This window comes from Chelonoidis abingdonii, chromosome 1 (assembly GCF_003597395.2).
Source record: "Chelonoidis abingdonii isolate Lonesome George chromosome 1, CheloAbing_2.0, whole genome shotgun sequence".
Classification (NCBI taxonomy): domain Eukaryota; kingdom Metazoa; phylum Chordata; order Testudines; family Testudinidae; genus Chelonoidis; species Chelonoidis abingdonii.
Window position 1 is genome coordinate 91,494,358 of NC_133769.1, and position 144,179 is coordinate 91,638,536.

Here is a 144,179-nt window from a genome sequence, read left to right on the forward strand (position 1 = left end):
GCCAGCCGTGCCCAGGGGCTGCTCCCCACACCAGGTTCCCCCCTCCCCAGCCCCTGAACTCCCCTAGAGGGTGCACAGCCCCCGCGGGAGCCCTCCCCACCCACCCCACCCAGGTGGCCCCCGCCCTGAGTCCACTCACTGCCTTTGCTGGGCTTGGGCCGCTGCAGCAGCTCTGCAGGGAGGAGCCACCTTCCGGAGGCACTGGAGAGCCAGAGCGTACTGCTTGCAGCAGCAGTGAGCCCCAGCCACGGAGGAGCCAGCGCGATGCAGGGGGGCAGCAGCCCTGCAAAGGTGGCAGTGCCACCGCTAGCGGGAAGCAGCTGCGTCTCCCCGCCCAGGCTACAGCCCAGTGCCCCGTGGGGGTTCCTGCAGGCTGCAGTGTATATGTGGGCCAGCCCCCATGCACCCACCGGTTCCCCGCTCACCTTGGGTTACCATATTTCAATAGTCAAAAAGGAGGGGAGAGCCTTGCCCTAGCCCCACTCCCTCCCACTTCCCACACCGCTAGGGAGCAGAGTTCACAATTGTGAGCACATTGGTCACTTTGGACATTGTGGGACAGGTGCTAGAGGACTTTTAGGGTCAAAACAGGTCACATTCTCTATGCTTGCACTGCCTTCGCCTCAGTGTCAATCATGGCTCCATGCCATTCAGGGAGCTGGTTTTACTGGGTGGCCATAACAGGGCACTTACATTGACTGGAGACAAATTTGAGCATAGGCACACTCACAAATAGATCAATGCAAAGCAACTTATGCTGACCTAACTGTGTAGTGCAGATCAGGTTTAAGTCCAGGCTCCAGGAAAGTGTCTTCTCTTGAGCTCTTGGTGTTAGGTACCTATGCTGTTTTCAAAGTGAAGTCTGAAAGAACGTAGACCACCACCCTTGTAACTCTTAGTCCAGTGGTAGGACATTCACCTGGAGTGTGGGAGACCCCCAGTTCATGTTCCCCCTCCACCTCAGGGGGAGAAGGGATGTGTCATGTGAGTGCTCTAACCACTGACCTATAGGATATTCTGATGGGGGACTCCCTCTCTCTCTTCTGTGGAAGCTGTTCCACTGTGAATAAATAATTTAAAATGTCACTGGCCCAGAGAAAGTGTGAGAAACTGCAAGCCTGGTGGTTAGAGCACTCACATGGGAGACCCACAATCCAATTCCCTTGCTCCAATGGCTTTTTAGTTGTTATTTTTTAGTGGAACAGCTTCAACAGAAGAGACTGAGGAAGCCCCACATGAGACTATCTTATAGCCCAACGGTTAGAGCACTCACCTGAGCGGTGACAAAACACTATTCAAATCCCTTCTCCCAAGTGGGGTCTTCAGCTGGGTGTCTCCCTCATCCCAGATGAATGCTCTAAACAATGTTGCGGTAGGTTCTCCTCTTCCCTCCCCGTTTTGTGCAAGTTCATGTCTGGGACAGATCTGGTAGACGAGCTCTGAGCATGCTTATCGGATTGGGCCCTGCAGATGAGTTAGATGGAGAAACCCTTATCTTCCCTTGGTTCATGCATCGCTCTGGGGCTTGGGCATTTGGACATCTACAGTTGGCCTGCAATGCACATGTACAGAGGAATAACCATAGGTGCTTAACTTTTTTGCTGCAAAACCTTGGGTGCTGAGCAAGTTTAGGCACCTACAGGGATCAGTGGCAGCTAAGCTGGGGTTTTATGAATCTCAGTGGGGCCTGATTTGGGCTAACTGGGTTGGTGCTAACAATCTAAAAATAGCTGCATAGACGGTGCTTTGACGTCGTGACTCTGGCTGGAGCTTGAGCTCTGAAGCACACCTCCCCTCCTTAGATTTCAGAGCCCAAGGTGCAACTTCAAAGCCCTATATAAGCAGCTATTTTTAGAGCACTAGCAGAAGTCTCACTAGCCTGTCTGTTGACCCCAGCTGGTAGGCTAGCTCCCACTCAGTAAAATGTGCATAGATATACTATCTTGTGCTAGAAGGAGTTAACACTGCAGATCTGACTGCACCCAGAAACAGTGCTGACTGTTGTGCCACTTCTCTTATCATACTAATTCCCTCTGTTGAAACCACTTTCCTTTTTGTGCTCCTGGCTCCTACCTGCACCATAACATGGCATCACACTCAGTGGTTTTCTTGGGGTTACCACTTAGAAATATGAATTCAAGACAAGAAAGTGTAATTATTAGTTTCACATACATAAGCATATTGAACACAAAATGTATATATCAAATATATTTCACTTCAATCTAAAATTGTCATCCTTTTGCAAGCTGAAACTCACCTAAAATCATTTACACCAGTGGCTCTCAAACTTTTTTTACTGGTGACCCCTTTCACATAGCAAGCCTCTGAGTGCGACCCCTCCTTATAAAAACACTTTTAAATATATTTAATGCCATTTTAAATGCTGGAGGCAAAGCGGGGTTTGGGAGGATGTTGACAGCTCAGAACCCCCCAATGTAATAACCTTGCGAACCCTTGAGGGGTCCCAACCCCCAGTTTGAGAATCTCTGATTTACACTGTGCGCCAAGGATTGAATTACTGCACAGTATTTACCCCTTTGATCCTATCTTAATTTTGCTGCTCTGGGCTAAATGTTAACCAAGTTGAAGGATTGTTCTACAGCAGCAGAGGCCAAAGAAAACAACTGTACACATCCAGTCCTGATAAAGTAAAGCCTGTGTAATGCTGGCAGAACAGGTGCCAGCTCATGTCAAGGCCCCTAGGCCTCAGCTGAACACTGAAAATACATAACTGGAACCTGTGTGTATTGTTAAAATAAGTATTAGAATTGCACAAATTTGCTTAGTGTTTAGACTTTATGGAATACTTGTAAATTGCTGCATGTATTTATCTCACTTATATCATCTGTATTCGATGTTATAAGATAATAATGTTTCTTCCATGACTGTTGCTGTCCATAACAGCAAATCACCAGCCAGAAGGGAAGCATTATCAAATATGAAATACTAGTTTGCCACAGGAGGCGTTATCTCTTATTCAACAAAAAAAGACCCATCATCCGCAGATGAACCATTGTGGAACATGAGGACAAAAGACTTTGCTGATTGCTTCCCCAACCCCTGCCCCATTTCCCCCACCACCCAATGAAGAGGTAAGGACAGAGCAACTGAATTCCTCCCAGCAACTGAGCTTGCAATGTGAAGCAGAAGAAGGGAAGGAATAAAAGACTGTAACAAGCAGCAACTATCTTGTATGCTGCTTGAACTCTGAGGAGCCAGGATTATTAAGCATAAGCAAAAGATCCCCAATGCTTGGCCTGTAATAGCCCTAAAGGACACATAGAGCTTGCTTATTAGTGAAGCGTCTATTACTTTTTGTGTTTATACATGTTTACTGACTTTAACTTCATAAACAAATTCTCTTATTTTCTTTTCCTAGCTAATAAAGCTTTAGATAGGATTGGCTATAATAAACCACAAGCACTGTTTTTGGTGTGAGATCTCAGGTGCAGTTGACCTGGGGTAAGTGACTGGTCCATTGGGACTGGGAGTAACCTGAATATTATTGTGATTTTTGGACCATCTATCACAAAGACAAACTTACCTGGGTGGCAAAATAGATCAGAGTACCCAAGGGGAAACTATCCGTGACTCCATGTTAAGGCTGTTACAGTGCTTAAAGAATTTACACTTGATAATTTATTGGTGAAGTGTAAGTATAGAACTCACAACCAATTTGGGGTCTGTGTCCTGTTGCTTAACAGTCTGCCCTGAGGTTGGAATCCATGCTCTTGAGCCACTGCAGAATAGCTTGATAACCTGGATGGCTTTAAAGCCCAGATCCTCAAAGATATTTAGGCTCCTAACTTCCATTAAAATCAATGTTGTTTGCAGTATTGTTGTAGCCTTATTGGTCCCAGGATACTAGAATAAGGTGGGTGAGATAATATATTTTACTGGACCAACTCCTGGTCCAATAAAATATATTACCTCACGCACCTTGCCTCTCTGTTGAAATCAAGAGGGAAGACAGAGGGATCAATCTTGACCCCATTGTATGTAATAAATGGCAAAATTCTCACTGACTTTAATACAGATGGACCAAAAAGAGAAGTGTCTCAAAAACCAGCAATAGTAAGGTTTCCACTCAAGTGAAAGAAAACCTATAAGGGATTTTAAAGTTGAGTATGTTCCTTTAAAAAAAACAAAATACCTCAGAAAGTCAAGACTGATCTTTCCTGGTTTTTCTGGATAATTTTTTATTGTCAAAGGAGAAGTATATTATGAGCAATTAGATCGTAATTGAAAGCATATAGATATTGAATCCTTTCCCACTCATGAGTTACTTCAGAATATGAATAGGTATTTAAAATTTTGCTTCATATTTATTTTGTTAACAATCTGACTCAAAGTTCCTCTCTCTTTTGACTGCTCTTATCCTTGTCTCTTGATATGTTAATGTCAGTAGCACTTCACTAGCCAAAATATGCCAGGATAAACAAAACTTGAATTTCTCCTGTAAAAAATAATAAACAAACAACAAACAAACAAAAAACCCAAGCAATGGGGGGCAGGAATTAACAGAAACCTTTCAATTATTCTTTTTTTCCATTAAGAAAAGAGAAGCAATAACAGAAACTCACTTTACCCTGTACAGCTCCCCTTTAAAGCTATTCCAGTTTGTAAGTTTAACTACATATTTCTTACCTTGTAGTTAGTGATAACAGTAGTTTTCTTTAAGATATTTAATTCTATCACCTATCCTGTATCTAAACTGCTGCAGAAGCATTTTTTTTTAAAAAACTTATGTTCAGAATTCCTCAAGTGTCTCCTACCTTACTCACCCTGACCCTTGGCCGAGTGACTCTACTATATTTGATGCTATACCACAAAGCAGCGAGTCTCAATTGTTTTCTCCTTAATGCAACGGATGCGGTTACTGGTTGTGTTTCCCTAGACTGTTTTGTGGCTGAACCAATAATTTCCTCTTCGCGGCTGCGGAGACGGATTTGCCTCTCCCCACCTGAGCACGCCTGAAGCGTAAGAGATTTCACCACAGACGCGTTTCTATCAGGACCCCCAGGGAAGAAGGGGGCGGGCAAAGGGGCGACCCGGTGCTGCTCTCGCTCCCATCGGAAATCCCAGAATTGAGTCCCCGCCAGAGCCCACAAGCAGCAGGCAGCGGCGCAGCTCGCGGGGCGGACCTGCCAGGTGCGTCCCGGCTGCGCTAGCAGGGGCTGGGCAGCGAGACCCGGGCGGGGGCGGAGAGACTCTGCATCCCCGGCCCTGCTGTGCCTCCCCGCCCAAGCCGCCGTAGGGACGCAGCGCCTCATCCCCCAGGTAAAGACCCCGCAGGTGCAGAGCCGCTGCCTCGCGCAAGACGCATCAGAACCGGAGGAGGCGACTCTTCTCCTCTCCCCTCAGCTCAGTCCGATCAGGTTTTGCCTCCAGCGTCATGGCGGAAAGCTGAGGGCGGGAGTGCGCACCACGTGTGATCAGCCCTCTCGCGCCCGGCGCGCTCGCCCGGAGTCCTCCCCGTACCCATCATGCAGCGCGCACACGTTCCGCCGCTCAGACTCTATGACTTGCTCGCCGAGGAGGTGGAGGCGGGGCTGGAAGGAAGATGGCGACACTGGTGCTAGATAACGGCGCCTATAATGCCAAGATCGGCTACAGCCACGCGCACGTCAGGTGAGTCCCCCCGCCCCAGCACCCGCTGAGAGCCCGGTCCCCGTGCGGCTTCTCTGCGGTGCTCGGCGCCGCGCACGGTAGAGCAGCCGCCGGGTCCCTGCTCCCGAGAGCCGGCCTGCGCCTCTCGGGCTCCGTTGGTTTATCGGCTCTAGCTCCGGAAGGTGGCGGGGCGGCTCCTGCTGCAGACCCGGCCCCCTGCGCTGCGGGCTGCCGCTCGGCCCCGCATGAGGAGTCTGTGAACCCGGGACATCCAGCCTCGCCCCGGTCCTGCCGCCTCTCCGGAGTCAAGCGTGATAGAGTAAAACAGAGCCTGACTCGCGACTGAAAATACAGATTCTGCCAGCTCCGTGTTCCGCCCCCAGACTCCCCACGTCCCAGTCGCTGACGTTTGTGTTTCCCGGTGGCTCCACCCCGCCCGCCGCCTCCCTCCCTCCCTCCCTCCCTTGAGGCTTCCTGCTCTTTACCCTCCCCCAGGCGCCTTCCCCAGCTGCCAAACAGAGGATCGGAGACCCTGCCCCCAAACAGCTGTGGCTGGTGGGTGCTGAGCACCTCTGTTTTTTTCCCATGGGTGCTTGGGTCTGTGCCCCAGGTCATTAGTCAGGATTAATTTTATCTGGGAAGTGCTGTGGCGGCTGGGGCTCCTGTTGTTAGCCAGCCCTGGTCCTTAGTCTACTTCTGGTGTCCGGACCACCTGCTGTCAGCATGACAACAGGAGCCACAGCCACTTGGGGGTGACCACAGGAATCCCTCCTCATGGAGTCCTTGTGAGGTGAGCCTCCTGCTGTCAACCTGCCCTGGTTGGTGCTTCCATTGTCAGCCAGCTAGGGATGATGGTAGGAGCTAGTCACCCCGTTGCGCCCTCTGTCAACCAGCCCTGATCGATTGGGGCTCCCTGCTATCAGCCTCAGCCAAGGATCCCCAGTGTCAGCTGGGAAGTGAAAGGGGACCCCACTGTAGCCTCCCTAGGCCTGGGGAGGATGAGGAACCCAAAGAGGAGTAGGGGTGAGGCTGGGATGGTTGAATTATGGCCTGGTGGCTTCAGAGCGGCTGAAGTGAGAAGGGTGAGGGCTGATGGGGTTGGAGGTCTGTATTAATGGTGGGTTCTGAGCAGGTGGGGTGAATGCTGGGAGGGTGAACTGAGGGCAGTGAGGGTTGATTGGTTAGGGGGCTGATCTAATAGGGTGGTGATGATGGGGGCTGGGAGGTTGAATTGAGGTGAAGTGGGTTGGGTTGGGTAGGGACAGGATTAATTGCTGGGCAGGAGAAGAATATGTGAGGATGAGAGCTCCTGGAGTGGGGGCCAAAATCACCTTATCCAATACATGTGGGAGAGTGGGCAACACTACTGATTGTCACATGCACACACCCTGGGGATGGGTAGACTTAAGACTGACCTAAAAACACAATGTCATTTTTTTTAAAAAACCTAATGATTTTTGGGTCAATCTCATTATTTTTGGGAGTTCAGCTCATGATTATTGATCTCATGAAGTTGGCAATACCGCTGCTGCCTGCATCTCAAGGGGAACAAGTGCTGCGGCTGCAGATGGGGCAGCCCAGGAGCAGGAAGGCTAGAGTGACCAGGTTTTCGAGCAGAACATATGGTCCAAAAAGGGACCCTGGGAGCTGTGGTCAGCACAGCCAACCATGCTGCTAAAAATCTGGTTGGTGGAGCTGTGGAGCTAAGGCAGGCTAGTCCCTACCTGTCCTGGGACACCGCGTTGTGCCCCGGAAGTGGCCAGCAGGTCCAGCTCCTAGGCGGGGGCACAAAGGGCTGTACGTGCTGCACCCACCCTGAACACCAGATTGGCCAATGGGAACTGGGGGCAGTCCCTGCAGGGAAGAGCAGCAAACACTGTGGAGCCTCCTGTCCCCTCTCTTCCCCTCCCTCCCCTACTTAGGAGCCGGACCTGCTGGCCACTTCCAGGGTGCAGTGGGGTGCCTCAGGACAGGCAGCTTGCTTTAGCCCTGCTGCACTGCTGACCAAGAACCACCGGAGGTAAGCCTGTGTCCCAACCCCCTGCCCCAGCTCTGAGCCCCCCCAAACTCAGAGCCCCCTCCTATACCCCAAAACCCTCATCCCTGGCGCCACCCCAGAGCCCACACCCCTAGGCCAGAGCCCTCACCCCTTGCACCCCAGCCCAGAGCACTCCCCCGCACTCTCAATTGCTTGTCCCCACCCCCTAGCCTGGAGCCTCCTCTTGCACCCCAAACCCCTCATCCCCAGCCCCACCCTAGGGCCAGCACCCCCAGCCCAGAGCCCTCACACATGCCAACCCCCTGCCTCAACCCACAGACCCCTCCCGCATTCCGAATCCCACAGCCCCACCCCCAGCCTAGAGCCCCTTCTTACACCCCAAACCCCTCTTCCTCAGCCCCACCCCAGAGCCCACACCCCTAGGCCAGAGCCCTCACCCCTTGCACCCCAGCCCAGAGCACTCCCCCGCACTCTCAATTGCTTGTCCCCACCCCCTAGCCTGGAGCCTCCTCTTGCACCCCAAACCCCTCATCCCCAGCCCCACCCTAGGGCCAGCACCCCCAGCCCAGAGCCCTCACACATGCCAACCCCCTGCCTCAACCCACAGACCCCTCCCGCATTCCGAATCCCACAGCCCCACCCCCAGCCTAGAGCCCCTTCTTACACCCCAAACCCCTCTTCCTCAGCCCCACCCCAGAGCCCACACCCCCAGCTGGAGCTCTCACCCCTTCCTGCACCCAAATTCTCTGCCCCAGCCCGGAGTCCCCTCCCAAACCCTGAACCCCGCATTTCTGCCCCCACCCCACAGCCTGCGCCCTCATCCCCACCCGCACCCCAGTGAAAGTGAGTGTGTGGGGGGAAGAATGAGCCATTGAGGCAAGGGGGGATGTAGTGAGTGGGGAGTGGGGCCTTGGGGAGAGGCAGGGCTAGGGTGTTAGGATTTGTACCAATAGAAAGTTGGCAACCCTAGGGAAGGCTCAGGGAATTTTCCAAACAGGGGGGTTCCTTTCTGTTTAGATTTCACACAAAGTGTGGCAACAGCGTTCTCCTCCCAGTACAGGAGAGATGCACCAGCAAAGCTTCAGTTAGTTAACCCTGTATCTTGCCAACTAAAACATATCTTCTAGCCTTGAAGACATCAAGAGATGGAGATTGCATCATTTCCTTGGCAGTTTGTTCCAATGGTTAATTACCCACGCTGTTTAAAAAAAAAATGGGGGGGAATTTATTTCTAATTTGATTTTTTTCTTTCTTTAACTTCATGTTATTGATTATGGTCCTTTATCTTATAGCCTTAAGTGATCTTTTCATGTATCTTAGGCCCAGACCATTTAGTTTTGGGCAACTATCTCAGGCCAGTTTGCAACCACAAAATGTGATCGTTAAGGAAGGAAAATGTTCTTAACCTGTGGTTGGAAGTTCCTGTAATTTCTTTTAGCAATTTACTGTTTGATTCGGTATGTTAAGTCATTGGTAAGACAATAAAACAATCTTGTGGTTTTGCAATAACCAGGGTAACTGCTACTTTCTAAAAAATACAGTCACAGAATTTTATGGAAAAGGAACTATTTATGGAATTGATGTGAAAATGCACAATATGATTTTTTTTATATATGATATGATGTACAGGAAAACATTCTTAACTTTTTTTCAGTGTTATTCCCAACTGCCAGTTTAGATCAAAAACAGCACGCTTGAAAACTTTTACAGCCAATCAACTGGATGAAATTAAAGATCCCTCTGGACTCTTTTACATTCTGCCTTTTCAGAAGGTAATTAAGATGCTTTTTAGATTTAGCAATGCAGTCTATTACAGTCTATGGGTTGATCCTGGGGCCGGTTTTGTTCAACATCTTTATTAATGATCTGGGTGATGGGATTAATTGCACCCTCAGTAAGTATGCAGATGACACTAAAATGGGAGAAGAGGTAGATATGCTGGAGGGTATGGATAGGATCCAAAGTGACCTAGACAAATTGGAGGATTGGGTCAAAAGAAATCTCGTGAGGTTCAACAAGGACAAGTGCAGAGTCCTACACTTAGGAAGAAAAAATCCCATGCACCTCTACAGGCTGGTGACTGACTGCCTAAGCAGCAGTTCTGCAGAAAAGGATCTGGGGATTACACTGGACGAGAAGCTGGATATAAGTCAGCAGTGTGCCCTCGTTGCCAAGAAGGACAATGGAATATTGTGCTGTATTAGCAGGAGCATTGCCAGCAGATCGAGGGAAGTGATTATTCCCCCTCTTCGGCACTGGTGAGGCCACACCTGGAGTATTGCATCCAGTTTTGGTCCCTCCACTACAGAAGGGATGTGGACAAATTGGAGGGAGTCCAGTGGAGGGCAATGAAAATGATTAGAGGGCTGGGGTACATGATTTATGAGGTGAGGCTGAGGGAACTAGAGTTGTTTAGTCTGCAGAAGAGAAGAGTGAGAGGGGATTTGATAGCAGCCTTCAACTACCTGAAGAGGGATTCCAAAGAGGATGGAGCTAGGCTGTTCTCAGTGGTGGCAGATGACAGAACAAGAAGCAATGGTCTCAAGTTGCAGTGTGGGAGGTCTAGGTTGGCTATTAGGAAATACTATTTGACTAGGAGGGTGGTGAAACGCTTGAATGGGTAACCTAGGCAGGTGGTCGAATCTCCATCCTTCAAGGTTTTTAAGGCCCTGCTTGACAAAGCTTTGGCTGGGATGATTTAGTTAGTGTTGGTCCTGCTTTGCGTAGGGGATTGGACTAGATGACCTCTTGAGGTCTCTTCCAACCCTAATATTCTATCAATGTTTATGTTTAATATATGCAATATGCTACAACTGTAGAGGCATAAACAATATTTAAAACAAACTTCAGGTAGAGCAATGTAACTTCAGTATCAAGCCTGAAGTGTGGCTTCCATAACATGCCACCAGATACTTATTTAGGAAGCATGATTCATATTGTAGTAAACTTACTATGAAATAATTTAAACTAAATGATAGGGAACAACAGAGGTACAATATCACTTATCTTTGGATCTTCTTGCTTGTAGCTGCACAACATTTAGCCCTTTAAATAGGTTTGGAAGGGCTTCCATTATCTTAAAGAAGAAGCTCTTATTTCTGAATTTTGTTAGGTTATCAGTCCATCTAACAGTTACTCCTGAAAGCCTGAAATTCTGCAAATGTGGAATAGTTAATAAATATGCAATATTGTCTTATAAATAATGTCTTTTTTCCCCACAAACTTCCATAGGGTTACTTGGTGAACTGGGATGTTCAGAGACAAGTTTGGGATTACCTTTTTGGGAAGGAAATGTATCAGGTAACTAAAACACTTAAGAAACAAAAATCTGTAAATACAGATTTAAAACAATTACTAGAGGTAATACAAAAATATTCCAAATCATGGATATAATGTTAAATTCACCAATTTATGAATTCTGCAGGAGTATTCAACAAGGGCTCACATCTAAAATTTAGGAAGTTGAGTTACCTATGATTTTGAGCTCAGTTCACTCAGGCCATGACTCTGCAAACTAGAGCCCATGTTTAACTTTACTCACACGAGTAGTTTTGGTAGGACTAGTTACCCAAGTAACGTTAAACATGTGTTTGCAAGATTGGCGCTTCAGCTAGTAAAAGTTACTTGATAATTGTTTTCATAGACTTAATTAGTATAACTTATTTGAAGAACCAGGTTTTGTTGCATGAAGGAGACAGTTACAAAAGTGGAAGAAGGGCTGAGATTTACATTGTGACCGTCTTTTGGGATCAAGTAGTCATTTTCTGTGCATGAATTTCTCATTTTTATGATGAATAAGTTGAATTTATAAAGTGTATTAATAGAATATTATTTTGCTCACTTCAGCAACATGGTTTAGCATGAAAAGAGCGTTGGCGGCTCTAGCCTTAATGTTTTTTTTATAAGAAATAAATTTGATGATGTTAACTTATAAGGCTGGTCTTTACAGTATTTAAAGGGGAACATGTTGGGAGCCAAAATAACTCCTCAGAATATCTCTTTGTATAATCTGGGTGGGGAAATTGGGCTGGTTTAAGATTTTAAACTATTGGGTTCATTAAAGAAATTCATTATTACCATGGTTTTGGTACTGGTTTGCAGAATGAGCCCTAAAGAAAGGAACTGTTGACTTGTGTGTTCTGGTTCCCATTGAGTCCCATTATGGTGAAAACACCTTAGTGAAGGTCTGTTTTAGAAAGTCTGAGAACTGAGTAAGTGCAGAAAGGGCAGGGATGAAATCCTGGCCTTAGTGAAGTCAGTGAGATTTTTGCCGTTGACTTCACCGAGGCCAGGATATTATCCAGGTTACTAGAAGAATCAAGCTTCTATATAAGTGGCAGAGTTCTGTAGTTAGTAGGACTAGGGTAAAGTTTCTTGTATACACGTTAAATATTCTTTTATTATTACCCATTGAAGTGTAGAGGAAAGATAAAGGGATAGGTTGTTCTTAAGAGCCACAACATTAAATATGGCGGCATAGGACAGGGAAATGAAATAATTCTATTTTGCCCTGAAAAATGTTAACACATTGGGTGCTGTAGGAGTGACAGTGCACATAGTGTTCCTTATTCAATTTTTTTCCCCCAAAACCCATGTGCCACAAACAGCTGATAGCACTGATATCTGTAATAGGCCTGGGGGAAATTTTATACAGCTTGGTGGTTTACATACCACAAAATGTAAATAATATGGATAGTGGTTTCTAAAATGTTGTTTGGGAACAGAACTTTATTTTTTCCCCCTAGGTGGACTTTGTAGATACAAATATTATTGTTACTGAACCTTATTTTAACTTCAGTTCTATACAAGACTCTATGAATGAAATTTTATTTGAAGAATATCAGTTTCAAGCAGTTCTTAGAGTAAATGGTGAGTATGTATTTTGTTGCTCTGCATTAATGTGCTCCAGGCTAACTTCCCAATTTAAAAATAATGTGCCAGAGAAATTACTTCATTTGTTTCCATGACTATAGAGTAGTATTTAACTTTTTATTTCTCTAACCTATATTCAGTTGTGCATACACATCTAATGTTTCTTCTATATTACTCTATATTTATAATAATTTAGTGAGAGGATGCTAATATGTAACAGCAAGAAACACAAAGTGAAATGGGGAGGAAATCAGTGTAGGCAGAAAGTCACTTTCGTCTTGACGCTCCTTTCTGTCAAAGTTCTGTTTTTAAGTTGGTTTCTGATGACAGGAATGTTTGAGACTTCTTGAGATGAGGTAGTATGTGAAAGAGACTGCACTACTGCTTGTTTCTTGGCTATATTTGTATGGAGTTTCTGACAGTTCTCATTCACTTTTTGAAGTGGCCCATGAAATACAGTGCTACAATTATATACTACTTCCTATCCTGCAGAACACATGAAATTAGTGACATGAATCATCATACAGTGCCCTTTCTGATGATGTTATAAAAGTAGGGGAGGAATGAGTTGTCAGTGCACGTGATGAGGGTCTTTGCAAGCTATGCAGTCAGGTTTTAGATGAATTCTAAACAAATTTTAGTACTGGTAGTGTTAATGCTGAAATTACAGGAAAGATGTGTTGGTTTCTTTTTTTAAAACTGGCCTTGAAATAATAATCATCTATCTTAGACCTGAACATATAAAATAAATGTTTTACCTTTTTTCTGGGGAATGTTTTATAGTCACAATTTTCTTTGTTTTTGAAAAATATTTCAAAAATTCAAGTCACTGAACATAGACTTTAATATAAACTATTCATGTTAATTTTTTATTACACATTGGACACTGTGGGCCTAATCATGCTTTTATTGATATAAATGGGAGCAGAATATATAAATGGGCTCTGTGTTTGTATGTTTCCTCTTTGGAAGTACAGTGGAACCTCAGAATTATGAACATCTTGGGAATGGAAGTTGTTCATAATTCTGAAATGTTTGTAACTGAACAAAATGTTATGGGTGTTCTTTCAGAAGTGTACAACTGAACGTTCACTTAATAGAGCTTTGAAACTTTACTATGCAGAGGAAAAATGCTGCCTTTTATTTAAATGAAACATGCGCAGAAACAGTTTTCTTACCTTATCAAATCTTTTTTTAAACTTGCCCCCCTTTTTTAGTCGTTTATGTTTAACACAATACTGCACTGTATTTGCCTTTATTGCAGGATGAGGGGTGGTCTTTGGTGCTGCCTGATTTCATGCTTCCGGTTCCAAATACGTTGTGTGGTTGGCTGGTCATTATAACTCTGGTGCTCATAACTCTGAGGTGCTACTGTACTTTTTAAGTTATATACTAAGGAAAACTATGGTTCAAAAGACAGTCTTTCTCATAAAGATAACTTCCGGTTATGATGCACTCTGTTGTCTTTTTTAAAAGCTTCTTTAATCCATTTGTGAGTTTGTAAAGTTTCTTGCTCCTATAGTTCTACAGAATACCCAGCATAATTAGAATTAGAGTGGATTCTCTTTCTTTTCAGGGATGTGATGTTTGTAATCAGAACTAAGAAATCAGTACAGCTATAATTTATAATGTAAAGGGGCACAAAGTTAATATTCACACTAATGTAACTAGAAAGCTGGTGGAGGAGAACTATTTCCCTTTTTCCAGTTTGCTTTACCCAGTATTTAAATTCCTCTGAGACTGTCAAATCACAAATACCCAATGGACACTTAAGGGACGGGCAGTGTGGTTCCTCAAACCACTTTTAATTCCCCTTTTTTGAAAATATCTTGAGGTTGTCAGTTCTTTCAAGTGGGAAAAATATTTTGTTTTGCATGCTCTCAAATGGATTTCTTTGTGTATTTTAACAAGGGAATGCAGTGGAACTGTTAAGAGCTTTTATACAAGATCTTAAAACGCCAAATGGAATACCACAATTAAAAGATGGCGCAGAGATGTATTTCCTTATCTTGATGTTTTTTAGTTTAAATAAATGCAAAGAAGAATCTTTTTGTATACATAGTGAAGAGCACTTGTAATCTCACTTTTTCAGAATTTTTTTTAGATTAATGAGGTTAATCATTATAATGTTCAAATACTACCTCTAACTGAAAGTATAGCTTCTTGGTCGAGGAGTGTGTGTGGAAAGCTGTATAATTGTTGTACAACAAGCATTTTAAAAGGTATGCTTCCCTTCCAACATCCCCCTTGAGTCTGTGCAGTGTTTCTATTAGAATTGTTATCACATTCCACCCCAGCAGTGACTGTATTTCAATGCCTGATTAAGTTACTCCTTTGTATAAAGCACTGTGGGAATGAAAGATGTTATATAATTGGTCAAAAATAACCTGAAAATTGACTTGCTAGACAAATCGAGACTAGAAAGATGACATAAATTAACAGTAAGTAATTAACCATTAGAACAATTTACCAAATGTTGTGGTGGATTCTCCAGCATGGACAGCCTTTATATCAAGACGTGATCTTTTTCTAAAAGATATGTTCTAGGAATTATTTTGGGGAAGTGCTGACAGAAGGTCAGGCTAGATGATCAAAATGGTCCCTTTTGGCCTTGGAATCTATGAATCACCTGGGCACACTGCAAAATCCATCTACTTGGGCCTTTGGGAAGGACAGAGCTGAATAAAGTCTATTATTTTTGAGGGAAGGTGGGGTATTATGTTTGATTAACTTTGGCCGTGGGTGAAATTGTGCTGCTGGAGCTATTCTGTATTGAGTTACCGAAGATCTGCCAAAGGCACCTAAAATATGGGATAGGTACTATATCTATTTAGATGAATTTTAGATCTATAAATAAATATGGGTTGGCATTTTTGTGTTTCAGCTGGGGCTCTCAGTGCACATAGATATTTTCGGGACAATCCATCCGAGCTATGTTGTATCATTGTGGACAGTGGCTACTCCTTTACACATATTGTACCTTACTGCAGAAGTAAAAAGAAGAAAGAGGCAATTATTAGGTAAACTGCCTTATTTCTTTACAGGTGCCTTTTTTGATATGTCTGAAGTGAATGATGACAGAAAATATTTATTTCTTTTTAGGATTAATGTTGGAGGAAAGCTCTTAACCAATCATCTAAAGGAGATAATCTCTTACAGGTAAAATTGTGCTAACTGTCGACACTTGAGGCCTGGTTAGAAGCCAATTAAAGTCAATGGACGTCTTTTAATTAAGTTAAGTTTAGGATTCAGCCCTCTTTGAAGAAGAGAAAAGCCTGTAAAATGACATCTTGAGCTTCAGCTACCATTTTAACACCATAAGACTCTAGTTAGCAAAGTACCAAAAGCAGTTGCATAATATTAAGGATGTCAGTAATCCCATTCACTGGGATTACTTGCTTGCTTCAAGTTACACATATGCTTAAGTACCTTACAGAATCAGGCCCTGTGACTTTTTCTGAGATGTCATTACAGTAATAAAGCTGTAGCCAGATTTCCACTTGACCGATAAGATGGCACAGCTCTGAGAAGTTGACAGTTTAATTCCACCTGAACAGTGATTAGAACTTGCTAAGCCAGTGTTTGCAGGAAGGGTCTAGATGGGTCATGGAGCCCTAAGTAAACATACCCTTCCCTAGCCCTGTGTGAAGCAGATGTCCTGGGAGGAAGGGATGCAGTCAGAGAGTGAGCCTGACTTGCAGTCACCCCATAGTATGGCTTCTGTCCCACTGGGCTGGGCCTGACTCCCCATTCTGGGTGTTGCGACCAGGTGCATGGAGTTGCAGTGCCACTCAGGTCTGGCTCAGCTGTCCCTCATCCATACCACTTGCTCAAATACCAGTTGGCCTGGCCACCCAGAGTGTAGCACAGTCTCACAAGGCAGGAGCTGATGCTGCAGAGTGTGTGTGGCAGGCTTATTCTCCAACCTCTCCTCTTTTGACTTCTCCTTTCCGCACTGGGTGGGAATTAGGGTTATGGTGATGGAGTGGAGATGTTTATATGTAATGGTGAGTCACAAGAAAAGACAAAAGGCAGTTGGTGAGTCATCTTAGTAAAAAGTTTGAGAACCACTGCACTAAGGCTCGCATCCTGTATTGGGATCCCCTATAACTGACCCTGTGCAGGCATCTTTGCTAGCAGAACTGGATGCAAGATCGTGGCCACAATTCTTAGTGTTGACGGCTTTACGTTCTTTGGATTAAAGAGTAAAAATACCCTCTCATTTCTACATGTCAAAACTGCTTATATATAAGTTAATGTACATATTATAATGTCAACTTCTTGCAATTTGAAAACTGTAAGAACTGATCAGTAGTGAAGAATAATAATTATAAATGTATGTTCAGGATGATCTGTTTTCTAACATTTTTATTTTTTTCCAGGCAGCTACATGTTATGGATGAAACTCATGTAATTAATCAAGTGAAAGAAGATGTATGTTATGTGTCTCAGGATTTTTACAAGGATATGGAGATTGCTAAGTAAGTTTACTATGTTGCCAAATTTGAGAGGAGGCAGTTGCAAATAATCTAATTGTGTAGAGCCAAATACCACCATCCTTATTCAGGCAAAACTCCCCCTTAAGTGAAAGAGACTCTTACCTGAGTACGGCCTCCAGGATTTGGCATACTTTAGCTATGTTCTATTCCAGGGGCCGGCAACCTTTCAGAAGTGGTGTGCCGAGTCTTCATTTATTCACTCTACTTTAAAGTTTTGCATGTCAGTAATACATTTTAATGTTTTTAGGAGATCTCTTTCTATAATCTGTAATATGTAACTAAACTATTGTATGTAAAGTAAATAAGGTTTTTAAATGTTTAAGAAACTTCATTTAAAATTTAAATTAAAATGCAGAGTCCCCTGGACCAGTGGGCAGGACCTGGGCAGTGTGAATGCCACTGAAAATCAGCTCATGTGCCGCCGGTTGCCTACCTCTGTTCTATTCTAAGCTTGTTGTCTTTTCCAGGTTGAAAGGGGAAGAAAATACAGTAATGATAGACTATGTTTTGCCAGACTTCAGCACAATCAAAAAAGGGTTTTGTAAGGTAATTATGACTGTCAGCCTTTTCTGGAATACCTTCTTTTCGTCATCTTCCTTGGTAGTGAGGGAGGAGGGGTGGATTTTTTTTTTATTTTTTTTTTTGTGATACTGACTGGTAATATTTTCTGCATTAGGAATTAATTGGTAAAATTTTCCAAAAAAAGTAAGTGACAGAGGGGTTCAAGTTTATCAGATTTTCAAAGTCACATAGGTGGTATTAGATATTTTATCCAACATCTGAAAATCAGCTATAATACCATAGGTTCAGTATCTCAGTCTAGCCCTGTATTTCTCATTCCAGTGTAAAATATGAAGTATGTTATGTCCTAATTTTGATCACCTTCTCAAAACTGTCTTACCTGTTGCTTGTTACATGGTTATAATTAAGGCTATGATTTAGTCACGGGTATTTTTAGTAAAAGTCATGGAGAGGTCACAGGCAATAAACAAAAAGTTACAGCCCCTGACCTGTCCATGACTTGTAGTATATAAATACCCATAATTAAAACTTAGGTGCTCCGAGTGGGGACTCCTGCTGCTGCTGCTCCAGGAGGTGGGGCAGCCCGGGGCTTAGCCCAGGACCAGCTGCCTGGGGCCAGCTGACCAGTGGCTGGTGTGGCTGGTCTCAGGGCTGCCTCAGTTGCTCAGGTGGCCCTGGGGTCAGTCACACCAGCCACTGCAGAAGTCAGAGTCACAGATTCTGTGATTCCCCCCCCCCCCCCCCCTTTCCAGGACTCCCATCCCCCCCCTTTCCAGGACCTCCCTGAAACACATGCAGCCTTAGCTATAATTAGGCGTGGCAGAATTTGATTTTCAGTTTTTTCAAATATGATTTTTAATGATACTTTTCAGTTTTTAACTTTTTTTTATTTTTGCAGTTGGGGGTAGGGTTGGGGTTAAGGCAGTGCTGACAGCAGGGCTGCCGGGGGCTCCCTGTGCAGCCAAAGGGCCCAAGACACTAGAGCGCAAGGTGCGGGGGAAGCTGTGGTTGGCCTGGCCTGATGGAGCAGGGACCCCTGCCCAGAACTATAAGCAGGAGGGTGAGGCTCTGGCTGTGTGGGAGACCACCCTACTGCTGTGTAGTTCCTGCCCACACCCCTAGCTGGTGAGTGAGCAGGTGGGGCTATGACAGTGAAGCTGCAAAGGGCTCGCTGCACAGCTGTGGAGCCAGTGAGATTGGATCCCTGCAGGCACATGGTATGGGGAAGGCTCCTAGTGGGGCATAGCAGTCACCCTTGGACAGGGCTGCCAGGAGGAGGACATGTCCCTGGCTGCAGGGGAGGCCATCTGCTATTGAATGGCTCCTGCCTGGGGATGGAGCCATTCAGCATCAGGGTGACCTCCCCCGTGGCTGGGGATGACAACAACTCCTCCCCTTCCTCCTCCTTGCAGTCCTGGCTGGGCATCTCTGCTCTGCAGAGCCAGGACTACAGTTTTCCCTGAATCTTGGGCCAGCAGGGATCCCGTGTCACTGGTCCCACTAACTCACCAGGCAGGAACTGCTCCTCTGCAGCTGCCAGCTCATCATACTCCTTGCAGTCCTAGCCAGGGGTCTCTGCTCTGTTAAGCCAGGACAACTGCATCCTCCCACGCACCTTGAGCATGCTGGGATGGGGTCTCACTGGCCCCACTGCTGTGCAGGGAACCCTCTGCAGTTCTGCTGTCATGGCCCTCCTCCTTCACTCCCATGGATAGTGGAGCTGCAGAGGACTCCCTGCATGACCGTGGGTCCAATGTGGGGAAGGCTGCAGTCCTGGCAGGGCCGAGCGGACTCCCAGCTTGTAAGTGAGAGAGGTCTGTGCCATTGGGGCTGCAGAGGACTCTCTTCACTGCCCCAGAAGCCATTCAGCAGCTGTGTGGCCTCGGCCGCCTCCTCCTTGCAGTCGTCGCTAGGAGCCTCTGCTCTGCCTAGCCAGGACTGCACCTTGTGCCTACAGGAATCAAGTGTCTCCAGCCTTGAGACAGCACAGGGAACCCACTCACTCACTCCTATAATAGCAGGGGTGCAAAAGGCTCTCCTCGTGGCTAGTGACAACTGATCTTTGCAGGCACCTCAACTATTAGTGACTATTTTTTTGTTGATTTCAGTGTATCAGCTGAAATGGTGTTTGCTAACAGTTATCAATTTTAAGATCGAATGCTGCCAAGCCTAGTTAAATATAACTTCCTTTGCTGTAATTCAAAAGTTCTATATCAAAGTGCAGTCATAAGGCACAATTCTGATTCTGATATCTTTCAGCTGTTTTCACATGCTATCCTGAGAAGTTTTGCTACTTCTTGGAACTAAGACACTTACGTTATAGTCAGTAAGTGTTGTGGATAAATGTTACATCTCTACCCCTATAGAATGCTGTACTCGGGAGCCAAAAAAACTTACTGTGTTATAGGTGAAACTGCATTATATTGAACTTGCTTTGATCTGCCGGAGTGCGCAGCCCTGGCCCCCCGGAGCGCTGCTTTACTGCTTTATATCCGAATTTGTGTTATATCAGGTCCCGTTATATCGAGGTGGAAGTGTATTAGCATGGTTACCAATAGAAATTGCAATAATTAAGAATGGGAGACTGTCTTCCATTATAGTTTCCTGTTTCTTTTGTTAATAGTTCAATTTTAGGGTTGAAATTTTCTATGCCTGTACTCCATCCTAAGGCAATATATTTTTTGCAAGGATCAAATATCTTTTTTGAGTTAGGAGGGTGAAAAAATATTCTCCTGCTAGAATAACACAAATCTAATACTCATACTTTGAAAAATTGCTTATTGGTAAATGTGTAATTTAGAGAAGTAGAGTAAAATTTTCAGAAGTACCTAAGTGTGCACTAATTTTGCATAGGCAAAACTGCAGGTGTCAGTGCAGAGTCTGGAATGGGGCTCCTTCAAAAATGCAGCACCAAAATGCTTTCATATGCTATTCAAGTTGACACCACTGTCTGCTCAGTATGGCAGTAAAAAGTTAACATCAGACACAATTCTCATGCTTAAAGACTAGAGTAAGGGATTACAAAGCATTCTGGAACAGATGTCCGCTCCCTAAGACTTGTGCATGATACGTGACTCAGTGTATAGAAGATACTACCTTCAGAACCATCCATAACAGGTGAATAATATGTAAACAATGAGATCAGATAAACTTGTTACTTGTGTGTGCTCTTCCCTTTTTAAGAGGTAGTTGTCATTCATGTCTGCCTAATTTAGCCAAGGGAAGAAATGGTGTTAAGTGGAAAATACAAGACTGGGGAACAAATACTTCGTCTAGCAAATGAGAGATTTGCTGTTCCAGAAATTCTCTTCCATCCTTCAGATATTGGCATTCAAGAAATGGGAATTCCTGAAGCCATTGTTTATTCAATTCAGAATTTGCCTGAAGGTATAGTGGTTGCAATGTTTTGAAATGTATTCTTGAAGTCTGAATATTTTTGTTAGAATCCAAAGTGTATCAGAAGCCTAGCATACTTTGCGCCAGGAATTAAGGAACTAAAAATTGATTGAAAGTGCAACAGTTTTAACTCCTTGTGAATGTTAGTTACTGCAGAGCTCTTTTGCAGTTTCCTTTAATATTTCCTGTTATGGAAATACTTGCTTACTCTGGTAAGCTGATTGGTTTCTATTTGTGCTTCAGATAAAATATAACAGTATGGCTGGAAACCTCATGAGTTCATTTTCTAGTACAAAACACAACCACATTGAATTCTTTTCTCTGAGGATGGAATCCTCATGACTGCACTTGAACTTAATTTCATTTTTATTTTAAAATGCCTTTTAGTGTTGGGAGAGGAGGGAATAATTCATGCTGGCAAATGAGGCCATTGAATCTTAAAAATGAAAACTAATCACCCTTCTGGCTGTGTTGTATTCTGTGGAAGCAACAATTGTAACATGACAATGCACATGTTACTAGGTATGTAGGTACATTTCTAATTAATATGGCCAAACTTCTGCAGGGGAAAATTTTCATGACTATGTGGTGTCACTTCACAGCTGTAGCATCAGAGCCACAAAACTACTTTCATTCTAAAAATATGAAAATTAAAATCTCTTGTACGTTGATACTATTTCTTTCCCCTAAACTGGGCTGTTTGAGAGCATTCATGAAATCCAACATTTTTAAATAACAAATTTCTAAAAGACAAATTTTGAAAGTCTCACAAAGTAGAGGAACACTAATGAAAATTTTCATATTTAAAAAGGGTGCAGTTCATCAAATTCACCTGTCACACAAGAAAACTAGTTTCACACTTGTGATTATCACCTAATTAGTGGAGCCTCTTGGTATGTACACATCCTATGGCGTACAGTTATCCGTGCAATACCCTTTATCTAAATAGAACCAGTATGTATTTAATATATTTAGAACATTATCTAAAGTGTAGTTAAAAACATTAGTTTTAATTCTTGTCCACTTTAACTTAATGTACATGAAGAAATTGGAGAATCTTAAGCTAAATACATCTATTTTGGTTTTGTTTAAAGAAATGCAACCTCACTTCTTCAAGAATATTGTACTGACTGGGGGAAATACCCTTCTCCCAGGCTTCAGGAATCGAGTCTACTCTGAAGTTCGATGCCTCACTCCAACTGATTATGATGTTTCTGTTGTTCTGCCAGAAAAGTAAGTCCTAAACAATATAAATAAAAATGCATCTATTTTACTGTCTGGTTCTAACAGAATAGAAATTGTAAAGTAGGATTCCTTCTGCTAATTAAATATTCTTATCTGTGTCATCTTTATATTCCATCATTTAACTTAATCTGTTCAAGTGGCCCAAAACTAGACTGGAAGGATGTTGTAACTCAGTACTTAAAGTGTATTTGCAGAACTATATTGTGCTTGCTGCAATCCTGCAGACACTTACATGTGTGCTTAAGTTTACTTCTGAGAGTAGTTCCATTGAAATTAATGAAACCATTCACAGCAGCAAAGTTAACCAGTTGCATATGCATTTGCAAGATCAGGGGGATTATTTTCATCTCTCTTATTCTGAAGAATTCCTGAGTGTTATAAACATTATACATACCATATCACTGATACCTGCAGCACTTCTGGGTTTTGGAGAGTAGCAGCAGGGTAGATGACAGAGTGTGCCAGGAGAGATATTCACCTCTCAAAATTATTATGGAATCATTCATGTCTATGCAGAGTAGCGAGAATGTAGGTTCAAACACTCATCCTAAAGACTCCCCCACCAAATAAATACATTGTATGGGAATTTTATATACTGTGGAAGGATGGAAGACTGGTCAGTCCAGCTCAGATTTGAACCTTAGGTTGGAAACATTCATTTGAACCAAATGCTTAGATCACTATATCATACCCACTGGCTCCAAACCAGTTTTGTTAGTACAAGCCATTCACCTTTGAAGAATAACTTAATCAGATGTATGTATTTATTTATTTTAGTTAGCCGTAGAAATGTGAAGTGTGATTTTTAGAGGAAAACAGTCTCTACGCATGGAAATTAGTTATTTGGCCGTTTTGAGGAACCTCAAAACATGATAATCAAATAATTGGTACATGCCTGATGTAAGAAAACAAATTTAAGCTGAAGCCTCTATTTCTGCTAAACCTGTGGTCACTCTCCTATATAGATCTGTGATATAGCTATATCAAGGTTCTTCTGTTTAATAGAAATCAAGCTCTTGCTGTCATCTCATGAGTTCTGATACTAATTCATCACCATTCTTTGGCCCAATTAAGTTGTTCTGATTTCCTTAAATGCATACTGTCATTTTGAAAATATAACTTGGGTGAAGTATAGCACTAATGATGAACTTGTAAAAGTTTTCATCAAATATTTGTTGCTGAAGCTCAATGCACTACTCACTTACCATTCCTAAAAAATACATGGTTACCAATTTAAAATTTTCATAAACCCACTAAAAAGATCTGGAATACTCTGAGCCGGGCCCCGTTTGCATCTTTCTAATGGATGCAATTTTTCAGCAGATTGTCCTAATGTATAGGCATAATGTCTTGTTTTACATTTTATTAATGGCTGTGGCTAATTTCTAAATAAAAGCCCTAAAATGATGGTCTCACTTTTTCAAAATACTACATAATTTGAAGTATTTAAAACTAACTTGTATGGTAACTTTTTTTTCCCCCCAGCCCTATTACTTATTCTTGGGAAGGTGGAAAGTTGATTTCTGAAAATGATGATTTTGAGGATATGGTAGTAACTAGAGAAGATTATGAAGAAAATGGACACTGTATTTGTGAAGAGAAATTTGATATTTAAGAGGCACATTTGGAGATAATGATACTCCACTATTTCACTTTGAATGGAACTTATTTGAACTACAAACTATTTTGTGTAAATTAGAACTGTGTTCTAACTTTCTTTCCTATAACTAGGAATGTACAATGAATTAGTGTAAATAGCTTTATTTTTAGATTTTAAACTAGCACTGAAGACTGTTATATATTGTGCTTTGTCATTTTATCTTATTGTATTCCATCCTTACTAATATTTTTCAATAATTGTGTTTTTTTACTTCAAAACAGTGAATTACACATTAATGGCATGAAACAAAAATATTTGAAGATTAGCGTAAAACAATTGTATAGAAGCATTAGTCTAAACTTTATTTTCTCTTCCAACATGAATGCTGTTGTCTTTTTACTGAAATAGTATGCAGAATAATTTGCATCAAATACTCTTTAACCTGGAGCTCATTTCAACATGTCCTGGGAGAAAAAAAATTCTATAAAAGGCTTACTCTGACTTCTTGTAATTATCTCAGTGAATGGTTAAACTCAAAGTGTAATTATTCCACTGTGGAATGTACCCCAACTTTCTGAATATTTTTTTTTATAAGTTTAAGATAAATCTGTACAACAGAGATTATCCCTTTGCACAGTTCTCACCTGTAGTTTAAAAAACAAGACAATTAAGTCTTCAGATTAACTTCGTTGTTAGCCTTCCAGCACTGACTCTAACTCTGCCCTTTATTTTGAGTACTGGACTCACCTTTGAATATGAAATGATTTAAAAAAAAGAATTATGTAGAGTACGCCAACATCTGAGGTCTCTATTTTTATCCTTGTTCTTCCATACCCCTTCCCTTGTTCTCCCTTGCTGTTGCACTTAGATAGTAAACTTTGATATAGACCCATCAAGTGCCATGAATATCTGTTATTGATGTATTAAAATTAAACGTTTCCAACTGGCCTTTGCAAAACATCTTAATCTAACTTTCTCGTGTAATAATTTAATTAATTTGAAATGTATAGCCTGTTTCCTTAAAAAACAAAACCTGTCTGGGCTAGGCTACACCTTTGCATTTCGCATGCAATATATTGTAGCACTCTTTCCTTGCCCCATCTCTGGAGTATAGTATGAACCGGAAGGGAAGAGGATCACTGGTTACTGAACAAAGTGCATGTGATTTTACAACAAAATACTAGAAGTGATTTATGGAACAACCCAGCAATGGTAGAATTAGATAATTTAGAGTGAGTTCTACAGACTTAGTTCTGTGTAAAGAACATAAATGTCACTAAGCTAGACTCTGATCTTCAGAGATAGTCCATTTGAGGTGGTGAAAGGGTGGGCTCGCTGTTGGTGGGAATGAGGTGGCAGAGTTTTAAGACTGGAGGGGAGGGGAAAGAGTGAGGAGGAGATAAGGTAGAGTTTTGTTATGAATTGAAGATATATTTACCATTGAAATGAACTAACATTGGAGGCCAGGGTTTAGGCAGTTGTGAGCCAGATCTAATGCTACAGCAGCCAGCATGAATGCTGGACACAAACCCCAGAAAGGCACAGCACTAACAAGCCCGGAGCAGTTCTCCCTACTTCTCACAAGGCTTGAAACAGCCAAGCACCCACATGGGGTGCAGGAGGTGCGAACCACAGCAGCTGTGCTAGGCCTGAATGGTTATTCCATTTCCACCTCCTGCATGGAGAGCTGCTGTTCATTTCTCACCCACAGTACTGGCTGCTGGGCAGGTAAAAGGGAAGTAACTAAATGATTCAAGAGAGCTCTGAGTAACATCAGACTATGATTAGTGAATTAAGGAGCAAGGCACTATGAATAATTAGTCTGTGAGGCTAGATCACTTACCAACAAAAGTCAAATGGGTAGGAATTACAGATGGTCATATAAGCATTCAAAAATATTAAACTACCACTCAATGACAGACAATTGCAATAGGTGGATTAACAAGGCAAGCAAGCCTTAAAGCCCAGAAGGGTCAGCCAAGAACTATAACATAGGGAAAGGAGCAGGAGTTAAGTGACAGTGATTTCCTGTCAAAATTAAAAAGTCTTAAACTATTGATACAAAGGCCAGAATTTGTCATTTAATATACTGCCTCTTGGTGGCAAGAATGTTTTTTGGCTCTTGACCCTTTAAAGGGAGGGGTCAGGGCGCTCTAGAAGAAGGAAATGACATGGCAGAGCAACTCATGGGCCACTAACTGGGTCTGAAGATCTGGGTTAGGTGTTTACATACTCCGTAGAGTTTCATTGTGCCTTCATTCAGAATTGCTACTTTATATAAGTTGTAGGTAATGCTATTTAAGAGCAGGCACTTGGGGACAAAACAATGGCAAGACAAGAGTAGCAAAACCTCTATTTCCCCAAGGAAAGTGGGAATCTAGGCAGGAACATTAGCTTCCACTTTAAAGTCTCTTCCACAGCCCCATTGTGTGTGCAGCCTAAGACTTCATTCAGTTCTGAATTAACAAATTTGGTTACAAGATGAAGGTTAAACTCTGAGAATACTTTCTTCTACCAAGTAGCTACAGAACACAGTCTCACTTAAGATCTTATATCAAGTGTACTTACCATGTTTTTGAAATTTTAAAGTTTGTGGATATCTGGTACAATCTGCATTTGTAAGCTGATAATGTCAGGAGTGGCAGGAATGAGTTTTAGCTGAGATTTCTAAAAAAATTAGGAAATGTAAAGATACTGTTTCCATAGCAATAGGTATTCAGCCCTCTTGCTAGCAGCAGAACATCATCCATCACTAAGTTTGTGTCATGGATGTTTTTAGTAAAAGTCATGGACAGGTCATAGGAAATTAACAAAAATTCATGGCCCCCTGACAAGAGAGAGGTGGGTTCAGCACCGATTGCTGCTGCTGGGGCTCCCAGGTCCCCTACTGATGTGGTGCATGGGAGCTCTGGAGTCCCCCACCCCTGGGCTTGTGATGCTGTGGGGTCCCCTTCCTGTGCAGCAGGTAGCTGCAGGGTCCCCCTGGCTTTGGCTGTAGCTGGGCAGTTCAGGGGAGTCCCCGCTGGGCAGACACAGGTCTGCCTGCCTGCCACTGAGCAGCTGTGCCAGGTCCGGCCAGCCGCCACAGCTAAACTGGGTCCCCCCACCAAGATCAGGGTGAGGGCAGGGCTGGCTGGGAGCTCCAGCCCCAGGGCAGAAAATGTCACAGGTCAATGGAAGTCACGGATTCCAAGACCTCCGTGACATAATCGTAGCCTTATCCATCACTATTGAGAGAAGCTGAACTGAACTTAATGCAGAAGAACAATCTCATTCTTTCCCTAGCACCACCACAAAACTACAGACAATTGAAAGGTCCTAGGATAATTACTTTATTCTAATTAACATATTTGGTAGCTGCCATGGTGGGAGTACATTCTCAAAGAGATGCAAAGGCAATATTCCTTTACAAATATTTGTGGCAGAACTACCTAGTTAAGATAGTTGATAAACAAGCACTTTAAAAGTCTAATGTAGTTCCCTTGAATGCTGGTGTATGGTTGAAATTATAACTGATGGTGAAAAACTGGAAGTATAGTAACTTTTTTTGCCAGGCTCCTTTTCCCCCCCAATAGAACCCATCTTCCTACTTCCATTTAGAAAAAACCCTCACGCTTAACATGGAGAGATTGTTTTTTCCTCCCTCAGAGGACATGACTCAAATGTTGTAGGAATCTAAGTACCTAACTGAGTAAGGACCTGATGTTTCACAGGGTGACCACCAAAACTGTAGAAAAGAACAAATGGGAGCTGTAGGAGCTCAACACCTCTGAAAAATGAGGCCCCACTAATATAGCATTCTCATTGGCCAAGATGTTACATAAGATTTGTTCACCCCACTGGTAGAATTCCTACTAAGGTAAAGCAAACACTTCTGAAATTAAGTGTCAGAGCAAAGCCACTGCAATAGCTTAAGGGAAGAGATTTATTTCATGGCTTTATTATTTTACTGAATTAGTAAACTATAAACCCTTCAGTATACAGTAGTAATCTTGCTCGTATAATTGTAAGTGATTTAAGTAAATGGCAACTTAAATGCTCCAACCTCTTTTTAAAGTAGCTTAATGTGCTTTTGGAATTTGCAGTGTTTGAAGCGTCTTGGAAACAATGTACTTAATTTGTCATCTATCTTGAAAGGTGTTAAGCTCTGTAGATTATTTGTACTAGTATTAAGTAGGTAATCATTAACTTATTTAATGTGAAATTTAAGTCATAAGATAAAACACTGATTTTTCCCAATCCTCTTACACAAATCTTTATAACAGCGATATGTTAAACACTTAATTTTTAAATTCCTAATGCAAGATTTTCCAGTAGATCAACCAATTCAAGGATAAATTTTTTTTTTTAAAGTACACATATGCAGTCTCCTCAAGTTCCAAAACTTTCCTCAAAAACATCTGTGCTGCAGCTCTAAATGTTTGGCTAAAATTTAGTAAGAGACAACCTTTGTTATGTATATTTCAAAGTTGGTGTCTAAATCTTATTTTTTCCAAAAACTGATGTTTCACAGCATTACAGTAACAGGTAGAGGATAAAGAACTGAAGCTATACCTCACACACTCTTCATCCTCCCCGGAGACTACTTCTGAGGTCATCATAGACAAAGTAATCTACTCCTCAACTTTTACTCAACATTATGCAAGTTTTTAAATCAGGATTTTACAGAGCACAAGCTGTGCATACAAAAGTATTACTCAGGCTATGTTTGCAGCTGCAAATACTAAGGACTCACGTGCCATAGCCAAATCTAAAATAACTGAAGTAAGTTAAACTTATGAAAAATCTGAGGTAACGAGAATCTAACACTAAGGGTGTGTAAGACATTTCCACATTACCTCATACTAAAGTGTTTAACTGGTACATGTACACTTTAAATACATCAGTTAAGGCAATTATTTAAGGCTTAATAAGACAATATAATTTAAGAATTACTCAAAGAACCATTATGGTAACATACTATACACATACACAGCTATAATCAGGAATCAAACATTTCTGTATCAGACATTTACTACACAAACCTGCCCATCCCTGTATCTATGGTATAGACCAGAGCTCTGCAGTGGGACTGGGATCCCATGGGTCCCACTGTCATAATAGCTTTGTTGTGGGTGAGATTGGGTGGGCAAAACAAAAATCCACACAACTGTGGTAATTTGCAATAAAACACTTTAAAGCTTCTAATACTTAAATTTACGTGAGGGATAGAAATATTTGATGTCTATTATACCAGGAGTTAAAAGTATTTGTACATGGTTTAAGCAAGATGTTTTGTTTTTTTGGTGGTAAAATTGTGACTGAATTCCATTTTTTTTATATAATATATTTGACAATTTTTTCCCCCAGTAGAATAGAGGAATCTGTCTCTCTTGTGGGTTTTAAGGTAGGAATCAGATAAAAATGCAAGAAACAATGGGGGAGTGGGAATTGCAGGGTGGGACGGGAGCAAGATTTAAAAAAAAAGTCCCATGCAAGGCTCTAGTGTACACCAACATAAGTCAGTTTTCTGCAGCACACTCTTACTGTTATATCTGTGCCCTATAGATCCATGAGGTGTGTCCATGTGGCAAGCTAGGATGTGAACATACAGCACGCTAGATTGCTGCACACTAATTTTCCATGTGGATGCTGCTATGGTGCATTAAAAGTTCCATAGTCCACTTTGAGATCCTCCCCAACTAATGCACTGTATGCACACCAACTCACTGTGTAGATAAGTCCTAGAACTAGACTAAAATTATGAACTAAAAAGACATACAAAATTTTAAAATACCCAGAAATTTAGTAACTAACTTAGGTCAGAGTAAAAGTGCTTTGAATGCAGAATTTCAGTCAGACTATAAAACTCTGACAACTTTCACAATAGAAATGTCACCAGACCCTAAACTTAGAGCAGCAACAGAGGCCCAGCATTCTTACCTACTGTAGAAAAAACAATGTCTAATACTGGGGTCATTCAAAAAAATACAACCCTGTAACAATGAATGCTTATGAAAAGGAGTCCTCTTCATAAGCATGATGTCAGCATTATAAAAAGAATAGTTGACGAGGCTCATTTAAACATTCTGCTACAGTGCAAAACCGCATTCAGTGTCAAAATCAGTACAACAGTGCTACAGAATGATGCTTTTGGAATTCTTTGAATAGCTTCTTTTTCTGCTTAAGAGAAATGGTGGGATTACTGTCCATCTCTTGAATCAATTCAAGAAGATGGTGCCTTGTTTGTTGCTTTTGGTCTTCAAATTCTTCAGGAGTCAAACGCTGACAAAAGGTGAAGCCTTAATAGGAAAAAAGGTTAGGATTATTTTACAGACATTACACTTTTATATATTTAATAGTAGAATCATATAAATTTGGGCTGGAAGGAACCTCAAGAGATCATCTACTCTAACCCCTGATGCTGTGGCAGGATTAAGTATACCTACCAATAGGTGTTTGTCTAATCAGTTTTTAAAAACTTCCAGTGATAGGAATTCCATAACCTCCCTGTATGTTCCAGTGCTTAATCATTATAGTTAGAAAGTATTTCTTAAAATCAAACCTGAATCTCCCTTGCTGCAAACTAAGCTGATTACTGCTTGTCCTAACCATTGGTGGACATGGAGAAATTGATCAGCACCCTCTTTATAACAACCATTTGTATATTTGAAGACCTGTCTCCCACCTTGCCCGCAGTATTCTCTGCTCTAGACTAAACATGCCCAATTCTTTCTGAGGTTCTTTATATTTTCACTTATTTTTGTTGCTCTCCTGTGGATTCTTTACAATTTGTTCACATCTTTCTTCAAGTTTGCTGCCCAGAACTGGACCTCACCAGAGCCAAGCAGAGCTGAACAATTATCTTGTGTGTCTTATATATGACCCCCCTGTTAATACATTCCAGAATGACATTTGCCTTTTTTGCAGCAGCACCACACTGTTGACTTATATTCAATTTGTGACCGACAATAACCCGCAGATCATTTTCTGTAGCACTACTGCTTAGCCAGTTATTTCCCATTTTGTATTTGTACAAAGCTGAATAGAGCTACACTAGACAGTTAACTCCTCATTTGGTCATTCTGGCCTCACCACTGGACAGACGAGTTTGGCATAGGACAGGGGTAGGCAAACTTTTTGGCCTGAGGGCCACATCTGGGTATGGAAATTGTATGGCGAGCCATAAATGCCCAGTGGGGGGGACTTTATGGGGTATAGCATGGGGGAACTCTATGAAGGATGTTACCAAAGTTGGGGGAGGATGGACTCATGGGGTCGGAGGGGGGAGGGGTCCTACAGGGGTGGTACCAGGGACTCCTAGGGGTCCTGCTGGCAGTGACCCCAAGGCAGCTGTACCAGGCACTGCCATGGGCAGAGGCACCCTAGCTGGGACAGGTGTGGCTCCTGGGTGGTTTTGAGGCTCTCGAGGGAGGGGCCTTAGGAGACTGGAGGGGATTGGGCACTCTGCCACAGAGAGGGCGAGTGGGTGGGTGTCGCCACATAGGGGCGGGGTTCTGATCCTGGAAACAGCGTAGTGAAGTCGTGCCTGCGCAGTGTGGCTCTGCATGTGCCAGAAGATGCTGGAATTGTGAGCTGGGGGCTGGGTAGTGCCAGGAGAGCAGAGTAGGGCAAAATCCTGGCACCGTTCCCCAGCTAGAGCACTGGAGCAGGGCAAGCCCCTGAACACGCTCCCTGCTGGGAGTGCCGGCCAGGCGGAGCAGGGCAAGCCCCCGATGGGAGCTCAGCGGCAAGATAAAAATGTCTGACGGGCCGGAAGTGGCCCTCAGACCATAGTTTTCCCACCCCGGCATAGGATAAGGTCAGTGCTCATCTATGTCAAGATATTGGTTATAATCCATGGGCTGAAGTAGAGTCTGGATCTGCTAGGCAGATACTTAAGGGCCTAAGACTCACAGAAAAGAAGAGTTCCTTCTGTTCTCCCTACACAAAGTCCATTTAATTGCAACTTCAAAGAGGATTTGGTTAGTAGTGTTAGTACAATCTAATAGTTTTTTTAGTAAATGTCTAACATATAGAACAAGACAGGGCCACTTATAACCAGATGATAGAAATAGCACAGTGGTTAAAGGACAATTCTGGAGGAGGACATTTTTAGAAGCAGGGCCAGAAGCAAAGGAATTAACTTGGAAAAAAAAAAAATCTATTCCCAGACAAATATTGAGTGAAATATTTTTTATACCATACTCTAGCCTAAGTTATGCTTAGGAATTAAGGAATTCTTTGGTTCCTGCTCATCAAGAAATTGAAGGACAATGTTCTTGCAAGCAAAAAGGAATCAGCTGGTCTTTGCACAAGACATCTCTTGTTGCAGCAAAAATCCAAAAACCTTTGAATGCTAGGGTAGTTTGTGCATGCCTCATGGTAGAAGCACAACAGGAACACAGCCAAAAGAAATCTTCAGAGAAACCAAATTACAGGTAAGTAATTTTCCCTTTTAATAATGAATGTTAAGTAGAAAAGTGAACAAAAAATTCTACCAAAGTAATAGTTTATATGTCTTTACCCAAATCATATTTTACACTATTTTTTCCTGAATTTAACTTTGTGAAGGAAATTACATAATCAGTTATGGGACTGCAGAGAAGTTAGATAGAATATGGCCTCGGTCACCATTTAATTTATGCTTTGTTTTAGGTGGGTAATCATTAAATGAGTTAATGAATTAAACCACTTAAAGCCCTCCTATCAGTATAACAGAGAGGATGAGGCAATCAGGAAAAGCATTTCACCATAATTTGATATGTAGTGCATTAAACTCATTTACATGCAACTACTCATAAAAATGCACAATATCAGACTTTCTACCTGAACTGGCATCAGGATCTTGTCCTTCCAGCAAGCTTGTAAGTTTCTTGCTAATTAGTTCCAACAGAATTAAAGGGGTCTGCACAAGAACAGAATTTTCAGTTATTTATTTGATATTCATACAGTTCATTATAAAATGCACACTTACACAATAGGCAGAACCCCTTGAAGTTGAGCACATAAATGGGCATGCCTGGTACATATGTTTTAAAAACCCAAAGTAAATTGTTAGGGTTTTTTTTAATTAAAAAAGTAGTAATGTACAGTAGAACCTCAGAGTTCTAAACTGACCAGTCAACCCCACACACCTCATTTGGAACCGGAAGTACACAATCAGGCAGCAGAGACAAAAAAAGCAAACACTGTACAGCAGTGGTTCTCGACCAGGGCCCCATGAGAGGCCATGAGCAGGTTTCAAGAGGTTCTTCAAGCAGGGGCAGTGTCAGACTCCCAGGAGTCCAGGGCAGAAAGCCAAAGCCCCACCACATGGGACTGAAGCCTAGGGCCCTGAGCCCTGCCACCTGAGACTGAAGCCAAAACCTGAGCTTTGCAGGGGCCCCTGTGGCATTGGGTCCCAGGCAACTGCCCTGCTTGCTACCCCCTAACGCTGGCCCTGACTTTTATATGCAGAAAATCAGTTGTTGTGGCACAGGTGGGCTGTGGAGTTTTTATAGCATGTTGTGAGGCCTCAGAGAAAAAGGCTGAGAACCCCTCCTATACAGCATAGTCCTGTGTTAAACTACTAGAAAAATAAAGGGAAAGTTTTAAAGATTTGACAAGGACAGGACACTGTTTGTGCTCTTCATTTAAATTAAGATGGTTAAAAGCAATATTTTTCTTCTGCATAGAAAAGTTTCAAAGCTGTATTTTAGTCAATGTTCAGCTGTAAACTTTTGAAAGAACCACCATAACATTTTGTTCAAAGTTACAAATGACCTTCATTCCCGAGGTGGTTCGTAACTCTGAGGTTCTACTGTACTTTTAAACAAAGTAAAAAAGTCATCAAAATTAGTGACAGAAGCACCAGTGTAGTTTTGTTTTAAATGAAACCTTAGGCTCTGATCCTGCAAACATTCATATGCTTAACTTCACCATCTCACCGCCTTCAAGGGGTCTACTCTTTATTATAAAGTTAAGCATGCACATAAAATGTTTTCAGGATCAGGGCCATAAGCTGTAAATTAACAGCAATTTCAGAGTTTGGTTTCCTAGTAAGATGACTTGTTATCTGGAATCATTAATAAGTGAGCCTATATTGCACTAATTACATTTCTGGTTGTTTTAGGGGTGGTAATAATACAAATTGTTTGGGTGACCCTTTTTTTGTTCAGATACTATTAACTTTGTATTTCCAGACTGTCAAAAGTTCAGACTGATTATAAAACTGCAAGATTCTTTTAAGGAAATCTGTTCTTAAAGTTCATCTGCTCAGTCTTATCTACAACTTAAGTGAGAGAAACTAAAAAATTTTTTTATTAAAAATTTAAATGTTGGGTGACAGGTATTCTTAGAGATAGCAAGCTGGATGGAAACTGTCAGATCAGACCAACTCTACCTGCCAGTGTCACACTTCCATTATGGCCATCTGTATTAGGCTTCAGTAGCTTTAAGAAATATGGAAATGTCTAAACCAGCTAATCCCCTCCCTGCCCCTGCCCCCCCTACCATTCTGGAGGTATGACAAACCAAATAAATATCTGGAAAGTATCCCAGAACTGAAACATATTTTATCTCCCAAGCAGCTTTTCAAAAATTTCTCCCAAGGTATCCAGAAATATTCTATCCTGGGCTAAGATCCTGCAAGTGAAATTTCAAGTAAGTTGGTTCTTTTTGGTCAAAGCTTGAGAAGTGTGGTTTCTAACTCAGCTTATTATGGAAAAGTAGCTTCAACCTCTCTCTGTACATAACCTTACACTAAAAAAGTTCATGTTTTTTAAATAGACTAATTCAGTTTGGCAACATTTCAAGATAGCATTGAGTCAGCTGCTTAAGGCCTCAATACTTAAATGAATTGTACGGGGGCAGGCCCATTTGACTTTAAAAGAGCTCTGTGTGGGTGCAGAGGTCCATCTGTGTGCAGCTCTTTGCAGAACTGGAGGCCAGGTTCTCATAATTGCAAGGTCCTAGAAAAGCAAGTGATTCTATATGTATGAGGGAAGATAAGAGAGTTTGGGAGATAAGTACTGATGATCATCCACATGCATTTCCCTTCAGGGGGAATAGTTTCCTTGCTTGTGCCCTTCTAGCAAAACTCACAAGATCTGAAAATTCCAGTAAACATCCCAAACCTCTACTGTTTATCTAATTATTTACCTGAGAAACAGACATCTCACATAGACAGTCTTTCCCTATTTCTAATACTTGATCATTTCAACTGAACCAGAAATAGTGCAATAGCAGCTTTTCCTATGCTATTTTAATGCTTCCATTTCTGACCCCAGCTGATACGAAATAAAAAGGGACATGTGAATATTTGCGTGCCTCAGACAGTGCGTTGGTTTAATATGAGGATTTTTTTCCAATATATACTACCCAGAGAATATTTACCATTTGATTTTCAGGCAGCTGAGATGGAGTTTGAACTACCAGACATTTTCCTAGTTGTCTTTTTAATTAGTTTTGCAACTGGAAAAAATAAACTAAAACAAATACTGTAGTTTTAATGTGTGTTAGCTAAAAACTTAAATAGCTAGAAAAAGTACATCTTTTCATGTGCAAGAGATAGTTGAATGTAACTGAAAAAGCTATACAAGTATTTCTACTTATTCATAATGGATTTATCATTGACAAAATGGGAAACATTTGATTTACTTACTGGGTTTATATTAACTGCCAAAAGAAAGAAACATTTTAAAATACTAATTTAATTCCTGGAGCTGAGAGATGCTGCCAGTGTGTGCTCAGCCTCTGCAGAAGTTCACCTTTGAATGACTCCCTCTAGTTAGCACTCAAAGTACATTAGTTGGCTTCTGCAGGGAGTTGTTTCCAACACTGCTTTGCTAAAGAGAGAAGTGCTACAATGAGCCTGAGAATTTGAGGGTGGGGACAATGGAAGTAGGAAACTGAATTAGTCTGGAACATTTTCTGGTCTTACAAGACTGTGTAGCTTTTACAGGTTGCCATGACATACAAACAAGCACATTCATATAAAGCAGCTTTTTGACAATTAATATCTAAAATGACACGGTCAAAGTGTGTCAGATGAGAAGGAAATACCTTGAAGAGTTCAGTATGATTCTTCATCAGTAACCGGATTAGCTGTTCAGTGTGTATTTTTGACAATCCTTTATTTTGTAAAATGGCCTTGGTAAAAGTCTTGATGATCACTGATCTATTATCAAACTATAAAAAACAGAAGAATAATGACCTGGATTAGATTTGCTTGCTGTTATTCTAGATGTTAGCTAAATGATCGTTATAAACAGATGACAATCTACATTAACTTAAATGGAATTTTTTCACAGTTTTAAAAGCATCAGATTGAAATGTTGTAACGGGTCAGTTTCTATGGCTGTTAAAAAAAAAAAAAAAAGTCCATTAATGTTACTATGGGGGAGTGATAATTTATACACTACATTTCAATGCAATACTTACTTGTTTTTGTAACTTGTAGCCCCCAGGTTCTGATGCAACAGCCATAAACATCAGTAGCCTACGCAGTTCTTCTCGGATGTTTGGCACTAGTAATCTTAAGTAAAGCTGCGATGCCTCCAGGGCTTGTGCTGTTTTTCCATTCTCTGCAATGGAAGTGAAATATTGTATACAGTGCAGTCTAGTGATTTGAACAGAATCAAGAAAATGTATTTAAATAGGAATCAATTTGTGATTCTAGGCTTAAAACCATATAGCCTGTGTCTTAGAGCTAGGCAAGTAATATATTTTTAAAACAACATCCTTGGATATCATGAAGTCTTAAATGTACCAGATGCAGAACCTCCATTTTACCTTGTGTGTACAGTTTGTGCTTCCCTACCTCTGACTGAATCCTTAACTGCTCCTTTATATGATGTGATGCAACATGACCAATGTGCCTCACTGCCGCACCATTCCCATTGCTGATGAGCTTTTTAAACCACCAAGCTACACCCTTTGTGTGGTAAATGGACAAGGCAGGAATCAAATTCTTATATAGCATTCTTCATCTATAGATCTCAGAGCATTTGCAAAGGTAAGTATCTTTATCCCCATCTAACAAAAGGGGGAAACTGGCAGAGAGGTTAAAGTCACAGCAGGTCAGTGGCAGAGCCACCAATCTGATTCCCAGTCCTCTGCTCTAGTCACTGGTCCAGGTAATTATGTCTAGCAAAATGCAAAACTATAATTAAAAGAAGACTGGCCCAATTATTTTCTTTGAAAGAATAAAAGCAACTAAAATTGATATGTAAGTGCACTGAGACTTGGAAAAGAAGAAAGTATGAATGTAGGTAGAAAGCAGAGAGAGTGAGCAAATGTAGAAAAGAGAAGAGCATCAGAAGACCAAGGTGAAGGAAAATATGGAGAAGTTGACAGATTAGATAACTGATAAAGGACAGTTTCCAGCTGCCATAGAGGTTTAATCACAGATCAGGAGGAGTTGTAAAAAGAATGTAAAAGCTTTGTTGGGATGCTTTAAGTGGGTTGGAGGAAAGTGAAAGGAGCATGTGTGTTAAAAGCAGTAAGGGACATGTTATATTAAAGTCTATGATGCACTTGACTACTTGCACCTGCATGCACACACTAACCATGGTGCCCTTTTTATTTTAGTGGTAGTGGTGGGGAGGGGTGGGGTTGATTTGTGTTTGTTATAGTTTCATTTTTAAAAAAAGATTATTTCAGCTTTCTGTTGACAGTGAAAATTTTTTTTTTGAGAATCAAGCTGGCTGTGGGTTCATGGAGATACAAGTTTTCAGCATCTGCAGTACACACACAGCAAGAGGAGATTGCGTTCAATTGGCTGCAACAGTGATTGTGTGAGCATGTAACAAACCCTCCCCAGCCCCAGGCCATATTTGCCATCTGGAATAGCCAACAACTAAATTAGGCCAGGCCCTGCAGTCCTACTGAAGTAAGAGATCAATGACATGTTTACCTGAGTAAGGGCTACAGCACAGGGCCCTATGTTCAAAAGCATCACCCAGCAGAATATACAGGCAACTCTATAGCCTGCACTTTGCAACCAGTGGTAAAATAAGTATAACCTCCTCCTAATGTATATATGAGCTGTGCCTCTTGTGTAGACTGATGAGCAGCAGGAGACAATCAAACCTAAAGAACTGTGGAATGCTTAATATATTTAGAAGTGGACCTCTGTTTAATTATGAAGTTAGGACCACCACCTGTCCAAAATGAAGTTGAAACTAAGCTGGGCCTACATTAGAAACTGTTCCCCAGGCAGATTTTAGCTGACTAAAATTTGGAAAGTGACATAGGACTGGCACAAATTAGCGTGACATGTTCATAGAACATACTGTTCAGCTTAAGATGAGATTTTAAATAAATGGGGAATAATGAGGGAGTTAAAGCACAGAGTTCTTTCAGTGATTTATGTCATGAGCCTTTCCCTCGCCTCCCTTTATGGGAAAGTATGGTAGGCTAGAATTCCTTTTTAAGTAAATCAGCTATTTCAAATTAGTAATTGTGGGTTGGGAATTTACTGTAGTCTTACCATGGATTCCTTTTTATGCTCCCTTTATTTTTAATTAAAAAGGGTCTCTTTGCCAAGTGTCAGTCCTAGACAGGAAGATGCTCAACTGAGCACATGTGGCACTAAGCTCTGTGAAGCATCTCTGAAAACTGAGCATTCAGGTAACATTCCATACATTCTGCAAGACCTAAGGTGTACAGAAAAGAGTCACGCTAGAGTTTCATTTAAATCCAAATTTAAGGTAACCCTTGCTGTTATTTTGTTTTGAGAAGATTTGTCTGCCACAAAGGTTGCAGAATCAGGAAGAACTTATCATAGCCTAAACTGAATCTTAGAATTAAGAGAACTTTTCTGGTCCCTTACCTTGTTAGTTTATTCTCTAGTAATGGAAATGTGAGTCAACAAGCTATGAATCCCTCTTTTGGTTGACAGGAAAACTGTAGCATAAAGTTATTCTACTCATAAGATGTCTGTATTAGTATTAAGTTAACAGAAGTTTTAATTTCCTTAATGTGTAAATAAAGATTATGCATTTACCTATAAGTTCAACAATTCCTGAATGAATATCAAGATCATGATTGCTGAGAAGGGGGTCTCTCACTTGATTATAATATTTTGCTATCACATCAAAAAGTATCTTCTTGTGCATATTCAAGTGACTTGGTTCATTACTGATTTGAAGTAACTGCTGACCAGCCATCGCTATTAGCTGGTCTGGAAAATACTCCAAGCATTCAATTGCTGCACAAAGCCATTTGTCAAGCCTGGGGAGAGAAAGTTAGTTTTAGTACTTACATTAAATGCTAGGCAAAACACTTTTTTTAAACTAAAATTCAGAAAGAATTAACCTGACACCTACAACTACATGCATGTTTGAACAACAGCATCATACAACTTACTTAATAAGCAATTAAAGAATGTAGTTGGATGTTGTAGCTATAAGTCCACTGAACTACTGCTGCAATTAAGAACTAACTCACCTCCCTAGACTGCAACAATATGGCTGAGGTTTGCCTTCCCTCAGACAAAGGAAGTCACAATGGTGCAGTCTGTCACAAACACTTCAGAAATGCAAGTTGTGACAATATAGTCCTGCCTTGTCACTTTCAGCCATTACAAGGTAAAAATAGTTTTCCAGCTACACAGCCAAACACAGGCTGAAACTTAAAAGGAGCAAAGAAACCAGACATTCAATTTAAAAACAAAAAACAAACACTTAAAACCCTGACAAATGAAAGGAAGCCAACAACTAACTAGGAAAGAACAAGAAATAAGCAGTACAGATTGCTACTGCAGGCAAAGGCACTCCACACAGATGGATCTAACACTGTCAACAGCCTGGGGCAAAAGAAGAGATAAGGTGGGTGAGGTATCAAGTATCAAGGGGTAGCCATCTAAAGGCTTGGCTACATTGGCACTTTACAGCGCTGCAACTTTCGCGCTCAGGGGTGTGAAAAAACACCCCCCTGAGCGCTGCAAGATGCAGCGCTGTAAAGCGTCAGTGTAATCAGGGCAGCAGCGCTGGNCACGCTACACCCGTAAAGGATGTGGTTTACGTGCAGCGCTGGGAGAGCTCTCTCCCAGCGCTGCCACTCTGACCACACTCACACTTCAAAGCGCTGCCGCGGCACCGCTCCCGCAGCGCTGCCCGGGCAGCGCTTTGAAATTTCTAGTGTAGCCGAGGCCTTAGTCTGTATCCACAAAAACAACAGGGAGTCCGGTGGCACCTTAAAGACTAAACAGATTTATTTGGGCATAAGCTTTTGTGGGTAAAAAACCCACTTCTGATGCATGGAGTGAAAATTACAGATGCAGGCTTTAATGTAATGACATATGGAGAAGGCAGTTATCTCATAAGGCAAAGTAATCTCTATTATTGGACTAACTTCTGTTGGTGAGACAAGTTTTTGAGCTTACACACAGCTCTTCTGCAGCCCAGACCTGAAGATCTCTCACCAAAAGATGTTGGTCAAGTAAGAGATATTACCTCACCCACCTTGTCTCTTTAATACCTTGGTACTAACACAGCTACACCACCACTTCATGGTGTATGGTAGCAACTCTCTTCTTGTAATGTTAGGTCCCACAAGGGGACATTTATGGCTCCAACAGGAAATATTCTTCTAGACCAGCAGTTCTCAAACTGTGGGTTGGGACCCCAAAGTGGGCCGTGACCCCATTTTAATGGGGTCACTAGGGCTGGCTTAGACTTTCTGGGGCCCAGAACTGAAGCTCAAGCCCCACTGCCTGGGGCTGAAGCCCTTGGGCTCAGGCTTCAGACCCCGCTCCTGGGGTCGTGTAGTAATTTTTATTGTTAAAAGGGGGTCACAGTGCAATGAAGTCTGAGAGCCCGTTCTAGATAGTTCATGACCAAGTGTGGGTACACACATCCCACATGGCAGCATAAGCAAAGGGAATATCAGTAATTGTTTTTCCAGGCATAAGTAAACCTCACTGTAGGCTACCAGAAAGCATGCAACCCAGAGACAGCCACAGAATTGAAAAGCCGCAGCTGAGACCCCGATTTCAGTCCATTCTCTCCAATGCCCTGAGATACCACTTCATTGCAGTATGAATCTGGAAAATACCCTTGGTTAGTGGGTTCAGGGATACCGATACTAGAACTGTAACCAACTGTTTGAATATACTGAGACTTCTCAAATGGAACTGTTGCTGAAAGAGAAAAATAGCTCAGCTTAATTTGATTTTAAAACTGGATCTGTGCTACAGCTTTAATGTTTTAGATGGGTGAAGACACCCATTTTTACAAAACTGGCTTCATGACCAGAGGTGTTTCTTAGAATCAATTCAGGCCACCTTCAACCACCTAAAACTAATTCAAACAGCTATACCAGTTAGAAATTAGCAGCAACTGGAGCTTCACTGGTTACTTAACTCTCAATGTATTTTGCTTTGATTCTCAAACATTTTCGATGTGAACAGACTATTGTAATGCAGATGCTTTTTTGGGGGTACACACAGACTGACCAAAATTTATCAAAAATTGGATGAATTCTCCTGAAGTGAAGCCACACTAATTTTTCAAAACATGGCTCAGGATAAATGCTAGTATAATGGCAGAGTAATTCCTCTTATAGGTTAACCTCAGGCTATCCCCATGCAAGAGGCTGCGCGTCAACACACCATTCCATGCTACAAAATGAAATTTTTCTTCAGCTGTACTGCCATGTGGTGAAACGTGACATCCACCCAGATGTTATCAACAAGAATAGTTTAGAAATACTGGAAGGTTTGGAAAGGCAAACAGGCTGGAACCAAATTGCAACATCTTTCTTTCTGTGGTACAATGACCCTTTTGTCACAGCAGGGGCTTTCCCTTGCTATCTGTAATAACGGCTGCTCCATTTGCTTTACACACTCTCTGCACCTCCACTTAAAACCACCAAGAAAAGGACTGTATAAACCCCTTTGGGATATGTTAGTTATGAAAGCCCTAAAATAGGACCAAAATTCACATAATCCACTCCCCATATTTGTATAAGAAAGAAGCATTTAGCTGTGAAATATCCTGTCTAGAAGAGGGGGAAGTGTTCACCCATCCTCTCAAGTTAAAAATGCAATTTTTGCTTATTTAAACACCTCTTAGATTCTGAGTGCTCTTTCTGAAAGGCAGTAGAAGGGAATCCATGTTCATCCTATTCCAATCTAAAGGTATTGCATCACCCACAAAGCCTATCCTGCCCACTTAGAACAGAAGTCTTGAAAACTGGAGTGAAACGCTAAATTATTCAAGTTTTTATAAAATATATATTTTTATAACTAACTCAGGCAAATTTAGGCTGCATATGACCTCTCTGTCAAGAAAAGTATTTGAGATAATCAGATCTTCCTCTTTGCCAAGATGATCATTTTTCCTCTTGTCTGGAAACTCCAAAATATTTTCCAGGACTGGAAGATCAATTAACTGCAGTAGTCGTAACAGAGTCTGTTGTTTCCAGACATCATCTGTAACTGGGAGTAGAAACAGGAAGATGGGGGGGAGGGGAAAAACAGAAGTCAAGGTTACAGGGAACAAGAGTAGGTACACATAGCATATGTAAATATCAAAGAGGAATTTTTGATTGATTTGAAATAAAAATCAGCCCATCTTACATATACAATATATTCATTACATGTAAATTATGCTATTTTGTTTTTTTAGGGGGGAGAGTGTCTTACGGAAACTGGGCAAAAAGCTTTTAAATACTGTTACAAAGTTCCTCCTCTATCTTGGTGGGTCCTGCACTTATTGGCAGATTTGTTCACCTCAGTGATCTTCCCCACAGTCTGGGTCAACTCCTCCTGTGTCTGATCAGGAGTTGGGAGTTTCTCGGGGAACCCGGCGCCTCCGCCTCCGTACTCCAGGTCACAGCTCCAAGCGCACCTGTGGATTGCTAGGCTGTCTATAGTACCTCCGTACAGCTGCATGAATTAGCTACACCCCCTGGGCTACTTCCCCATGGAACACCTCACTCCACACAACCTCTTTAACCCTAGCTACAAACAGGCACATCCTCCCTTGTGTCTGATAAATAGTTGTATCCTATCCTCAACAGCCAGGACACTCATACCCCTCTCACACAGCTCCTCACACTTACTTCGGGAACGAAAACACTCCTTCTCCTGGCTCCCCTCTGCCTGAGCTAGGAGTGGCCTCATTTATAACACAGTGACCTGATTAGCCTGCCTTGATTGGCTGCAGGTGTTCTAATCAGCCTGTCTACCTTAATTGGTTCTAGCAGATTCCTGATTACTCTAGTGCAACCCCTGCTCTGGTCACTCAGGGAACAGAAAACTACTCAGTCAGTCACCAGTATATTTGCCCTCTGCCCGACTCCTGTACCCCACTGGCCTGGGTCTGTCACAATATTTTTTATTTCTAAGTTACTACTTTTTATAACTAACTGCTCTAATAACATTTAATATATACAGTAACAAAATACATGAGAGTAAATATATTTAAAAAAGGAAAGACCCTTATAACCAAAAAAATTCCGAACACATTGTGTTTTTAAGAAGGGCAATGTAAGCCTGCAAATCATATATCCATCTGAAAATTTGGTATGGGGTATTTTACATGACCCCCTAAGGTGCTTAGAGAGAATATTCTTTTTAGTTTTTTTCATTTTGATTGCTGTGTTCAGGACTACTCTGCATAGAATCAGTTTCACTGTTTTGGTCGCAATTGCACTGTAGTCTTGTATGCTTTTGAGAGGAGTTCACATGAATGTTCTTCCCCAGGCTCTGCAAGAACTGCTGGTGTGTGGCTTTAGGAGTGTGACTTGGGCTCTTCTTGGACTCCTGCACAAAGAAGCCTGGGATATGTGCATGGAGGCAACATTTGTTAGGGCAGAAGGGACAAGGAGAGTCAGTATCTCCTCAATCCCAAGACTTCTGGGTGCAGCTGGGAGCCAGTCAGGGAGGCCAGGAAAGCCTCCTTCACAGCCAGACTACACAATAGGATTCAGGAGTACATGGTCCCTCAGCTGGACCAGGGAGAAGGAAATGACAGCACCCACCTTATCCCTTGCACCCAAGACTGAAGACAGTAGGAATCGGAGCCAGAGGAAATTCCCCAACAAAATCCTCTCTCTGGATTTAGGCTGGGAAATAGTGATGATTACCCTCCATCACCTACATAGGAGGACCACTAGGAAAATAGCAGCATTCTCTGTTTGTAACCCTCTACTCAGAGGTAGGAACAACCTGGGGCCAAGAGGGAAATAGCAGTCCAGGCAGGAGATAGGAATCACTGAGTCTGGGAGGAGCTGTGGGAATCCACTGGCCTGGCTTCCCCTGTCCTCAAGTGTTCCTAACGTGTAGGAAACTGAGGGTCTAGGAGCAGTGACAAGCAGCAGGGATCCTCAGTTTCCTTCATGTTAGGAACATGCGAGGACAGTTGCTTACTGCTAACTCCAAGGACACTGAAAGGGAAGTGGCTTGACAAGCATCAATTGCAGGGAGTTGCAAGGACAGCTCCTTAACACATTTGTTGTTGTCTCTCTCAAGTTTGCCCATTATCCACCTTGGAAGATCCTTCAGAAACAGCAGGGTGATCAGAAAAGTGTGAAAAAAAACATTTTTTTTTCAAAAGCATCTAGACTTGTTACTGAAAGGGTGTTGATTATCAAATTAGTCAATTAAAAAGTTCTAGTTGGCAGAGTTTCTTTATGTTCTAGGCTACAACCTCAGAGATAAAATAAGCACAACCTGGAAAAAGACTGGGCATAAGCACATTCACCATGGAAAACCTAGTTCAAACATAAAGAAGAGCAAAAACATTTGACCTCAATGGAAAACATTTCTAGAAAGCTTTAGTGTGTTACACAATGTAATCTACTTGGTAGGGATAACTTCTCTTCAAATAAAAGAAGGGAACAGGAGTGTAGACTCCATGCATTGTGGTTATAGTTGCTTCAGATAAACATAGGTTAAGTATCTACTTTTTTAAATGAATAGTTGAGGTCTCCCCACCGTTCACAAACATCTAGCTGGAGTTATGTAATTTGTTATTTCCTAATATAGCAAGAACTTTGATGGGCCTTTGTTATATGGATTTTAAATGCTTCTAATTTAAAGGAAACAAAAACTGTGTTTAACGCTTTTGTAATTTATTAAGCTAGGGCCCAATCCTGAAATTCTTACAGAAGTAATCTAGTTACATAAATAGCTACACTGATTTCAATAGGACTGTGTGAGTAAGGGCTCAAGGATTGAGCCCTGAATTCTGTGCAAGTCGTTTTTAAAAATCTTGGTTTCAGTGCAAGAGTCACTTTCTGCAACATCCTGGGCACTACTTGAAATATTTGTTTCAACTACAAAAGTAGCAAGATACACAAAATTCAAATAATAATGCCAGGAAATGATATTTCAGCAAGATGCGTCAGTACTCTAAGAGGCTGGAAAAGGGTATATTTCTAATTTTCAAAACATCTATTATTCATTGCTTGTTTCAATAAACAAATTATAGTTTAATTTTCATAAATACCTTGTGGTGATATTAAATAGCACAAAATATATTATATTTATAAAATAAAATATAATCACCTTTTTTTGAAAGTAGACAGACTGGTTCATTAACTATGTTCTTTAAAGGTAAAGAGGGATGTACATTTATAGTTTGTAGAAGTTCCTCTATCCTTTTATCAACAGCTTCTAGTGCTAAGGGATTTGAAATTGTTTCAAATTTTGCTCTGTTATGAAAAAAACATTGATAAACAGCAATTATTATTAGCATTATCACAGCATTTAGGTGCTCATTGTGTTAGGCACAGTACAAACACAGAACACAGATTCTAAGCTTTTTGGGACAGGGATCATCTCAGTATGAGACAACAGATGGATACAGACAGACGGAGGAGAACAAGGAAAAAACCAATGACACTCTGTCTGGATTAGAACAGGCTGGAAAACAAGAATTCCACTTTATGCAAAATTTTGACATTTGTTTTTGTTCTGATGCAGAGTGAAACCAAGGCCTTTCCAAGTTTTTTATGAAACAATGAGAGCAAGGCACACACGTGCAGACATACCCCTGGCCCCTACCCTCAGGATAGCCAATATCCCAGCAGTTAGGACGCTCACTTGAAATGCAGGAGACTAAAGTTCAAATCCTTTGCCAAATCAGACAGTACACCCCTTTAAAAACTCCTGTATTGGTTCTGACAAAACTTTTTCTCAGATCCAGGACAGAATTTCTGATAAAAAAAAAAAAAAAAAATCAGACACACAGAAATCCAACCCAGCATAGCCAATAGTCTAGTGTTAGGGTACTCCCCTGGGATGTGGGAGACACAGGGTCAAGTCCCTGTCTGACTCAGGCAGAATAGGGACTTGTACCTGCTTGTACCCTAGCCACTGGACTATTGGCTATTCTCTCTCTAGACATTCCATTCTGGACCTGAAATACTTTCCTAGTGAAAATTAGGAAAAACTAATACATTTCTGCAAAGAGTTTGAGTTTTGACTATTCAGCATTTCTGAATGAAAAACATTTGATGAAGAAATTCCTGATGAGCTGTACTTTGAATCCTGCCTGTGGACTGCATTTTTATTAGCCTCTGGATAATTAAGCTGACCCCCTTTCCATGCTCTCTTGTGGCTGCTGGAAGAGAGGGAGCAGTCCAACTGTTTGTGCTGGAGTCTATGCATTAGTGTCAACTTTTTAAACACTTCCAAGGGATTATTTTGTGTATGAGATGGGAGTCTCAGGGCTGCAGGAGAATCCTGGTGAATATTACTACCTACATAATGCTTTATAAATATAAATAATCACAACACATTGTGAACATTAACAACTAACATTTCAAGTGGGGAAACTGAGAAAGAGAGGCTGTAATTCGACTAAAGCCAGAAGTTAGTGTTAGAGCCTGCGTCAGAACATAAGAGTCCAGGTCACATGCTTAGCCAACTACCCAAACTCCTTTCTGTATTACTGAACTGCCCCACTACCAGAAGGCATATTGGCTGCTCAGAAGACAAGAATGAAGAAGGCAGCTGGCAAGGTGGGAGCTTGAAGTGACTTTATTACCACCAGTAAAATCCTCAGTGGTATTGTGAATTAAGTGTCGTGTTTCCCCAACGTGTCAAAGAACTTGTCGCAGCACTTTTCACAGGTCTCAAAGGTCTATTCCAAGGGTGGCTATAGAGGAGATTGTTAATAACTTATTAGGAAACAAAAAAGCATCAGAGAATGATTGGCACTAGCAACTGGAGTATTCACATTCAAGGATCTCTTTGGACGACAAAGCACTAAAAACATAATTAAAAATAAAAATTGGAATTAGTATGTACATTTTTAGGTCCCTAAAAATCACAGCTCCCTCAATCTGGGTCTGAGCAAGTGGGTCTTTCTAGTCCTAATGTAAATATTTTAGTCACCTAGTATTTTCACAAGGTAACAATCAAGAAACATTTTTTATTCTTTCATAATTAATATCTTGCCTTTGAATTGGGTCTCAGAGTTTTTCATAGCATGGATGACATCTAAACAAAGTGTCTCATGGAGCACTTCTTCCCATTCATGATTGTGTAAGATGGCATTTCTGTTGTATTTATTGGGCCCACATTTGAAAGACTCTTTAAATGTATACATCTGCATTACTAACCGTGAAAGTTTTTTCGTTTTAAGTTCAAGTATTTCGTCAGGGGACAAGTTCTCAATATATCCTTTCTGTTTCAGTAAAAGAGGAGAAAGATGGCTGTCCAGAAATCTATAAAGACTATTACTTGTGTCTTCAAACTCTAGCTCTCTCTCATTCTTGAATAGTTTTGGTCCAACTGGTTCAAAAACCTTGTGATCCATCAGAGCCTGGCAGAGACGGACTCCCTTCAGTCGAGAAAGATCATTACTACTTAGGTACATACTGTGCATAAGATAGCTCAGCACCACATCAACAGCATTGGAGCCAGTAAAGCAGTTTCTGTACGTCCTTAGATGTTGTCGTCTTCTTTTTATTTCTACCTGGCTTTGAAGAGCATGAATAATACCATTCCATAACCGAGTTGCTTGAAAAGGACCACTACCTCCTGCCAAAATATTTAAGCATTCATGTTACAAACACATTATTTATGTTTGCATACTGTAAACACTTACTGTAACAGTTAAGTGCATTATTTTTAATTATTTAATTATTTTTAAATTTTCCTTTTGAAAGTGCATTGGCTGCATTCTCCAGAAGTGAAATTTAACTTTTCAAAGCACAGCCAGAGATAAGTGGTAGCAAAATAGCAAACTAATTCCTGCAATGATTTGACACCAGGTCATACACAAGCAAGCTTAAAGGAAAACAAGAACATGCTAAATAAGAAATCCCATTTCTTTTCATTTTACCCAAACAATCTCAATGTATCTGCTGGAATTATTATTCTAGATAGAAGACAGACAGTGCACCATGAGATACTAGTTTAACCATAAATTCCTTTATTAAATCTAAAATCCCAAGGGGAGTTATACAATTACTCTAAATGTGTAAAAGCCTAAATCATAAGCATTTACTACATTCAAACAGTAACAAACATTTGTAAGTATTTGATCAAGATACTCAAAGAACTAAATCCATGGGTGCTTAGACACGTTGGTTGGCTCCAACTTGGTAGGCATATATTAGCAATGAACTCTTTCAAGACCTTCCCACAACTGCTAACAGAGCCACCTTATATGGCCTCCAAAAATATTTTTCTTCTTCTTAAACTATTTTAACCCTTTATATCTTACAGTATCCAGGGGTTCTGGAACAATTTTTACAGTGGGGTTGCTGAGAACCCTTTAACCAAACTGTAAACCCTGTATATAATGGAAACCACTTCAAACCAGGGGGTGTAGTAGCACCCCTAGTTCCAGAACCTACTATGACAGTATCAAAATACTAGTCTAGGTACTGACATTGCAAGAGCAGGCAGCTGCTCCCAGAGTTACAAAGGGAGCTCAGAAAGGGGTACATTATCTCCCCCAGGACAAGGTGCTGAAAGCAGAAACATGTATTTGGTTGCTATTACCACTTGAAGCCGCGGGCGCTTCCGCACCTCCAGCGTTCCTAGTTCTAGTACCCTTGCCCCAGGAGGGCAGTTCCAAAGATGCCGCCTTCACCTTCCTCCTCTCTCACCCCATTGCTGAGAGTCTCTCCTCATCCCATTGAGGCCAAAAGGCCTGACCAAGACCAGGACTCTCAGAATCTCCCCCCGCCCTTTCCTGAGCAGCGCTCATACGCTCCCACGTGCACACCCAAAGGCTCAGCTGTCCGAGCTCTCACAGGGTGGGCCAGGGATAGGGTGACCAAGCGGCTGGTTTTCGACTGGAACACGCAGTTGAAAGGGAACCCTGGCAGCTCGAGTCAGCACTGCCAACCAGGGTGTTAGAAGTCCGGTCGGCGGTACTGCGGCAGTAAGACAGGCTAATCCTTACTTGTCCTGGCTCCGCGCTGCACCCCAGAAGCGGCAAACAGGTCTGACTCCTAGGGAGGCGGACCATGGGGGATCTGCATGCTGCCCCCTCCCAAAGGTTCCCAGCCAATAAGAGCTGGTGCCTGCAGGTGACAGCAACACATGGAGTCTCCTGATCCCCCGCACAGGACCCAGATCTGCTGGCTACTTTTTGTAGACAGTGTGGTGCCAGGGCAGGCAGCCCACCTTAGCCTCTCTGCTGCACCACTGACTGGGAGCCACCCGAGGTAAACCCACGCTGCAGCCCTGAACACCCCCAAACCCAGAGCCCTCTCCCGCACCCCAACACCCTCATCCCTGGCCCCACCCACTGTCAGCACCCCCAGCCAAAGCCACACACCAACCCCCTGACCCGCCCCCAGGCCAGTGAGAGTAGGGGCGAGTGAACCACCGAGGAGGGGGAATGTAGTGGGCGGGGGCAGGGCCTCAGGGAAGGGGCGGGGCTGGGGTGTTCAGTTTGTGCAACCGGGCAACCCTAGCCGAGGACGCGACCCAGGGCTCGGCGACAACAGCCAAACCCCGCCGGGTTTAAGCCGCCCGCTGCGGGGCGGGGCCAGACCGTTCGCAGGGGGAGCCCCCGCCTGGGACGCACAACAACCTCCCCAGGGCCCCCTGGCACCAGAGGGCGGGAACTCTGAGGGGCCTCCCCTCAGACGGTGGCAGGAAGCCGGCCAGCCCCACGCCGGAGCTCGCTCACCTCCGCGTAGCCGCCGCGCGCCCAGTTCGCTCTGGCTGTGAATTCTCCTGAACCGCGGAATCAAATGCGCCGCCATCGCCAGCCACTTTCCTGTCCCGCCTCCCTCAACGTCACTTCCGGCCCCGCGGCGGAAGTGAGGCAGCGCGGGGGGGGTGGGGGCTGGTGGCCTGGGCGCTGGTTCGGTCGCCATGGAGTAGCCGCAGGGGGCACGGGGCTAAGTCGTGACTAGAGAGCGCGACGTGGACGGACATACGGCGGGACACGGCCCCCGCAGCTTCCCGTAGGCGCAGGTGAGAGGAGGACAGCGGCTGCCTCCGGCCTAGCGACACCGGGGACCCGCTTGCCCAGAAACTGCTCCCGGGCAGGGCCGGCAGCCGGGCCGTGTTTTGTGCAAGGCCAGAGCGCCGGGCCGGGCGGCTGGTCACTCCCTATAAACCTTTGGCGGCGGAAGCGCTGAGCTGTCCTCCACTGCGCCTCTCCCCGGGGGGGGGGGGGCAGGAGAGGTGCCGACTGACAGGAGCTCCCCGTGGGGCGGGGGGACGCTCCCTGCGGACAGCGATACGTGGCTTGGTTGGCAGGACACGCCGGCGAAGAGCGCGTGACCCGTTAAAGGGGGTAGTTTATTCTCTGAACACCCGAAGGGCCCTTGTGCCCATGTGGCTCATGTGACAGTTCAGGTTGTCCCCGCTCTCTCCCAATCCCCTGTTGGGGGCCTATAATAAATAACTTGGTCTGTTGTCTGTCCACTTGGGAGCTTGTAGGGTTTGGGGTTTTCAGCCTTGCCCTGTGGTGCAGAACTCGTGATGAAATCAGGATGTGCTTTACCTTGTTATGATTGGTACTTTACATGATTCATAATATTTATCCTTTTCAAAAATGTGCTTTGAAATGTTTTTACAAGTAAAGGAAGGCTTGATTGTAAGGAGAATACTGGGAACCACTGAGTATCAAAAATACCTCAGAGGCCCACTTTCTGCTGTGCTCCACTGTTGAACTGGTGGGGAGTAATCTACTTTTTGTAGGGTGCACCACTGTGTGTATCTAGCCAGCTCTGTGGAATGGCACTTATGATAGGGTGGAGTTAGGTCTTTCAGCTCTTTTACTCCATTTGTGAGCAAGGAGGATCAGCCTTGCCCAGGGGGTCACAAACCAGGCAGAGCACTGATACAGCCATGGGGGATGGGTGGCATTGGTTTCCCACAAACACCGCCCTACAGAAAAGAGAATAAACTAGTTCAAACTGATTACTCAAATGAAAACTGAGGAGGAGTTGGGGGCTTATTTGTTTTGGTTTTATTCTTATTTTCAGTATTCTTAATGTTCTCTTATTTTGTGCCACTTATTCACATGTTGCCTTAGCAAAATTGTAAAGCTCCAGTTCTACAAGTTGATCTGTGCTGGTGTTTGCCTACACAGAGCCCCTGTTGACTGTAATGGGATTCTATACAAGCAGAAGGGCTCCTCCACTCTTACTAATTTATAGGATTGGGGGCCTGTTTTTGTATGGATATTGTACTCAAATGTCAAACAGGAAGAAGAAAAGTTCTATCTTAAATATTTCTAGAGTGCCTGCTCCTTGTTCCCTTGAGTATTATAGTTACTAAGATACTGGTGTTTTCTTGCTTTTTGTCTCTTCTGTATTTTAATTTAAAAGCATAAAATGCTTTATGCCTTGTGGATGCTTGACATCATTACATCATTGTCTTGTGATTGTTACTTTTTCTATGTATAGTAGCTCAATTTTAGACTTGAAAATACTGCTGAAGAAGCTGATGTTAACTTTCCTATTTTATATACAACTGTTTTGACTGTAATTTGTGTTATTGAAATTGTCACTCCCCAAGTTAAAATCTTTTATGTACTTGCTCCATGTGGATTGTTTCTCTAGATATATTATTTCAACTAACATTTAATATGGTGTAATTGAAATTGGTAATAAACTATTCTTATAGAACAAAACCCATTTTAGATTTCAGTCAGATTGCCTACACAAGGATTTATAAAAATATACCAACAGTATTAACAGATATTAATTTATGAAAACAATCTGCATGCTGAGAGATAAAATTGGTTCATTATCTCTTTCCTCTGCTGAATTAGTCAATGGTTTAACTTTGTACAGTGCCAAGTTGGGAAGGAGCAGATTTGATCGTGCATACCAGGCCTTTTTGTAAATTCTCACTCTTTTGATAATTATTTTTTGTTAGTATCCTCCCTTACTACCTTCTCCAGTCTTTTCAATACAGTTACCACATGGAACTGCCACCTCTAGCAGAGAATGCTTTCTCCAGTTTAACTGAAAGCAATTTCATTCATTCTTCCTCCTCGCAACAGAGAGACTCTTCTTCCAACTTAAGCACAGATAAGGAATTTGAACATGTAAAGGGGAATATGAACAGGAACTTGTTTACTTCATACTTTCAATGTAGTCAGGTTTTTAAAGATGCCCCTCCCATGTTGTGACTTCAAACACAAAGACCCTGTGCTAGTGGGTTAATACCAGAAAAAGAAACTAACTGTTCTAGTTTCATTATCCATGTTGAATGAAATACAAAAGTAAGTAATATAAATGGCAAATAGTAAACTAGACCTAAATTATTGTAGTTTTAACAAGCTTGAGGTAACACATAAGTGTTTGTTTAATATTTAATGCCAGTGTCATAGACTTGTTTTACATTAGTCCTTTGGCCACTGTGCTCATTCTGTACCCTGATATTCTGTGTTGCCCATTCTTGGGAGATAGTTTCTCTTCTTTTGATCCAAGACCAGTAAACATGGGAGTTGTATATGCTGTCCTTCCACAGTGAGAATCCAACAGGGTGCAGCTAAAAAGTTACCAGTATTGCTCTTATGATATTGCTGTACTAGTAAAGGGTCAAGTTCTGTAGGGTATTGAGCACTGCCACCCTGTTGATCCCAGCGGGGATAGAGTGCGCTCAGGACCTTGCATGTTGGGGCACAAATTTACTTGAAGAGGCATTTCAGAAATGGTGACACTTAGGAGGGATTAGGCAGAAACAATATATTCCAGTTTGTCTGAATGATGTCTTCAGTTACAGAAAAAACAATATCAGGAAATCAAATATAGTACTATATATTTTTATCTTGGTATCTGCTTGGGGCCTGATTATGTAGTCCTTTTGCATGTGGAGCACCCATGCAGAATGGCTGTAGAATAAGGTCCTGAAGGACTGCAGATACTAGCATCTCTTTATTTCAGGCTGTCCTATGATCTATGGGGCATGGTGTTTTTCTGTATTTATCAGGTAGGCAACTACTTTTCCTTAGGTTGGGGAATTTAGATATAAGAAATCAGTCTTTATCTTGACTGACACAACTACAATTTGTATAACATCTTCCCTTAATACACAGAGTATATATATATTTTATAATAAGTAAATTTATCTATCTTATTTTCACTAACCCTTCCAACAGAGCATGAATACTTGACAGTTCAATACATAATTACTCTGAAATAATTATCTATGTCATTCCTTGGTCTCTTTGTTCCTGTTCAGTAGCTGGTTGAACAGGAAATTTCTCCTTTGTTGGCGTGGTTCCATATCATGAAGTTCAGTTGCTTCAGATGAAATGTATTTACCAATACTTAACTCTTCATACCTAAGTAATTAAGGCTCTGGTCCTTCAAATGCTTACACACATGCCTAACTTCATGCATGTGGATAGTCCCACTGAAGCCACAGCGGACACTCAGGAACTTAAAGCTAAATGTTTATAGGACTGGAACCTAAGTAGATAACTCCCTTCCTTTCTACAACATGTTTTCTCCAACCAGCACAAGTGGGGTGAAGTATTCAGCAGAAATTAAAAAACTGAAAGGGATTACAAATATAACAATATATTTTAACAATAAATATATTTAACAATACATTTGTAAGAATTTTATAGAGAGTATTGTCATCCAGATGTGCGTATGGGTGTTTTTTTGTTGTTTTTTCCCCACAGTACCCTCACTCACAATTCTAATCTCTGAAAACAAATTACTTTAACTCACTTACCTGCAGATGATTGAAATGAAATGTAACTTGTATGAAACAGTAAAAATTTTCAATTTAATCCTAGTTAGATATTGTGTCCCCCGCTTATTTCTATCACTTGTTTTCCATGATTTTGAAAACATCGGCTGTATCGCCCCCACAATATCCTCTCTTCCATTTGGAAAACACAGTGGTACTCTTTAGAGTGGTGGGTGAAATGATACTCCGAATCCATGTAAATATGTCTTAAATGGCAAAGAAGATGGTAGGAACTAAATATACTAAACTACCTCATGAGGCTCGTTGGCCAGAAGGCAATGACTTAATTATTGTAAGAATAATATTGTGGTGACCTGGGTACGTGACCATTAAGGCTAGAAATTTAAACAATATGTCTGCGTACTATTTTTCAAGTTTGTTTCACCTTTGGCTGCTGGAGAAATGAATATTCCTCCATACCCTCTCTTTGAGATAAAGTTGGAGGCTGTCTTAATTTAGAGTTTGTTTTTGGGTGTTCTATGTGTGTTAACTGTTAACTAGCAATTAATTTCTCCTTGCGTTCCATCTTTACCTCATTTCTTATTGCAGGTAGGAAACAAGACGTGTATGTTTCTTTCCCTGTTTCAGTATACGTTTGTTGTCCGATTCCTCCAATAACACATCCAGCAGCAGAAAGATATTCGTATTAATGGTTTGAGCTGCTGGATGGTAGTGTTTTCTTGGCGGCTTTGGCAGCAGCAGTTTGTAATTAACTACCTCAGTTAAGTGAGGAAATTATAGTACAGTAATATAGTACAGGTGAAAATGAACTTTATTGGAAACCAGATTCTTGCATCTCTTAAATTGAATAACCATGTAGAAGCACTAGTTCTAAAGCAAAGCATAGAAAAAGCAGTTTCTCCACTTTCCCTGCAGCAGCTGATGAACTCATTAACAAATCAGAACAGAAAAGGTTAGTAACATCAGCAGTTTTTTCAGGCAAAACATTAAATTTTGAGCGTGGGTTTTGGCAGGTACAGTGAGAGAGCGACGACTCACTTTTAAAATGTCTTCAGTGTAAATATACTTTTATACTGTTGGTGATTTGAGATCTTAGGCAGGTTTACTCTTAAGAAAAAAAGTAAAACTTTACTCTTCCCTTTTAAAATATAGATTTCCCATAACTGGCTTTGTGTTCTGTGTTTTTAATAATATGAACTAATGTAAACTAACCATTTTCAGTACCTTCCATTAACAGAAATGGAAAGAATTGTGATTTTTTTTTTCCCCTTCACGTTTGTAGGCTAACGTGATAACATATAGTTGGGACAATGGAGTCCATGCTGAATAAGTTGAAAAGTACCGTTACAAAGGTAACAGCTGATGTCACCAGTGCAGTCATGGGAAATCCTGTTACCAGGGAATTTGATGTTGGCCGACATATTGCCAGTGGTGGCAGTGGGCTTGCTTGGAAGATCTTTAATGGAACTAAAAAGTCAACAAAACAGGTGAGATCTCCGATGAAGATAACAATTGCATCTTTTGTTAGGAAAGGTTTAGAAGAACATTTTTTTCGGTAGACCATTGTTAGCGTTATAATTTGTGAAGTCAAACGAAGACAGAAAAGGTATCCAAGTGTGTTAATTGATTTAAGGTTCCCGCTGCTCATTTAATCACAACAGACTGGCACAGTTTAGTTTCTGGGTCAATAGATACGCAGAAATTGAGCAGTAAGAAATGTTAGGCATGAGGTATGTTGACCAAAAGTATGTGGGGGATGGCCTCATGCTAACTGCCTTCACCATGCCTGTTTCAGGTCATTGCTGTTAACCCCTCAGTTCCGTAAACACTATGTTCGCTCAGAGGCGGCAGGTTTGTATAATTTTTGGTGGTGCCCAGAATGAGTCCAAGTCTCGCCACACCCCCACAGCTTCCTTGTAAGCTAATATATTTTTTTTTAAATAATGTAAAAATGGACTGGAAACAGTGCTTAATAGATGGGATAACTGTTCTGTTTCTCTAAATTGCAATGGATGCGGCTGTGGGGGCATGGGGCAAGGCAGTATGGGTATGGCTGTGGGGGCATGAGCTATGGCACCATGGATATCTTTCACCTGGTTAATAAGCCACTCCAGACAGGAAATTAAGCTTAGGTACATTTTTCAAGTCTTGATTGGATCTTCTCACAGTAGAGTCTGTGTGATTTGGCTCCAAATGTGGTAAAGCAAACCCCTGACTAATGTTTGTGCAAACTATTTTGTCACTGTTATGGCTAAAAGTACACTGCCAGTTCCATGTTACAAAGAATCAGCATTTTATTGTGTGATGATTAGTTGTATTTGACTAGTAGCGACATGATTATCATTAGTCCATATTTTGGCCAGTCATCACATCAGCATCAGTTTGATGCTGCAAAACAAAACTAATCAGTGTGGTAAGTATTTTGTGTGTGAAAGAGCTTCCAACAATTATTTTCATATAAGAATAATTTCTTGAAGGATGTCTTTTTCCAGATGTTTGTGAGGAGTTATACTCTTTGGTAGACTCCTTCTGAACATTGCTAAGATATACAGTGAATTGCAAGATATATTGTGGTTATTATATTGCATGCTATCTGTTCATTAGTAATTTATTTTATTCCTTTGTTCTGCCAGTCCACTCTTCTGGCAACTTGTAAGTGGCTGTTTGTCATCTGTGCCAGTGACATCACTAACTTCCCCAAAATGATACGTGTGTGTCCTATTTCAAATAGCTCCAATTTTTTTGTTAGCAGTATCAGCATTCCTTTCTTTCTACCACAAATAGATATTCAGTATTCAAATATAGATTCTTTGGCCATCTGGCTACAGATTCACTTTGCAGCATTTTAAGTAGTTTAAAACCCTTTACACAGAACTCATGAGTTTTCATATGGGAGAAGCAGAACTGATCGTAAGTCTCTTGTTCTCTGGATAAGTGGAAGTAAGGTATATTGTGGAAGTGGGTGAGATAGGATTATGCTTTGAACTGTGTTGACCTACCTCAGCTCTCAGTTTGTCGGTGAGAGTTTGTCTCTAAACACTCAGCACTCTCTTGAAAATCTCATCATTGGCATCTGGAAGGTGAATGTTTTTAGAAATGGTATTGTGGCACACTAAGTGGAGGAAACTTGTTACTGCCCTCCTGGATCTGCTGTCTGTCCTGGTTTACAAGGATGTTTATATTCTAATATTTGATTAACAGGTTTTTGCTTGCTTGCTGTCTGGTTTACACAAATAAATGTGTGAGATAATATATATATGCATGTGTGAATATTTGTGTATATGTATTATTAATCGTCCTATGTAGCACGTGCACACACGCGCACACACACATATATATGTATGTATGTATATGTAAAAATTATTTAGGCCCCACCATTTTGATTTTTGTTGTTGTTGTTCAGCCCATCTTGAGATTTGTTGTTTACTTACTCCATATTGCTTTCAACATCTTTTTATATATATAACTTTTTTTTTTCCTGGCCTAAGGAAGCACTAGTTCCCTCCCTCCCATCTTCTTAAAATGCAGTCAGGAAGGCACAGATAGGGATGGGGGCACTTGAGAGAACTTTCTTACCAAACCACCTCCTCCATCTCAAGGGTTAGCAAAATGTTTAAGGAGATGATCATGTGGGCACTAGAATCCCTGCTACACTTGGTTTCTGTTCCTCATTCAGAGAATCCGTTAACTCTCATAATCTTGTTGGAATCAAAATTTATTTATTGATTTATTTAACTAGTCAAATGAGGAAGGGAGATGAGTTTCAAAATAATCACAGTTGAATGAGGCTATTACTAAAACAACCTGGAAGGAAATGTAATTTTAAAAAAGACTTGTGAAAGAATGGGAGGATGGGACATCTCTTTTGGAAAAAGAACAGATGACTATTGGAATACTAACCTGTGTCTTAAGTAGAGAATTCTCTTTAACTGAGGTTCCAGAAAATCTTAGTAGTGCATCATGTAGTCAAATGCTGGGTACATGTTCAGTGAATGGAATGATTTGCCAAATTATATCTGTTACACCCCCTAAAAAAGTACATTGGTTAAAAGAATATTATTAAAGTTGCAAAGTCAAGCACTTTAAAGTTAGGAAGTGCCAGAATTAAGGTTGCCTGTACAACTGAAATCTGGTCACTGTGTGCATATGCATTGTGATAGTTCTTTAATTACATTATGGCATACTATATTTTCCTCACATTCAATATGATGGACAGTTCAGATTTAATGAGTAGATAATCTATAACGGGTCGGCAACCTATGGCACGCGTGCCAAAGATGGCACACGAGCCAATTTTTAATGGCACGCTGGAGCCTGCCGGGACTCCAGCATGCCACTAAAAATCCTACCCAGCCCGGCGTGCCCGCTCTCCTCTGCCCTCCACTTCCCCCGCAGGGACAGGGAGCAGAAGCATAGCCATGCACACAGGGTGCACAAATGGCCCCACTCTCCCGGCACTGCAAGCCACGGAGTCCGCGCTCCCGGGCCGGAATGCGGGGCCAAGCGCAGCAAGCTGTCGGCCCCTCCCCCACCTTATTCCCTCCCCTAGAGCCCTGCTGCCACGCGCAGCGCTCTGGAGGTTGGGGTTGCGCGCTCCCGCGGGGCAGCATTTACCTCCGCAGGGGGGCAGCATTTACCTCCGCAGGGAGGCAGACACGCTCAACTGGAGGGGCGGGGCTATGTGCTCCCGTGGAGCAGCATATCTAGCTCTGTGTGGAGCCTCATGGTAAGGGACCCAGGGCTGGGGGGGTTGGATAAGGGGTGGGGGCAGTTAGGGGACAAGGAGCAGGGTGGGTGGGATACCGGGGGGGTTGGATGGGGCATGAGAGTCCCGGGGTTTGTGAGGGGGCAGGGGGTGAATAGGGGTCAGGGCAGTCAGGGGACAGGTAGGAGGTAGAGTCCAGTCTGGGGATAAGGAACAGGGAGGCTTAGATAGGGGATGAGGTCCTGGGGGGCAGTTGGGGGCAGGGGTCCCAGGAGGGCATAGTCAGGGGACAAGGAACAGCAGGGCTGAGAGTTTTTAGGGGGGCAGTCACCCAGCACTCTCCCCTGAGCCCCGATCTCCGACCCCCCACTCCCACACCACGCCCTCTGCACTGAGCCCCACACCCTCCCAGGCCCCTGCCCTGAGCCCTGTACCTCCCTCATACATACCCAGCCCTCGGCTTGACTCCTTCATCCCCACCCGCAACCCTAGCCCTGACTCTGGCACCCCTACCCATACCCGGCGCCCCCTTTGCCCTGACACCTACACCCCCTCACATACCCAGCCCTGACTCCAGTCCTCTGCCGCCAGCCCTTTGGGTCCTGGCCGCCAGCCCTGCACAGCCCACTGATGGTCTAGGGTTCTAGCTGATGGACCCTTGCCAGCCGGGGTCCCGGCCTCAGGCCCCACTCAGCCCTCTGCCGGCCTAGGTGAACAGAACCCCAGACCAGCAGCGGGCTGAGCGGGCCGGCAGCGTAAGATCAACATTTTAATTTAATTTTAAGTGAAGCTTCTTAAACATTTTGAAAACCCTGTTTATTTTACAATACAACACTAGTTTAGTTATATAATATATAGACTTAGAGAGAGAGACCTTCTAAAAAACGTTAAAAATGTATTACCGGCATGTGAAACCTTGAATTAGAGTGAATAAATGAAGACTTGGCACACCGCTTCTGAAAGGTTGCTGACTCCTGATCTATAATATAAAAAATTTTTTTTTCTCCTCATTGTTCAATGTGTGGCCCTACCCCTTATTCACTTCGTGCTATTCAAACCTTTCTCTGAAGACAGAAATATTAATTTCCTCAGACTTCTTTGTCAGACATCCCTATCATAGCTGAGTGCTTCATAAAGAGTAAGGAGGTTATTTTCACAACACCCCTCTGAGATGAGGCTGTATAATTATCACTATTTACATATGGAGAACTGAAGCACAGTGAGATTAAGGTGAAAAGTATCCACTAATTTTGGGCACCCGATTTGAGGCACCTAGAATCTGAGTTTTTTTCCCCAGAGTCTTTAGCATTCTATAGCATGTTATGTTCAAAGCACAGTCCCACCAACTTCACTTGTGTCCAAGTGCTCAACACTTCTGCCGTTAGATTTTGGGGTGTCAACACAAACATTGAAAAAATGCAAAACACGCAATTAGTGCCCCCTAGTGAAAAGTTTGGTTTAAGTGACTTGCACAGCAACGTATAGGAACTGGCAAAGTCTGGTAGAATAACACTCTCTAGGGCAGCATTCAGCTGCCCTACCAATGAGACCATCGTTTTTCTCCTTGCACTCCCTTGTCATTCTCTGCATACCTTCCAACTTTCAGAACAAATGAAGCAGGGGTCCCACAGTCAAGACTCCTTCACTACACAGCCCTGATTCATCCTCAGAGAGGGTTCATCCTGTACACTGAATGAGGCAGGGGTCCTGTGGGGGAAGAAAAAATAGGCTTTAATTACATGATAACATGCTATCATGCATAAGTGTGCGGATGGGGGCAAATTAGAAGCACTTTATATTCATAGGCAGTCTTAATTCTGACATTCCTAACTTTTGAATGCTGGACTTTGCAACCTTAATTTAGTGTTTTATGTGTAATTTCCAAGGTTTTTAAAAAAACGAACTGAAGGAACGAATTCAGTCACGTGGGTTGTCAGCAGGGTTGGGATCTTTAGCTCCACCGCACAGACCTCTGCTACTTGAGCAAAAGGAGTAATTTATAGCAGTAGTAGGTTACTGCTGGAGGAATTCTGTGCCAAAAAATAAAAAATTCTGTGCACATTATTTTTAAATTCTGCATATTTTATTAGTCAAAGTAACACAAAATAAACATGCCAGTTTCAATTATTTTTGGTAATTTATTTCAAAATACCCATCAGCAAGTATGTCTGTAGCAATACAGACGACAAAAAAGATTCAGGAAACGTTTTTTGACAAATAGATTCCTTACTAGGTATATTAATAAAGAACTTTGAGTAATAATTCTTTAGACTACAATACAGAAACGTATTTCCTGCACCCCTGAGAAGCAGTGCAAAGGCTTGGGAGAGTCTGGGGTAAGGGAGGAGCTGAGGGAGAGGGAAGCAATTGCTGGGAAGGAACCTGGGTGTGAACTGGGAGGGTTGTTGTGTATGAATGATAGAAGTATGGAACATTTTATTGTTGTTGTTTGTTTTTGAGCAGGGGGGATGAGGGGATCGATTGTTAGGATGCCTTTCCCTTGCTGACCCCTAGCCTCTCTGAGTCAGGCACATCTGCCACTGTTCCCATGTGCCCCCCCTCATGTGGCCCTGCACCCCTACTCAGCCATCTCTTCCCTCTGTGCCCTTGTGTCCTTGCACCCTCACTCCCATTTGCGTGCATCCCCTCAGTAGCCCCATGCACCCCCATATCCCTGTGTACCCCATGTATCCCTTGCCTCTTGACCTGGCCCCATGGGCAGAGCACTGTGAGGAATGCAGACTTTTCCCTTCCCTATTCACAGCTCGGGCTGCTCCTGCCTGGGATCGTCTGCTCTCTGTCCTGACACCACAGTGGCCCCGGTCAGTGAAAGATGTAACTGCAGCACTTCTCATCAAAATGCATTATCTGCTAAGGAAAACAGATTGTGTGTGGCACATGACTTCTGTGCGTGCGCAGTGGCACAGAATTCCCCTAGGAGTCGTTCTGTCCTCTGTGTGGATGAACCTCTAGGCCAGGGGTTCTCAACATTTATCTTTCTGAGCCCCCCAACCCCCCCAAGCATGCTATAAAACCTCCATGGCCCACCAGTGTCACAACAGTTGATTTTCTGCATATAAAAGTCAGGGTCAGCATTAAGGGGTAGCAAACAGGCCAGTTGCTGGGGGCCTCATGCCACAGGGAGCCTCATGAAGCTAAGCTGCTCAGGCTTCAGCTTCAGCCCCAGGTGGTGAGGCTCAGTGCCTCAGTCTTCAGGCCATGCAGTGGGGCTTCGGCTTTCTGCTGGCCCTGCTGATAGACCCCCTGAAACCTGCTTGCGGTCCTAGAGCAGTGGTAGAGCCAGCGCTGCAGCAGGTGCGTGCTCAAAATTTTTTTACTGATGGGGTGCGTGATCAAAAAAGTTTGGAGACCACTGTTCTAGAGGGGGATAGAACACTTTTTGCCATTGGATTTCACACACATGAGAGAATGGTGAGAAGATTCCATTCCAGGCTTTGATGGAGGAGTGTGTGCTCCAGTGGGCACAGATTCTTCTGACCATTCCTCAAATGTCATCTCTTTTTGCCCTATCCCTTCCAACCTGTCAATTTCCCAGTCCTGTCTGTTTCCCACACCTCTTCCCTGTCTCATTCTCTTCGCTGAGCCAGGCCCGCTTTCCACAGTCTTCTCATCCCCACTCCAGTCTTCTTGCCCTTTCAGTCCCTAGTTTCACCCCTCTGGACTTCTCCTCCCAATTCCAGCACATTGCCCACCAAGTCCCAATTGTCCCTCCTCCCAGCTCTCCATCTGATTGTCTGTCTCTCCAAGTTCCCTATCCCCTCTGGCTTCCTGTCCGTTTTCCACCCTGGGCGCCTCATCCACTCTCAGCATTTATCCACCAATCTCTTTGTCCCAGTCTACTTACCGAGCCAGTTGAAATTCCTCTCAGTAGGGTTCAGGGGTATGGCTACACTTGAAATTTCAAAGTGCTGCCACGGCAGCGCTTTGAAGTATGAGTGTGGTCGGAGCACCAGCGCTGGGAGAGAGGTCTCCCAGCGCTGCACGTAAACCACATCCTCTATGGGTGTAGCTTGCAGCGCTGGGAGCCGCGCTTCCAGCGCTGCAGCACTGATTACACTGAGGCTTTACAGCGCTGTAGCTTGCAGTGCTCAGGGGGGTGTTTTTTCACACCCCGAGCGCGAAAGTTGCAGCGCTGTANGATCCAATTATTAATATGGTTCTTCAGCCAACTCTGTGAAAACGGTCCACAAGACAGAAAAATCCTAGGCTAACCTATATTAAACAGGGCCATATTTGACACAACCTCCTCCCCCACCCATCCCAGTCTACTCAATAGGTCCTGCTCTTGTAATCTCTGCATCTGAATCAAGCAGCTTCCTCCTCCAAACTGCCTGAGACCAGGAGGGGAATCCTTAAGAGCACAAGAGAGAGAGGCTTCCTGCTCTCAGTTCTGGTGCGTGTGACTGGACCTGAACTAGGACCCAGCAGGGCCTGCAGCAGCGCAAAGCTACAATTGCAGGGAGAATCTTGTATTCTTACCTAGGTTATTGGTGCATTTGCCACATAATCCTACATTTTCTTTTCTTTCTTCCAGAATATTTTCAGTTCACCTATGGGCCTACTAACGTGTCTGTGTGAAGAGGAGTGTTTTCTAGAGGCCTGTGGTTCGGCAAAATATTTTTGCCTAACATTTCCTCTTCTCTACTAGAATATTTGGAAGTTGACTTTGCTTGAGTCATTGTGCCAATGTTGATACGTTATGTCTTCAAAAATCAATTTCCATTATGAAATTTAAAGAACTCTGGACAAAGAGTGCTTCATTTTAAATAACCAACAAGAACAAATTTAGCACTTTAATGTCCATCCAGACATAAACAAAGCTGTGCTCATGTGCAGTCTGCCGTTAATGTGGTTATATACCACTTTGTGTAATGAAGGGGTTTGCTTTCAATTTGCATTTTAATCTAAATGCCATAAAGTTCAGGTTTTTTATCTCCATGAATCTTTAAAATATTCACAATTGCCTTTGCCTCCATGCTATGGTAGAAACAACAGTTGCAGATCTAAAACTGTAATAGTTTTGTTATTGTGAAGAAACTTTCTTATTGGTTTAGGAGAGAACTCCTTTGTATGTGCGTTTTGGTTTTTTATGTCCCTGTAAAGTCCTATAAAGATAAATGTTTTCTATAGCATTTCAGCAAAGAAATTATGTAAAACTGCAACAAGTATTGACTTATTCTGGCAATCAGAGAATACCCAAAATATTATGGACAATTTCTTCTTTACCTTTTAAAACACATTTGTTGTTACTACTTCCAAGTATTAATGCTCAGATAATGTTAAAGGCATCATTAAACAGGCAAAAAAAGAAACCAGAAATGCTGTACTGGTTCGTGTGGAGATCCAGGTGTCAGTCACTAGTCATCTTATATATGTTCACACTTGGCTGTGTGCTGGAAAATGGCACACGCTTATTTTGTTGTATTTACTTATATTTAAAAATATTGGGTAAAAATCAACATAAAAGAAAAAACAAATGTTTAACACTAGTATTTACAATTTGTTAAAGTGAAGTCCTCAACAAACACCTTGAACAATTTTCAAGACAATTACTTGTCAAATTTCAGTGAAATCTTCCAGACGAAGAGTATCTGGCGTAGAAACTGAATTTTTATGAAGCAGTTATACAGCAGCCAAAAAAAAATTTTCAGAAATTATTATTTTAATGTGTTGTACTGAGTTTTTCTATTTACTGCTTGTATACTGCTTGTCTCTTAAAAATGAAGTCATCATGCAACTACTCGGGGAGATTTAACTTGAAATGTCCCTTATAAAATATTTGGCAACTACATTAGAGTCTTTCTATGGGGACTTAAAACATATCCATCTTATATTGTATGTTGTTTTTGCCTTTGCTTCATCACTTCTAGACTGTAGGCTGCTTCATAACTTTTCCTAATATGGTTATAAAAATAAAAGACAGACTGCCAGTTTTGCTTGACAGTAAATTCTTTTTCTCTGAAGGCTCTCTGGTAAAAGCTGGTCATCTTTCTGGATTATCATCCCCTTTTTTGATTTATTTTGTCTCTTTTCTTTAAATATCCTTTCCCAAGCACCTAAACCTTCTCTCTAATGGCTTGCTTTCTAGATTAGACAGACATTTTAGTTATTTGAATGACAGGCCTGAAATGTGTATCTGAACTCCTTGGAAACTTCTGAAGCCATTTGTTTTCCCCACTCTGACCTCTTATTTGTTGCTGACTGGAAAGAAGATTGGCATTGCTTTCTAACTCTGCTGTAATCACTGAAAGTTTTTGTAAATTACAGAATTTTATATTAAAGAGAAGAGTCTTCTTTTAAGGAATGCACCCATCTCTGTGTCATGGTATCTGTTATTTAGACATACACTTGACATAGCTTGAATTTCCTGTTGCTAATATTTTCTCATTTAATTTTTAATAACCAATTGAAGTCTTCCATTCACCTTTGCTCAATGCAGAAATTCTTATAACAGAAAGGGAAAGTAATAAACAAAGAATTGTATTTTTATTTGGGGCCTAGGCTGACCATTAAATAAAATTCAGTTTATAATTTCTTTTGTGACTAGCTGGTATTATCCCAGTGTCTGACCAAATTTCAGTGAAGTCTGTTATATTTTCCTTACCTACATGTTTATCTAATTTTATAACTGCATAAAATATACCATTCACTTCCTATCCCTAAACTATTGTATAGCAATCATGGTGCCTTTCCAATGGTTATTGCATGTTGGTAGTGGATGAAATTGTCCCTGAATGTGTATAGGATATAATTCTTTAAGTTAGGCACTTTACAAATATATAAGATGATAGGCACCTGTTTGTTTTTAACTTTTCATTTTGAGTCTGCGAAAAGGACTATATGAATAACTTGCTATTATAATTCCAGATCTACTAGCCGCCCACATATCCTTGCCCTTCTCATCACTTATACATTGTGTTCTTCTTAATACGACCTGTCCATATTTCATTTTTACATACAGATAGAGTTATAGTGTGACATATACAACTGAAAAAAAACAACCCTAAGTTCTGAGCTCAATTGGACTGGACAGTTGCTGAGTAACTGAACCTGTGCTGTGTGATGATTAGAGGTGAGGGGGCTCTATAAGTCAGCATCTCTGTGTATCTGTGTTGTCATTGATACATCTTGAAGTAAAATAACTACTGTATTTTATATAACAAATTCCCATAGAGTTTAAAACATCATCTGAGTAGCCTATTATAAAAATGCAATAAATAAAATAAAATCCACCATTACACATTTTTTCCTGTGTAACACCCCCTACCTCCATTTCCCCGGGAGATGTCTCAAGTACCTCCAGACGTATGCATACCACAGTTTGGGAACCCCTGATTTAGAGGAATGTCTTGTACTGCTTTTGCGAAGGGGTTAATTGCTTTGATCAGCTATGAGAAACTCAAGTGTTTTTGGTCTTCATTGTGAATGACACTGAGCTATTGAACTGTACTCCAGAAAAGAACACGGTTGTTTTGTGTCCCTTTGCTTTATGAGGTTAAAAGATGAGAGGCAGTCAGAAAGTAACTAAGGTCTTTTCTATAGATCTGTAATTCTTAGCAGATGTGTGCAAACTCTTGTGGTGGTATCTGCAGTTTAGGCAGAGCTTGGGAGTGTTTACTGTTCCTTCTGACAGTGATTAGAACCTTGTAAGCTCTATGTACACTGCAGTTTCTGCTGTCGATACTGTAGGTAGATCTTGTATGTGTTAGGGAATTACAGGTATGAAAAATCCTAGTGCAAACACAAAATAACTAATGAAAAAGGAAGTTTTAGGCAAATTTGACTGGTACCATAGTATTGATTTAATATGTTATATAAGGCTTCTGCTGTGTAAAAATTGAAGGCGGCAAACAGTGTGTGAATTACTTTAAATGCTTTAAATCCTGAGCCGTTTGTGGCACTGAAGGCTGTTTTCTAATGAGGGATATCTTTCATGATTGAGTGGAAGTAAACTGAAAGGAGATTTAGTCAGAAAAATAATTATACTGTAGCAGATGAGAAGTGGCTAGCATACAAAGATTTGCAGTTGACAAGGATATTCTTGAATTTTTTAATATTAAAAGAAATAAGACTTCATGGTTTCAGTGGGACTACTTGGAATCCATAATGTTAAACCCCTATGTAAGCCTTTGCGAGATGTTACCCTCAGATTTGTAAATAAATATAGCACTATTTTTGTCTTTTAGCTTGACTAACTTTTTTCATAAGAACGTTTCATGAAAAGAAGAAACTGTTATGGGACCAAACAACTGTTTCAATTTTCTTTAGAAAGAACTATATATACAGTAAAAGCAGCAGAGAATCCTGTGGCACCTTATAGACTAACAGACGTTTTGGAGCGTGAGCTTTCGTGGGTGAATACCCACTTCGTCAGACGCAGGGGTATTCACCCACGAAAGCTCACGCTCCAAAACGTCTGTTAGTCTATAAGGTGCCACAGGATTCTCTGCTGCTTTTACTGATCCAGACTAACACGGCTACCCCTCTGATATATATACAGTGCATTTTCTTGTTTAATGGTAACGGTTTCCAGGCTCTCATAATGGCAGATTGTTGAGATGAATTTACTAGATATCTCAAAGAATCATGCTGGATGGAAGAGGAAGATGCAAAAGTCTATCTCATCTTAAATAACCAACACTGTATGCTGTTTCGCCCAGTGGATTGCTTGAAATAATCTGAACAATAGATACACCTAAAGTGTTCATGCTTGTTTTAGAGATATTAGCAATTCTAGTAGTATTTTCCATTTTAAGTATAGGACATATTGCTTGAACTGTAATATCACTAAAACTCAGGTTAGTTGTGTGCCCACTGCAGTTCCTTGGAATAAAGTTGACCCTTCTGGAGGGCGGGAGGGGCAACATGAGTCTTTACTGCAGTATTTAATTACACATAAACTGTTTTTGGTTTAGTTTGGTTTTTTTGAGGCCTCAGACCTGGAGTGGGTCCATTATAAATAACTTTCATATGGACAAATAAAATGTAATATTTATTCACATAACTTACTGGAAAGGTCATTTTGCTGCTTTTGCTTTGTCTATATACATAGTAAAAATTATTAGCATTGTGCTATTTGCGTATGTGACCTCCTGCTGCATAGCAGACTGACATGCTGAATATGCATATTCATTAAAATAGCACTTGTGCCCAAATTTACACCAACAGTTGCCTCCTTGTCTTGTCTTTGGGCTTAAACCTAGCATTTTGGATACAAATTAATACTGGTAAGTAATAGGAATTCTAGCTTTATATTAGTTTATATTTTATGAACATATTTCCTTCTGTACAAAGAATAGAAGTTCAGTTAATGAATTTTTATTTTATTTGGACATTGGGAGTCAGGAAGCAAAGGCTCAGGGTTAAGTACCCCCCTTACCTTTTAATTGCTGAATACATCACAACTGGAAGCAAGGTCCAGGCCACCTGATAACACAAGAAAAGTTCCAGAGACAATGTGTTCTCCTTATTTCCCCTTAATATTCTTAGCAAAAATCCTAATTTATCAAACTCCTTAGTTTTTTGTTGAATACGACCTATCAAATTAGGTGGTCCTCCCCTAGATTAATTTTTAAGAGACAGCAAAACATTTTGAAATCAGTAGAATTTGCATTGTCTCTTCTGAGTAATTTTTTAAAAAAGAATTGAGAGGGAAAAAAAAACACTGAGGAAAATATTGTTTAGGGAAAGAATTTATTCTTTCCATTCTCTACAATGTGCTCAAGAAAAAATACAAATGTATATCATAAAGCATCATTCCAATGAATAGAATATAGAATATCAGGGTTGGAAGGGACCTCACGAGGTCATCTAGTCAAACCCCCTGCTCAAAGCAGAACCAATCCCCAGACAGATTTTGATCCCAGTTTCCTAAATGGCCCCCCTCAAGAATTGAACTCACAGCCCTGGGTTTAGATAAATAAGCGTATTCTCAAACTATTTAAATTACCAATACCTGAGCTGATTTTGAGGTGCTGAGTATCCAAAACTCCCATTTATTTAAAATCAGGCCAGTTGCTGTCTTCAGATGTGCTGCTTAGTAATTGCACAAGTAGTGCTGGTACCATTAACCATAGGTGCCGAGTTTCTAATCTGCCATGGGGTGCTCCCCCAGGCTCTGCCCAGGCCCTGGCCACACTCCACCCCTTCCCCCAATGCCCCACCTCCACCCTGCTTCTATCCGTCCCTGCCCTTCCCATCCAGTTCCATCCCCAAGTGCGCTGCGCCCTCGCTCCTTCCCCCCTAGTGCCTCCTGATGCCACGAAACATCTGATCTGCAAGAGGCGGAGGGAGGGAGGGGAAGGCGCTGAACTGTGGGGCCACGGGTGGGTAGGAGGTGCTGGGGGGAGTGGAAGGTTCTGATAGGTGGGCTGCGGGTGGGTGCTCAGCACTCACCTTTTTTTTTTTTTCCTGTGGGTGCTCCAGCCTCACAGCACCCACGGAGTCGGCGCCTATGCCATTAACACAAGCTTGTAGTAATAGTCAATTCATTATTTTGTATGATGTATGTAGTAGTAGTTTACTGGCTCAGGAAAAATATATTCTTGAATTGAGATTAAAAAAAATCATGTTGATTGTAACTGAAATAAATTAGTCTAGCATTTGGCTATAGATGTATAATGGACTACTTTCTGCTTTGATTTATCATATTAACTTTACTGTGTGGTGCAGGTAGTACTGACTGAGTTTTATTGCTTAATTTTAGGAAGTTGCTGTTTTCGTCTTTGATAAAAAGTTAATAGACAAATATCAGAAATTTGAAAAGGATCAGATTATTGATTCTTTAAAGCGAGGAGTTCAACAACTAACAAGGCTTCGACACCCTCGACTAGTTACTGTTCAACATCCATTAGAAGAATCCAGGTACATTTTAGTAAAATTGTAAGAATTGTTTTTTTTGCTGGACATAGAGGTCTGGAGCATTTGGAAAACATGGAGGAATAATAAAAGATATGAACTTGGCAATTAGACAAAATAAATAAAAATAGGTCATATGCCACCATGTTCTGGTTGCGCTGTTACCCAAATGGTCACTTCTTCTGATATTATTCACAGATGTTGAAGGTACAGTATGTGACTTATTTCAACTGCTAAAATATTCATTAAAACCTTGGTTTGCGCAATTATACTTGAAAGAGGGCTGAAGTCACGGTAACTGCCAAAGCAAAGAGCTTTCTTGGTTTTGATTTAGTTTTTTTTAGCATTATTCACGAATTTTTACAAAGTAGAAGTCATGTTTTTCCACCATCATTATCCCAGTCCTTTTCCACTCTCTTTGCCTGAACTACAGCAGGAGACCTTGCCCATGCTTAAAAAAATTAAAATTATAGGCAGGTGCCAGCTCCTGGATAGTTAAGGGTTGAGAAAACGTTACGGTTTGAGGTCAGTTCTTGTAAGTGCTCTTGTATCTGCATAGTTACTCACTTTCCCTTGGAAGTTAGTGTGCCTCATGGGGTGCTGGGGTAGGGATAGTGATATAAATTTGGGATTGTTTCATCAAAACGTTCCTGAGATGTAGCCTCCTTTGGGGAAGCAGTATTGAAAGTGTTGTTTAACAAAATTAATCTCTAAAGGCTTGAACCTAACACTCATGCACAAAACTGATTATCTTGTGTATATGCATGGTACCCAAGTGAGTTACTAGTCAGCCAGTTTTCACATGATCTGGATGGCTGAATGGGACCTGCTATGGCTATTGAATATGAGCAACACCTAACATTTTAATCTGGAACCCATCCTTGGTGGAAATCTGGAAATGAAATATAGTCATGTTGCTACAATCTGCCTTTGTCAAAGAGGTCTTTTGTTGTTTTGGGGAAATGTCGTCTGAGTACAACAGAAAATTCAGAAGGTGCTCAGACTATTTTTTGAAAAGAAAATAATTGTATATGCAAATACATGCTGGGAGGTGGCGCTAGGGGCCAGAGGAAAAGAGAAGGAATGGGGGGAAAGGGGCTTGGGCTTGCAGCGGAGGGAATTAATTGAGGTAAGTGTGAGGGGAGAGGGGTTGGGAGGTTCAGGTCAGAGGAGAAGATGGAGATGAGGGATGGAACACTGGGAAGAGTGATATGTGGGGTGGGTGCCAAGGTGTGTGGGGGGACCTGTCAGCCCCACATCCTTCTCTGCTGTGACTGTGCTGTGATTTTAAGGTAACACAAATCTAAACCTCTGAAAATCAGAAAATACAAAGTTAAGGTATATGCCATATCTTGCAGGGGAGGGAAGGCTGACTTGCAGGGGAAGTAGACTGGGTGGGTCAAAGGCATGGCTGGGGACGCCTGGCTGAAGCAGATGGTCCAGCTAGGTGGCGGCTCATAGTGGCAGTATGGGGCCTGGTTCAGTGTACAGCACAGGGTACATAATTCAAGGAAGCATGCATCCCTCCAGTAAGCTGCTGCCTGTGATACATATGCACCCTCAGAGGTCACCAGACAGCAGGGAGCAGCGTATTACATGCTAATGGCTTCCCAAGTGCTAGTGGCTTAATGGGACAGGAAGGGGAAGGGTGAACTGCAAATGGTGGCCTGGGAATACGAGAGTAGGGGTAGATATAGGTGTATTAAATGTTGGCGCAGCTTGGCAGAGGTGTGATAATGATACGAGATCTAGGGTAGAAGTCATGACTTTCTGGACGTGTGTGAATCCCTTTTCCTGACCCCTGACTGTGAGCTAAGGAAAGAGTTGCCTATGTACTCTGAGGGATCCAGTATGCCTCATTTCAGCACTGCATTGTGTGGATTGTGTCAGTAGCAGGGCCCAGGTGTCTTCTGACTTTGGGCATTGTCATCAGTTAGGTGGGAGATGAAGGGTAAGGGGAAAAGATAGTATTAGGTGGCATCCTGTGCATATGAGTAAAGGTTGTAAAATTTAGCAGGTACGGTGTTTTCTGTGGAGTAAGCTAGGTGTTTGAGTGTGAGGCAGATATAGATAGCTCTTGTTCAGTACAATGAAAGAATGTGTGCTATGGGCTTATAGGTCTTCACTCAACGAGAGTAGAGTTAAGGTTACATGGGCATGTACCTTAACTTCTGTATTTCCTGTTTTATACAAGTTGGAGTTTTGCTAAAGTTGTTGTTTTGGAACAGTATTAAGTATCACCGGGGACACTTAAATCTGTTTTTTGTTGGTGAATAGGAATAAAAGATTGAGTGACTTTGTCATCCCCCTGTTCTGGTCTTACCTAGTGTGTCAGTACAAAACTGAGTTTCTGTAGAGGGCGTTTGTTTTTTATATTAAAAAAAAAAAAAGTGCAGGGTCAGGAGGAACTGCTATGCATTGGTTTAATTGTAAGCCAACTAACACCAAGGTTGAGCATCTTCAGTTTGGTTTTCTGATGCTTGTATTCTGCTTTAGGATTCTTGCGTCTTCACAAAGGCAGTGTAGGGAGAACTGAAGCTATGACTCTTAGTCTTTGAGGGTGATGAGCAAGGATCTTTCATGTTTCATTAGTTTTGTTTCTTTGGCCTTATTGTGCTTTAGAGAGCAATTTTGTTGGCTTCTGATGTGTACAATCCATTAAGTTTTATCCTACTACATAGTGTTCCCTGTGATATTTTTGAATGACTCAACAAATATTTAGTTTCATTTCTTGCATGAGACTTCATCACCCTGAGTAATATATTTTGACTGGTTTTCTTACGTTTCAATTTTCTTGGCTCAGATGGAGGCAGTATTCATATTTTCTTATATATAACCTGCTAGTTCTTTCTCACAACAGGCTCAAGTGTTACCAGCTAGCTAAAGCTTTTTCCTGTAGACTTTAGAACAATTGAGACTTAACCCACGGTTTTTAAGTTGCTAAGGCTGTTCCAGGGGTCTTAAGAATGGTATGATTATGCTACCTGAAACCTCCACCTGTGAGGCAGTGTGGACAGCAAACTTGCTGTCATCATGAGATTGATATGGAGAGTTAAGAGTCACCATGATCTCCTGCTCCTTGACAGTAGCTGGAAGGCTTGTAATTGTGTACACGTACATGTGTACTCCTCTTACAGCCACTAAGGGAGAGGGAGATAGGGAAAAGGTGAAATGAAGAGCCTTTTGAGCATAGTCACAGGGAGCAATCTCATTTATTGAGAGGATAGTATGTGAACATTACAACGCAATGTTAGAAGAGAAATGAAAACACAGGGAAAGAGGAGGTGGGGACATGGTGAGGGATGAAGGGAGAGAGTAAGGAAGACGCAGTAACACTGTTTATTGTTCAGTCGTTCTGATGAGTGTCTCAAGCACCTTTGCCATAAAAAAAAAAAATTGTATATTTTGTAGTGCCACTAAATAGTCAAGAATTTCTTCATTAATTGTTGGTCAGCACATGTTCTCTGCTCTATTGAATTTTTTATTTTCAGTTATTTTCTCTGCCTTACGCTATGAACAAGGCTCCAGTTTGGTGCTGACTTTGCTCTCAATGGCTTTGACCCTAATGTTCTGGTTTATGGCTGACTGGTGTACACAAAGGCTGCTTTACTCAGAATCTAATCAGTCCTTGTCCTAACTAAAAGCCTGATCCTGCAACTTGTACATGAATTCTTACTTTACTCCCCTTGTTGTGTTGGCTCAGTACAGGGAAAATATTCATATTCTTTACCAAACACTATGCACGCTTTTAGTACTATATACAGAGTAGTAAATGCCTTACTCTGACCAATACTACCTTCTGACTTCCAGTGTGCTTCTAAGACATCTCGTTACATAATTAAAATATTTGAGATCTATTCTTCAAAAGCTGACTTAAGTAATAGTGATTATTGATTATATATCATGTGAAAGTTATTTTCTGTCATTCAAAATCATGACTAAGAGCTTATTAAATGTATTTACTGGATATATTGGGTACCTCTTCCCTTTTTAGAGATTGCCTGGCATTTTGTACAGAACCAGTCTTTGCAAGTTTAGCTAATGTTCTTGGCAACTGGGACAATCTACCCTCTCCTTTACCATCTGATATTAAGGAATACAAACTTTATGATGTGGAAACCAAATATGGCTTGCTTCAGGTATGTTAATGGGTTTATATTTTATATTTTTTTCTGCATGTCTAGTATTGGCTTACAAACTTAAGCCCTGATCCTGCTAACAGTTATGCACATGTTTACCTATATGAGTAATTGTGGGTAAAGATAATAAGCATGTGTGTAACAGTTTGCTTAGGAATTCTGGAATTATTTATCTAAAAGCACAAGACCTTTCTATCAGAGCATTCAGGATTAATAAGATTTTTTTAAAAAATTCACAGCTCATGTAAGTGCATTCAACTTCATTTAAGTCTATAAACCCAGTTATATTAGTGTTAATTTTTTTTTAATGTACTTATAGATTTTTCTATAATGGCCATCACCATAGTATCTGATCACCTTAAATGCATTAATGAATCTATCCTTACAACAGTCCTTTGAGGAGGGAACCATTTTCCCTATGTAAGAGAGAGGGATCTGGGGCATGGAGAAGTTAAGTAACGTGCTTCAGGTTGCTCTGGAAGTCTATGGTAATGCTGAGAATAGAACATAGCCTAAGTCTGGGTCTATCCAATTCCTTAACCGCATACTGTTTTTTCATCTTGCCATCTTTGGCAAATTTGTTCTATTTTCTTCTCCTTGAGATAACTGTTTAGTGTAAATCCATCTCTTGGAGGAGAAAGGTGAGGTGAGGGCACAGATCCCTGTGTTAGTTCCAGACAGACTACATTATAGTGGTGCTGTTTATCACTGAAGTATTCAAGGATTTACTATCAGTTCCATTACATGCAGTTTTTCAGGGGATTGTATATTTTTATAATAGTTGATTTTAAGTTAAATACAAGATTTCAGCCTGGAGTTACCCCTTCTCAAATATTAATGCAGAGATGGTTCAAAAAATATTTTTTTTATGATCATCATCATTCGTGTTCAGATTACTTGTCAAAAGTTATGGTCTACAGGTGAGGTGGGTTTTTTTATTTTTTTTTTTATTTCAGAAGGGTAAGAGATGAACCAAAGAAACTGAAGCAAACACTAGTCATGGATATTTTGCTATGGGGCAGGTCCCGGCTTCAAAAGAGTATATAGTAAATGAAATAATCAAGAGGAGAGAGTCCGCAATGCTTTGAAGACCCTTTTATAAACCGAGTGGCGGAAAGGATGAATGCTTGATGGAATGCTCTGGATTGCTACTGTTTCTGCCCAATCTCACTAGAGAATTTAGAACTGTACATTTCACCATTTCCCTTCTAGTCCGCCCCCGCCCGGCCTTTCTTTTTGATTAAAAGTGATGTCAGTTCCTGTGAGTCTAAACTTTGTGGCCTCTTGTCTTTTTTAAAATAAATTTGAAATGGGTGGCAAACTTAAATTTGCCTTTTTCTTTCCCCAGTCATACCACTGCCACTCACATAATTCAGTCAGTGCTCTGTCTTTAAGTGAATAGATGATCCCCCAACCTGATGCTGCTCCTGCTACTACAGAGGTGGGCAAACTACGGCCTATGGTCCACATCTGGCCTGCAGGACTGTCCTGCCCGGACCCTGAGCTCCCAGCTGGGGAGGCTAGTCCCCAGCCTCTCCCCTACTGTCCCCCTTTCCCTGCAGCCTCAGAGCGTTGTGCCGTCAGCACTCTGGCCTGCCTTTCCTGCTGGGTGGAATGGCTGGCTCCAGCAGGGCTGCGAGCTCCTGCTGGTCTGAGCAGCATGGTAAGGGGGGTTGGATAAGGGACAGAGCGTACCGGGGGCAGACGGGGGATGTTGGATAGGGATCAGTGTGGGAGTTGGGGGGGGCTGTTCGGGCGGGGGAAGGTGTGAATAGGGTCGGGGCAGAGGTGGTTCGGGGCAGAAGGCGGGAAAGGGGTTGGATGGCATGGGTGAAGTCCCTCGGGGGGCCTCGTTTGGGGTTGAGGGGTTGTGGCCTCTTTAGGGCGGTGGCAGTCAGGGAACGTGTGGGGGGGATACGGAGCGTGGTTTAGGAGCAGGGCAAGTTCCGGCAGAAGTGGCAGTCAAGGGCCACGGGCGGGGGTGAGGGGGAGGGGGGTGGTGGTCGGAGTTCTGTGGGGGCAGGGGGGGCAGTCAGGGAGCAGGAAGTGGGAGGGGGTGGATAGGTTGTGGGGTCCCAGCTGTTTGGGGAGGCACAGCCTTCCTTACCTGGCCTTCCATACAGTTTCACAACCCCGATGTGGCTCTCAGGCCAAAAAGTTTGCCCACCCCTGTGCTACTACCTTTATAGATGCTCAGGAGCCCTTCTGTCTGTGAGCACTCTATTGCTATCTCCCTCTCCCCTTGTCAATGAGCTCTGGTACAGAGGGTCACTACTCCTTGCTTCATCCTCCCATTCTGTTTGTTAGGGTTTTTTTGTTTTTTTGTTTTTTTAAAGCAGCCTTCAACCACTCTGCTCTTTCACACTCCCCCTCCCCACACAGGTCTGTGAAAAGAACAAAGCAAACTGCTCTGTCCCCTCTTCTCCTTAAAAACTAGCTATGCATAGGCAATTTTGTTCCCACCTTCCCGTCTGCTAAAAGAGCACAAGCACATACACTGCTCTGCATCTCTTTTGTTCCTTCTCTTCTAGAAAAGGAGCCAGTGGCTCCCCATTCAGCCAACTCATCTGGTGAACATTCTACTCATCCTTGGGCAAGTGGATTTTTCAAGCCCTGTAATAGTTAACTTGGCATTAGTAACTCCATGAGCAAGTTCTCAACCCGAATTTGGTTTGCTTGATGCATGTTTAATTTTTTCAAAGATTTTAGTCTGAAATATTTTCTTCCTTGTGGTAGGTTGGCTTGACGGTTTCTTAACTAACACATACCAGTTGAGCATGGGAAGTGAGACTTTGCTGTGACAAATGACATATGATAATTAATGTAAATATTTTTGCAAGTGTCTTGAAAGAATATTTACAAAAAATAATCTTTCCTTGTTAACAGGTCTCTGAAGGTTTGTCCTTTCTGCACAGCAGTGTGAAAATGGTCCATGGAAACATTACTCCTGAAAATATAATTTTGAATAAAAGTGGAGCATGGAAAATTATGGGATTTGATTTTTGTATTCAGTCAACAAATCCATCTGAACAAGAGGTAATAAGGTTTTATTTGTCTGCTTTTTACTTTAAATGCAGATAGTGTCTGAAGCAGGCTGCATGATCTACTAATTCTAGTGCTGTATCACCTACTAATTTCTCTACACCTTTTTTTAATTTTTTTTTAAATAGCGAGGAGGCTATATGACATGATAGGTCATCAACCCTTTATTTCTGGAGGTCTCGGTTCAAATTCTGCCTTGGGTCACAACTGAAAATAAGTTTGAGCTGGCTCCTTAGACTAGGGATTGGGTTCTAATCCTAGTATAGTGGTCAGTGGAAAATTCCTTGTGCTTTGAAAACGAGTGTGATTTCATCCTTGAGCCCCATGCACATTTGTTGCAGAACTATTACATGCTTGATGGTTGTTGCTCAAAAGAAATTTAAGAGTGGATTAACAAGGACTAAATAGTTCAGGGAATTAGTATCTGGATGTGGAGTTTGTCTGTGTAGAGTACGGCGTATACATCTACTGGTAGGTCAGTAAAGGAAGACGCCACCTTTTCCCCTAGCAACAGGTCACCAACCAGTCTTGGCACCAAGATGAACCAACAACAGCCCAGTGGACAGGGCTGCCCTCCCTGTGCAGTGTTCTTGGGATTATTGATGATTCTTATCCAAAAATACATTTAATTTCCTAACATAAAACGGGTAGCATATTTTCTGTAGCTCTTTATTCCAAAGATTAATTTGTGCCTGAATATGTATAGCATTCTTTGAAATGTTCATCAAGTTTCATAATTCTGAATCATCTTGGTGTGATATCTGCAACATTCAAAGCATACCCATTTAGCTTATATAGTCACTTAGTCAGGGTGTGGCTACACTCAAAACTTCAAAGCGCTGCCGCGGGAGCGAAGGTTTTTTTCACACCCCTGAGAAAGTCGCAGTGCTGTAAAGCACCAGTGTAGCCATGGCCTCAGTTTTGCTTCCCTCTGTCCCTGTTGTTTTACTCATGGTGAATTTGACTGTTTGCTGCTTATTGAGTAACTTTCAATTTAAATTCTTCAACTGCTATATTTTCTTTCACTGTTGTTCTTACAGCTGAAGTTCCTGTGTAAAGAATGGGACCCAAACTTGCCATCCTTGTGTCTTCCAAATCCTGAGTATTTGGCACCAGAATACATCCTTTCAGTGAGCTGCGAAACTGCCAGTGACATGTACTCTTTAGGAGCTGTCACGTATGCAGTATTTAATAAAGGGAAACCTATTTTTGAGGTCAACAAGAAAGATATTTATAAAAGTTTCAGTAGACAGCTGGATCAGGTATCTGCTATACTTGGCAATATGTTCTGAATTTGATTTTCACTTCTTAAATGTCTCAAGTTTTTAAAGCAATTACTACTTTTAAAAAAGAAAAGAAATGGATATCTCAGTGTAGTACACAACATCGAGAGCTACAATATAAATGTAGTTACAATCACAGGTCACATCATACATGCTACCTCTTTAAAATCAGTCTTTACAAAATACTTGGAATAAAAATAGATGCATCATTCAAATTGCCTGAATAAACTACTAGTGCTGACATTCTGCCTGGGGATTCTTATGTCTCCCTCCGTATGCTGCTAATATGGGATAGACATATGATGTGCCACTCTGACTGTGAGTAGAGCAAACAGGATAGCAACCACAGGACAATGAACAACTGTGTTAGCCATATGGGAATTGCTGAGTTTAAATAAAAGATGATGAAATCACCCACAGGTGAAAAATTGTGGGTAACTCCTCCCTCCCTCCCCTCCTATCCCAACAGTTGAGTTGGAAAGATGCCCTCCCTCACTTACCTTCAGAGAGAAACTTTTTTCTTTCTCCACCTCTTGTGGGCTGGAGGAAGAGAAGAGATGCTAAGTTATACTGATGTTCTTTAGGGCTTGTCTACACTGGGAACACTAAAACGCTGCCATGGCAGCACTTTAATGTAGCTTGTGTAATCATGGCAGAGCACTGGGAGAGAGCTCTCTCAGTCCTCTAAAAATCCACCTCCATGAGAGGCATAGCTCCCAGCGCTGGTGCACTGTTTACACTGGCGCTTTACAGCACTGAAACTGAGCAAGAAAGTTAGTGTTGTAAATTGCCAGTGTAGACAAGCCCTTAGTCATGTTTAATGCTCTATCATGACATACAAATCACAGTGCACTATTAAAGAGCCAGGGAGCCATCTAGTTGAGCTCCGTAGCACTACAGAACTAGGCTATGTCTACACTACCACTTGCCTTCCTCTGGGGTATAAATATTCCACCCCACTGAGTGACATGTTACACCGACATAAGCACTAGTGTGCACCATGCTATATCAGTGGGAGAGCTTCTCCTGACAGCATAGCTTTTGCTGCTCGCAGAGATGGTTTCATTAGGCTGACAGAAGAGCTCTCTCCTGTTGGCATAGGGAGTCTTCACCACACACACTGCTGTGGTGCAGCTGTATCAGTGTAGCTGTGCCGCTGCAGCACTGTACATGTAGACATGGGCTTAGTAAACTCAGGTTTTAAACCAGTGCCAGCATGCAGTGACACTGTAAGATAAGAGATAGGAATGACCACAGCTTAAGATTCTCTCATTTATAAAAATTACATTTAATAAAATTTGCCTAATTAAAGTAGAACTAAAAAGTCATCAAATCAATTGTCTTAAAATAATGAGTGTGCAGAATTTTCTGTATTCATGGATCATGTACTTGAATTATTTGTACAGCTGAGTCGCTTAGGCTCCACTACACTTCAGAATATACCAGAGGAAGTACGCGAACATGTAAAACTACTATTAAATGTAGCTCCTGCAGTCAGACCAGATGCAGATCAAATGACCAAGGTGAGTGCCTAGAAAATACTGTAGCTGCAAGAAACAGGGCTAATAACATGCACTTTTTAAAAAATGTTTAGTTATTTTCTGTTAGTTGTCCTTAAAGGTACTACTTTTCCTTTTGTTTTATGACTGTCACATTCACTTGATGTATCGAAGCAGGGCTGTAAATTCCCAGGGAGGTAACCACAGGCTGCGTAGTCTAGGAAGTAGCCTGATAATGTAGAAGTAATAAGTATACATTACTTCTTGGTAAACTTGCTCTTTTATTAAAACTTGTATTCATTCTTAGAGCTTTTGTAATACAAAAAATAATTCTCTTCCATATAAAATAAACCAAGTTAGACAGACCATATCAGCCATATAAATATTATGTTTTCTTTTAAAAAGCTAGGCTCAAGCAGTTAATTGTTTTAATGATGAAGTTTACCTTTCAGTCACAATACTACTTACTGTGTAAAAATGTACTTTTCTATTTATTAGATGTAGCCACTTAACTATAAATGTTTTGTTGATTTATAATGCATTTGAGAGAGTAAATTAGATGATTATTTTACATATGTTACATTTACAATAGCATTGGTGGTGGTTTCTGTCCAAGATCACACTTTTTTATCTTTTATTTTTAGATACCATTCTTTGATGATGTTGGGGCAATGACACTCCAATATTTTGATTCTTTATTCCAAAGGGATAATCTTCAGAAATCACAGTTTTTTAAAGGGCTACCAAAGGTTCTGCCAAAACTGCCTAAGGTTTGTTTTCCTTTATCTTTTAATATTTTTAAATGAAGAGTATTGGCGTCTATGCACCTCCGTTCTATACTGGACTGCAGTGGGATTGGTAGAACATAGTAAGGAAGATGAAGTATGACAAACTTGTTTTATGTGGGAATACCCTGCAGCTGCTGATACTCCTGGAGATAAGAAAAAATGGCAATCTTGAATTCTCATGGTAGCGAAATTTTCCTTGAAGGGTTCCTCTGGGTTCATCCCACTCAGAACAGATCTCTTCCGCCCTATGTTCCCCCTTTCCATTGCTTTATAATCCCCATCTGTCAAGGCTCTGTGAAGTAGTCCCTGTCCTTCCAGTGCAGTTGGACCGACTGAACGCTTTTTTTTTAGAGCTAGTCGGTGCTTCTCTATTGTTGAATGATGCAAAGCTTTCTTCCCAAAGGGGACTTGGCCCATTGTGCTTTTTGTGCTTACAGACAGCCTGGAAAGCTAAAGTCTGTTGGTCCAGATTTCTTCTCCTGTATGGCAGGCAGATGGTATGATAACACTGGCCCCATCCCCTTCCCGTTTTTGTTAATTTCTTAGTTTTTGTAGTCCCAAAGAAAATAAGAAGGGAAAAAATCCTTGTTTACCACATAATAGAATAACATTTGTGACCCATGTGATTAAATTTCTTCATCTTTAATTAAACTTCCTTTTTGAACTATTTACAAATACAAGTACAATCCTACTGCAGGAAGATCTAATGTTGAGTAATGTCTTTTTTGTTTTGTTTTTTTTACTTACCAATTTTCTCCATTGATGAATTATTTTTGTGACATTTTGGAGTTGGACCAAGTTTCCAAGTGTTATGAAGGAGAAGGCAGGAAGACACAGGGAAGCTTTTCAGGCTTAAATTTTTATTTCCCCCTCCTATTTCAGTTGGTGGTAGTATATCAGTGATAAATACATCTCAATGAACAGACTTTCTAGAATCATCACCATCAGTGGCCATTTAGCATATGCTTAGCCAGGCTAGGTATGTCTGCAAGATTCTTGCAAGCAGAAATAGAACCAAAGGTTGGAGGTGGTGGTCAGCTGTAGGAAGGAAGCACTTTTCTTTTGTATTGGGATTACAGGAGTCCTGCAAAAGCTGAATTTTATGCTAATAACTCTTTATCTAGTCTTAAGAAAAATGGTATCATATGTGGCTTCCTTAATTTGTATTAATGAGGTTGTTTATAGGATTTAAAATCATGAAGTTTTATAATAACTTTTAAGTGACATTAAAATAAGATGATTGAGGGTCCATTTGGACAGACTGTGTCTTAAATACAAACAGAAAAGAAAGCACTGTAGTATATAAAACTCGAGTTTACTCTTAAAGTAAGGTTCAGAACTGATTGTTGCATTTGTCTACTATTGTATAAACCTGACTTTTACGAAAAAATCTTCGCTGAAATAAAATTAGAAAATAGTATTTTATTGCAATGCAAAGCAACCACACCTCTTTGTCTTTCTCTCTCAGCGTGTTATAGTGCAGCGAATTTTGCCTTACTTGACCTCAGAGTTTGTGAACCCTGATATGGTACCCTTTGTTTTACCTAATGTTCTGCTGATTGCTGAGGAGTGCACCAAAGAAGAGTACGTCAAGCTTATTCTGCCTGATCTTGGCCCTGTTTTTAAACAGCAAGAACCAATCCAGGTAGATTAATGTTGTTTAAAAGTAAATCTCATTTTTTCCTTCAAGGTTTTTCCTGACAAAATCCTAATCAATTTTCTATTCATTTCCTTGTTCCAATCTAACGCAAACTTCCAAACCTCAGTTCTGCTCTGTAGCTTTCCAGAGAGATCAGTCTTGAGTGAAGCAAGGCATTTCGTCACCTGAAATGCACTGAGCCCATTGCCTCTGTAGCACACCTGCCCTTGTCTGGTCTAGAATGCAATTTTAGCATGCCAGACCATTCCCTCTCTAAAGGGGCAATAGACCTTTCATTAAGCGTAATATTGTATTGATATGGTGAGCCTAGAGTAACAAAAATCAGATCTCTAATTTACCATCAGACCTGTTCTGAGCAGGACTAAACAGTACTGGATAAATTTGCTACCTTTTTATTTTTTTGCTGGTATTGACAAGCCCAAAGAGGGAACATAGGAATCTATGGTAAAGGTTGGTTTTATTATCCCCCCCTCTTTAAAACTTTCAGATGATTAGGTGGTAGTGTGTCTGGCAATCTGATGGTATATGTCAAATATCCAAACAGACACTTCCTCAATCCTTTCTGCCTTCTTGAAAAGCTGTTGGGTTTGGAGGGGTTTTATTACAAGTTCTAGTGTGTTGCTTTTCAAAAGAAGAAATGAAGTTATCTTGGTGAAGTACTGTATTTTGCTTGGAGAATTACACATTTTTATGTCAAGTTTTGTTTCACTTTAGGAATAAACCTATTTTGTACCAATACTGTCACTGTAATGCTGTGCTCCTTCAGTAAGGTCCAAATTCTGCCTTCTGATGCATATGTGCAACTCCAGTTGAAATAACTGGGAATTGCACATACACATCTGAGAGCAGAATTTGACTCCAGGTTTCTTTGGAAACTAGTGATTTCCATAATGGCTTGTATGTCAAGAGTATGTTTCTATAGCTAAAGTTTAATAATGGACTATTTTGGAATTATAAAACAAAAATCCATAAGCCTTGTGATTTTTTTTTTTTTTAAAGGTCAGTATATTTGTTTTAATTTTTATTTGCTGTTTCAAAAATGCAATAACATGTCTAAGTGTCTTTTTATCTTCCATGCCTTCAGGCTAGCAACATGGTGAGTGTAAATACCATTGATTCTGTTATAAGATAGCCTTTTTAATGTTTCCAAACTATATTGCTATAATAAAACTTCAAATTGAAAGTGTAATGTTGCAGTATTAAAATCTGTGGTATTCATAACATTTTGTTGTCTTGTTTCATAGATTTTGTTGATTTTCTTGCAAAAAATGGACTTGCTCCTAACCAAGACTCCACCAGATGAAATAAAGAATAGTGTCCTTCCAATGGTTTACAGAGCTTTAGAAGCACCTTCAATTCAGATTCAGGTGTAGTAACTAAGGTTTTTCTTTAATAGTGTATAAAACTTTCCTCTTTGCTGTGAAAGGATACTGTCAAATTATGTATACCCTACAACTTTTCTCTCCATAAAAGAGGACGTTAAAACTTTTGCAACATACCTGAAGGATTATACATTAATTCCAGAGTGTGTTGTTGGACTTTCTCCCTACCTGACCAGAAAGAGATCAGTTAATAAAACATGGATGTTCACCTAATCATGCCAAATGTTGTTTTTTTCACTGTTTTCCAGTGTATGAAAAATTTTGTCAAGCACAGTGACACTTTCTGCTCAGGCCTGTTGCCTAAATAAGTATTTAATGTGTCTTTTATTGCTTTGTCTTTTGCCTTTTGAAATTTACTTTTTATGTACTGCCAAACACCAGTTATCCAGAAGCCTCCACAAAATCCTTGGATAAATGGGGGCTTCAGCCCTGCAAAGCTTAGAAGTCATGGGGGAAAGTAACTGACCTGTGGCTTAACTAGAATTTTGGATAACTGGGGTTAAATTAACCTGTCTCTATATTTTAGGTTAGTTTTACTATTCGTAATTTAGTCTAATTATTCTAAATGGATTCTTCTTTACTGCAGAGACACTTTTTGTAGTAGTCAGGTGGCATTTTAGGTGCTGTCACATATGTTGATGTGAATTTAATTTTCATGCAACAAATCAAGTGCAATGTATTTTAATGCTTTGATTTTCTGTGATTTAAAAACAAGCTCTCTGTAAAGTGCTGCTTTGTGAAAATATAAGACTTTTTTTGATCCAGCTATTTTGTAGTTATGATGCAAATGTAGCTCTTTTCATTCAAAGCACTTTCCAGGCATGAATCCTCAAATTATGCTTTAGTAGTAGTAGCGGTACCACTAGTGTGGGTTTCATTAATATAGCTTGTAGTATAGTAGTAACTGAATGGTGTATCAATAATATAAAAACATATTTTTAGTAAATGAGACTATCTGAAGTTCTAGCTTTTTAAAAATAAGTTAGGGATCAATTAGGTGACCATGTTTATTGTTTGTTTGAAGAGGATGTATTGAGAATTTAACTGATATTTTTGCTCTTAACAGTACATGTGTGTATACGTGTATTTTTATAAAATACATACACACATTACTAATTTTACTGTAAAGTGAATTTTTAAAAACCCCTATGGTTGTTTGTTTACAGGAACTTTGCCTTAACATAATTCCTACGTTTGCCAACCTAATAGACTACCCATCGATGAAAAATGCATTAATACCAAGAATTAAAAATGCATGTTTGCAAACTTCCTCTCTTGCTGTAAGTAAACTAATGTTCTTGATCTCTCCATCCCCTACTCCCAAAACATTAAAATAGTGCTCAGGTAATTTTCACTTTTCTATTGTTGCTTTAATTATTATCAACATGCTGCAGGAAAACAAGAGCCTTGTTCAGAAAACAGAGCAACCCCTACCATGATGCTGTGCATTCTCTTCAGGTTTTTCTAAAAGTATTGCCGTTTGTTCAGTAACCAATATGCAATCACTTGTGTTTCAGTGATGCAAAACTTTCTTTTGTGGTTTTTAAAAAGAACTTTTCAGGATTTTCCTTTGTATACTTCATTTTGTTATATGAAAACTCTAGCTAGAGTTTTCAAAGTAATTGTCTGGTGCTCCTTGATATGAATTATATGAACTTTTTCAAAGTAGTTTTCTGGGTTTCTCCTCCTAATTCCCCATTTTAGATATGGCCTGTCAAAAATGTGAATAATTGGAGTGATTAGGTATTCTTGCATTCAGAGTTAAGTCTGTTATGATAAAGTAATATGCCATTTCAGTTAAGTAGATTTCACACATACTTTTTGAGTTGCATTAAGCCTTATTTGATTCTCTGATTAGAATGGAGATATTTTTCAAAATGAAGTACCCATCAAGTAACGTAGGTACCTAAATATGGACTTAGGATCCTAACTTTAGACACCAATTATAAAGAATCCTGTCTTTATTAACATTTGTTTGAGCCTTATTTATGTTCAGAAAAGTTTTTTTGAAGCAAAGCAGCAGTAGTTAAGTCATCTTAGCAACCATGGGAAATGTCTTGGGGAGGGGGTGGTGTTCAAACTAAGATATGCAACTTCAGCTACGCTATTCATGTAGCTGAAGTCGAAGTATCTTAGTTCAACTTACCTGGCCATCCTCATGGCAGCGAGTCGACCACTGCGGCTCCCCTGTCAACTCCTCTTACTCCTCCTGCCAACATGGAGTAGAAGTGTCGATTCGGGGATTGATTTATCATGTCTAGACGAGACTCGATAAATCGATCCCCGATACATCGGACACATCCGGCGGGTAGTATAGACGTATCCTTATTCTTTGAGGAAATCCAAGACATAAGGTGTGATGTGTGGGAAGGAGTCCTGCAGGATACTGCAGGTTCCTTCAGTTTCTCCATTGTGAGTTGCACCACTTATGGTTCTGTATCACTCTAAGTGACATCTGCTTAATTTAGTAAACTACAGCAAGAGTGTATTGTTCACGATCTCTGCAAAGGCAGTATCACAACAGAACACTAAATTCTATCGTCGTTTGTCTAGTGTATAGTATCAAGTGTAGAATTAGTTTAATTCTAATACCCTTTCTGTTGGGAGACTATATCAAACACAAGTTGATGAACTGTACTGAAGAGTTGTACAGACTTACATGTTCCTACGCTAATTTTTTGATAATGGAAAAGAGCTAGTATTAGAATTGGTCTCTTTCAAAATAGAATGTTTTCAATGTGTTGTTTTTCCCCAAGCAAGTTATGTTTAGTACTGGAAATTAAAATAAACTTGTTCTGACATTTCAGCAAAACAAATGGGTTGTGGAGAATATACACTGCATGGAACATGAAAATATTCAAAACGTAAGACCTGGTAGTAATGGGGGACTTCACCCACACATCTGTTGAAAAGTAATAAGGCAAAACACAATTTCCAACAAGTTCTTGGAATGAATTGGGGTCAAGTTTTTGTTTCAGAAAGTGGAAGAAGTAATGAGGGAGACAGCCATATTAGACTTGATTGTGACCAACAGGGAGGAATTGGATATGAATCTGAGGGTGAAAGGCAACTTTGGTGCAAATGATCATGAAATGATAGATTTCAAGATTCTAAGGAAAGGAAGGAGTGAAAGCAACAGATTAAGAAAACTGAACTTCAAAAAAGTTAACTTTAACAAACTCAGAGAATTGGTAGGTAAGGTCCTAAGGGAAGAAAATCTAAGGGATACAGAAGTTCCAAAGAGTTCGCAGTTTCTCAAGGAGACTTTATTAAAGGCACAACTGCAAGTTATCCCAGTGCGAAGAAAGATAGGAAGAATAGTAAGAGGCAATGTGGCTCCATCAGAAGCTCTTGGATGACTTGAAAATCAAAATGTGGAAATCCACAAAAAGTGGAAACATGGATGAATTGATAAGGAGCAGTACAAAAGAATAGCATAAAGATGTAGGAACAAAATCAGAAAGGCCGCACAAAATGAGTTACACCTAGAAAGGGATAAAAAAGGCAATAAGAAGAACTTATTTAAATGCATTAGGAGCAAGAGAAAGATGAAGGGAAGTGTAAGTTCTCTACTTAGTGGGGAAGGAGAGCTAATAACTGATGACATCAAGATGGCTGAATTGTTTAATGCCTATCTTAATGCTGACTGGATACTCAACACAATTAATATTAACAAGAAGCAGGAAGGAATGCAAGCCAAAATAGGGAATGAACAGGTTAAAGAATATTTAGATAAATTTAGATGCATTCAAGTCAGCAGGACCTGATAAAATTCATCTTAAGGTACTTCAGGGACTAGCTAAAGAAATCTCTGAACCATTAGTAAATATCTTTGAACACTCATGGAGGATGAGTGAGGTCCTCAAAGACTTGGAGAAGGGCAAACAGAGAGTACCTATCTTTAAGAGGGGGAGTAAAGAGGACAGGGAATCCAGTCAGCCAAACCTTGATACTTGGAAAGATACTGAAACAAATTATTAAACAATCAGTTTGTAAGCACCTAGAGTAAAATAAGGTGGGTGGATGAATGGATTTGTCAAAAAACAAATCAGGCTAAAAACCTACTTTCTTCTTTTGACAGGGTAACTGACCTAGTGGTTGGGTTGAGGTGCAGGAGAGAAACAGTAGACATGATGTATCTTGATTTTTAGTATGGTTTTTGACACAGTCTCAAATTACATTCTTATAAGCAAACTTGGGAAATGTGACTAGATGAAATTACTATACAGTGGGTGCACAGCTGTTTGAAAGACCATACTCAGAGTAGTTATTAGCGATTCACTGTCAAACTGGGAGGGAGTATGTAGTGGAGTCCCACTGGAGAGTCAGTCCTGGGTCCAGTACTATTCAGTATTTTCATTAATGACTTGGATAATGGAGCAGAAAATGTGCTTATAAAATGCAACGTGGACAAATTGGAGAGTTAGTCAAATCTACAATTCAATAAGGAATTTCAATAAAGACAAGTGCAAAGTATTTCACTTAGGAAGGAAATATCAAACGTGCAACTACAAAATGGGGAATAACTTGTGAGGTGAAAAGACTGCTGAAAAGGATGAGGTTATAGTGGAGCACAAATTGACCATGAGTCAACAATGTGATGCAGTTGTGGAATTAAAGCTATTATTTTGAGGTATATTAACAGGAATGTTGTATGTAAGACATGGGGGGTGACTGTTGTGTTCTGCTTGGCACTGTGTTGAAACCTCAGATGCAGTATAGCATCCAGTTCTGGGTGCCACACTTTAGGAAAGATGTGAACAAATTGGAGAAAATCCAGTGAAGAACAATAAAGTGAGAAAAGATTTAGAAAACCTGACCTATGAGGAAAGGTTAAAAAAAACCCAGGCATGTTTAGTCTTGAGAGAAGACTGAAGTGGGGACCTTAATAATTGTCTTCAGACACGTTAAAGGCTACTACAAAGAGAACTGTGATCAGTTGTTCTCCATGTCAACTGAAAGGAGGACAAGAAGTGATGGGCTTAATCTGCAGCAAGGGAGATTTAGGATTCGTATTAGGAAAACGTGTTAACTATAAGAGTAGTTAAGCAGTGGAATAAGCTTCCAAGAGAGGTTGTGGAAGGCTTTTAAGAACTGGTTGGACAAACACCTGTCGGGGATGGTCTAGGTTTACTTTGTCTTGTTTTAGCATGGCAGCTGGACTTGATGACTTCTCAAGGTCCTTTCTAGCCCTACATTTCTGTGATTCTGTGGTTCAAGATATTACTTTTACAATAATGTTTAATCATAACTGTATTAGAGGACTTTGGGTTCTGTCTGTTTCAATCTTGTAAAAATGTAGTTTGTCCAGTTATTTTAGTCTTTGTCTTAACACTTTTGTTAAAATAGAACTTAAGATTTTTGTATTTAATCTGTTTTTGTAAAGATTGAAAATTCATGTCTTTCAGAATGTTAATTTTTGGTCAAAAATAGAGGTTAGAGATGTTACTTAACTTCTGTTACATATTTAATAGGTCCGTGTGAACTCCTTAGTGTGCTTAGGAAAGATTTTGGAATATTTGGATAAGTGGTTTGTACTTGATGACATTCTACCCTTTCTACAACAAATTCCATCCAAGGAACCTGCAGTGCTTATGGGAATTTTAGGTAATGAATATTTAATTTCCCTTCTTGTTACGGTTTTGTTGTTGTAATCTCTATGTCATATTGGTAGTGCTGTATGAGTTTCATAGATAACAGCTTATGTAAAGGCTATTAGCTGTTTCGGACTTCTCAGATTTCTTTTTTGTATTCACAGTGCTCCTCTGTTCTCTGTTAGATGTATTTGTAGTCTATGGGCTCAGTTCAGCCACAAGTATTCTCCACAGTTGTTGACCTATGGAGCTTCTATGGGTCCTTTGGTCTCGGGCTGCAGGGGCTATCTGAATCTGCCTGAGAGCACTATAAACCATTGTCACCTCCTGTTACCTCTTCAGTAGTTAAACTGTAAAATTTGACTTTCCAGATAGCTTTGCTGTCCAGTAATAAAGAATCCCCTTACACCGCCCAGTTGCATTTCTCTTAAGCAGTTTCTTTCTGGATGCTAATGGGCTGGGTTCTTTGATCCACCAAGATTACTTTGTAACATTTAGGTTACACAAAATGAGCTGAAAATGACTGGAAAATGTCCCAGGAGAATTCCTCCTCTGCAGAGGAGAATCTCCATTGCAATGGGTGGCTCCACCACTTATATCCCCCAGCAAGGGGAGGAGGCAGACGAGCAGGAGCATAGCTAGAGGGGCATACAATGAGGCTCAGCTATGACTGATCTCGGCTGACTGAGAATAAAGGAGTCATAATTCTTTCCCTGTTGATATGCCATCTGCATTGTGCCCAAGCTCTGCTCAGACACCGTGGAGAATAGTTCCTTAATTTTGGAGTGGTGTGCAGAAATAAACTGTGCAGACCTCTCGAATTATGTAGTCAGACCTCTTGATTAATACAAGTCAAAGCTTCCAGAAGGAACCCCTCCAGAAAGCAAGGGCAGGTCATGAACTCTCAGTATATGGGTGTCACTTGGGTTCAGCAGCCACAAGAAGTTACCTTGAGCCACCCAGTTACTCCTTTCTTCTGTTCTGAATGTTAGGAAGTCAAGGTACCATTTGAGAGGGGCTGGGAACCCTTCCCCCCTCCCCCCAAGTTTTGTACAGGAGGTGTGCAAGCTTCCAGGTGGAGCTCTTAACTGGAGTTAGAATAGAGGTGACAGTGGGCCAGTACAACATACTAGTAAGAAGTGGCCACCAGTACAGGCCCATACACAGCCGACGACAGTGCTTTAACGTCGCTGCCTCTTTTACTCCCCGCTGTCGGTGGCCCTGCCAATAGGGACCCTAAGGACAAGAGGGGCAGCTGCCCCAGGGCCCAGTGATTTGGAAGGGCCCAGGGCTACCGGCCACTGCTACTGCAGCAGTGGCTGGAGCCCCAGACCCTTTAAATTGCTGCTGGAGCCCCAGGGGGCATGGGCCACTCTCAGCACTGAAGAGCTGACTGGAGGAGGCTGACCCCCTGCCTCGCCCCTTCTGCCCAAGGCCCTGCCCCTTCCGGGGGCCCAGAGCTAGGCCTCTGTACTGGTAAGCCTTTTATGTTTCATTTCACACTAACTCAGGGGTGAAAGTAAGCTCTACAGTGGAGAGGTGCCTGTGGTGCAGAGTCAGTATTTTGTTTACAGAGGCAGGGTGATTAAGTGAAGGATCTGGAAGTTTAGCCTATAAAACAAGGGTCCCTGGGAAACTGGGTGGGTGGGAAGGAGGAGGGGTTGTTTTAGAGAGAACATAGCCAAGCCCTCGGAGCCAAGGTTACATTCAGAAAGGGGGGAGATTTGGGGGGCATAGGTGAAAAGAAGGGCCGAAACCCCAGGGAGGAATGGATAACAGTGGTATAGAGAAGTTCCCACTCTACTTGTGGTACTTATATGGTCCCATCACCATAGTACCTGAGCGCCTAGCTCTCCTCACAGCCCCTTGTGAGGTAGAGCAGTGCTGTTGTACAGAAGGGGCAAATGGTCCCAGGTGTTTGGGATGGATGTCATGGTTGACAGCATGAAAAGCAGCCCTGAGGTCAGGAAGGATGGAGGATGAAAGTCAAATGAGAGGAGATCACTTAACTCCCAAGGGGTGACAGGTTCTGCTCCATGCTGGGTTGTAGAGCAATGGCTGCTGTGCAGCTTTACATTTTAAAGAAAAAACCTTTTTTATTTTGTCATTTTTTGTTCTGAGTTCAAGAAATGGAAGGAATCAAAAAGTCATAAGTGTCAGATGTGTTTATGCCTCAAATTCTTAGGGTTTCAGCTGTATTCAGGCCAATTCCAGAACAAAGAACAGAAATTGCATCCACAGTGTCAAAAAAGTCAACTATTATTATGACATTGATTTTGTATTATCTACTGGGGACCATCTGTGTGCTCAGCAGTGTTCAGAATATGCCAGAAAACGTAGTCCCTGAGACAATGTGTATTAAATGTGTAGCCCTGGATAAGATGGCTTAGATATTTAAGTATGAAGTGTATAGTTATTAAGCACATGTTAATATCTATGAGTGGAGGCACTGGTGGCAATAGAAGCTTTACTGGATAAGGACTAGAAGGTTTGCCTCTCCAACTTCCTTTCATGAGGAAGAGTTGCCCAGAGTTCCTGTGCCTGTTTATTTTCTTTTCCTGCCTGCAGTGACCCTGATATACCTCAGAAATCTCAATTTTTGTCTCAACTTTAAAATGTGGATTTTTCTTGGTGTTTGGTTTTACATAGTCTCCTGTGAGAACTGCAACTCAATCATGGTAGTGTTATATAGTATTGTGTTTAAGAGCTTCTGGAAAGTAACTAGCCTTTAAATGGAAGTAGAACCCCCAGAGCCCCAGGCAGGTGCAGTATAAACTCGTAGGGCCGTGGCCTAGTAGGTTGTTTCCAAAGTTAAATGATCTATTCCAAGCTTGGTGAACTGCAAAAAAGGGATAGAAAGTAATCTAGATTTTTCTAAGATTGTTTCAATTGTTGTATTCAAGAGTTAGTAACAAAGTAAGACTATATATTAAAATTATTAAATCTAACCAGTGTCTCTTAAGTGACTTGACACAAAGTGTGAGAGCATGTTAGTATTAGAGCTGAGTGGGTCTAATATTTATTTAATTCTCTTTTTTTATATAGGAATTAGATACAGGGCTCCTATCAGCTAATTTCTAAGTTATCTGCCCAACTTCCCCCCCCCCCCCGGTAGAGTTTTCAGGTACCTAAATAGCCCCTGGAATCATGGTTAAAATCCCCATCTCCTCCACCACCACCACCACAATCTGAAATGCTGCCCCTGTTAGGAAACCCTGTCCTTTTGTGCCAAGATTACACTGGATTTCAATACTTCAGTCTTTCATCTTTGTTTTTTCTAGTTCTGTGTTTAGTTGCAAATGAATCAATTTCTTTATGTACAGATTTTTCCCTGGTACTCTGACTTTTGAGTCCTGTGTTCAGTTTTATTATCAGTACATACAGTTTGTATAGTTTTCTTGGAGCTCATTCACAATATTAACTACTAAACTACCGATCTTGCTGTTTTAACCTTCTATATCAGGTATTTACAAATGTACATTTACTCATAAGAAGTTGGGAATTACCAAAGAACAACTTGCGGGAAAAGTATTGCCGCATCTTATTCCTCTTAGTATTGAGAACAATCTTAATCTCAATCAGGTACGAACACCGTTTTAATTGTTTTTGCACACTTTTACCTAATGAGCTGGTCTAGAAGGAAATACAAAATTAACATAGTTCTCTGACAAAATAGTTTATATGTTAATGCATTTCAATGTGACTATAAACAGTGATAAAGGCTTCCAGTGATCCTGTCAGAATTGATTGGCTTAAAGATCAGTGTTTGTATAGTGGATCTGGTTAGTAATTCTAATTTAAGATTCTAAATGTGATGTTTTCATCTTTAAATATGTTGCATCCATTAGTTATCACTAGAACTTCTTCAGTTTTCCTCTCACTCTATCTTAAATTAAAGTTTCTCCTAGAATATTTTCATTAATATTTGCCAATAAAATCCAGTATAGCTTAGTAACTGAATTACATTCCTTCAAATGTAAGAAATTGTCATCTGACAGTCTTGACTTATGGTTAATAGAAGCATGAGAGAGTACGTAGTTCAGAATAACATCTAAAAGATCTACGTTTACTTTCTGGCATTTTAGAGCGTTTCTGGTTTTCTAGCCATAATGTCAGCACTCAAAAAAGTAAGTAAATATTTCAAACCGTGGGACTAAAAATAGAGGAACTGAAGTCAGCATGTCACTTCCCTGATCCATACTTCTTCTACTTATCTGTTGTTTTTACACTATAGACAATGATTTAATCAAGAGACTGACGAAAAACTTGTCTGAGTTTGCAGATGATGGATGTAGACTATAATAAACACTATGGAAATATTTAAACAAGATTAACTTTATAAGGCTGTTGGAAAATTTTACATTAGCAAACATATGATACCATTCAAATATGCCACAAAAATATTCAGGACAAAATGTAATGGGATTTAATCAAAGCATCAGAAACAAAAGGGCGATGGAGTAATACACCTCTTCCCTGATATAATGCTGTCCTCAGGAGCTAAGAAATTTTACCACGTTATAGGTGAAACCATGTTATATCAAAGTTGCTTTGATCCACCGAAGCGCACAGCCCCCCCCGACCCCCCTCTCGGAGCGCTGCTTTACCGTGTTATATCCAAATTTGTGTTATATTGGGTCGCGTTATATCGGGGTCGAGGTGTATTGCATTGTCTTCTAAATGTCCTGGTAATGTAACTAACCACCTAATATTAATACAATACAAATCAAAATCTAGAATGCATTCTTAATGTTTCCACTCGCAGCTTTGTTTACAAGAGTTGCCAGTAGTGTAGTAATGCAAATATATTGCTGTAAAAAAAAAATGTGATTTCCTAAGAGGAAATTTTTAGAAAGTAAATTGGCTAAGTAACATCTTTTACTTAGAGCTGCTGGAGAGACCCTGTCACTGGCTACTTGCTGTGATGTATTTCAGTTTCAGTGCCACATTACTCTGGTTGTAGTGGGAGTATACCGCATGCAAAGCAGCAAAAACAGATAAACTTACAGTAATTTTTCTAAAAGCCTGTTATCTGTGCATACCTAACATAGGGTTTATAAACATACTGAACAGTTGTTTAAAGTTCTATATAACTGGATTTGTAGCAATAAATGTTACAACACAATGCATTTTTTTATTTATTTACCATCACAATGCAAAATCTTAACTTTTCACCCATTTCCTTTATAGTTCAATTCCTTCATTTCTGTCATAAAAGAGATGCTTAGTAGATTGGAGGTTGAACATAAGACCAAACTTGAACAACTTCATATTATGCAAGAACAGCAAAAGTAAGTGTATGTGTTGTAATGCATCTCAGTTCCACCTGTATGAGCAAATGTGAAACATCTCTAGCTGTAGCAACACATGCAGTAGAGCAGGGATCGGCAACCTTTGGCATGCGATTCACCAGGGTAAGCACTCTGGCAGACCGGGCCGGTTTGTTTACCTACTGCATCCGCAGGTTCGGCCGCAGAGCTGCGGAAAGCGGCGGCCAGCATATCCTTGGCCCATGCCGCTTCCCGCAGCCCCCATTGACCTGGAGCGGCAAGCTGCGGCCAGTGAGAGCCGCGATCGGCCAAACCTGCAGACATGACAGGTAAACAAACCGACCCGGCCCTCCAGGGTGCTTTCCCTGGCAAGCCGCGTGCCAAAGGTTGCCGATCCCTGCAGTAGAGCCTTCAGTCATTCAATCATTAATCACTCTCTCACAAATGGGCAGTCTTATCTCCTCCCCACCACCACCACTTTCTCAGCAAAGATTTGAGTCCTGTATTGAGGTCTTGTATTGTAACTAAAAATTAATCAGTTTTATAAAATATGATACTGTACACTTACTGCAAAGTATTGTAATAAAAAGAAAACATTTTTGTCAGATATTTTTTCTTCAGTTTCTTAGCTTATTCATGCAATATGGTAATCCACTATAGAGCTCCATTATTTAATATAGTTTTGGAGTATGAAAATATGTTTAAACAGTTAGTTTTCAGTAATTGTTGAGGACTGAAAAATTACATTGGAGAAGAATTGAGTTCTTTCAAAAACAAAACTTATTGAAGACTCTAGGGCAGTGGTCCCTAAACTTTTTCGTCTGGCGGGCGCCAGATGACAAGCCTCAGAGGACCATGACGGTGGACTAGTATCTGCCAAAATTCCGCTGACAAGCGGCAATGTCAATAGGCGTCGCCGCCGAAATGCCGCCGATTTCATCAGTGATGCCTCTGGATGACGCAGCTTGTCGGCGGCATTTCGGCGGATGCTCATCTGCTGGCCAGTATGCGGGCACCACGTTGGGGACCACTGCTCTAGGGATATTGTATGGGATTTACCGTGGGTTTAAGTCAAATTAAGCTAAACTAGCTATACATATCTACTCCTGTTTAGGAGAGAAACAAAGAGTATTTGAAATTGGCATTAAATAACTCACTACAATTTTAAATACTGCTTTTTCTAATCAGTGTCTCATGCATGCGTGCTCACTCTAAATACAACAGTGTTGTGATAAGAAAAGTTTTCTTTGTTAATTCTCTTTAGAATTATGAACTTTGCTGAATTAGGGTCATTGCTTTGACTGGGAGCCATCTTTTTGTAATATTTGTACTCTGTACTACAGATCTTTGGATGTAACTAATCAAATGAACGTACCTGAAGAGTCAAAATCTAATAGTACAAGTAATCAGGTAAGAGACAATATTTTGCATTGGCTACACACAGGCATCAAATTTGAAATTATCTCTGAAATATTTGGTTTATCTTAATCATAAATTACAAAATTTAAAATTGTTCATGGATAATATTTTTCAATGTAAACAGATTGACAAAGTGTTTAACAATACTGGAAATGACATTTCAACTAGTGGATCAGATAAAAAAGAAAATGGGTTGTCATCAAAACAGAAAAAGGTAAGCTCTTTTTCTGAAGGTGTTTTGTTATGCAAATACCTTATGTAAAAGGCAAATGTGTTGGAAGCCAAAGGCCTGTGTTGTTCGAAAAAGTATACATGTAAGCACCTATCATATATTTTAATGTTTAAAGAAATAACTGACCAGTTTTGCTCAGCACTGCACTCTGAATGTCCACATGGTGAGGAGCATTGAGAAATTTTTAAATTCTTCATTATGTTCCTGAGTCTCTTTGAAACAGTTTTACTGAAAACTGACATTGTTTGTGACACCAGCAGTATAGGCAGCAAGTCATATTATCAACTAGTTTCTTTCCTACTTCACCAGCAACAAAACTGCCCAGGACTCCTGCTGCCTATATAGGAACAGTTTAAACTCAGCTGTTGACTCCCTGGTTCAATCCATGGGATTAGGAGGCATTTCTGGCACCCTTGTTAATTTCACTCACAGTTGTTGGGGCTGGAGAAGGAGGGAGGAGAGAAACCAATGTGACTGTGACTTTTCCCCTTCCACTGGCTTTTATTAGCTCTGGATTTAAGCTGTGCAGCCAAATGCCTATTCTGTTCTGCCCATGCCTTGGTCTCACCCCCACTCCCCCGCCAACTGTGAGTGAAATTAACAAGGATACCAGAAATGGCCCCTAATCCCATGGGTTGAACCAGGGAGTGAACAGCTGAGTTTAAACTGTTCCTGTGCAGGCAGCAGGCATCCTGAGGAGGTTTCTCCTTCAGCCAGTCTCCCTGCTGCAAGCTAGAGGGGTGCCACTGCAGCCCCTGCTGAGTGTGAGGGGTCGGGGGAACGCGGAGCCTAGCCATGTTGGCAGCCTGGCTGGAGGAGGAAGGAGGAGAGAAACTAATGTGACAGTGAGTTTTCCCTTTCCAAGCTTTTATAAGCTTTGAGTTTAAACTGTTTTTTATGCAGCCAAAAGAGGTGAAAGTAAGCCAGTACTCAGTGCTCCACTTATTTGCTGGTACGCTGCTGCACGTTTTTTTTACTGGTACTCTGTGCCGGTTTACTTTCACCTCTGCAATCCACAGATGCAAACATAATTTTACAGTATATTAGTGATTTAGATTTTGCTATCAGATTAAACATACATTATTCTCAAGAAACACCAATTCTTCCAAGAAACAGCAATTACAGTGACTTCACAAATTTTTTTTGTCATATTATATTAGATGATATTTCTGTTTCAAGGAATACATGAGAATACCTGCATAAAATATGTTGATTTTTTTTAAAACCCAGCAAATTATGGGTCAGAGGTAAGGCAGCTGTGTTGTAATGAAATAGCCATTTCTTTATACTCGTTAAGAAATTATCTGAGCAGTGTTAATTTTATGATATCCTTAGCAATTCATTTCCTTCCTTTTTAACTACTTGGGTTTTCTAAATGTGATACATTTTTGTGATAAGTTTTTGTCACTTAGCAACATTAGCCGTTTTGAAATAAAAGTATGTACTGTATCATTAAATAGCTAGGACTGTCATTTATATTTAATATATTATAAATTAGGTAACTAGTCATGAGACATACTATCCAATGTTAATGCTAATACTTTTTGTTTTAAAGGTGCCACTTACACTTGAAGAGAAGCAAAAGTTAGCAAAAGAACAAGAACAGGCACAAAAATTGAAAAACCAGCAACCGCTTAAGCCTCAGTCACACACAATCACAGCTCCAGTCAAACAGGTGAGAAAAGATCTTTACTGTACAGTTTGGTAACCTTGCCCCTACCTCCTTGCAAATACTGTATGCATTATAAAAGTGATCATTTTCTATGTCTTACCTTCTTGATTTACTGACATTCCCCACTCCCCATTTTCAGTGGTGTCAATACTATAGAGTCAATGTGGCTAAATAATAACAAATTGTTGTTTTCTGCTCAGTGCCTCTGTAGCAATATTAATAATATTTATTATTTATGACACAGTAGTGTCCAGAGGCAACATCATGATTTAGAGTCTCATTATTCTAGTTACAATACAAGCTTGCAGGAAGACAGTCTCTGCCCCAAAGAGCTTACAGCCTAAATAGATAAAGATATAAAGGGAGGGAGGAGGACAGGAATGCAGCACATAAGCAAAGCAGAGTGGTGATTTGCATGCTGTTCGTTACACTCTTTTTCAAGTCATGTCTGTAAGGTAGGAGGAAATGAGTTAGCGAGTATGAAGAATAGGAGAAGGGATAGAAGGATGGGAGAAATTTAAGGATAAAGGATCAAAAAGGTGATTAGGAAAGAGGGAGGACAGAAGGGCAAGGAGCATGGAGGGTAGGTAGAGCAAGGCTGGCATCAGAGGGGTTCTGATGAAGATGAGATTGGAGCAAATAGTCACTCAATAAAGGGGGGCGGCAGTGGGTCTCCGTGCACTGCTGCCCACAGGTGTCACCTGTGCAGCTCCCATTGGCCACAGTTCCCAGCCACTGGGAGCTCTGGAGTCAGCGCTTGGGGCGGAGGCAACACACACCCACCCACCCATAGGGACATGCTGGCGCGCGCGCACACACACAGGGACATGCTGGCTGTTTACGGGAGTGAAGCGAGGTGGCACGGGGGCAGAGTGGGCAGGGAGCCACCTTATCACTGCTACTGGCACATCTCTGCATGCCCCTTGGCAGGGAGGGGACAGCAGGTCTCTATGCACGGGCAGGGGCAGCACACGGAGTTGCCTCCCTGGCCAGGGGCGCACAGAGATGTACCAGCAGCCGTCCGCTTCCAGGAGTGGCGTGGGGCCTCTGGGCACCGCATGCAAGCAGCTTCCCTGCCTGAGCCCTGCTGCACTCCCAGCTGGGATTTGGGGGCAAGTTGTCAAATATTTGTCCTGCATTTTGGGGAGCACCTTGTCGTTGGGGGCCCCATGCCACTGCATTGTTTATTTCATGGTAAATCCGCTCCTGATCACTGATGTCCTGAGGGATTGTGAAAGCCTTTTCTGGCACAGAAATCTGGTTCCTGGGTGCTTTCAGTATCTCCTGGAAGAATATTCATGGTCCCGGAGTTGGGGTCCCATTCTCATCCTAGTTCTGGCTTGGGGAGTCTGTTCTGGGGTGCTGTTTCTCCCCTGTCAGTTCACATGACTCCAGAAAGTTAGTTTGTTGTTGTCTGGTTATGTACAACAGATGGAAAAAATCCAGTTTGATTTTTAGGTACAAGAGGAGTTTGCAGTGTTGATATTTGAGAAAGTTACAAAGATTTGTTTGTGGCTGTTGTTGATGGTAGTTACAAACAAAAGATGCTTTCTGGCTACCATCTTGCTTGAAGAATATTACAGCAACCTTTTCTTCACTTTGGTGGGGTAGTCAGAACATGACTTACATGTCAATGTAAATATTTTGTGTACCTTAGTTTTCTTTAAAAGTTTGATAGATCTCATTACAGTAATTTCATTTAAACGTGGCTTTGCCTTTTATGGGAGATTAATTTAAACTCTGTTCAAAGTAGAGTTGGTTATGGAAAAACTTGGGGCAGGAGGACTTATTTCTTTCCCCATTTTTTCTAAAATGGGGGAGGGAAGGAGCGCATAGAGGGGGAAAAGAAGGGAGAAGACTTTGTCTGTCTCTGTCTTTCTCCACACATCTTCCTATGGGGAAAGTGGGGAGGAGAAGGTAGTGGGGGAAAAAAATCATTTTTTCCTTCTCACTCTATTACAAAATGAAAAATAATATTATTGTTGAAAACCTTTCTGTGCAGCACTAAACTAGGATGGACTTGTTTTTTTACACCCTTTAATCTGAGTATACCCACTTTGCCGATCAATGAATGTCTCCCATATTTACAGCAATGGGTGTCAGCGCTCCTTTACCTATGGTTAAAGACCATAAAACCACATCTTAGTTCTTCTTCATATTTGAAGTCTGTATGCAACTTTTATGATTTCAGACCTATATATATATTGGTGCACCCCAATGCATTTTGAAGAGGACAAAATGCCTGTCCTCCGATAGGAGCATGCAACTTTCAGTGACCTCAGCAAGAGTTGTACGTACACGTGAAGGCTAAATTTAGACCCATATATGTAGAAAATGTGTAATTTACAGTATAGAATATTGATTTACTGAACATATGCTTAGTGCATCTTTTTCAAAACATCAGAGGATCTCAGTGCACGTATTTCATAGAGATCTTTTTCAGCATGATACTGTATGTGAGTATTTAGCCATGTGACTCACTTTAACTTTAATGGAGTCAGTTGTGTTCAGTTCCCTCAAGCTGTGCTGAAAATTCTTCTCAAGCAGTCTTAAAAGTGTTAGTTTAGAAAAACAATATTTGCCAGACTCAGATGCCAAACCTGTGGGACAACTCAAACACCTGAGTACTAAAATGACCAAATTGTCCTAGTATAAGGTAAAGAAATTAACTTTTATGCCAAGTTTGAGTGAAACATGGAATAGAATTAATTTCAGCTTCTGAAAATTGGAGTTTAAAAGAGTGCCACCTGTATCTTAACTGCAGAAGGAATGTAATAAAGTGTTGCTTGTGTATCTGTAAGCAGCAGAAGCATGTAACTACACTTGTATGTTTTGCAGACAAAGGACTTGACAGATACCTTGATAGATAATATGTCATCTTTGACCAGCCATTCCATCAGCAAACCTAAAGTTGCTTCTTCAAGTAGCTTCTCTTCTGTCCCATCTATGGGTGTTGGAATGGGATTTTTATCACCTGTTGACAGCACAAAGAGAAACATAGCAAATGGAATAAATACTAATATGGGATTTCAGACTTGTGGATTCAGCCTTGGGACAGGTACTACAAACCAGAATTTCTTCAGTAGTCCAACTGCAACTGGAATGGCCAAGATGAACATGGTACCAACTGCCAACATGCCAAACTACAGCCCTGTGAGTGCTAACTCTGGAATCTCACATCCGACACAGCACAACAGATCCCCAGACATGTCTGCTTTAGATAGTCTTTTTGGTCCTCAGAAACCCAAAGTTAGTATGAACCAATTGTCACAACAAAAACCAAACCAGTGGCTTACTCAATTTGTACCACCTCAAGGTTCCCCAGGTGCAAGCAGTTCTGTTTTGGGACCACAGATGAACGCTCTAGGACAACCTGGTTTTGGTATGCAGGGTAATCCTTTCTTTAACCCTCAGAACTTTGCACAGCCAACAAACACCATGACAAACAGTAACTCAGCTAGCAATGACTTAAAAGATCTTTTTGGGTAAAATGTTTTGCTTTCTTTTTCAAAGATTGTTACAATTTGAATGATGGGTAAGCTGATTACAATCTTTGTATGATTGGTAAAAATTTGACTTGGGGAAACTTTCCACCTAGCAAAATAAAGATTTGAACTGGAAAAAGATTTTGTTTTCAGGCTGACTGGTAATGCAGTAGAATCTCATAATTGTCAAGTTGTCTTATGTGATAAATAATCTTGGACCTTTTCCCCCAACTTCAGGGTTTTAAGTCAGGATACATCAATCTGCATACATCCATGCACAAAAGCAGAAGCTAAATATTTCATAATTGTTCAGAGATTTGTTCCAAATAGCTTTTGGATTTGTGTAGTTTTACACAAATTGAACAAAAATGGTTAAGTTGTAATAAGCTAATTTATATTGTTTAGTGCCCCCACAATATGTAAGTCTCTGTTCAATGTGTGCTAAATCCTGATGTGATATTGATTTGGACAGCATAAATTTGGCATGACCCTGAGTTGTACTATGACACACCGTGGAATTACACTGCATCCAATTGTCTAGTTTTTTTTAGCCATATTGAATGAAAATGTCTCTAATCATGTATAAGAGGCTAAGGTTTTGAAGGGAAATGTTTTGGCTTTCACTTTCTCGTTAGAGAGTAAGAAGGGTTAATACTGCAGTAGTGTTCAACAAGAGTAAGGTGATAATGGTGATCATTCTAATTCTCACTAAAACAGAATGGAGATTTTGGGGGGTGAAATTGTGATATTAACTCCTAAGCAATATCCAGTTTAGGACACAGAAAAGCACTGCTCCTATAGTCATTCTAGATTATAACTTGCTTCATGATTTTTGATTCCCAGTTTTCAGCACCAGAGCAAGAGCAGTGTACCATTGATGTTAAGCCTTTCTAAATCCTGCTTAAAACATGGCAGGTAACTTAGTCAATCATATATATTGTAAGTGAAATATTTCTGGTTTTTAGTGGCTAAGATGATCTGCCTGAAAATTGGATATAGCTTGCATAGTTACATGGAAACATTTTGGGTCACTTAACATTTTCTATATATATTAGAGGAGACTGAAGAGGACTGCTCAAAACTAGTGCTGTGTATAGTTATGTGAAAAAGCAGTCTGCCATGATTGCCTTGATTTAAAATAAACAGTTACTCCAGATTTTTTTTTTTCTGCCAAACTCTTATGAAGGACAAATGCATATGAAGTGAATTGTCAAAAGCAGAACTGTAAGCACTAGATTTGGTGACTAGATAACTATTTTAAATACTTTTAATGTATTGCTCCAAATTTAATGAAGTTCTCCAGAAATTTAAGCAGCAGTTTCTTCTGCTTCCAAACAGGTAGATGTTCAGCTTGCCCATGATAAAATCTTTTGTCTGACAGTTACTACAGTTTGTTTTTAACTCTTTCCTAGGGAATTCAGGAACCTTCTTGTGTAATATTTAGAAGACTGGCTATTTTGAGAAGGAAAGAACTAGTTAACGGTTTTTTTATAGAAAACTTGTACTTTATTTTTCAAAGCCTTTCGCTGATGAAATTGTTCTTTCAGTTGCTGCTTAAGAAACCAAAGGGCCTTATCCTGTAAATGTGACTTGTATTTTGTTAAATTATATTTCCACAGTTTTAAGCAGTAAAAACGTTAAATGAATCTTTTTAAAATACCTGTGTATTATAGCTACTGCCTTAGTCCTTTTGTTTTAAAATATCTGGGACCAGTGGGGAGGGGAAAAATTTAAACGCACATTGTATATGCTGTTGATATTTTTGTTAGATATGGTAGATTACATTGAATTAGCAGCATAATTTAAATGTGATACTAGGACTACTGAACGTTTTCAATACATATATGGTTAATGACATTCTATACTGTGGGTGATCCTAATGTCTTTTTTTTTATGTAAATCAACTTGCACATCTGATTTCTGAGAGATGTACTCTATTAGGGCAATCTAAGGCAAGACTTTGAAGAATTACTTGAGTCTGCATTCTCCTGAATTATGTGGGAAATAAAACAGTGTTAAAAAATGACCACTGTTTATAGTTTGTTGTAAACTCTCATATCCATGGAAGAGATGCACTCAAGCCAAAAAATTCTAATCTGGATTTTGACCACTCTTGTGCTCGTGACCATCCCACACATAGAGTTTGAGGGCATTAGGATTTTGGTTCAGTCTATTAGAGAGAGGGGACAGTTGCAAAATTTGGAATTTTTGGTCCATGGTTTTAGTTAGGCCAATCTCCAATTCAAAGTGTAGGGTAGTTCTTTGTAAACTCTTTTTATGCCCTGAAGAGTTTATTTTTGAGAGAGAGAAAGATTGTACAAGAGGTAATATATTGGATAAATGTTTCTGTCTGGCTTGAATAATTTGAAAAAATTTTTGTGCAGCACTTTGGTGCAAAATTTGTTTCCCTGTGAAATGAAGCATAGCTTCCAAAATCCAGAGTTCTATGCCTACGCAATGCTTCTTGGACTCTGTAACAACAGGGATTGTTTACGAAGCTGACTCTATCTCCAGCTGCTTTTGCTCACCCCCAAGCCACAATGATGGGTTGAACTGCAGACAGTGGTATAGCATGCAGTCTAAGTTAATACTACTGGATCAGCAGTAATATATATATCTGGAATCTGCAGAGGTATTAGGGAAAGGGTAGGGGAGAAATACAGAGACAATGTTACAGAAGATGGCTATGCCTCAGGCCTGCCATTTTCCTAGTAAAGGAGGAATTCCATGGGTTCAGAGGTAAGTCAGGAAAATGGGTCACACCTATACTGCCCCTTCTTTGTTTTCTGTATCTGCTATTTTTTTCTCCATGCATTTAGCCCTCAAATAGAATGGAAATTTGCTTTGAAATTGATATTAGCTATAGGCAATGTGTAGAAAATATTTATATTTGTATCACCAAAATAATCATGCACTGTAAAATTAGTGGTGTTGTGTTGCCTTGAACAATTAATGCAGGTTTTACGTTTCTGCCCTTCACGCTGAAATGAACTTTTAAAAATATGTGCAAACGTTGCATGCATCAGGTACATTTGTTTATGTAACTCCCCAATCCTGCACTTACATCTGTGCGATCAGACCTCCATTGACTGCAATAGAGTTCTGCGTGAGTCTGGCTCTTCGTCAAGGATTGCAGTTCAGGTGTGTTGTAACTTGTGTTTGTTAGAACTGAAAACTGGAGTGAATATATCAAAGCAAAAAAGGGATAAGGGAGCAAGTTTCCCTTTGATCCTCTTCACTGCCACTTTTTTAGTGTAAAAGACAAAATATAAACACTGGGGAAATAATAGATACATTTCCTTTGTGTGCGAGCATTAGTTGTCCTCCTGCTGTTCTGCCATGCAGTATAAATTAGTGACTATAAGCCTATTCATAAGCTTCTGGTTCAGACCCTTTTGTACTCTAAAGTCTGGAGAATTCCGTGAAAAACAAAATCAGTAAAACAAATTAGCCTTTTAAATGAGGCCACAGTATTTAGTGGCTTAAAGAGCCTGCTTGAGTAGGGCTGGTAGAAAGTTTGCCTGGGCAAGTGAGCTGAGTGGGGGCCATGGAACTGCCGACTCCTTTCCTGGGAGGGAGGGAGCTGAGTAGCTCCTGAGCTGATATCTTTTTCGGCAATCCAAGAGTGGAGGAAGGGAACAGAGCTGCTGCTTTTCCCACAAGGATGGAGGGTATGGAGTGGAGTTGCCTATGTGGAAGACCAAGGACCTCTTGCATATGTAGAAAGGTAGTAGCATCAGAGGAGCCTTGCAAAAAGGTACTGAGCATCCATTATTGAAAAGGAGGGCAAATTTCGTTGCGGGGTTGGGTAGGGTATCAGTTGACTGTTGGGGGCACAGTTGGTTATCGTAAGGGAGGGAAGATGTGGTAAAGTGAACAAAACAGATGTGACCAGGGGTACCAGGGTCTTGAAGGGTTTGACAGTACAGGTACTTTACACTGAGGCTCAGCAGGCTTGGTCTTTGGACAAATAGGTGTCAAACATTTCAATTTCTGTATTGAAACATTTTTTTCTTTAAAGTCTTGTCTTCCTAGTGAACTACACTGTTGTGACACGTTACTATTTTGGAGCTTTCTTAAATACTGCATTTGTCTTTTTAAGTAAGAAACAAAAATATGGCAAGGGAAAGATGCATTTGCTGATTTTGTAGCATGCTTTGTACATATGGGTATTTAGATGCCATGATACCACTTGTCTTGGTTACATTTCACAGTGAGAACAAAAATGAAATGGGTGAAATTTGACTTCAGTCTAAACTCACATCTTCCATGTGGAAAAAGGATGATTTTATTTCTCTGTGTTATGATTTGTGTGTGTAAATGTGTTTAGTGTGCCTATATCTACCTGAATTGCAGCAGAAAGGGAATAGCGTTTCTTCCTAAAATAAGCTTATGAACACTTGATCTCAGTCTTGGACTTGAGAAGTAACTTCTTTGTGGGTGTTTTTGAGTTGATTGGCTTGTGCAGTTCAAGGTTAAAGAAATGCCCTGTGAAAATGTTTGTGTGTGTGTGTAATCCAGTGTCCATTTTATATTTGTTCTCTGCAGTGTGAGAGTCATTTTATTTACTGATAATTTCTGTTTTGAAACAGCTTTCCGGGTAAATTCTCCCAAACTATCTGGTTTGCAATGAGATTCTGCTTTGTATCTCATTCCAACAGGATTTGACTGATGTAGAAGGAAGTTGCATGAGACATTAGAGACTAGGATTAGTACCCCCAAGTCCCCTTATCGTTCCAGTCCTGGCAACAAAAATCAATAGAATAAGTGAGTCTCTGATATTGAATTGGAAGTGGTTTGTTCTCATAAGTGCTAAAATTCAGGCAGTTCTAACCACTGTACAGATCTTCAGGCTTGAAGTTGTAAATCAAAACTGCTTTAATGTATTATAGGGAACTCAGGCCTTGGGCAAGATATTTAATAGAGTATTTGTTTACTTGTCTAATTGTACAGTCTGTATTTAGTGGCAGTTTTATGTTTAGACTGTAAAGCATTAAAATTCTCAAGTGTGTAAAGTGATGTTACTATAGTGTCAGCTGCAATTCACGATCAGCAGAACTGTCATAGCATGGCATTGTATTTTGGTTTATTGGACATCACAGTTCTTCGATAAATTTATTCTTGTATCAACTTTTAGATCAGTAATCTTAAAAAATGTAAAATGCACAATGAGAGTTTAAAGAAATTCATACCACTTTGTACTGTGAATGAAAATGTTGTAGTTTTGAAATCTGAACAAGGTTGCTTACTAAAAAATAAATGAATTTTTCATTTCGTGTTGGAAGTAAAAGTGAATATTTTTATTCCCAGTATTCCATAAAAGCAAGCAACACTAACCTATGTGGAAAACTTTAATTATCACATTTCTGTTTGCACTGCTGTTGATCGAAATAATAAGGGCATAATACAACCACGGAATGATGATTAGTCCTGGATTCAGTTTTCCTTCACGTGATTGCTGCTGAGGCATCTGTGGATGTGGAGCACATGTTGCACACATGCACTGAATGGACATCATGAGATTCAGCAAAGAGCCAGAGAAGAAGTTTGAAGAATCACAGCCAATCTTTGGAAAACGTTCACGAATATTAAAACCTAAAAATTAGCATTTAATTTTTCTGTCTCCTCTTGCCATCACTGCATATTAATAAGGGCCATATTCTGTCATCTGTCTTCTCAATGCAAAATTTCCGTTGATATTGTTGCTCCTTTTGATCTGAGCAGTTAGCCAGTGTTTGGATCCTTGGGGGTTCTTTCTGATATCAGGAGAAGTTAATGAAAGTCCAGGTATTTGAGTATATTCTTTATAAATAACAGGATTGTACCAACAAAGTCCTGTTTCCCTAAACACAGTAGAAACAAACAGGAGCCCATTTGCTTGCTTACAATTCCAAGCTTCTTTCCAGCCAGCACAATGTGCAATAAAATCTCACTTAGTGGCTTCCTCCCAGGGCTTCTCTGGCTGTCTTCTGGCTTTTTCTGGTGGCTTTCTGCTTCTCACGTATATAATCCCTGACTTTGCAATCGGCCCTCAGGAAAAACCTCTCTTCTCCTGTTGTTTAGGGCTTGTCTACACATACAGCTGCAACGACTGCTGATATGTTGTGTTCAACTCTGATGTCCGCAATTCAAGAAGGATGTTAATAAATTGGATTAGAAAACATGCTTTCTAGAGACTCAGTAAATTCAATCTATTTAGCTTAACAAGGAGAAAGTTTAGGCGGTGACTTTATTACAGGCTATAAGTGCCTACAGGGGGGAAACTACTTGATAATGGGGTCTTCAATCTATAACAATCCAATGGCTGGAAGTTGAAGCTAGACAAATTCAGATGGGAAATCAGCTGTAAATTAAGTGTGGGTAATTAACCATTGGAACAGTTTACCAAGGATCATGGTGGACTCTCCATTATTCAGTTTTAAAAATGAGATTAGATGTTTTTCTAAAGGATATGCTCTAGGAAGTATTTTGGAAAAGTTCTATGGCCTATGTTATGCAGGCAGTCAGACTACTCAGTGGTTCTCAAACTGTGGGTAGTGTCTTCATTTTAATGGGGTCTCCGAGACTGGTGTTGAGTCCCTGGCCCCAGCATATTTAAGCCGTAGCACCACTACCCCAGGACTCCAATGCTGGGTCTCAGGGCTCAGGCTCCCCTCTCCTGGAGTCATATAGTAATTTTCATTGTCAGAAGGGGGTCACAGTGCAATGAAGTTTGAGAACCCCTGGATTGATTATCATAATGGTCCCCTTCTGGCCTTGGAGTCTACACCTAAATATTAGTTCTTTGAGTCCTTGCTCATGTTGATTCTGTTCTAGGTGTGTGTGCACCCATGTGTGCAGTTGTAAGAGTTTTTTGCCTTTGTGGTATCCATAGGGTCGGCTGTGGCGTCCTCTTGAGTGCCATGCTCATGCATCACTATAATAGGCGTTGCCGGCCCTTCACTCTCTCAGGTCCTTCTTACGAGTGGTGGTTGTTCGGAGCATCTTTTCCCTTGCCTAGATAGGGTTAGCGGTTCTCTCTCGTGGTCTTCAAGCCTTTAGGACCTTGTAAATATTTCGATTGTGTCTCATTATGCACTTATCCAGCAGACCCAAGATGATGATGGCTTTGGTAGAGCAGAGTTACAAGCTCTGTGACCATGAACTCTGAGTGCACCTCAAAGGATACTGCTTGTGAGTCACCTACAATGGAATTGACATGAGCAAGCACTTCAAGAAGAAAAAAATGGTTACCTACTTTTTGTAACTATTCTTTGTGTTGCTCATGTTCATTCCATTACCCACCCTCCTGCCCCTCTGTCGGAGTTACCAGCAAGAAGGAACTGAGAGGGTATAGGACAGGTGGCACCTATTATATCGACATGCGAGCACGGTGTGACATTGTGCAGTCTATATGGGTTTATAAAAATATGGTAAGTGAATATAATGTAACTGGAGTATGCTTCATACAAAAGGTCTCTTGTAAGGTCTCATTACAAAGTTTATAATCTGAGTGTGATCATCCTATTTGTATAAATGTACCACTCTTGTATCCAGGACTGGAAATATAAAATATAACTCTGAGGGCCTATTGTAATTATGTAAAGTGTGGACCATTAATGGTGGTTTGGAATCTTAATGGCTCCCATCAACCAGGACAATTGACTGGGGCTCTGTTTGCAAGCAAGCCTTCCTGTAAGTCAGGCTGGGAGGAATGAAGGTTTGGGATTTTACAGTGACATGTGATCATGTCACATGAACTGGAATTCATCTTTAATCTGGTGCTTTTCCAGTGAGGGGGGTGGAAACCCAGAGAGAGACAAAGGATTCCCACCTTATGCAAAAGGATATATAATGGGGGTGGAACAGAACAGAGGAGGAGAGTCATCATGAAGAATCCCCTACCTACCACCTGAGCTGGAACAAGAGCTGTACCAGGGGAGAGAATTGTGCCCAGTCCTGGAAAGTGTCCAGTCTGAGGAAAAAACTTACTGAAGCATCTCTGAGGGTGAGATTATGTGTATTCAGTTTGATTAGACACAGATTTGCACATATTATTTTATTTTGCTTGGTGACTGATTTTGTGCTGTCTGATACTACTTGGAACGACTTAAATCCTACTTTCTGTATTTAATAAAATCACTTTTTACTTATTAACTCAGAGTATGTATTAATACCTGGGGGAGCAAACAACTGTGCATATATCTCTGTGTCATAGAGGGCGAACAATTTGCGTTTACCCTGCATAAGCTTATACAGGGTAAAAGGGATTTGTTTGGGTTTAGACCCCATTAGGAGTTGGGCATCTGAGTGCTAAAGACAAGCGCACTTTTTTCAGGTAAACCTGCAGCTTTGAGGCAAGTAATTCAGACCCTGGGTCTTTGTTGGAGTAGACAGGACTGTCTGGTTCAGCAACACAGGGTGCTAGAGTCCTGAGCTGGTAGGTAAGACAGGAGCAGAGATAGTCTTGGCACGTCAGTTGGCAGCTCCCCGGGGGGTTTCTGTGATCCAACCCTTCACACTCAGGGGCGACACTCAAGAGGGTGCCACAGCTGACCCTATGAGTACTGCTAAGGCAAAAATCTCTGACTGTGCACATGGGTGCACGCACACCTAGAGTGAAATGGACATGAGCAACACTTCTCAAAGAACAACAGTTTAAAAAAGATAGGTAACTGTTTTATCGACCTAGCTACATTACTCAGGATGTGGAACAATTTTGCACCTTGTGTAACTGAGTTTGGTCAAACTAATCACCATTGTAGGTGCAGCTAGGATGACAGAAGAATTTTTCCATTGACCTAACTAGCACGTCTCTCAGAGGGGGAGCCCCTTCCCCGGCTGTTGTGTCTACACTACTTGCGCTATGGTGGCATAGCTGCAACTGTGCTGCTGTAATGCTTGTTGTGTAGACATTCCTACTGAATCAGAAGCACTAGTGGGTGGTAAATAGGGTTAATTTTTTTTATCTTTGTAATTGAAGTATACTCGTATTAAATGCAGTTTCTGGGTTTTGTGTGCTCTCAATAGTAGAGGACTTCTTTCATTGATGTCCCATGAAGGGTGGATTGATTTAAATCGCCAATTTTAATCTTGTTTGTAGTTAGATTTCTGAAAAACAGTTGATTCTTAATGATTGGTAACCATAAAAACTAGATTTGGTAGTTTTTGCTCACCAGAGGGATGCATTATAGCTTTATTTATGTAAGCAATTATGTTTCTTAACATATTTATTCAAATTCCTAATTTTTACATTTATTATGTTAGGTGAATTACACATTTCTTAATTTCCAGAGAAGTAATTTTTTATGCATGTTTTGTGTCCAGCTGCATTTGGATAGAATTGTATTAAAATTCAAATGCACAAAACAGTATTTCATAGATTTATTTAATAAAACTATGAAATACTATCTCAAATATGCTGGATATATAAGGGGGAGAAGTAAGTTTATTAAACCATGTTTTGCTTTCAAAATTAATTGATTTATTAACCAAAGGAAGTATTAACTGTAGTTCATAGAGGTAAGCAAATAATTGATTTTAAAAATCTGAGAGAAAATTTGGTTCGTTTACAACCAAAACTGAATTTTTTAGTGTGGAGCGCGTGTGTGTTTTTGACAAAATGAAAAACAAAAACACTTTGTTCAGGTTGAACAAAACATTTAGAATGTCACTTTTGAACTGACATTTCAAAATGAGAATTCAGTCCTTTAATTTCCAAAATATTGAATTAAAATGTCAAAACAAACAGTGTGTTTTGACATTTTCTGAAATTTTGTTTTGTGGTCTTTGTGGCAGAAACTATTTGCTATATTTAACTTGAATTTATGAGTAGTTTGAGTACTATTTGCTGAAAAACATTGCCTAGCTCTAATAAACTGAATTGTTTCTGGTCACCCTGTCATTCAAGATTTTGGAACTAATAGATCTCCTCATCTCCACCTCATTTTTATTCATAGATTGAAAGAGGAAAATAAGCTTTCCTGCCTTTTCAACTCCCGATTGGTTTCTTAACTTCAAATGAATTAGGCCTCTCTACGCTGCATAGTTTTGTTGACAAAAGTCAGGTTTCGTTGACAAAACAGTAGAGATGTGTACACACAATACTCCTCCTGCCACTTTAACCCTCCTGCTAAATCTACATAATAAACCACGTCAACGAGCAGCATACAGTTTTTTGCGACAGAGTGATGCAGTGTCAGTGTAGACACTGCTCTTGCTTATGTCGCCCTAAGTGGTCTCCAGGAGGCATCCCACAATACCCATTATGACAGCTCTGAGAGGGCCAGCTCCAGGCACCAGCGCAGCAAGCAGGTGCTTGAGGTGGCCAACGGAAAGGGGCAGCATGTCCGGCTCTTCGGTAGCAAGTCCCTCAGTCCCTCTTGGAGGGAAGGAACTGCTGCCAATCTTGGCTTTTTTTTTCCCCCCCCTGCTTGGGGCGGCAAAAACACTGGAGCTGGCTCTGCGCTCTGGTAAGCAGTTTCTACTCCTCTGCCCTGCAGCCAGGTACACAGGCATGTGCCCCTCTCCCTTTAAAGCCCTGGGAATTTTTGAAATTCCACTTCCTATTTGCTTGGCCTGGAGCACTTACATCATATCTTCCCAGCTGGCCGTGCCAGTCTAGTTGTAGGAACTTTGAGCAGATTGCTCATTGCTTGGATGAGAAGGGGCATGGAAGGGACACGCAGCAGTACCATGTTAAGATCAAGGATCTGAGGCAGGTGTACCAGAAGGCAAGGGAAGCCAACTGTTGCTCTGGTGTGGTGTTGAAAACATGCCACTTCTACAAGGAGCTGCACGCCATCCTCAGCAGTGACCCCCACCTACACCGCCAAGAGCGCTGTGGATACTTGGGGTGGGTCTGGAGGTAGTGGCCAGCAGAGTCAAGTCTGAGGACGAAGTGGTGGACAAGGAGGATGTGGGACAGGTGACGGGCTCGTCCGGAGGCGTGGTGAGCCAGGACATCTTTTTGACTCCGGAGGGGTCTAGCCAGTACCAGCAGTCTGCCTCTGGCATAACTGAAGCAGGAGAGGGGAATTCTGGTAAGTATTCGTTTTGCTTTGATAGTGAACGGTTGCATAAGGTAGCAGTGTCCTTTATTTTGTTTGCGTGGTGCATGTCAGAGAAGGGATTGAAATTAACAACACTAGTTACTGTTTGCGTCTGCTTCACAGTCACGTGCAGCTACCCAGTGGAGGCCCTGTGGAAAAGTTTAATGCACACCAAAATCTTCCGAGAATCCTGCAGAGATCTCTAGGAAACTTTCCTGCAGATACTCTCCAATCCTCTGCCAAAGGTTCCTTGGCAGAGCAGCTTTGTTTCTTCCATATTGTAGGAAACTGCCCCACCAATAAGCAATTACTTCTGCAGGAACCAAAGCAGCACACAAGCGAGCAGCATATGGACCTGGTCTGAAACCGCATGCATGCAGGATATGCACACTTGTATCTTCAGTTACCCTCAGTAGTGTGATTTCAGCTTTGATTACCCCTGACTGTGGAAAACGGTGCCAATATTCAGAATAATGTCCTTATGCGCTTGTATTGATCCCCTTTTGAAACCACCCAGACCCTTTGTCCTGTCTTGCACTGTCCTTCCCCAGGCCAAACTTACCATGTTTAGTGCTCTGGCTGTGCTGCGTGCTTGCCAATGGAAAGTGAGCAAGAGGCGTGATTCAAGACGCACACAATACTGACTTTGTGTATTGTTTCTTTGGTTTCTGCAGATGTGTCCTTGAGGGCCAGCTCCTATACGCCAGCAGAGCACCTCCGTCAGGTAAGGAAGTGAATGAGGAGGAGTAAGGAGGACGTGTTTTGCAAAGTACTGTAATAGTCAGATCAGGCTAGTTAGTGAGCACAGAGAATGGAGAGAGAGAAACAAAAAACTAGAAATGGATAGCCAGGAGAGGAGACAGGGCCATGAGTGGATAATAAAGCTCATGGAAGACCAAACCGGAGATGCTGAGGTCCCTGACTGCGCTGCAGGTAGAATGCATGCATGCTTGACTCCCCCTGGAGCCCATACAGAACTTGCTTTCTTGTCCTGCCCAAATGGGGGGCCCCATTCCTCTCATCTTCCTGGCCCATTGCAGTACCCTTTGCACTCACCCCAGGGACATTTTCCATAACAACAACTGGACTTATACACAGCTGTGAGAGTCTCACCTCAGCAAGTGCTGCTCACTGTCATGTCTCTTGTAAGAAATGTGAATCTGTGTATTGCTGTTTAATAAAAATTGTGTCTTACGAAGACAGTGAATCTTTATTTGTGACCTATGCAGGGTGGTTGCAACAGAAATTCATACACAGTGGGAGCTGGCACATTCTCAGACTGCAATTAATGCTCAGGCAGGAATCATTACAGTGGTCTTTCAATGTGGCAAGTAAACAATGCCTGGCTCAATTCATTACAGAAAGACACATTACTGGGGATCATTGACAAAATGCTGCTTCAAAACCTCTCTGATTCGAATAAGCCCCCAACTGACCCCTCTAATAGCACTGGTGTCTGGCTGCTCAAATTCTCCCACCAGGCAACCGACCTCAGTGCTCCATCTCAGGGAAACTTTTTCCCCTTGGCTTCGCTAAGGGTTGTGCAGAGCACAGCAGGCTGCTATGGCCATGGGAATATGTTCCTCATCGAGGTCTGACCTGCCAAAAAAGCAGTGCCAGTGACCCTTTAATCTGCCAAATGTACATTCTGTGGTCATTCTGCACCTGCTGAGCCTATTGAAGCACTCCTTGCTGCTGTCAAGGTTTTCAGAATAAGGCTTCATGAGTAAGGCTTCATGCTTTAGTCACAGGTATTTTTAGTAAAAGTCTGGACAAGTCATGGGCAGGAAACAAAAAATCACAGCCTGTGACCTGTGCATGGTTTGTACTATACCTGACTAAATCTTGGGAGTGTTGTGGATGAATAAGGCGGTGAGTTTGCCACAGAGGTCACGAGTCAAGCACTGGCAGTGCCCCCCCCGGGGCCCTCCCCACAGCACCTGCAGCACCTCAGGCCACCTGCCAAGCATCCACCCACCCACCCACACAGAGCACCCCGCTCTGTGTGGGTGGGTGGGTGGATGCTTGGCAGGTGGCCTGAGGTGCTGCAGGTGCTGTGGGGAGGGCCCCGGGGGGGCACTGCCAGTGCTTGACTCGTGATCTCTGTGGTAAACTCACCGCCTTATTCATGAGCCGGGAGAGTAAGGGGTAGGCTGGTCTCTTTGCATCACTATGGGCATTTCCACATCCCCTATTGGAATCTTCTGGTCTGGAAAGAAGGTCCCTGGATGCAGCTTTCTGTATAGGCGGGTGTTCTTGAAGATGCATCATGCACCTTCCCGGGCTACCCTGCATTCATGTCAGTGAAATGACCCCGGTGATCTACAAGTGCCTGCAATGCTGTAAAGAAGTAGCCCTTTCTGTTGATGTACTCCATTGCAAGATGGTCTGGGGCCAGAAGTGGGATGTGCGCCCCATCTATCGCCTTGCTGCAGTTAAGGAATCCCAGTGCCTCAAAGCCATCCACTGTTTCCCTCACGTAGCCCAGAGTCACAGTCCTTTGTAGCAGAAAATGATTAAGGGCCCGGAACCCTTGCATCACCGCAAGTACCCCGGTGGACGTCCCCACTCCAAACTGATTTGTGACTGACTGGTAGCAGTCTGGAGTTGCCAGCTTCCATACAGTGATCGCTACTCACTTCTCCATCATTAGACCAACTCTCATTCTGGTGTCCTGGCACCACAGGGCAGGGGGGAGCGCCGCACAGAGTACAAGGAAGGTGGCTTCGCACATACAAAAGTTCTGCAGCCACTGCTCATCATCCCATACCTGCATCACAATCTGATCCCACCACTCAGTGCTTGTTTCCTGAGCTCAGTAGTGATGGTCTACCATATGTAGCTGCTCCATGAATGCCAACCATTGTTTCTGGTACACAGCCGGGCAGGCACCATTGATTCCTGTTCAGATTTGCAGCTCATGAAATACTTCAGGATCAGCTGCATTGTGTTCATAACACTCATCATAGGACTGGAGAGCAGTGCAAGATCTGTGCTTTTGGGTAGAGATAGCAGGCACAAAGTTTACAGGGGCAGTTGAAAAATACCACAAAACACAGAGGCTCTTGGAATTATGGGTCAGATAAAACTGCATCATGGGGCAGTGATCCTTCCCTCATGATGCATTGTGATCCATTCCCAGAACTCCTAGTGGGGGAAGGTGGTGATTTCTACAGGGGGATAGCTGCCCATGGTGCACTGCTCTCTCTGTCAGTGTTAGATCACCAACTTGGACACACTCCGCCAACACAAGGAGTGTTGCGTGAACATGCATAAGCCATATAATTACAGTGGTTTATGATCATTGATGTAACTTAAGTCGATTTAACTCTGTAGTATAGACATGGCTTTAGTCTTTGAACTGAACTAATTGAATAAACTGAAATGAAGAAAATATTCTCTGCACCTGCAGAAGAGACTACTGCTGTCAAAAGCTGGTTTAGCACTTCAACAAACTCTGGGTCTAGGTGCTTAGCCAATGACTTCCATCAGTTTAATGGTTTGACTTTCTTTAAAATTTTGGCAGCAAACATATGCTATTTGATGGGATGAAGTGGGGAATTTTTAATATTTTTGAGGCCTACATTTGCTTCAGTTTCCCCCTACTCTTTGCATTGCTACCCAGGTTTGTATGTGTGTGTCTGTGTGTGTGGAGGATTGTTTGTTTGCTCTCAAGGCAGACTAAGGCTTTGTCTACACTGGCAACTGAACGACAAACCTTTTGTCATACAGAGATGTGAATAAAACACCCTCCTCACTGCCTGTCCCCATCCCCCTGAAAGGCACAAGTTTTTGCCAATGAAGAGTGCTGGTGTGAACAGCACTTTATCGGCAGGGGTGCTCGCTTGCCAACAAAGCTACTGATGTTAATTGGGGGGTGGAAGATTTTTGTCGGTGAGAGAGCTCTCTCCTGCTGACAAACAGCGGCTACACTGCACGGCTTTTGGCAGCATGGCTGTAGCAACACAGCTGTATTGTTAAACAGTGCATAGTGTAGACAAAGTCTAAGAGACAGATGTGTGTGTCACTTCCCCGTCTGGTTGGAATGAATAGAATAAATAAAACTGCCTGAAACCGATTAACAAGGGGTCCAGAGAGACAATGCAGGCTCTAATGACTCATTGGCCAGGTCTACACTGCGACTTTAAATCGGTTTAATGGTCGATATACCGATTTAACACTGTATCCGTTCACACGACGTCGTCATTAATATTGAGTTAAACGGCTCCTTAAATCAATTTCGGAACTCCACCCAAACGAGAGGAGTAGCGCTAAATTCGATAGCGATAACTCGGATTAGGGTTCGTGTGGACAGAAATCGACGTTATGCCTCCAGGCGGCATCCCAAGTGCAGACTGAGCTCTGGAACAGCAATCTGAAACACTCGGATGCAAGCGGGCAGGTAAACAGGAAAAGGCCCGGAACTTTGAATTCACATTCCTGCCCTTGCCAGCGTGGAGCTCGATCAGCACGGCTGCGATGCAAGTCTGAAATCGAAAAAAGAGCTCCAGCAAGACGGTTACGGGAGATACTAGATCTGATCGGTATGGGGAGACAAACTGTTGTTCGCAGCTCCGTTACAGAACAAAATGCCAAACGTTTGAATAAAAAAACTCAGGATAACAGCGCTGCGTAAGCGTAACGGAAAGCCAAGACCCAAATGATCGTCATGAAAGGGAGGAGGGTACTCGAGGATCCCAGCTATCCCACAGTCCACGGCAGTCTCTGAAAATTATTGATCTGGCTGAGCTCCAATGTCTGTAGGTTCAAACACAGTGTCGGGTGGTCAATAGGGAAGCAGCTCCCAATTTAATCAACCCCACCAAGTGCAAAAAAAAGGAAATTGCTTGTGCTATGGCGTTTGGCTCAATGCACCCCGCGAAAAAGGCGCAAAGGGTGTCTGCTGCCTCACAAGGGAGGGAGTGAGGCTGTACCCAGCACCCCCGGGGCAGTGTTTTCTGCCCCATCAGGCACTGTGCTCTCAACACGGAAGTGGGAACTATGGGATAGCTGAGGAACAGCTACCCACAGTGCACCGCTCCTGAAATCGATGGTAGCTTTGGACCATGGACGCAAACAATCGATTTCGAGATCCCACTGTGGACGCGCTAAACCGATTTTATTAGATCTGTTTTGTAATATCGGTTTAAGCTAATTCGAAATAATCGTGCAGTGTAGACGTACCTGTTGATTGACACGCTCAGCAGAGAAGCTGAGCAGTGACACCAATTTGAGAGAGAGGGCCTGAGAGCTGTGAGGTGGGGGAATAAAGTATGAGCTCTGGAAGAAGCCGGAAGTGCTCTCACCTGGAAACTGACTAAGGCTATGTCTACACTAGTGAGCTTACAATGGCGTAGCTATTCTGATGCAGCTGTACCACTGTAAGATCTCTCATGTAGCTGCTCTATGCCAAAAGCTCTCCTGTCAGTATTATTAAACAACCACCAATGAGCAGCAGTAGCTATGTCGGCAGGAGAAGCTGTGCACACTACTACTTATGCCAGCGTCACTACGTCGCTCAGGGGTGTGGGTTCTTCACGCTCCTGAGCGACATAAATTTTGCCGACATAAGTGTTAGTGTAGACCTGGCTTAAGGAAAAAAGTCAGAGAGGCACAGAGGCCTGGTCTACACTAGGTAATTAGGTCACTATAACTATGTTGCTCAGGGATGTGAAAAATCCACACTCCTGAGCAATGCAGTTAATAAACCAACCCAACCCCCAGTGTAGACAGCACTAAGATGACAGGATAATTCTCCCTTCAACTTAGGTACTGCCTCTCAAGGAGGTGGGGTACCTACGCCTTCAGATTGTCTCTTGTTGGCATATGTAATGCCTTCGCTGAAGCACTACAGCTGTGCTACAGCGTTTTAAGCCTACAGCCTGAAAATAAGTTGATTACAATTTGGCTGGTGAATTGTGGCTTGACCAGAATGGACTGTGCTTAACCTTTATTACTCTAGGCTAACCGAAGGACTTCCACTGCTGTGTTCCACTTGACCAATAAATCCTACTGTGTTGAAAATGCTGTTTGGGTTGTCGCTGTAAATACAGCTTGGGGACCATTAGTCCCTGAAGAATGTACAAGTCTCTACCAGGTGATTCTCTCTCTCAGTTGGACTTGCTGAGGAGAGCTGATGATGTGAAGCAGGAGTGCAGTAGCTCAACGTAGGTGGTAGTGAGTCTATGTGGCTCACTCTGAAGTAAGAGTGAGACCCCTTGGCAATCTGGCACACTAAAAGGGTTCCTCCAAAAGACTGTTCCAATGCTACCGCAATGCACAGATCCTGTGGCTCTGTAACACATGAATATTCACTTTTTGTGTCTAATTTAAATGATTTTGATAGATTATAAGTTTAGGCCTGTCATAAACAGATAGCTAAGGGTTAATGTTTCTTTTACCTGTAAAGGGTTAACAAAGGGAACCAAACACCTGACCAGAGGACCAATCAGGAAACCGGATTTTTCAAAGCTCAGGGAGGGAATTTTTGGGTGTGGGTTCTTTGTCTCGTCTCTGTTGCTCTCTCGTCTCCGAGAGTGATCTTTCTATCTCCAGACTTTCTAATCTTCTGTTTCCCAGTTGTAAGTACAGGTATAAGACAATATAGGTTTTTATATTGTTTTTGTATTTACATGTGTGTAGTTTGCTGGAATGTTTTAAATTGTATTTCTTTTTGAATAAGGCTGTTTATTCATATAGTTCTGTCATCTGTTCCTTCTCAATGCAAATTTCCGTTTGATATTGTTGCTCTTGTTGATCTGAGCAGTGTCCAGTGATTTGGATCCTTGGGGTTCTTTTCGTGATATCAGGAGAAGTTATGAAAGTCCAGGTATATTGAGTATATTCTTTAATAAATCTACAGATGGTACACGAAAGTGCCTGTTTCCCTAACACAGTGAGAAACAAACAGGAGCCATTTGCTTGTTACAATTCGAAGCTTCTTTCCAGCAGCACACTGTGCAATTAAATCTCAGCTTAGTGGCTTCCTCCCAGGGCTTCTCTGGCTGCTTCTGGCTTTTCTGGTGGCTTCTGCTTCTCACGTAATCATTCCTGACTTTGCAATCGCCCTCAGGAAAAACCTCTCTTCTCCTGTGTTTAGGGCTGTCTACACATACACTGCAACGACTGCTGATATGTTGTGTTCAACTCTGATGTCGCAATTCAGAAGGATGTTAATAAATTGGATTAGAAAAACAGGCTTTCTAGAGACTCAGTAAATTCAATCTATTTAGCTTAACAAGGAGAAAGTTTAGGCGTGACTTTATTACAGGCTATAAGGGCCTACAGGGGGAGGGAAACTCTTGATAATGGGTTTCAATCTATAACAATCCAATGGCTGGAAGTTGAAGCAGACAAATTCAGATGGGAATCAGCTGTAAATTAAGTGTGGGTAATTAACCATTGGAACAGTTTACCAAGGATATGGTGGACTCTCCATTATTCAGTTTAAAAATGAGATTAGATGTTTTTCTAAAAGATTGCTCTAGGAAGTATTTTGGAAAAGTTCTATGGCCTGTTTGCAGGCAGTCAGACTACTCAGTGGTTCTCAAACTGTGGGTAGTGTCTTCTTTTAATGGGTCTCCGAGACTGGTGTTGAGTCCCTGGCCCAGCATATTTTAAGCCGTAGACCCCTACCCCAGGACTCCAATGCTGGGTCTCAGCTCAGGCTCCCTCTCCTGGAGTCATATAGTAATTTTCATTGTCAGAGGGGTCACAGTGCAATGAAGTTTGAACCCTGGATTGATTTCATAATGGTCCCCTTCTGCCTTGGAGTCTACACCTAAATATTAGTTCTTTGAGTCCTTGCTCATGTTGATCTGTTCTAGGTGTGTGTGCACCCATGTGTGCAGTTGTAAGAGTTTTTGCCTTTGTGGTATCCATAGGGTCGGCTGTGCGTCCTCTTGAGTGCCATGCTCATGCATCACTATAATAGCGTTGCCGGCCCTTCACTCTCAGTCCTTCTTACGAGTGGTGGTTGTTCGGAGCATCTTTTCCTTGCTAGATAGGGTTAGCGGTTTCTCTCGTGGTCTTCAAGCCTTTAGGACCTTGTAAATATTTCGATTGTGTCTCATTATGACTTATCAGCAGACCAAGATGATGATGGCTTGGTAGAGCAGAGTTACAAGCTCTGTGACCATGAACTCTAGTGCACCTCAAAGATATGCTTGTGAGTCACCTACAATGGAATTGACATGAGCAAGCACTTCAAGAAGAAAAAAATGGTTACCTACTTTTTGTAACTATTCTTTGTGTTGCTCATGTTCATTCCATTACCCACATCCTGCGCCCTCTGTCGGAGTTAACCAGCAAGAAGGGAACTGAGAGGGTATAGACAGTGGCACCTATTATATCGACAGCGAGCACGGTGTGACATTGTGCAGTCTATATGGGTTTATAAAATATGGTAAGTGAATATAATGTAACTGGAGTATGCTTCATACAAAAGGTTCTTGTAAGGTCTCATTACAAAGTTATAATTGAGTGTGATATCCTATTGTGTATAAATGTACCACTCTTGTATCCGACTGGAAATATAAATATAACTCTGAGGGCCTATTGTATTATGTAAGTGTGGACCATTATATGGTGGTTTGGAATCTTAATGGCTCCATCAACCAGGACAATTGACTGGGGCTCTGTTTGCAAAGCAAGCCTCCTGTAGTCAGGCTGGGGGATGAAGGTTTGGGATTTTACAGTGAACATGTGACATGCACATGAACTGGAATTCATCTTTAATCTGGTGCTCTTTCCAGTGAGGGGGTGGAAACCCAGAGAGAGACAAAGGATTCCCACCTTATGCAAAGGATATATAATGGGGGTGAACAGAACAGAGGAGGAGATCTCATGACAGAACCCCTACCTACCACCTGAGCTGGAAAGAGCTGTACCAGGGGAGGAAATGTGCCCAGTCTGGAACGTGTCCAGTCTGAGGAAAAAACTTACTGAAGCATCTCTGAGGGTGAGTTATGTGTATTCAGATTTGATTAGACACAGATTGCACATATTATTTTATTTTGCTTGGTGACTGATTTGTGCTGTCTGATACTACTTGGAACGACTTAAATCCTACTTTCTGCTATTAATAAATCACTTTTACTTAATTAACTCAGAGATGTATTAATACCTGGGGAGCAAAAACTGTGCATATATCTCTGCTGTCATAGAGGGCGAACAATTTGCGTTTACTGCATAAGCTATCAGGGTAAAAGGGATTTGTTTGGGTTTAGACCCCATTAGGAGTTGGGCTCTGAGTGCTAAAGACAGCGCACTTTTTCAGGTACAAACCTGCAGCTGTTCGAGCGCAAGTAATTCAGACCTGGGTCTCTTGTTGGAGTAGACAGGACTGTTGTTCAGCAACACAGGTGGCTAGAGTCCTGAGCTGGCTAGGTAGACAGGAGCAGAGATAGTCTTGGCACGTCAGTTGGCAGCTCCCGGGGTTTCTGTGATCAACCTTCACACTCAGGGGCGACACATCAAGAGGGTGCCACAGCTGACCCTATGAGTACTGCTAAGGCAAAATCTCTGACTGTGCACAGGGTGCACGCACACCTAGAGTGAAATGGAATGAGCAACACTTCTCAAAGAACACGTTTAAAAAGATAGGTAATGTTTTATCGACCTAGCTACATTACTCAGGAAGTGGAACATTTTGCACCTTGTGTAACTGAGTTTGGTCAAACTAATCACCATTGTAGGTGCAGCTAGGATGACAGACAGAATTTTTCCATTGACCTAACTAGCACGTCTCTCAGAGGGGGAGCCCTTCCCCGGCTGTTGTGTCTACACTACTTGCGCTATGGTGGCATAGATGCAACGTGCTGCTGTAATGCTTGTTGTGTAGACATTCCTACTGATCAGAAGCACTAGTGGGTGGTAAATAGGGTTAATTTTTTATCTTTGTAATTGAAGTATACTCGTATTAAATGACGTTTCTGGGTTTTGTGTGCTCTCAATAGTAGAGGACTTCTTTTCATTGATGTCCCATGAAGGGTGGATTGATTTAAATCGCCAATTTTAATTTGTTTGTAGTTAGATTTCTGAAAAACAGTTGATTCTTAATGATGGTAACCATAAAAACTAGATTTGGTAGTTTTTGCTCACAGAGGATGCATTATAGCTTATTTATGTAAGCAATATGTTTCTTAACATATTATATTCAAATTCTATTTTTACATTTATTATGTTAGGTGATTACACATTTCTTAATTCAGAGAATGTATTTTTTATGCATGTTTTGTGTCCAGCTCATTTGGATAGAATTGTATTAAATTCAAATGCACAAAACAGTATTTCATAGATTTATTTAATAAAAATATGAATACTATCTCAAAGTATCTGGATATATAAGGGGGAGAAGTAAGTTTATTAAACCATGTTTTGCTTCCAAATTAATTGATTTATTAACCAAGGAAGTATTAACTGTAGTTCATAGAGGTAAGCAAATAATTGATTTTAAAAATCTGAGAGAAAATTTGGTTCGTTAACCAAACTGAATTTTTTAGTGTGGAGGCGTGTGTGTTTTTGACAAATGAAAAACAAAAACAATTGTTTCAGGTTGAACAAACATTTAGAATGTCACTTTTTGAATGCATTTCAAAATGAGAATTCAGTCCTTTAATTTCCAAAATATTGAATAAATGTCAAAACAAACAGTGTGTTTTGACATTTTCTGAAATTTTGTTTTGTGGTCTTTGTGGCAGAAACTATTTGCTTATTTAACTTGATTTATGAGTAGTTTGAGTACTTTTGCTGAAAACATTGCCTAGCCTAATAAACTGAATTGTTTCTGGTCACCCTGTCATTCAAGATTTTGGAACTAATAGATCTCCTCATCTCCACCTCATTTTATTCATAGATTGAAAGAGGAAATAGCTTTCCTGCCTTTTCAACTCCCGATTGTTCTTAACTTCAAATGAATTAGGCCTCTCTACGTGCATAGTTTTGTTGACAAAAGTCAGGTTTCGTTGACAAAACAGTAGAGAGTGTTACACACATACCTCCTGCACTTAACCCTCCTGCTAATCTACATAATAACACGTCAACGAGCAGCATACGTTTTTTGCGACAGAGTGATGCGTGTCAGTGTAGACACTGCTCTTGCTTATGTCGCCCTAAGTGGTCTCCAGGAGGCATCCCACAATACCATTATGACAGCTCTGGAGGGCTCAGCTCCAGGCACAGCGCAGCAAGCAGGTGCTTGGGTGGCCAACGGAAAGGGGCAGCATGTCCGGCTCTTCGGTAGCAAGTCCCTCAGTCCCTCTTGAGGGAGGAATGCTGCCAATCTTGGCTTTTTTTTTCCCCCCCTGCTTGGGCGGCAAAAACACTGGAGCTGCTCTCGCCTGGTAAGCAGTTTATCCTCTTGCCTGCAGCCAGGTACACAGGCATGTGCCCCTCTCCTTTAAAGCCCTGGAATTTTTGAAATTCACTTCCTATTTGCTTGGCCTGGGCACTTACATCATATCTTCCCAGTGGCCGTGCCAGTTAGTTGTAGGAACTTTGAGCAGATTGCTCATTGCTTGATGAGAAGGGGCATGGAAGGGACACGCAGCAGTACCATGTTAGATCAAGGATTGAGGCAGGTTACCAGAGGCAAGGGAAGCCAACTGTTGCTCTGGTGTGGTGTTGAAAACATGCCACTTCTACAAGGAGCTGCACGCCATCCTCAGCAGTGACCCCCTACACCGCAGAGCAGCTGTGGATACTTGGGTGGGTCTGAGGTAGTGGCCAGCAGAGTCAAGTCTGAGGACGAAGTGGTGGACAAGGAGGATGTGGGACAGGTGACGGGTCGTCCGGAGGCGGGTGAGCCAGGACATCTTTTTGACTCCGGAGGGGTCTAGCCAGTACAGCAGTCTGCTCTGGCATAACGAAGCAGGAGAGGGGAATTCTGGTAGTATTCGTTTTGCTTTGATAGTGAACGGTTGCATAAGGTAGCAGTGTCCTTATTTTGTTTGCGTGTGCATGTCAGAGAAGGATTGAAATTAACAACACTAGTTACTGTTGCGTCTGCTTCACAGTCACGTGCAGCTACCCAGTGGAGGCCCTGTGGAAAGTTTAATGCACACCAAATCTTCCGAGAATCCTGCAGAGATCTCTAGGAACTTTCCTGAGTACTCTCCAATCCTCTGCAAAGGTCCTTGGAGCGCAGCTTTGTTCTTCCATATTGTAGGAAACTGCCCCACCAATAAGCAATTACTTCTGCAGGAACCAAAGCAGCACACAAGCGAGCAGCATATGGACCTGGTCTGAAACCGCATGCATGCAGGATATGCACACTGTATCTTCAGTTACCCTCGTAGTGTGATTTCAGCTTGATTACCCCTGACTGTGGAAACGGTGCCAATATTCAGAATAATGTCCTTATCGCTTGTATTGATCCTTTTGAAACCACCCAGACCCTTTGTCCTGTCTTGCACTGTCCTTCCCAGGCCAAACTTACCATGTTTAGTGCTCTGGCTGTGCTGCGTGCTTGCCAATGGAAAGTGGCAAGAGGCGTATTCAAGACGCACACAATACTGACTTTGTGTATTGTTTCTTTGTTTCTGCAGATGTGTCTTGAGGGCCAGCTCCTATAGCAGCCACGAAGCACCTCCGTCGTCAGGTAAGGAAGTGAATGAGAGGAGTAAGGAGGACGTGTTTTGCAAAGTACGTAATAGTCAGATCAGGCTAGTTAGTGAGCACAGAGAATGAGAGAGAGAAACAAAAAACTAGAAATGGATAGCCGGAGAGGAGACAGGGCCATGAGTGGATATAAAGCTCATGGAAGACCACGGAGATGCTGAGGTCCCTGCTGCGCTGCAGGTAGAATGCATGCATGCTTGACTCCCCTGAGCCATACAGAACTTGCTTTCTTGTCCTGCCCAAATGGGGGCCCATTCCTCTCATCTTCTGGCCCATTGCAGTACCCCTTTGCACTCACCCAGGGACATTTTCCATAACAACAACTGGACTTATACACAGCTGTGAGAGTCTCACTCAGCAAGTGCTGCTCACTGTCATGTCTCTGTAAGAAATGTGAATCTGTTATTGCTGTTAATAAAAATTGTGTCTTACGAAGACAGTGAATCTTTATTTTGTTGCCTATGCAGGGTGGTTGCAACAGAAATTCATACACAGTGGGAGCTGCACATTCTAGACTGCAATTAATGCTCAGGCAGGAATCATTACAGTGGTCTTTCATGTGGCAGTAAACAATGCCTGGCTCATTCATTACAAAAGACACATTACTGGGATCATTGACAAAATGCTGCTTCAAAACTCTCTGATTCGAATAAGCCCCCAACTGACCCCTCTAATAGCACTGTGTCTGGCTGCTCAATCTCCCACCAGGCAACGACCTCAGTGCTCATCTCAGGGAAACTTTTTCCCTTGGCTTCGCTAAGGTGTGCGGCACAGCAGGCTGCTATGGCCATGGAATATGTTCCTCATCGAGGTCTGACCTGCCAAAAAGCAGTGCAGTGCCCTTTAATCTGCCAAATGTACATCTCTGTGGTCATCTGCACCTGCTGAGCCTATTGAAGCACTCCTTGCTGCTGTCAAGGTTTCAGAATAAGGCTTCATGAGTAAGGCTTCATGCTTTAGTCACAGGTATTTTTAGTAAAGTCTGAAGTCATGGGCAGGAAACAAAAAATACAGCCTGTGACCTGTGCATGTTTTACTATACCTGACTAAATCTTGGAGTGTTGTGGATGAATAAGGCGGTGAGTTTGCCACAGAGGTCACGAGTCAAGCATGGCAGTGCCCCCCCGGGGCCCTCCCCACAGCACCTGCAGCACCTCAGGCCACCTGCCAAGCATCCACCCACCCACCCACACAGAGCCCCGCTCTGTGGGTGGGTGGGTGGATGTTGGCAGGTGGCCTGAGTGCTGCAGGTGTGTGGGAGGGCCCCGGGGGGCACTGCAGTGCTTGACTCGTGATCTCTGTGGTAAACTCACGCGCCTTATTCATGAGCCGGGAGATAAGGGGTAGGCTGGTCTCTTTGCATCACTATGGGCATTTCACATCCCTATTGGAATCTCTGGTCTGGAAAGAAGGTCCTGGATGCAGCTTTCTGTATAGGCGGGTGTTCTTGAAGATGCATCATGCACTTCCGGGCTACCCTGCTTCATGTCAGTGAAATGACCCCGGTGATCTACAAGTGCCTGCAATGCTGTAAGAAGTAGCCCTTTCTGTTATGTACTCCATTGCAAGATGTCTGGGCCAGAAGTGGGATGTGCGCCCCATCTATCGCCTTGCTGCGTTAAGGAATCCCAGTGTCAAAGCATCCACTGTTTCCCTCACGTAGCCCAGAGTCACAGTCCTTTGTACAGAAAGATTAAGGGCCGGAACCTGCATCACCGCAAGTACCCGGTGGACGTCCCACTCCAAACTGATTTGTGACTGATGGTAGCAGTCTGGAGTTGCAGCTTCCATACAGTGATCGCTACTCACTTCTCCATCATTAGACACTCTCATCTGGTGTCCTGCGCCACAGGGCAGGGGGAGCGCCGCACAGAGGTACAAGGAAGGTGGCTTCGCACATACAAAAGTTCTGCAGCCACTGCTCTCATCCCATACCTGCATCACATCTGATCCACCACTCAGTGCTTGTTTCTGAGCTCAGTGTGATGTCTACCATATGTAGCTGCTCCATGATGCCAACCATTGTTTCTGGTACACAGCCGGCAGGCACCATGATTCCTGTTCAGTTTGCAGCTCATGAAATACTTCGGATCAGCTGCATTGTGTTCATAACACTCATCATAGGACTGGAGAGCAGTGCAAGATCTTGCTTTGGGTAGAGATAGCAGGCACAAAGTTTACAGGGCAGTTGAAAATACCACAAAACACAGAGGCTCTTGGAATTATGGGTCAGATAAAACTGCATCATGGGCAGTGATCCTTCCCTCATGATGCATTGTGATCCATTCCCAGAACTCCTAGTGGGGGAGTGGTGATTTCTACAGGGGGATAGCTGCCCATGTGCACTGCTCTCTCTGTCAGTGTGATCACAACTTGGACACACTCCGCCAAACAAGGAGTGTGCGTGAACATGCATAAGCCATATATTACAGTGGTTATGATCATTGATGTAATTAAGTCGATTTAACTCTGTATATAGACATGGCTTAGTCTTTGAACTGAACAATTGAATAACTGAAATGAGAAAATATTCTCTGCACCTGCAGAAGACTACTGCTGTCAAAGCTGGTTTAGCACTTCAACAACTCTGGTCTAGGTGCTTAGCCAATGACTTCCATCAGTTTAATGGTTTGACTTCTTAAAATTTGGCAGCAAACATATGCATTTGATGGATGAAGTGGGGAATTTTTAATATTTTGAGCCTACATTTGCTTCAGTTTCCCCCTACTCTTTGCATTGCTACCCAGTTTGTATGTGTGTGTCTGGTGTGTGGAGGATTGTGTTTTGCTCTCAAGGCAGACTAAGGCTTTGTCTACACTGGCAACTGAACGACAAACCTTTTGTCATACAGAGATGTGAATAAACACCCTCCTCACTGCCTGTCCCATCCCCTGAAAGGCACAAGTTTTGCCAATGAAAGTGCTGGTGTGACAGCACTTATCGGCAGGGGTGCTCGCTGCCAACAAAGCTACTGATGTTAATTGGGGTGAGATTTTGTCGGAGAGAGCTCTCTCCTGCTGACAAACACGGCTACACTGCAGCGCTTTTGGCAGCATGGCTGTAGCACACAGCTGTATTGTTAACAGTGCATAGTGTAGACAAAGTCTAAGAGCAGATGTGTGTGTCACTTCCCCGTCTGTTGGAATGAATAGAATAATAAAACTGCCTGAAACTTAACAAGGGGTCCAGAGAGACAATCAGGCTCTAATGACTCATTGGCCAGGTCTACACTGCGACTTTAAATCGGTTTAATGGTCGATATACCGATTTAACACTGTATCGTTCACACGACGTCGTCATTAATATTGAGTTAAACGGCTCCTTAAATCAATTTCGGAACTCCACCCAAACGAGAGAGTAGCGCTAAATTCGTAGCGATAACTCGGATTAGGTTCGTGTGGACAGAAATCGACGTTATTGGCCTCGGCGGCATCCCAGAGTGCAGCACTGACCGCTCTGGACAGCAATCTGACTCGGATGCAGCGGGCAGGTAAACAGGAAAAGCCCGCGAACTTTGAATTACATTTCCTGCTTGCCCAGCGTGGAGCTCTGATCAGCACGGCTGGCGATGCAGTCTGAAATCGAAAAAGAGCTCCAGCATTAGACGTTACGGGAGATACTAGATCTGTCGCTGTATGGGGAGACAAATTGTTGTATCCAGCGTCCGTTACAGAACACAAATGCCAAGCGTTTGAATAAAAAACTCCAGGATACACAGCGCTGCGTGACAAGCGTAACGGGAAGCCAGAGACCAAATGGATCGCTCATGAAGGAGGGAGGGTACGAGGATCCAGCTATCCACAGTCCACGGCAGTCTCTGAAATATTTGGATTTTGGCTGAGCTCCCAATGTCTGTAGGTTCAAACACAGTGTCTGGTGTGGTTCAGGGAACAGCTCCTCAATTTATCCCCCACCAGTGAAAAAAAGGGAAAGTTGCTGTGCTATGGTGTTGCTCAATGCACTCCGCGAAAGGCGCCAAAGGGTTGTCTGCTGCCTTCACAAAGGGAGGGTGAGGCTGTACCCAGCACCCCGGGGAAATGTTTTCTGCCCATCAGGCACTGTGTTCTCAACACGGAAGTGGAACTATGGGATAGCGAGGAACAGCTACCCACAGTGCACCTCCTAAATCGATGGTAGCTTTTGGACATGACGCAAACCAATCGATTTCGAGATCCACTGTGGACGCGCTAAAACCGATTTTATTAGATCTGTGTGTAATATCGGTTTAAGCTAATTCGAAATAATCGTGCAGTGTAGACGTACCTGTTGATTGACACGCTCAGCAGAGAGCTGAGCAGTGAACCAATTTGAGAGAGAGCCTGAGAGCTGTGGTGGGGGATAAAGTATGAGCTCTTGGAAGAAAGCGGAAGTGCTCTCACTGGAATGACTAAGGCTATGTCTCACTAGTGAGCTTACAATGCGTAGCTATTCTGATGCAGCCTGTACCCTGTAAGATCTCTCATGTAGCTGCTCTCATGCCCAAAAGCTCTCTGTCAGTATATTAACAACACAATGAGCAGCATAGCTGATGTCGGCAGGAAAGCTGTGCACACTACTACTTATGCCACGGTCACACGTCGCTCAGGGGTGTGGTTCTTCACGCTCCTGAGCGACATAAATTTTTGCCGACATAAGTGTTAGTGTAGACCTGGCTTAAGGAAAAAAGTCAGAGAGGCACAGAGGTGGTCTACACTAGGTAATTAGGTCACTAATAACTATGTTGCTCAGGATGTGAAAAATCCACTCCTGAGCAATGCAGTTAATAACCAACCCAACCCGTGTAACAGCACTAAGATGACAGGGAATTCTCCTTCAACTTAGGTACTTGCCTCTCAAGGAGGTGGGGTACCTACGCCTTCGATTGTCTCTGTGGCATATGTAATGCTTCGCTGAAGCACTACAGCTTTGCTACAGCGTTTAAGCCTACAGCTGAAAATAAGTGTGATTACAATTTGGGCTGTAGAATTGTGGCTTGACCAGATGACTGTGCTTAACCTTATTACTCTAGGCTAACGAAGGGACTTCCACTGCTGTGTTCCACTTGACCAATATCTACTGTGTTGAAAATGCTGTTTGGGTTGTCGCTGTAATACAGCTTGGGCGACATTGTCCCTGAAGAATGTACAAGTCTCTACCAGGTGATTCTCTCTCTCAGTTGGACTTGCTGAGGAGAGCTGATGATTGAGCAGGAGTGCGTAGCTCAACGTAGGTGGTAGTGAGTCTATGTGGCTCACTCTGAAGTAAGAGTGAGCTCCTTGGCAATCTGGACACATAAAAGGGTTCCTCCAAAGACTGTTCCAATGCTACCGCAATGCACAGATCCTGTGGCTCTGTAACACATGAATATTCACTTTTTGTGTCTATTTAAATGATTTTGAGATAGATTATAAGTTAGGCCTGTCTAAACAGATAGCTAGGTTAATGTTCTTTACCTGTAAAGGGTTAACAAGGGAACCAAACTCCTGACCAGAGGACCAATCAGGAAACCGGATTTTTCAAAGCTCAGGGAGGAATTTTTGGGTGTGGGTCTTTGTCTCGTCTCTGTTTGCTCTCTCGTCTCGAGAGTGATCTTTCTATCTCACTTTCTATGACTCTTCCGTTTAAGTTTTCCAGATTGTAAGACAGGTAAGAAATATAGGTTTTTATATTGTTTTTGTATTTACATGTGTGTAGTTGCTGGAATGTTTTAAATTGTATTTCTTTTTGAATAGGCTGTTTATTCATTTTGTTTTCTTTAAGCCAATGACCCTGTTATTGTCACCTTGATACAGAGACCTTTTTATGTCTTTTTCTTCTTTATATAAGCTTTCTTTTTAAACTTGTTGGATTTTCTTTTCTAGTTGAGGCTCAAGGGATAGGAATATCTGTGCCAGGATTTACTGTCTCTCTAGGGAAGACTGGAGGGGAACAGAGGAGGGGGGAGGTGATTGTTCCTCTCTGTTTGTGTAATTCATGGAGTTTAAGTACAGTAATCTTCCAAGGTAACCCAGCGAGGGAAGCCTGGGACGAGGTAAAAGGGAAGGGAAGTGGGTTATTTCCCTTTGTTGTGAGACTCAGGGCATCTGAGTCTTGGGGTCCCCCAGGGAAGGTTTTGGGGAGATCAGAGTGAGTCAGGCACTGAAATTACTGGCTGGTGGCAGCGCTATCAGATCTAAGCTGGTAATTAAGCTTGGAGGTTTCATGCTAGCATCTTATTTTCTGAACTCTAAGGTTCAGATCTGAGTAGGAAAGCTATGACAAGACCTTAACATAGGTTGTCATAATTTGAAATTTGAAAAATCATTTTCAATAGCCTGATTTCAAAAGAAAAATGTATTTAATTTAAATTTTAAAACTCATTGATTTAATTTTTTTTAAATTCACTTTCATCCCATGTTATTATGAACTCCCTTAATGAAAAAGAACTAAATTAATACTCTTTTTGGAGAATCAATGCCATTTCTAACCTGGCCCAGGAATAGCTTCAGAGCAGCACAAACAGAAGACTCTGCAATGGTTCTTAGATTTTTTTTTTTTTTTTTTTTTTTTTTTAAGGCTAGATGAGACCATGATGGTGATCTAGTCTGATTACCTGCAGAACCCCGGCACAGAATTTCACTCAGTGATTGCTGTATCAATTTTAATTTGTGGGTGAACCAGAGCATGTTTGTTAGCAAAACATTGAGTCTTAATCCTCCATTGTAAACTATGTTTTGTTGCTAGTTGAGGATTCAAACCACAATGTCTCACTGCAATAAAACTTTCTGAACCTTGGGGCTATCCGTACTTCCTTATGCAATAGCTGGTTTGGGGATTTTGTTTAAGTATATCATGGTCTTCTTTTCTCTAGCATTCAAAGCACATGGATGCTTTACAAGAACTGTTGCAATGATATACACTATAAAAGACCCAGATCTGGGATTGGAGGAACACAGTGAACTAATATACAAGGGGTTGGTGAATCATTCAATTGACTTCCTGTATTTTCAAATAGCAGCTATGGGTACGTTTGAATTGAAGACTACACCTGCATTACTTAAAATAAATTTTCTAATAATCATGGGCAGACATCCGTATGGAAGATTATTTTCCCTTTGAAACATTTCCCAAGGGTGAGGATGAAACAGAAATTGTAGGCAATTCTGAAGGAAACAGAATGAGACCACATTTTGAGTCATCTTAAAACAAAAGCTTTTCAAAAGCACAAAGACCTGTTCCTTAATGATGTTTATTGAATCTGGGAACACTGACATGTTCTGTGACTTCAATAGAGAACAATAAAACTACCATGAGATGTCACTGTAACCTAAACAATTAAGTGAGGATGCTGAACCTAATGCAGCAGAGATTTTCAATCATGTGCAGTGACTTTGTAGAAATTATTTTATCCAACTACCGTGTCTTGTTTGTGTGGCTGAAAAAGGCCATATTTTAAAATGTCACAGGAGAAAGAATGTGTGTGTATATTTATACAGAAAATATCCATCTGAATTTGCAAACTATTTCGATCTGTTACCTTTGTCACTTTTCACCCTAACCTAACATGCAGGTCTAGTGTCTTGTGAGGAACTGCCAAACAGATACAACTTACAGATAGTCACACAGAAGGTATGTCTAGAATGTGTACTACTTCTGGCAGCGTGTAGAGGAGTAAGGACCTGGGTAGCCACCCTAGCATAGTTATAAATAGCAGCCTAGAAGGTGAGGCACAGTTTAGATAGTATAGTAAAGACATGCCTGAAGCCTGTGGGTACATACCCATGTGTGTACCCTACACTGCTTTGTACTCCCCAAGCAGTGCATCTCCATCTATACTGCTACTTTTAGCAGGGCAGTGTCTCGTCTGCCTCCCTGCTCCAGGAGCCTTTTCCCACTGCGGGGAAAGATTTCAGCAGCAGAGAGAGGCTCTGGGAGGGGGGAGATATTGAAGGCTTTCCCCACTGCCTCACCCTACCAGAACCCTTCACTGACATTTAATTACACAATGCAGTGTGGATGCATTTTGCTTTTCACTGGTTCATGTAGTTAAACATACTCTAAATGCTGCTACTACTACTGGTGTGCCGTGTAGATATAGCCAGACACTCAGATTCTAGTGTGCTGTGGGTCTACATTTTCAAGAATGATTAATGATTCTGGATATTGAACTTGCCAGAACTTTAAGGTGGCTTGATTTTTCAGAAGTGTTGAGTAACCGCCTTCTGAAAATGAGTCTCTTTTTTAATGTGTCTCAGATTGGACAACTCAAAAATTGAGGAACTATGAATGTCATCACTTGAAAATGAAGGCTATGTTTCTTCATATACTGTAGAGGTAATTTGTTTGCCTCCTTTTTAGCTGTTTTATTACAATATTTGCTCAGTATATTTGATTACATTGTAAGGTCTTAAAACTGCTATAAAACAACAAAGAATATGTCTTTCTAGCATACATGTTTAGCATCTGTAAATGTGATTGCAAGTTATCTGCCTTTAGAAACAGGATAGGGAGCTTTTTTATTTTTGAGGAAGTTGAAGTAGTCTATGTAATAGCATCCACATACCTTTGGAGATACCTATTAAAAACATCTCACACATCAGCATATAAGATGCAAGGAACTTAGCATTTGTCATAAGTAGATAGGTAAGGTAAGGTAAGGGTTAATTTTCTTTTACTGTAAAGGGTTTACAAAGGGAACCAACACCTGACCAGAGGACCAATCAGGAAACCGGATTTTCAAATGTAAGGGTGGGAACCTCTGGAGGTTTTTGGCTTTGTTCTGGGTCTTTTTGTTTTCCTCGGCTGTGAGTAAACAAGCTTTTCTTCTAACTCCATCTTCTTTCAAATATTCTACTATCAAGTGTGAGTACAAAGGAACCAAAGTAATCGGCTGTGATGTGCTTTGATTTGTATTTACATGGGTGTTGATTTGCTGGACTGGTTTAATTGGGCTATCTTTTAAATCAGACTGTTTATTCCTATTTTCTTATAAGCCATATTCCTGTATTGAGTTTCTTAATGCAGTATTATTGTTCTGTATTTTCTTTCTTTTTATATAAAGTTTCTTTTTAAAACTTGTGGGAGTTTCTTTTCCTAGTGAGGCAGAGGGGAGAGGAATTTCTGTGCCAGGCTAGGGGGGGAGGGAAAAGCCCAAGCTCTGTGTCTTACTTTCCTATTGTCCCAGGGCGGGAAAAGGCTACGGGACAAAGGGAGGGGTGAATCTCTTGTGTGAGCTGACTAGGTTTGAATGCATAGCCTCGGGGAAGCTAGATTGCCTCTCTGGTTGTATTCAAAGGGAATAGGACAGCATCGCACCGGCTAACCCAGGAAAGGGGGGGAAGCTGGGGGATGAGATAGAGGAGACCCAGGGGCTCTGGGTCTTGGAGGGGTCCCCCAAGGAAAGGTTTGGGGAACCCGAGGGGGCCGAAACCCTGGGAAACTTCGGCTGGTGGCAGCGAGATAAGATCCAAGCTGGGTATAAGCTTGGGGAGGTTCACAGTAAGCACCCAGATTTTGTACGCTAAAGTCCAGATTTGGGACAGACGTTTACCACAGCATTACATTAGTAGCTTCAGGTAGGTTAGTCAATATCCTATTTATTATATATTTGTAGTTATTAATTTATTGTTAGTATCATGGCACTTTCAGCCATAGTTATCCAAGGAAAACACAATCTCTGATATTTGTGATCTGGTCAGGAAACAGATGCTAGAGCCTAGGGGTGAAATCTTAGGGGCTGGGATTTCATCTAAAATTGTGACTTGGGTTGAACCCATGCAGGAAGCATTGGTCAAGTTGTAAAAATAAAAGATCTATATTTTGATCTCAGTTGCTAGAGTAACCTAGAGATCCAAATCCCAGTTAAAATCCATCTTCAGATAGTGAGCATTTCTTCCAAGAGAACAGAATTTTTGCATCAAGCTCAATAACTTTGGAATCCATTGTGTACGTGATTATTGATCAATGTTGTGATTGCAGATAAGGGACCTGCAGCTGAGATAGGGCCCTTAGTGTCAGGGCTGGCTTTAGGAATGGCGGGGCCTGATTCCAATATCCAGCGGCAGTCTGGGTCTTCGAACCTCCCGCTGCTGAAGTGCTGCTGCTCTCGGTCTTCTGTAGCACCGAAGGCCCCCCGCTACCAAAATGCCGCCGAAAACCCGGAGCGGACCTCCCCCCTGCTGCCCGGTGAGTAAAAAAAAAAATTAAAAAGACGCCTAAGGCGCAGGGCCTCTCAGGTGCGGGTGTGGGGCCTGATTCTGGGGAACTGGGGGAATCGACTTAAAGCCGGCCCAGTTTAGTGTGTTGGGTGCTGTACAGACTGTTCCTGCCCCAAAGAGCTCACAATGTAATGATAATTATAGTTAGCACATAAATAGTTTTACATCTTCAAAAGACTAAAACAAACAAACTAGCCCTCATAGAACTCCTCTGAGGTAGGGAAGAATTATCTCCATATTACAGCTGGGGAAACTGAGGGCAGGTCTACACTACAGTGAGGACTGACGCTCAGATCGATCCACAAGTGGTCTATTTAGCGGGTCTAGTAAAGACCCACCAAATCGACTGCAGTTTGCTCTCCAGTTGACTCCTGTACTCTACCCCCAATGAGAAGAGTAAGGTAAGTCAACAGGAGATTTTCTCCTATCGACCCCGCAGTAACTGGACCAGCTGGAGTTGCATAGCATAAGTCGACTCACCATGATAGTGTAGACATAGCCTGAGATACAAACTATGATCCTAATCTCTAATGTCCAAGAACAATATTACTATTATTTCTGGTGGTTTTGCTTGTGTTACAGTGGCTGTTTTGCTGATGCAAGCTCCAGCAGGCAGAGACTGATATGGTTTGTGATGTTAGAAATATTTTCACTTAGGCTTGACTTTCAAAACTCAGTAGTAGTGGGGCAGGCTACTTGACTGAGTGTCTCGCATTATGCCACTTTTATGAAATGGCTTCTAATGTAGTAGGTCTGAATATGTGCTCTTTCTCATGTGATGTCCCCCTCCCCTTGGGATTTCATTTAATGTCTTTACTCCTGTTCTCTCTCTTGATGACATACTAGTGAGTTCTGCTGTTGAGCTGTGAGATTTCTCCCTTGGAGTTGATGATTGCCATTTCTAAGAATTTCTTTTCTTAAGTATGTGGTTTGAGAAGAAAAATAAGGCTCCCCCATTCATATCCAAAAGGATGCTCTAGTGGGTTTTAATTCCCCATAATCTAGAAGGCAAAGAAAAGAACCCACTTAGTCATGCTCTGCGCCTGGGGGGTGACTAACCAATTGTCTCCTGGCTAGAGGATGTGCAGCTAAACCTTATAAGTAGAATGACAGAGCTAAGTAGGGGGAGATAACAGAGGAGACAGGTGTGTCTCGCAGAGAAAAGCTCTGGAACAGGGTTTAATAGGCTGGGTACAATGAAGAAAAAACACTACAGCTGCATGTTAGGCTCCTGTAGGGGAAGCCTGGCGGTAGGGCCAGTCAGGGAACTTTAGTGAAGCCTGAGAAGGGCAGAAGGTCTATTAGTTTGACAATTAACTTGGACTTTCATTAAGGATTTGTTTATGCTATGCCCAGACGGGTTTTAGACTTTTATGTGTCTTGATTGGAGGAGGGCCAAACCATAGAACACCCACAGGGGGAATTGGGAGAGGACGCAGGCTGAGAGAGATCATTGCAGGCCAAGGAACTGGCCACCATGGGTGAAGAGATGAAGTCCCTCACAATGCTGCATCCAGGCAGAAAGGGGCACCTAGAGGTGAGAACTCATTCTTACAGATGCAACTGGTCAGAAGCCCAAGATCAACTATTTCCTCCTTTCGCCTGACTTATTCTGCCAGGAAAATGCAGTGTTGCCAACTCTCAAAATTGTACTGTGAGTAGTGCAGTGTTTGATGTCTTCAGAAGCAGGGGCTTTAGGTAAAACAAGCGGTTTCATGAGAATCCCAGCTTTCACATAAGAAAGAAAGCGGAGGTGGGTTCTGGTCAGCCTGGTTACTGAGAGAAGCTTGAAAATATGCCCTGAATGCCCCCAAAGGCTCAAAAGGCAAATGAAATAACAGTTAAAAAACCCGCATGAATTTTAGGCCAACCTAATGAATCCTTGGGACCTAATTCATGATTTTTTTTAATGTTTCTGGTTGGCAATACTGGAAAAACAATAAATGTAGAAAATTTGAATCAGTGAAATTCAGCTTTTCTTGCTTTCTGTGTTTAATTTTTCCTTCCATGTTTTCTCTCCTTTTTTCCCAATAATTTTTTCTACCTTTTCTCTGCCTGCTCCCCCTCAAGTCTTTCACGTTTTGCTGTGTTTCCCACTGTTTGACATATTTTTCCTTTGCTTCTCAACAATTCCATCCACTGATTCCAATATCCTTCTCTTCCCTTCCTTTCTTGGGGCTCTGAGGGCTGCCTCTGTTCTGAGCAGATGTGGAGCTGTGCTCCGGCTGAGTAAAGTATGTAGCAGTATGGTGTGCTGCAAAAAGCGTAGGTGCATCAACCCTTAGGAGTAGCTCTCCTGATTCAAAAGGTGCTATTTTTATGTAGGAACTTCCCAAGCAAGAACCTTAGCTTTAGGTTCAAGACACTCATTTCTCTCTGTGTGTGTGCAAACTCCCTCATTCTCATGTATCTGTGTATGCTGTGTGGTGTATAGGCCATTGGTACTCCCCTCAAAGGGACTGCAGAGTCATCCAACAAGCAGCCATCTCACTGCAGGTACCAGTGATGTCACCACATGCTTGATCACAGAACTCAGATAAAAACAATCAAATATCAAGGAAAGTTAAGTTATTTTGTTCTTAATTTAAATGTTTGTTACAATTTGAATAATACTTAGCACTCGGACAGCGCTTTCCATTAGAGGCCCTCAAAACCTTTTATATATATTAAAAAGACTCATCACACTCTATGAAGTGGATTAATATTATCTCCATTTTACTGATGGAGAAACAGAGGCACAGAAAAGTTGAAGTAACTTTTGCACAATCTCATTGTGAGTCAGCGTCAGTGCTTGGGTTGATATTACAATTACGTATTTATAAAATGCTGAACTTTGTATATTTTACGGAGGTTAAAAAAGTACCTGCCTTCAAGATATTATAAACTACAGCAAACAAACATAGAAAGTGAACATAACAAAGGATGTCAATGGAATTGCATCTACCTACACATTGGGGTGAAATCCTACCTCCACTGAAGTTAATGGAAAAACTCCCATTGAGCTCAATGGGGCCAGGATTTCACCCGTGGTCTGAATTTGATTTGATTTTTTTTTTTAAATTGGTGCCCTCAATGTGAAGAATTTTCCAGTCCTTTCAATGAACACATTTCCCCCCCCCCGCAACAAATACGATAGCAAAGTAGCCAGCCTCTAGGTAAGTATTACATAAGAATGGCCGTAGTGGGTCAGACCAATGGTCCATCAAGCCCAGTATTCTGTCTTCCCACAGTCACCAATGCCAGAGGCTTCAGAAGGAATGAACAGAACAGGGCAGTTATAGAGTGATTCATCCCCTGTCGTCCACTCCTAGCTTCTGTCAGTCACAGGGTACGTCTACACTACAGGATTATTCCAATTTTACATAAACCGGTTTTGTAAAACAGATTGTATAAAGGCGAGTGCACGCGGCCACAATAAGCACATTAATTCAATGGTGTACGTCCATGGTCCGAGGCTAGCATCGATTTCTGGAGCGTTGCACTGTAGGGACTTTCATGGAACTTGTGATTGCTTTTCCCTGCCCTGAAATGCCATAATATCAAGATGAGAGCACCCTCACAGTGGAGAAGTGACTGCGATAGCCCTTTGGAAGCTTGCACTGCCAGACAGCTACCGTCAAGTCGGAATCAATTTGAGTGGGAACAATCTACTGTGGCTCTGTGTATGCAAGTAGCCAAAGCAATCATTAGCTGCTGCTGACGAAAAGTTGTGACTCTGGGACCTTGCAGGTATAGTGGCTGTTGCTGCAATGGATTCCCTAACGTGTGGGGGGGCGATAGATGGAACCATATCCTACTTGGCACTGGCACCAGGGCACCCAGTACATAAACCGCAAGGGTACTTTTCAATGGGGCTGCAAGCACTGGTGAATCACAGGGAGAATTCACCAACTTCCTGGGATGGCAGGAAGGGTTCATGACGCTCGCGTCTTCAGAAGCACTACTTGTTTAAACTGCTCAGCAAGGAATTACTTCCCAGACTAGAAAATAACCAGTTAGGGATGTTGAAATAAATGCTATAGTTATCTGGGTGACCCAGCCTACCCTTGATGCCATGCTCATGAAGCCATACACAGGCAGCCTGGACAGTGGTCAGGAGCTGTTCATACAGAGCTAAGCAAGTGCAGGATGTGGTAGAAGTGCATTGCCGTTAAAGGCGCGCTGGCGCACATCTACTGACTCGCTGAGACTCGGCCAAACCAATGTCCCTTGTTGTTGCTGCTCTGTGCCCACAATCCTGTGGAAGTAAGGGGGAGACTTATGGTGGGGTGGAAGGCTGAGCAAATCACTGGCCGCTGATTACGAGCAGCCAGACACAAGGGTGAATTAGAAGAGCACACAGAAGCGGCGTGGCAATCAGAAAGCTTGAAAATGAGTTTCATCACGGGCAGGGTATGGTGTGACTGCTGTGTTGTTTCCCCTTCAGAACCCCCCCCCCTTATGTAAGCAACCCACCCCCCTTCGATTACAGCTTGCTTAAGGAAAAAGAGTACTATCGTTTAAAAAGTCATGTATTCATTATTAAAAGTAATTATAAAAGAGGCAGAGAATGACACAGGTATCCAGGTGGGTTGGAGGATAGGAGGAAGGAAAAGGCATTAACACATTTCAATGTATGACAGCCTTTTGGTAGGACTGCACGGGGGGTGAAGTGGGAAGGAGCAGAAGCCTTCCCCACGCGTTTCTACACGTCTGGGTGAGGAAGATATGAACGTGGTGAGGGTGTTAAACAGGGGCTGCAGTGGCACTCTGCGACCCCGCGGCTTTTCCTGAAGATCCACCAACATCAGAGGATAGCAATTGATCAGCAGCAGCTCCAGCGTTGCATCCGCACACTGATCTTCCTGCTACACCTCTGATCTTCCTGCGCACTCTCATCTCGACGTCTCTCTATCCTCCACGTTCGTCCCTTCTACCTCACGTTCGTCCTCTGTCCTCAGTTCACTGGCACTTCCGTACTTTGCTACCATGTCCTCACTCATTTCAGATGAGCCTCTTTCATTGCGGGTTTATTCTATGATTGAGAACATTTCCTCTGCGTCTTCTTTTCCTCCGCCTTATCTGAGATAGCCTTAGGGTGGAGTAGGGAGACTTGAAAAATGTGCAGCTGCATGAGGAGGGAAAAAGGAGGAGAAGTATTTAAAAAGATACATTTTACAGAACAATGGTAACTCTTTCATAGTGAACAACACTAGTCACCTTACAAGCACATGTGATTCACTACATAGGTCGCATTTTGCATCTAATATTGAGTGGCCTGCGGCTCTGATGTACAGATCTCACAGACGCAGGTCCGGGCATCAGAATTCAGCTTGCATGCAGCCATGGTAAGCCATTTGTCTTCGACTTCTCCAGCCTTATGATACACAGTGCCTCTGATGCTTCTTTCCTCTTACTGCAGCAGCAGAAACCAACCCCCCCATATCCATTCTCTAGGATGATTGCTTTACCTCCCGCCCACTGGCAGTCGTATCATGGAAGATCACTGCTAATCACCCCCACCGCATGGCTGGTAGCTGGGAAGATCCTGCTAGCCAAACGCAAAAAAGCTCAGCGCTTCCTTCCTCCACCTCCCCCACTTGGCTACGTGCAAGGAAGGACTTTAAGCACAGCCAATAGGAAAATGGCCATCTCTGTCCCTTAATTAAATCCTGATTCAACAAGATTACATGATGATATCACTCTGCGAGGATAACAGAGCGAGATAAAGAGCGGATGTTCTTGAATGCCAGCATCACCAGGACCATACGCAGCTATGCTTTGTCATGCAATGAACCTGATTACTTGCTACATGCATGGCGTGGTAAAGTGTCCTACCATGGTGGACGTAAGAAAGCTGCCTTGCCAGAACCTTCTGCAAAGGCTTTTGGAGTACCTCCAGGAGTGCTTCATGGAGATGTCCCTGGAGGATTCCGTTCCATCCAAGACATGTTAACAAACTTTTCCATTAACTTTACTGGCTGCGAATGCATCCCAAGCCCTCATGGCAAATCCAATCATTAAACGCTTGCTTTTAACACATATTTATAGTTACAGGTACACTACCAAGTCGCTTCATGGTCACTGTCTGGGCTAGTAGGCTTGGGAGGCAATTCCGTCTGGGTCAACAAAAGCTCCTGGCTGTTGGGGCTAACGGAGTGCTGTGTGCTCTCTGCAAGGTCGTCCTCCTCTTCCTCCTTCTCCTCTCCTCCTCCGCAGAATCCTCAGCCATGGTTGAAGATTACAACTCCCACCTCGGATCCACGGACAGGGGTGGGGTAGTGGTGGCCAGCCCCTAAAATTGAATGCAGCTCAGCGTAAGAAGCGGCATGTTTTCGGCCCTGACCGGACCTTCAGTTTGCTCTTTGGTTTCTGGTAGGCTCTCTGAGCTCCTTAACTTTCACTCTGCACTGCACTGAGTCCCTGGGTGGCCTCTCTCTCATAGCCTTGGAAATTTTTTGCAAATATTTTTTTTCATTTTGTCTTTTGGAACGGAGTTCTGTTAGCACTGAATCCTCTCCCCATACAGCAATCAGATCCAGTACCTCCCGTGTGGTCCATGCTGGAGATCTTTTTCGATTCTCAGGAGACTGCATTGCTACCTGTGCTGATGAGCTCTGTGTGGTCACCTGTGCTGATCAGAGCTCCATGCTGGCCAAACAGGAAATGAAATTCAAAAGTTCGCGGGGCTTTTCCTAGATACCTGGCCAGTGCATCCAAGTACAGATTGCTGTCCAGAGCAGTCACAGTGGTGCACTGTGGGATACCGCCCAGAGGCCAATACCATCGATTTGCGGCCACACTAACCCTAATCCGATATCGTAATACCAATTTTAGCGCTACTCCTCTCGTCGGGGAGGAGTACAGAAACCGATTTAAAGAGCCCTTTATATCGATATAAGGGCCTCGTAGTGTGGACGGGTACAGCGTTAAATCGGTTTAAAGCTGCTAAAATCGGTTTAAACTCATATTGTAGACCAGGCTACAGACTAGGGACACCTAGAGCATGGAGTTACATCCCTGACTGTCTTGGCTAATAGCCATTGATGAACCTATCTTCACAAACTTATCTAATTCTTTTTTGAACCCAGTTATACTTTTGGCCTTCACAACATCCCTTGGTGATGAATTCTAAAAGTTGACTACGCATTATGTGAAGAAGTGCTTCCTTTCGGTTGTTTAAAACCTGCTGCCTATTAATTTTATTGGGGGACCCCTGGTTCTTGTCTTATGTGAGTGGGTAAATAACACTTCCTTATTCATTTTCTCTGCGCTATTCATGATTGTATAGACCTCTATCGTATTCCCCCTTAGTCATCTCTTTTCTAAGCTGAACAGTCTGTCTTTTTAACGTCTCCTCAAATTGAAGCTGTTCCATGCCCCTCATCAGTTTTGTTTCCCTTCTCTGTACTTTTTCCAATTCTAGTATATCTTGTTTGAGATGGGGAGCCAGAACTGCATACTGTAGTCAAGATGTGAGTGTACTATGGCTTTATATAGTGACATTATGGGTTTTTTGCTTGATCTATTCCTTTCCTAATGGTTTCTAACATTCTGTTTACTTTTTTGACTGCCACCGCATATTGGGCAGATGTTTTCAGAGAGCTATGCATGACGACTCCAAAATCTCTTTCCTAAGTGGTAACAGCTAATTTAGACCCCATTATTTTGTATGTATAGTTGGGATTATGTTTTCTAATGTACATTTGTTACAGTCTGTGTCCCTATACTCACCCTTTCAATAAAGCTATACTGGATTTTTCACAAAGTATGTCTTGTTAGTAGGATCCTACCAAATTCACAGTCCATTTTGGTCAATTTCACAGTTATAGGATTTTTAAAATTGTAATATTTGTGATTTCAGCTATTTTTAAATCTGAAATTTCATGGTGTTGTAATTGTAGGGGTCCTGACCCAAAAATGAGTTGTGGGGGTGGTCACAGGATTATTGTAGGGGAGGTTGTGGTACTGCTACTTTTAGTTCTGCGCTGCTGCTGGCAGCAGTGCTGCCTTCAGAGTTGGGTATCTGGAAAGTGGTAGCTTTGGCCAGGTGCCCACCTCTGAAGGCAGAGCTGCCGCCAGCAGCAGCGCAGAAGTAAGGATAGAATGGTATTGACACCCTTACTTCTGTGCTTCTGCCTGCAGAACTGGGCCCTCAGTCAGCAGCCACCACTCCTGGGCCGCCCAGCGCTGAAGGCAGCAGGGCAGAAGTAAAGGTGGTATGGTATGGTATTGCCACCCTTACTTCTGTGCTGTTGCTGGCAGGGCACTGCCTTCAGATCTGGGCGCCCTGCCAACAGCTGCCGCTCTCTGGCCACCCAGCTCCGAAGGAAGCACAGAAGTAAGGATGGCAATATTGCTACCCCCCTAAAATAACTTTGTGACCCCCCCCCCCGCAACTCCCTTTTGGGTCAGGACCCTCAATTTCACAAATGCTGCCTCTCCTGTGAAATCTGTATAGTTTAGGGTAAAAGCACACAAAAGACCAGATTTCATGGCAGGAGACCAGATTTCATGGTCTATGACACATTTTTCATAGCGGTGAATTTGGTACGTGTGAGGTATCATTTGAAAACAAATAATTTACCGATATTTGTTATCCTGGTAAAATGTGTGGCAACATTGTATGTAAAGTGATAAGATTTTACTGTATGACATTACTGAGACATATTCAAAATTTAGTAAAGCTGGTTTCTTGAAGACAAAAGACGAACTGATGCCTCAGCCAGGTGTCAACAAAATCCAATGGACTATCACCTGATTAAGCAGCTATTCTTTGGCAGCAAAAAGGGTGTGAGTGATTGTTTTACATCTTGGCAAAAAAGCAGCTGGAAGTTCCCATCTCCCCAGACTGTCTCCTGAACCCCAGCTGGAGATAATTCTCAAAGAAATGGAAAAGGATCAAAATGAGGAACAGTGGCCCCAAATCATCTCTACTCACCGCATCAACAATGCGTGAAGGACAAAGGAAGCATCATTAGATTGGGGGAAGATCCTGGCTGAAAGGATTCCAGCCAGTAAGACTACTAGTCCATGTGGTGAGAGAAACTTTGCTTTGAATTTATGTAGCTTGTTAAATTAGGTGTTAGCTGGATTTTACTTTTATGCCTCATTACTTGTAATCACATACAGTCTATCTTTCTGTAGTTAATAACCTTGTTTTATTGTTTTATCTAAACCAATGTGGTTGGGTTGAAATGTTTGGATATGAAAATTTGTGCATATTAATGAAATGATAGATTTTATATGAGCTTGTATTGTCCAGGAGGGTACTGGGCAGTACAAGATGCACATATCTGAGGGGAAGTCTGGGCCTGGGAATTTTCTGGTGTGGCTCTGCAGTATAATTCATAAGTGCCTGGCCATAGCACTCACACAATATAGCTAGGAGTGATTTACATGCTGGAGGCTGTGAGAGAGCAGACCAGGAGTGGTTGCTGTCACAGTGAAGTAGTGTGAGAGGCACCCTAGGTTGCTAAATTGAAGGAACACAGCTGTCCATCAGTCCAGATTATTCCC

The 144,179-nt window shown here is 41.9% G+C and overlaps 3 protein-coding genes and 1 long non-coding RNA gene across 10 annotated transcripts; 3 read left to right on the forward strand and 1 right to left on the reverse strand.

Annotated features, from left to right (window-relative positions):
• The first annotated feature begins 5,343 nt into the window (after positions 1–5,343).
• Positions 5,344–24,703, forward strand: ACTR6 (actin related protein 6). Of its 5 annotated transcripts, none has more exons than XR_012656141.1 (11): positions 5,350–5,631; positions 9,264–9,381; positions 10,841–10,909; positions 12,355–12,478; positions 15,366–15,501; positions 15,584–15,640; positions 16,864–16,962; positions 17,448–17,526; positions 20,824–20,889; positions 21,993–22,131; positions 23,629–24,703. XR_012656141.1 is itself a non-coding variant. In XM_032788579.2 (11 exons), exons 1-11 carry the CDS (start codon positions 5,564–5,566, stop codon positions 23,756–23,758), a joined length of 1,191 nt encoding a protein of 396 aa, XP_032644470.1. In that variant the 5' UTR covers positions 5,385–5,563; the 3' UTR covers positions 23,759–24,244. The 5 variants fall into 5 exon arrangements, 3 of the variants coding, with proteins under 3 accessions (XP_074923376.1, XP_074923375.1, XP_032644470.1); XR_012656140.1 differs by lacking the exon at positions 23,629–24,703 and adding an exon at positions 21,286–21,420 and having other exon boundaries at positions 20,718–20,889; positions 21,993–22,065; XM_032788579.2 differs by having other exon boundaries at positions 5,385–5,631; positions 20,718–20,889; positions 23,629–24,244.
• Positions 24,704–27,059: 2,356 nt separating this feature from the next.
• Positions 27,060–49,924, reverse strand: DEPDC4 (DEP domain containing 4). Of its 2 annotated transcripts, XM_032788577.2 has the most exons (10): positions 49,813–49,886; positions 49,078–49,198; positions 47,282–47,702; positions 45,222–45,367; positions 41,960–42,146; positions 38,712–38,938; positions 36,146–36,288; positions 35,768–35,893; positions 32,552–32,630; positions 27,060–30,024 (listed from the first exon to the last, which is right to left on the reverse strand). In XM_032788577.2, exons 3-10 carry the CDS (start codon positions 47,545–47,547, stop codon positions 29,846–29,848), a joined length of 1,353 nt encoding a protein of 450 aa, XP_032644468.1. In that variant the 5' UTR covers positions 47,548–47,702; positions 49,078–49,198; positions 49,813–49,886; the 3' UTR covers positions 27,060–29,845. The 2 variants fall into 2 exon arrangements, with proteins under 2 accessions (XP_032644468.1, XP_032644467.1); XM_032788576.2 differs by lacking the exon at positions 49,078–49,198 and having other exon boundaries at positions 49,813–49,924.
• Positions 30,054–36,266, forward strand: LOC142047002 (uncharacterized). The gene is made up of 2 exons (XR_012656155.1): positions 30,054–32,163; positions 36,165–36,266. It is a non-coding gene; the product is annotated as an uncharacterized LOC142047002 (long non-coding RNA).
• Positions 49,925–49,947: 23 nt separating the features above from the next.
• On the forward strand, positions 49,948–106,142 carry SCYL2 (SCY1 like pseudokinase 2). Of its 2 annotated transcripts, XM_032788582.2 has the most exons (18): positions 49,948–50,102; positions 55,093–55,297; positions 69,242–69,399; positions 73,388–73,532; positions 76,419–76,568; positions 77,615–77,836; positions 79,264–79,380; positions 80,001–80,126; positions 81,613–81,789; positions 83,049–83,171; positions 84,353–84,466; positions 88,661–88,793; positions 92,244–92,362; positions 93,971–94,071; positions 95,394–95,460; positions 95,594–95,683; positions 97,257–97,376; positions 100,212–106,142. In XM_032788582.2, the coding sequence occupies exons 2-18, from the start codon at positions 55,121–55,123 to the stop codon at positions 100,860–100,862; spliced, it is 2,790 nt and encodes a 929-aa protein (XP_032644473.1). In that variant the 5' UTR covers positions 49,948–50,102; positions 55,093–55,120; the 3' UTR covers positions 100,863–106,142. The 2 variants fall into 2 exon arrangements, with proteins under 2 accessions (XP_032644473.1, XP_074923397.1); XM_075067296.1 differs by lacking the exon at positions 69,242–69,399 and having other exon boundaries at positions 49,956–50,102.
• Positions 106,143–144,179: the final 38,037 nt, after the last annotated feature.

What these genes read in the sequence shown, in the direction of transcription:
- SCYL2 (XM_032788582.2), top strand. Translation starts at nt 55,121, where the DNA reads ATGGAGTCCATGCTGAATAAGTTGAAAAGTACCGTTACAAAGGTAACA. An exon ending in CTAAAAAGTCAACAAAACAG is followed by an intron (nt 55,298 to 69,241) that starts GTGAGATCTCCG and finishes GCTTAATTTTAG; the next exon opens with GAAGTTGCTGTTTTCGTCTT. An exon ending in TGTCATCAAAACAGAAAAAG is followed by an intron (nt 95,684 to 97,256) that starts GTAAGCTCTTTT and finishes TTTGTTTTAAAG; the next exon opens with GTGCCACTTACACTTGAAGA.
- ACTR6 (XM_032788579.2), top strand. Translation starts at nt 5,564, where the DNA reads ATGGCGACACTGGTGCTAGATAACGGCGCCTATAATGCCAAGATCGGC. An exon ending in AAGGAGATAATCTCTTACAG is followed by an intron (nt 15,641 to 16,863) that starts GTAAAATTGTGC and finishes ATTTTTTTCCAG; the next exon opens with GCAGCTACATGTTATGGATG. An exon ending in AATTCAGAATTTGCCTGAAG is followed by an intron (nt 20,890 to 21,992) that starts GTATAGTGGTTG and finishes TTTTGTTTAAAG; the next exon opens with AAATGCAACCTCACTTCTTC.
- DEPDC4 (XM_032788576.2), bottom strand. Translation starts at nt 49,888, where the DNA reads ATGGCGGCGCATTTGATTCCGCGGTTCAGGAGAATTCACAGCCAGAGC. An exon ending in AAAACGAAAAAACTTTCACG is followed by an intron (nt 45,368 to 47,281) that starts GTTAGTAATGCA and finishes TTTTCATAACAG; the next exon opens with AGCAAAATTTGAAACAATTT. An exon ending in GCTACAAGTTACAAAAACAA is followed by an intron (nt 35,894 to 36,145) that starts GTAAGTATTGCA and finishes TGTTTTTTATAG; the next exon opens with TTTGATAATAGATCAGTGAT.